The 140,898-nt window shown below is 49.9% G+C and overlaps 3 protein-coding genes across 6 annotated transcripts; 1 reads left to right on the forward strand and 2 right to left on the reverse strand.

The window, feature by feature from the left end:
- The first annotated feature begins 5,999 nt into the window (after nucleotides 1–5,999).
- ADGRA2 (adhesion G protein-coupled receptor A2) lies at nucleotides 6,000–51,538 on the forward strand. 2 transcript variants are annotated; one of them, XM_055295952.2, is made up of 19 exons: nucleotides 6,000–6,672; nucleotides 23,910–23,981; nucleotides 37,726–37,797; nucleotides 38,099–38,170; nucleotides 38,326–38,397; nucleotides 38,689–38,852; nucleotides 39,548–39,761; nucleotides 40,262–40,426; nucleotides 41,846–42,044; nucleotides 42,510–42,659; nucleotides 42,789–42,950; nucleotides 44,025–44,249; nucleotides 44,405–44,621; nucleotides 46,558–46,766; nucleotides 47,789–47,916; nucleotides 48,332–48,455; nucleotides 48,953–49,098; nucleotides 49,592–49,681; nucleotides 49,907–51,538. In XM_055295952.2, the coding sequence occupies exons 1-19, from the start codon at nucleotides 6,407–6,409 to the stop codon at nucleotides 51,174–51,176; spliced, it is 4,017 nt and encodes a 1,338-aa protein (XP_055151927.2). In that variant the 5' UTR covers nucleotides 6,000–6,406; the 3' UTR covers nucleotides 51,177–51,538. The 2 variants fall into 2 exon arrangements, with proteins under 2 accessions (XP_055151927.2, XP_055151928.2); XM_055295953.2 differs by lacking the exon at nucleotides 49,592–49,681 and having other exon boundaries at nucleotides 6,325–6,672.
- A 1,161-nt stretch (nucleotides 51,539–52,699) lies between these two features.
- BRF2 (BRF2 RNA polymerase III transcription initiation factor subunit) lies at nucleotides 52,700–59,341 on the reverse strand. Of its 2 annotated transcripts, XM_055295954.2 has the most exons (4): nucleotides 58,135–59,341; nucleotides 57,111–57,170; nucleotides 55,675–55,996; nucleotides 52,700–54,028 (listed from the first exon to the last, which is right to left on the reverse strand). In XM_055295954.2, exons 1-4 carry the CDS (start codon nucleotides 58,286–58,288, stop codon nucleotides 53,305–53,307), a joined length of 1,260 nt encoding a protein of 419 aa, XP_055151929.2. In that variant the 5' UTR covers nucleotides 58,289–59,341; the 3' UTR covers nucleotides 52,700–53,304. The 2 variants fall into 2 exon arrangements, with proteins under 2 accessions (XP_055151929.2, XP_063466994.1); XM_063610924.1 differs by lacking the exon at nucleotides 57,111–57,170.
- Nucleotides 59,342–67,463: 8,122 nt separating this feature from the next.
- RAB11FIP1 (RAB11 family interacting protein 1) lies at nucleotides 67,464–109,521 on the reverse strand. 2 transcript variants are annotated; one of them, XM_055295969.2, is made up of 6 exons: nucleotides 109,062–109,521; nucleotides 86,284–86,726; nucleotides 83,355–84,162; nucleotides 80,124–82,022; nucleotides 79,269–79,377; nucleotides 67,464–71,654 (listed from the first exon to the last, which is right to left on the reverse strand). In XM_055295969.2, the coding sequence occupies exons 1-6, from the start codon at nucleotides 109,430–109,432 to the stop codon at nucleotides 71,436–71,438; spliced, it is 3,849 nt and encodes a 1,282-aa protein (XP_055151944.2). In that variant the 5' UTR covers nucleotides 109,433–109,521; the 3' UTR covers nucleotides 67,464–71,435. The 2 variants fall into 2 exon arrangements, with proteins under 2 accessions (XP_055151944.2, XP_055151945.2); XM_055295970.2 differs by lacking the exon at nucleotides 80,124–82,022.
- Between the last annotated feature and the right edge of the window lie 31,377 nt (nucleotides 109,522–140,898).

Raw genomic sequence — 140,898 nt, forward strand, 5'->3', positions numbered from 1 at the left:
GAGAAGATTTCACTTAAAGGATAAATTGGACTTTAATAGAGACAGAGATTATGACCCTTTCCTGCAGGAATGCCTGAATTAGGCTGAGGTACCTTGTATGTGGTGGAATCAGATCACCAAAGAGAAGCCTTCACAGGCCTAAATATTTATATGCATAGCATCCAACAGTTCCGATTCATTCCTTCATGAGTTTTTCTCCCTCATGAACACCCAGCAAGGTGTTCATGCTGCTCCAATAGGACCAGCAGCTCAGCTGTCCCCACAGGGCGGTGCAAGACAGGAACAGAGCTCAGAGGAAGCCCCAGAGAGCCATCTTGTGAGGGAGGTGGGGGCAGGGGGTCACCTTGTCATTCTGAGCTAATGGAACCCTGGAGAAATGCCACGTTTGCATTCTCGAGCCAATTATGGGCCATTGTCTCAACCACTGCTGACCTGAGTCTGATTGTTAAAATCTGAAAAACAACAAGGCACAGAAGGAAATTATTAAACCTTAGCATTAAACGGTAAGGCCAGGCATAGTCTAGGCTCACGCCTGCAATCCCAGCACTTTGGGAGGCCGAGGTGGAAGGATTGCTGGAGCCCAGGAGTTCAGGGCTGATGTGACCTATGGTCACAGCACAGCACTCCAGCCTGAGTGACAGAGCAAGATCCTGTCTCAAAAAAAAAAAAAAAAAAAAAAAAGGTGAACAGCCTGGGTGGGGCCCTCTGACACACCACAGAAGAGAAGAGGGCCTGGTGCTGGGAGCTTGTTAGCTGTTGTCACCCCCAGCACCTCTGCATGCTTACAGTCTGTATATTCTTCTTTTTTATTTGTTTGTGTTTTTTTGAGACAGAGTTTCACTCTTGTTGCCCAGGCTGGAGTGTAATGGCACGATCTCAGCTCCACCTCCTGGGCTCAAGCGATTCTCCTGCCTCAGCCTTCCAAGTAGCTGCGATTACAGGCACGCACCACCACACCCATTAATTTTTTTTTTTTTTTTTTTTTTTTTTTGAGATGGAGTCTTGCTCTGTCGCCAGGCTAGAGTGCTGTGGTGCAATCTCGGCTCACTGCAACCTCCAACTCCCTGGTTCAAGGGATTCTCCTGCCTCCACCTCCCAAGTAGCTAGGATTACAGGCACGTGCCACCACGCCCAGGTAATTTTTGTATTTTTAGTAGAGATGGGGGGTTTCACCATGTTGGCCAGGATGGTCTCGATCTCCTGACCTCGTGATCCGCCCACCTTGGCCTCCCAAAGTGCTGGGATTACAGGCATGAGCCACCATGCCCGGCAGTCTGTGTATATTCTTTATCTACCCATTACTTTCTCCTAGCTTAGTAGTGAAGTTCCTTCAGGAAGTTTCTCCATTCCCAGACTCTATTAGGGAAAAAGCCAAGTGTGTCTTGGTTCTACTACCAGCTATGGGTTAAGAGTGGACATCTCTAAAGGTTTCGCTCAGAGAAGGCCAGAGAATCAAAGTTAAAAAAAAAAAACCACAAGGGGTGCCAGGCGTGGTGGCTCACGCCTGTAATCCCAGCACTGTGGGAGGCTGAGGTGGGTGGATCACCTGAGGTCAGGAGTTGGAGACCAGCCTAGCCAACGAGGTGAAACCCCGTCTCTACTAAAGATACAAAAAATTAGCCATGCATGGTGGCGTGCACCTATAATCCCAGCTACTCGGAAGGCTGGGGCAGGAGAATGCTTGAACCCGGGAGGTGGAGGTTGCAGTGAGCCGAGATCATGCCATTGCATTCCAGCCTGGGTAACAGAGCAAGACTCCATCAAAAAAAAAAAAGGGGGGAAGTGAAACTCTTGGGAGATGACAGAGTACAGCAGTTAAAAATCTGGTCTCTAGGCCAGGCACCATGGCTCATGCTTATGATCCCAGTACTTAGGGGGGCCTGAGGCAGGAGGATCACTTGAGGCTGGGAGTTTGAGACCAGCCTGGGCAACATAGCGAGACCCCATCTCTCTACAAAAAATTTAAAAATTAGTCGGGCGTGGTGGCACATGCCTATGGTCCCAGTTACTCAGAAGGCTAAGGTGGGAGGATTACTTGAGCCTGGGAGTTCAAGGCTGCAGTGAGCTATGCTTGTACCATTGCATTCCAGCCTGGGCAACAGAGAGAGACCCTGTCTCAAAAAATTTTTCGACTTTGGTTCCAGGAGTCCATATCTTGGTTCCGTTACTTACTAGCTATATATTCTTGGGTGAGGTATTCTTTGGGTTCCCTATCTGTTAAAAAAAAATTGCCCTAACCGCTAGGCACAGTGGCTCACCCCTGTGATCCCAACACTTTGGGAGGCTGAGGTGGGCGGATCACTTGAGGTCAGGAGTTCGAGACCAGCCTGGCCAACATGGTGAACCCCGTCTTTACTAAAAATACAAAAAAAAATTAGCTGGACATGGTGGTGGGCAGCTAGTTGGGAGGCTGAGGCAGGAAAATTGAACCTTGAACCCAGGAGGTGGAGGTTCCAGTGAGCCAAGACCATGCCATTGCACTCCAGCCCAGGCAACAAGAGCGAAAATCTGACTCAAAAAAAAAAAAAAAAAAAAAGGTCCTCACTCTGTTGTGACAACTAAATGAGCTAATTCTTTTTTTTTGAGATGGAGTCTCACTCTGTCCCCCAGGCTGGAGTGCAGTGGTGCAATCTCGACTCACTGCAGTCTCCGCCTCCCAGGTTCAAGCGATTCTCCTGCCTCAGCTTCCCAAGTAGCTGGGATTACAGGCGCCCGCCACCACGCCCGGCTAATTTTTGTATTTTTAGTAGAGACAAGATTTTGCCCTGTTGGCCAGGCTGGTCTCGAACTCCTGGCCTCAGGTGATCTGCCCGCCTCAGCCTCCCAAAGTGCTGGGATTACAGGCATGAGTCACCGTGCCTGGCTAAATCAGCTAATTCTTATGAAATGTACTCAACAAGCGCTTGGCACATAATAAGCACTCAGTGGATGTCCACGTTCCTTATGTGCCTCCCACGGTAGCGCCAATCTGCTCAGTCTCAGAGAGATCAGCTAGCAGCTAGCTCCCGGCAAACTTCTTTCGAGAGGGAGATGGCAGATATGAGCCCCTAGACTCTTAGGGGAATAAGGTCTCATAGAGTCCGGTAGATTACATTCTTGCCCAAATTAAACGGACTCTTTCGGAAAGTCCCCTCTCCCTTGCTCTGGTCGGAATTAATTCAGCCTTGTCTCTGTGATCACCACTGAAGAACTTATCACCTCCCATCAAGGTGTGTTTAATTGGTCAGGCTCCCTAGCAGATTTTTTGAGGTCTGGAACTAAATTCGAGTCATTCTCCTATCTCAAACAAACCTCAAAACAAAAAGATTTTGATGTGGGCAATTCATTCACTCCTCCCTGCACTTCTGAGGAGAGGTCTGCAGGAAGCTTCCCAGGGGAAAGGCTCCCTCTGGCTCGAGAAGAAAGCACTTAAAAAGGAACCATGGCTGGGCACAGTATACTAGAAATAAGAACAAAAAAGGATTAAAACATGCTCATGGCAGGTCGCGGTGGCTCACTCCTGTAATCCCAGCACTTTGGGAGGCCAAGCCAGGAGGATTGCTGGAGTCCAGGAGTTTGAGACCAGCCTGGGCAACATGGCGAGACCCCCATCTCTACAAAACATTAAAAAAAATTAGCCGCGTGCAATAACATACCTGTAGTTCCAGCTACTTGGGAGGTGGAGGTGGGAGGATTGAACCCAGGAGATCGAGGCTGCAGTGTTCCTGCCACTGCACTCCAGCCTGGGTGATAGAGCCAGACCTTGTCTCACACGTACACAAAAAAAAGCAATCAGAAAGTAAGTTCCTACCCTTGGACTCTAGTCTCAGTGACTCAGTTTCTTCATCCATACTTGCAAAGTAAGAAAGTAACCTTCACTTCATCACCTCCCTGGGTGGGTAAGAAGTCAAATGTGGTGACCCTCAGGACAGGCCAGTGTTTTGTAAATGTCTCCATCAGACATTTCATTCCTAGTGGTGGGGAAGCCTCACCTCATTAAATGGCCTTTGGCCTCTGTTCAGCCTCCAGGAGTGGGTGTTCCAGTAGAATTCCTCTTTAGACTTTGAGTGTCTTCATTTAGCCAAAGGAAATCACAAAAAAGCTATATGACCCAGGCCAGAGATCTCAGAGTCTTCCTTGCCTGTGAACAGGAGGGCTGCACAGCCCTGCCTATGGGCTGTGGCACTGCTGTCAGCTCTTTCCTGAGGAATGCAGCCTGGGCCACCGCCTGCGAGGGTTCCTGCTGGGGGAGTCCATTCCCCTTCTCCCTTCCTCCATTTGCAGTCACTATTTATTTATCTTCGGAAGTTCAAGGAACCAGAGAGCCTGCAACTGGGGGAGATCTGTGGAGCCAGGGAGGGAAAGTGAAGAGGCCAACGTCTAGGCCCCTGCCTGCCACCAATGCCAACGGGCAAGAGAGAAAAACCACTTCCCTGCATAGTCAGGGTAGTCTTGGCTGACAGGCACAGGGGCCCTGGAAAAGGCACCACCGCACACCAGCAGGGCTAAGCTCACTGAAGAAGGTGGCGCTCACCTTGGGGACCGCTTGGGTCATAGACTGAAGGAGGGGGAACGGGAGTCCTGCCCCATCCTGGCAGCTCTATTAAGCAATAAAAAGGTGAGCCTCTGTGGGGAAACAGAGGAAGCAGACCCCTGGGCTGCACTTCTTACTGCCTGTCCCCAGCCCTGGTTCTGGTGTACTGCAGGCCGTTTTTTTTTTTTTAATTAATTAATTTATTTATTGAGACGGAGTCTCACTTTGTCACCAGGCTGCAGTGCAGTGGCACGATCTCAGCTCACTGCAACCTCCACCTCCTGGGTTCAAGCAATTCTCGTGCCTCAGCCTCCCAAGTAGCTGGGATTACAGGCGCCCACCACCACGCCCGGATAATTTTTGTATATTTAGTACAGACAGGGTTTCATCATGTTGGCCAGGTGGATCTCAAACTCCTCACCTCAAGTGATCCGCCTGCCTCGGCCTCGAAAAGTGCTGGGATTACAGGTGTCAGCCACCGTGTCCGGCCTGCAGGCAGCTTTATACCCACCACTAGTTGTCAAGGTCACCCCTGCCACTACCAGTCCTCTGCCTTTGGAAACCAGGTGCCCCTCCGCCCCACCACACTCTCTTATTCTAATGCCACTGTTTACTGGGCATCTAATGCCACTCTATAAACTGGGCAGCAGGCAGAGCCCCATTTCAACCCCAGAGATCTGCTACCCCAGCAAGCTAGGGAGTGTGTCCAAGGTCAGACAGTAATAAGAGGCAGAGCCGAGTCTGGGATAGGGGTCTCCAGACTCACTGTGCAGTGCTCTTTCCACACCCTGCTGCAAAGCCCTGCTCCACCTCATCTACTTTTCCCTTGTCCCACTCACTGTCCCCGAAACACACACACACACACACGCACGTACGCACGCACACACACACAGCGTTGTGGAAAATGTAGGAGGCCCAGTCTAGCCTTGTCTGCCTTGGCCTTTGACCTCTCCTTGGCCGAATGACATGCACCGCCCGCTGAGCGAGGTCACCGCAGCGGCGGAGGGTCTGCTGCCTCCTCATCTCGGCTGCCATCCTCCTGCTGCTGCCTCCACCGGAGCTGGAGGGAAAGTGAGAGCCGACTTCCAGACTGATCATCGTGTCAGGGGCCAAAGGAAACCTCAGAGCCTTCCACCAAGTTCAATCCAAAACAGGGCGCCCCAGACGTCTCTGTCCAAGCCCGCGGGTCCAGGAGGGCCCCAGCAGCCTGGGGGTGCAAGCTGCACCAGCACGTGCGAGGGAAATTTTGTGGAAGGCGGTGGTGGTCGGCTCAGAGGTCTGAGATAGGTTGCGGAAAGGAAGGGTCCTGGCCCGGGGCGCGGGGACAAGCGGGAGAGGAGTGTTGGTGCAGGGCGGGCGCGGGGACCAGGGTCCTCAAGCCAGCTGGCCCGCCCCCACTCGGCAGAGGGCCTCGGCCTGGCCTCGCGTCGGGCGGCGCTAGGGCCCCGCGGAAGGCCCGGGCGGGCGGGGACCGGCGGCGGGAGCGGCGCGGCGCGGAGCAGCCTCCATCCATGGCACGGAGCAGCGGCGGCGGCGGCAGCAGGAGCCCAGTGCGATCCGCTAGGTCCCAGCCCAGCGCCCAGCAAGCAGGCGACGCGGAGGGGCCGGGCCTCCAGTGGCCCGAGGGCCGAGCGCTGAGACTCCGGCCGCGCAGCCGGGGGTTGCCCGCGCTGCGCTGACAGCCGCGCCCGCGTCCTCCCCGCCGGGGCGCTCGCCGGACATGCCCCCGGGGCGCGGCGGCGGGGACCCCGGGGCTCGCCTCCGCCCAGGGCCCCCCTCCACGCCCTCGGGCGCCCCGTGCCCCTGCTGAGCACTCCTCCCGCACGCCTGGGTCCCTCCCGCCGGCGCGCAGCCGGGCCCCAGCGCTGTGGGTCCCCGCGGGGCGATGGGTTGATGGGCGCCGGGGGACGCAGGATGCGGGGGGCGCCCGCGCGCCTGCTGTTGCCGCTGCTGCCGTGGCTCCTGCTGCTCCTGGCGCCCGAGGCTCGGGGCGCGCCCGGCTGCCCGCTACCCATCCGCAGCTGCAAGTGCTCGGGGGAGCGGCCCAAGGGGCTGAGCGGCGGCGTCCCTGGCCCGGCTCGCCGGAGGGTGGTGTGCGGCGGCGGGGACCTCCCGGAGCCTCCCGAGCCCGGCCTGCTGCCTAACGGCACTGTTACCCTGTGAGTACCCTACCAGGCCAGTTCCGCCCGAGCCGGGACTGGGGACGAAGGGAGGCGAGACGGGAGGGGTTGGGAGCAGGGGGAAGGGGGCTATCCCCCCACTTCAGAGAGTCCTGGACAGGCCTGAGTTCAGGCGCCCAGAGGGGAATATTGGAGGAGCAGGGGAGAGACTGGGGCTCCAGGAGTGTGGAGGTGGGAAGGAGCTGCGGGGGACAGGCGCACCCCAGAGAAAGGCACCGCAGGCGCCCACTCACCTGCACAGGTGAAGTGGAGCGCACGCCTGCAGGGAACCCACGCCCCGGATTTCCAGCCTGGACTAGGGTTGCGGACTTTGGGGACCTGAGAAGGGTGAGAGCGGGGAATACTCAGGAAAGATCGACGCCCGTGGCCAGGAGGGGGCTGTGGTCCTAACCACTACGGACGCGTCCCGGACTGGGCTGGAGGAGTCTCCGGATTTACCTGGCTGCCCTTGTCCCTTCAACTGGGGTCATCCCATCCATGCACCCTGGCCTGCCAGCGCCGCTTCCAGCCGGTCTCCTTAAGGCAAGGGGAGGCTGGGCTCGGAAAAGTCGGCCCTTGGAATGCGGGTGCTTCTGGGCTGCAGGAGACCCTGGCGTCCCCATCCCTCTAGAGGCCCCTCTCCCGCGGCGCCGTTCGTGCAGTGAGCTCAGTACTGGGTCCCGCGTCCTTGCCTCTCCTTTGCCTCCCCTGGAAGTAACTCGAGCTTTGGCTGTTTCTTGATTGACTTTGCGCAAAGATTGCGAAGAAAGAAACGCGGCTGGGGAAGCGGGGTTCCCTCACCGCAGCCCACCCGGGCCTCCTTCGGCGACTTCCCTTAGTCAGGGCCTCAGTACGCCTTTGCTTTGCTGGCAGCGAGCGCGGCAGCACCGCAACCCGACCCCAAGCCTCCTGCAAGGGGGTCGCAAGTCCCAGCAGCCGCGCGAGCATTGGCGACCCCTCCCCACCGCAGAGATTTCCTGCGCCGACCACGTGCTCGCAGCTCCACGCATGCCGTGGACTTGAGGGTTGGGCCCCCGCGGCCGCCGCTTCCTTTCCTGTCCCAAATCCAGCCTAAGAGCCTCTTCCCTTTCCCTGTCCTCCTGACCCCAGTGGCAACCGTTTCTCCACTGCCCCTTGCCCGGAGTCCGGGCTGGCCCAGTCTTTTCGATTGTGTCCAGAACAATACAGTAACGCCTCTGGTTGGGTGAGTTCAGAGGCTGCCCGCTTCCTGACAGGACACAACTGGTCGGCCTCTGACGCTGGCCGCCCGGCCTGCATTTTCCCCTGCCCGGGTGTGTGTGTGCATGTGTGTGCCTTAGGGGTGGAGGCGGTGTGTCTGCTCGCTGCCGCCTCTCTGCTGCTCAGGGTAAGGCCGTGGCCAGGGAAGGCACCTGTGGCTGTTCAGGGCAGCGCTCTCTGACTGTCCGCTGGGGTTTGAGGGTCCAGGCAGGCCTGGGCATTCCCCAGCTCACTTAGTTCTGGAGGAGAAAAATGCTTGCTCTGCGGAATAGTCGGTAGCGTCTGCGTAAGTCCCAGCTGCATAAGAATTCAGAGCTGAGGCTGGGTGCGGTCTCACGCCTGTAATCCCAGCACTTTCAGAGGCAGAGGCGGGTGGATCATGAGGTCAGGAGTCCGAGACCAGCCTGACCAACATGGTGAAACCCCATCTCTACTAAAAATACAAAAATTAGCCGGGCGTGGTAGCGCGCGCCTGTAATCCCAGCTACTCAGGAGGCCGGAGACTGAGGCAGGAGAATCGCTTGAACCCGGGAGGCGGAGGTTGCAGTGAGCCGAGATCACGCCATTGCACTCCAGCCTGGGCGACAGAGCAAGATTCCGTAAAAAAAAAAAAAAAAAAAAAAAGCAGAGCTGAGAGTTGTGCGTGCATGTGTGCACGCTCTTGTGTCTGCTCATGCACATATGTGGGATGTGTGTTCTCTGTGTGTCTCTGTGTCAGGGTTAGGGGATCCTAACATATCAAAGGCAGAAGGAAGTGGGGGAGGCCGTGGATAGAAAGGCAGTTTTGCAATACATCTTAGAATGATCAGACCATGGTTAATTCCTATCCACGCCACTCCACGGAGAGAGCTGGGCCAGCTCTTGGTAAGAATACATTAGAACCGGATGGCAGCAAAGGTGACCCCTAGCTCACCCTCCAATCCCAAATCCTCCCAGGCCACTGACCCATCAGGCTTAGAACAGGATACCCTTTAAGGAGCAGGAGCAGCCCCCCGAGCCTGGCTCTGATGTCCCCACAGGGACACAAACAGGGCAGGCCAGGGACGCCCCGGAGAGCCCACCGGTCCTTCAGCCTGGAGGGTAATGGAATCCCCAGCCACAGACTTACTGCTTAGCTCTCCCACCAGACTTCGCATAATCCTCATCCTCATGGCACCCCCCAATCCCCACCAGCTGGCTTCGAAAAGAAAAAGAACCCAGGCTCTCCTTCAGCAGAAGCGGGGCAAAGGTTCCCTCCTCTGAGGCACAGTCCCTCCAGCACCCCCACACCCACCCCAGGATGCATCTTGAGGGAGGGAGCAGGAGAAAGTCTGTGTAGGGGCTGAAAGGGGACGATCTGTCTCCTCCCCATCGGGAAGGGTTACAGCCAACAGCCCTCTAACAACAACAAAAACCCCAGGTTAACAAGAGAAAAGCATAACTCATGTATTACTGTTACGCACACACGTGTGCACGGGAGTCAATAAGACTGAAATGCTCTCTCCACAGAGGAGAGATGTATGGACTGGGAGGTGGGAGGTGGCTGGCAGGTGATGGGACTCCGGAGAAGGTGAGCTGCACAGAAGCAAAAGGTGGTTTCATTATGCGGATTTATGCGGATCACACCTCTCAGGTGATCTCTCAGTGCTCTCCGAGTAGATGAGAAGTCTGGGTGCAGTGACGATTCCCAGACTCTTCTCCCGCTCTGTCTTGGTTATTTGCTGAGATCTCTAGGGAGGAGGTTTTTAGACCATTGCCTTTATTTCGGGGAGAAGTTTTCTCCATCAGATAAGGGAATTCCAGGGAGAGTGCCCCATCCCTGCGCTGGGGGAACAGGGGACAAGATAAGTTAGGAGGATCTTGGTTCTGAGCTCCAAGTTTTGAGGCCCCTAAAGTCTCTCAGTGTGTCAAAGTGTCTGGTCTTTGGGGTGTTGCTCTCTGAGACCCTGCATCTGGGAAGGAGGGGGCTGCCGCTTCTTTTGCCTAGCAGCAAAACCAGAGGACAAGAGCTGAGAGCCGCCCCACGCAAACGGCCAGACTCATTTCCAAATTCCCCCTTCATGCTTTATTTATTTTTTTTCCTGCCACGAACATTTTCCTTTTCACCTTTTAGCTTGTCACCTGGTGCAAATAAAACTGGAGCCATTCATTTTTGTGTTTTGGCTTTATCCTCCCTCCCCATCTCCCCCACATTCCTGTGGAAGACCTTCTTTTTTCCTCCAAGATGGGGCCCCAGGGCACTCAGGATTGATCCTTGGGGAGTCTGAGTGCTGGGGGCTGTTCAGGCATGAAGGTGGGGTCCCTGTCTGCGGAGAGCCTCCTCCTGCACTCTGAGAAAGCCTTCCTGCAGTCAGAGGCGACCCCGTTCACAGTCCCGTTTACCGCATGGAAAGCCCTCCTGCCACCTCCACCCATTATCTCAACTCTGCCTTCTGTTTTTGCATCCCCCCGTCTCCCCCATCCTTTGCATTTTTTTCTCTAGTGGATTTTCATTCGCAGTTTTCCAGGAAAGCTGAGCTCTTGGCTTCCTTCCTGATCCCTCTGTCCCACCCCACCCCCCAGGCTCCCAGCCCAGTCTGCAGGGCAGCTGTGGGCACCCGTGCTTCTGAACAGAGAGAGCAGGAGCCTTTGTGGGCCTCCCCCAGGGAAAAGGTCCCATGGGGGGTGGCTTATGACCGGGAGAACCTGGGTGTGGGAGGAAGGTACAGACCACTGTGAGCCCCACTATTACTCGAGAGCAGCTGAGGGCTGAGGTTCTCAGCTCTGGGAGTGAGTGAGGGGGAAGGGGGCTGAGGATAAGGAATTCCAGGAAAGGACTGTTTGTAGATAACTCCAGAAAGAAATCTATGAAGACCTCCTAGGACATCTGAGCAGGCACTCCGAGGATACCAGCCAGTGTCATAAATTCCCAGACAGCCTGGGCTCCAAAGGATCTTAGCGATAAGGAAGTCCAGTTTCACATCTTACAGCTGAGCAAACTGAGGCCAGGAGAAGAAGGGTGCCTTGCCAACAGTCACACAGCCGGCTGGGGCTGGCGCCGGGATGGGCATTGCATTCCTGCCAGGTGAGGGCCTCGCTGCTCACCTGGCTGAACTTGGGACCCATTAGACACAAAAGACGCTTTAAAAAACCCAGTTCCTTCCCAGCAGGATCTGAGCCCTCTTGACCTGGGAACATTCCAGGCTGGGCAAGGAGAGGTCACTTTGAATTTCCCCAGAACAGGCAAACCCTCAACCTGCTCGGCCTCCCATTCAGGAAAGCGGGGGTGCCCACCACGCAGGCTGCCCACCTAGGGGAGAAGAGGCTGTCTGCCGCAGGTGTGCCCAGTACAGGCTGGGTTCTTCTGCTGGGAGTTCAGTGGTCTTGGTGAGGGAATTTGAGGAAGATGGGCCTCAGGGAAGTTGTTCTTGAGCACAGATCTCCCTCTGGACCTCCAGCTGCTGGCTGGGACTCACTTCAGGGCCCCTCGTTACAGCCACCAGGATCCAGTTAGGGGAATTTGGGCAAAGTGTGCCAAGCATCGTGCACATGGCCCGAGGGCAGGACAAGGATGCTGGTGGAGGGGCAGGCCCAGGCCAGCGCCCCCACCCCCTTCTCTTCCACCAGCTTTCCCCCATATGGTTCTCATAAGGTCTGGGCGCAGAGACAGCAGCCAGAGGAAGTGGCTGTGTACAGAGAGCTTTTGTGAGAGAAGAGGGGGAGGGGGAAAGAGCGAAGAAAAAGAAGGAAAGAAGAGAGGGAAGAGGCCAGAGACAGAGAAGGCCAGGGCAAGCCCGGAGACTCCAGCACCCACTCCCCTCCCCACCCAGGGGTGCAGCTCTCAGCTGCGGCACCCCCACCTGGGCTCCGGGACCTCGCCAGTTCAAAGGGAGGGGCCCAGCAGAAACCTCAGTCTCTCCTGGACTCTTCCCCACCACCCACTGGAGAAGCTGGAGGTCGCTAGCTCGGGATCCAGGGATTCCACCCATCCATCCTCTGGGGCCTGGAAGCCCCTCCCCTGAGGGCTCCCTCTGCTGCAGGATGTTAGAGTCAGGGTCCCATCCTAGGGAGAGCCCTGGGCAGAGCTCAGAGCTCTCTGGGGCTCACTGGTTGAATGAAAAACACTGCAGAGGCCATCATGCTGGCTCCTAAGGGGGCACTTGTGACTCCGCCCCCAGTGGGTCCAAGACCCCGAATGTGTTATTTGGCCGGAGTTACTCCTGCATGTGCATGAACCTAGCCACTCCTGAAGCCACCGAAGTCCCCTCCTGCTGGCTACCACGGCTCTCCCCTCTGTGATTAGGGAGGGGGAGTGGCAACCCCCGTCCTGGGGGGGGAGTGTGAGAATTTCCCCCAAAGGCACAGGCAAACCAATGTAATTTGAACCTAACCATAAATTGACCCTTCAATGCGGGGTCATGTTTTTAAAGAAAGAGTTTCTAAGTTTATCCCACATGGGAGTCATTGGGAGAAGAACCCTTTCCTGATGGAGGATAAGCTCCAGCCACCTCTGAGTTGATCGCTGTCCTTCCACTCCATGGAGGCACTGGCTGCTCCCCTCAGCAAAGTCCAGAGAGGGGAAGAGAGTTCCCAGACGCCACACAGCCTGGACCCAGACACCGATATCCTCCCCATCACCCCAGAGGTAGAGGCTGCCCCAGCCTCCCTGGGAGCAGCCAGAGAGCAGGGGCGGGGAGAGGAGGGAAATGGCCCCAGACTGGGGGACCAGAAGGAAGATCCGGTAACCGCTAGGAAGGGCTGCTCAGAGGGGCTGTTTATTTTCATTCCCCCAGCCCAGCCGCTCTGTTCTATTTACAGCTCAGACACTGACAGGACAAAGCTGCCTCCTCCCCTTCCTCCCTCCTCCGGGGGCCCCCATCCTTCCCAAACTCCAGAACATTCCTTTGCTTTCAGGACTGGGTTATGGGGGGAGGGGGCAGAGAAGCCATTGAGTGTAGGTCACTCCAGCAGCCTCCCAGGACACTCTCAGCTCTCCCAGCCCTTTCCTGGGAGCCAGGGAGGTGTGCAGGATGGATGGGGCCAGGTGAGGCGCGGGAGCCCCATCTGTCACAGAGGAGCAGGCAATGGACAGGGTGGGAGGGCGAGTCCTGGGGAGGGAGTTCCAGCCTCAACCAAGGGGCCAGACATCTCCCAGCTGGGAAGGGAAGAGAAGGTCTCAGGGCCCCCTCTACCGCCTCTGTTCCTCCCTCTCCTCCTCCCTTCCCCTGCCAGGGCTCCTAGCCTTGCTGGGAATTATGTATCGAGGGAGAAACTATGACTTCAGGCTTCAGGAGACTCAGCGTCCAGGATGGGAAAGACCATCAAAGATAAGGTGTGGGGTCTCCAGTCTACCCCCAGGGAGGGGCCAACCTGCCCACGGTGAGACACACACACACACACAGCTCTTAGCCAGGCAGCTCTAACTAGACCCCAGGGCTCCTGCCTCCCATCCCCTCTGCTGTTATCCTGTGCAGGTGGGAACCCAGAGACAAAGCCACCAAGGGCAGCCACATCTCCAGGAGAAAGGGAGAGGAAGTAAGACAGACAGATCTGGAAACTCTGAAACTTCTCAGACCTCTTGAAAGCTTCACCACCCTCACTCTCAAACAGTGACACTGCCCCAGCCAGCAGGGGCCCCGGAGGCCACACCTGCCCACTCTGCTGATGGCAAGGGTGTTTTCTGATGAAAACGCAGGCACGTGGGACTGGGAGTTTAAGGGGCCTGACCCCAAAAACAGTACTTCCTGACTTCACTTGAGGAGGGTTGCGGAGATATAGAATAGGTTAGCAGGCGGGAGATCAAAATACAGGTTTATTGTTGATAAAAGCTGTTGAAAGACCTAGCTTAGAGGTTCAGCAGCAATGAGTTTAGTCAGAGCTGCCCACCCAGGGGACATCCGAGTCCCATTCCCAGCCCCTCTGAAGGAGAGCCCCCACATTAAACAGCTCTGCAGGCAGGAAGGTCTGGGGCCTCTTTGCACACTGACCAATCAGAGGAGCCATCCCTGGAGATGGGACAGGGCAGATGCCCTAATCCGTTTTCCTCCACATGGATACATGAGCCAGGGAAAAAGGGCTCCCCCGACCCCCTAATGGCCTAACAAGTACAAGCGTATTCATGGGGTCCCTGTACAGAAGCACTGCATGGAGTATTTGAAATCAGTCTGACCCAGGAAATGTGCAACCCATGGTCTCTAAAACGCCCTTCCAACTGTTTCCTCTTCCTCTCTGGCACCACCTTGGGTAGCTTCAGACAATGTGACCCCTATGGGTGTGGCATCCCAGAAAGGCTGTACCATGGAGCCAGGCTCACTCACAGAAGGATGGATGCTATCTCCTAGGTGCTGGGGAGAGAGAGGGAATTGGAGGTAGAAAGAAACTGCCATTTGGCTTGGGGAAACCCAGGGCTCAGCAGTGAACTCTCTGTTGACCAAACAGCCCCTCCATCCTGGAGCTCTGCCCCTGTCACTCAGCCAATGCCTACAGTGTATCTTCGCCCCATGGGAGGAGGCAAAAGAGCCAGGCTCTGCCCTTCTGTCCTTACAGTCTCCTGGAGACAGGTACCAGTTTACAACGCCGGACAGGATCAGGGCAGCAAATAGAGCTTCTAGGGAGGAAAGGTCAAAGACGAGTATCTGCGTAGGTAGAAAAGACTGATAACTTCGATCCTTTTGGGTCTATTTGTATTTTAAAAGAGGTCTGTGCCGCGCGTGTTGGCCTTTCGCTGTAATCTCAGCTATTCTGCAGGCTGAGGCAGGGGGATCACTTGAGGCCAGGGGTTCAAAACCAGTCTGGGCACATAGAGATCCGTGTCTAAAATTTTTTTTTTTCTTTTTTGGCCGGTCATGGTGGCTCACGCCTGTAATTCCAACACTTTGGGAGGCCGAGGTGGGTGGATCACGAGGTCAGGAGTTCCAGACCATCCTGGCTAACACGGTGAAACCCCGTCTCTACTAAAAATACAAAAAATTAGCCGGGTGTAGTGGCACGCACCTGTAATCCCAGCTACTCATGAGGCTGAGGTAGGCGAGTCACTTGGACCCGGGAGGTGGAGGTTGCAGTGAGCCGAGATCATACCACTGCACTCCAGCCTGGGTGACAGAGTGAGACTCCGTCTCAAACAAAAAACAAACAAACAAAAAATATTTTTTTTGTTAGCCGGGCATGGTGGCATACTAGCTAGTCCAGAGGCTGAGGCAAGAGGAGTTCAAGACCAACCTGGGCAACATAGAGAGACCTCCATCACCACCTACCCCCAAAGAGGTCTGCTTTCTTCACCCAAAAGCTTGGCTCCCCCCGGGGAGCTTTTAGGTTGTGCATGGAGGAAATGTTTAAGGTCAACTGGGGGTAATATCCCAGCCTCCACAAATCAGGGGAACACAGACACACACATAGATAAACATTCCATCCTGTTGGACACATCTCCCTCCACCTCCTATGAATGGAAGTTTGCAGATATGCGATGTATGATTTATGTTTGTAGGACTAGCCTGTTACACAAGGCTGAGTGCAGAGTGGCTGTTAGGTAGCTCTGAGCAATGAATGAATGAATGGATGAATGAATGAATACCTAACTGTGGATGACTACATCAGACTACGTTCCTTGTCCTCAAGCCAGGATGCTGTGACACCCAAATCCCCATCAAGGTATACTGATTAGCCCCAACAAATACCTGTAGCCCATTTTCTTTTTCTTTTTCTTTTTTTTCTTTTTTCTTTTTTTTTTTCTTTTTTGAAACACAGTCGAGTCTCACTCTGTCACCCAGGCTGGAGTGCAGTGGCACAATCTTGGCTCTCTGCAACCTCTGCCTCCCGGGTTCAAGTGATTCTCCCGCCTCAGCCTCCCTAGTAGCTGGGACTACAGATGCGTGCTACCTTGTCTGGCTAGTTTTTGTATTTTTAATAGAGACGGGGTTTCACCATGTTGGCCGGGCTGGTCTCGAACTCCTGACCTCAAGTGATCACCCACCTTGTCCTCCCAAAGTGCTGAGATTACAGATGTGAGCCACTGCGCCCAGCATGTAGCCCATTTTCTTAGGTTTCTGTCTCCAGGTTCTGTCCCAAAGCCACAGATTCCCTTCCCATCCAAGCCCCAGTTTCTTGGTTCCCCCTGCTCACCACCAAGTTGGGGTGCCCTTGTAGCGAGGGTAGATTAAAGAAAGGAGACCAGACCTATGAGAGAAGGCAGGGTGGAGCAGGACTCACTGCAGGTCTGTTTTCTCTCATGGCCTGGGCCTCCAGCCCTGCCTGGACAGCCCAGCTTCCAGGCTGGGTTCAGGGGCAGTCTCAGGACCCAGTCCCCTAAAGCCCCTCCCTAGGCCTCCTTCTATGGCCAGTCGGTGTTCAGGGCTGACCGGACAGGTGTCCAACCCAGGGAAGGGTGGCAGGGAAGTGCAGGAGCGGGCAGGACACCTTACATGTCCTCCCCAACATTTATGTCTCTTGCAGTCAGGCTAAATGCATGTGAAGGCAGCCACGGAGGGACGGGAAGTCACAGGCCAGCCTTTCACCTGAGGTTGTGTGTTGAAACAGGGCCTGTGCACGGCGAGCATCCTCACTTTTGGAGGTCTTACTGTCATATCAACCATACTAAAATGTACCCACATCCGTCATCGAACATAATAATTATTGCTAATGACATAGTATGACATTGGGTAATTATGTCATTAAGCATTGGTTAATTTCCGTCTTTGCAGCATCTATATTTTAGAGGCAATGCTTCTTTTTTAGGTTTTAGGCGTCTCTTTGGGCCCTGGAAATGCTCAAAAGCACAGCGCCTGCAGGGGAGGCTGAGAGCTCTGATTTCGGTGGGGGTTCGAGCCCCAGGGCTTTTTGGCATCAGCAAGCAGACCGCCTCCTACCCTGATGGTTTCCCTAAGACACGGCCAAGCTGCCAGTGGCAGGTGTTGGAGACGGGGCCTCCCAGACTCTAGGAACCTAGTGATGGCCTGAACCGATGGAGGCTTCAGGATCAGACTCCCTAGGAGTATGGATACCCCAAGTCCAGTGAGGAGCTCATTGGGTCTGAGTGGTTGGCAGGGGGCTGACATGCATGACTCTTCCCGCACATGTGAGAAACATTTAGTTGAGGCATGTGCTGTGTGCCCATGTGACTTCTGCAGGGTCATCTTTGATGTCGGGGTGGTATCTGGTACGTTCCTGCGGCTGCCCAGAGCCCACAGAGCCTCTCTGTAGACGCCAGCCGCTTGCTCCCGTGGCCTCCAGCCTCATTAGTGGGAACTCTGCTTGCTTCTCTCCCCCAAAATAGGACCCCAGCCGGGAGAGAGTTCTGGAATGGACTCGGTGTGCCCCCTCTCTCTGGCCAGATTTCAAACTCTGAAGTAGAGAACAGGAGACTCCAGGGACTGGCCCTCCTTCCTGTGAAAAGCTTGACATTAGGAGTGGGAGAAGGGCGTGGGAGGGAGGGAAGAAAGAAGCTGAAGATGCCTGGCCAGGCCAGCCAGGGCTCTGGGGCAGAGCTAGTGTGTGGTTGAGCAGGAAATCTACCTGGCTGGCCCCCGTGAGGTTTTAGGGCCAGAGGACGGAGCGGGTTGAGGAGGCGTCTGTCTTGTGGGGGTTGAAGAGGGCCTTGGCTGACCCTGTGTCTGTGTTGGATGGACTGTGGGTCCAACGCCCCCTCCTTCCCTGCCCAAGTGACCACTTTGCCTGCTTTCCTCCCAGGGGACAGCCTAGAATGGTGGGAACATTTTTCTGCCCATTGGATGAAGCTGTGTGTTTGTGTGTGTGTACATGCGCGTGCGTGCATGTTCATCCCCATCAGCAGTGTTGTAATGCCCAGCTTCCTACCTGCCCATAAAAATGCCAGACCCAGCCAGGCACAGTGGCTCATCCCTATAATCCCAGCACTTTGGGAGGCTGAGGCAAGTCGATTTCTTGAGTTTAGAAGTTCAAGACCAGCCTGGGTAACATAGTGAGATCCTCGTCTCTAGAAAAACTTTTTTCTTTCTTTCTTTCTTTTTTTTTTTTTTTTTTTTTTGAGACAGAGTCTTGCTCTGCTGCCCGGGCTGGAGTGCAGTGGCATGATCTTGCCTTACTGCAACCTCCACCTCCCGGGTTCAAGTGATTCTCCTGCCTCAGCCTCCAGAGTAGCTGGGATTACAGGTGTGCGCCACCACACCCGGCTAATTTTTGTTTTTAGTAGAGATGAGATTTCACCATGTTGGCTAGGCTGGTCTTGAACTCCTGGCCTCAAGTGATCCACCCACCTTGGCCTCCCAAACTGCTGGGATTATAGGCATGAGCCACCTCATCTAGCCTCTACAAAAACATTTTTTTTTTTTAATTAGCTGGTCATGGTGGCGCATGCCTATAGTCCTAGCTCCTGGGGAGGCCAAGGTGAGAGGATTGCTTGAGCTCAAGAGGTGGAGGCTGCAGTGATTTGTGATCATGCCACTGCACTCCAGCCTGGGCAATAGAGCGAGACTTGTCTCTCTTAAAAAAAAAAAAAAAAAAAAAAAGACCAGATCCCTGCACTATCTGTCTAAAACTGCCTGCCCTCCTCTCCCCAGACAGACCCACCACAAGGCACCCTCTGGAGAATAGAACCAGCAAGCTCAATGTCACTGGAGGCCCCTCTCTGGATAATCCAGGTCTAGAGTAAACTTCCTCAGACCTCTCCAGGTTGTTAAGGCCAAAAGATCCAATGCTGGGTATCTGAGGACTCGAATCACACAGCGATCTGCCTGAGGTCTTTCCAAGAGCTAGAAATTCGGCAAGAAGGGGGCCCCTTGGAGGAGAAGGATGAAAAGGCCTTTGCCTGGTGCCTGCGTCTGCGAGTGGGTCAGAGGGTGGGGAATCAGGACCATGTTCTCTGCAGCAAGAAAATATCTCATTTCAAGACTTTCAGGGCTGGAATTGGTGCTGGGCTAGCCAAACCGGAAGCGTGGGCTGCAGCTGCCCCCCACTCAACTCAGCCCTTGCCTCCCAGCACGCACAGAGGCTGCCTCAGAGAGAGAGGGGTGGGTGGAGGGAAGAGAGAGAGAGAGAGACAGACAGACAGACTGGGCCTGCATAAAGTCTGGACTCAGGGCGGCTTGGGGAGGGATGGGAGCCGGTCTCAGAGATAAGCTATTCTGGGCCAGAGGCTCGTCCTTGCCCTCCTCTGGGGCAGGTCCCCGATCTGTCACTCTGCTCCCACCCTGCACACGGACACGAGTGCACTTGGTCCGCAGCTGGTCTGAATTGAGATGTGTTGGCAGAGAATAGAGTAGTAGGACATTCCAGAGTCCTAAGACTTTGTACCAAAATCAAAACGAAAGTATCTCATTAATAATTTTATATTGATTACATATTGAAATAATATTTTGGATATTGAGTTAGAGTTAGATCATATATATATACATAAATATACATATACACACACACACACACACACATATATATTTTTAGAAACAGGGTCTCGTGAGGTGGCTCACGCCTGTAATCCCAGCACTTTAGGAAGATAAGGCAGGCAGATCACAAGATCAAGAGATCGGGACCATCCTGGCCAACATTGTGAAACCCCGTTTCTAATAAAAATACAAAAATTATCTGGGCGTGGTGGCATGCACCTGTAGTCCCAGCTACTTGGCAGGCGGCGGCAGGAGAATCGATTGAACCCGGGAGGCGGAGGTTGCAGTGAGCTGAGAGCACGCCACTGCACTCCAGCCTGGCGACAGAACAAGACTCTCTCTCTCAAAAAAAGAAGGAAACAGAGTCTCGCTCAGGCTGGAGTGCAGTGGTGCAATCACAGCTCACTGCAGCCTCAAACTCCTGGGCTCAAGTGATTCTCTTGCCTCGTCCTCCCAAGTAGCTAGGACTACAGGCAGGCCGCCATGTCTGGCTACTTTTTAAAAAATTTTTTGTAGAGACAGGGTCTTGCTATGTTGCCCAGACCGGTCTTGAACTCCTGGCTTCAAGCAATTCTCCTGCCTCAGCCTTCCAAAGCACTGGGATTACAGGCATGAGCCACTGCATCGGGCCTAAATAACGTATGTTCTCAAAATGAACATTTAGGCCGGGTGCAGTGGCTCACGCCTGTAATCCCAGCACTTTGGGAGGCTGAGGCGGGTTGATCACGAGGTCAGGAGATCGAGACCATCCTGGCTAACACGGTGAAACCCCGTCTCTACTAAAAAAAATGCAAAAAAATTAGCTGGGCGTGGTAGCAGGTGCCTGTAGTCCCAGCTACTCAAGAGGCTGAGGCAGGAGAATGGCGTGAACCCGGGAGGTGGAGCTTGCAGTGAACCGAGATCGCGCCACTGCACTCCAGACTGGGCGACAGAGCAAGACCCTGTCTCAAAAAAAAAAAAAAAAAGAAAGAAAGAAAAGAAAAAGAACTTTTATACTGTGTGTGTGTGTGTGTTTTTTTTTTTTTTTTTTTGAGACGGAGTTTCACTCTCGTCACCTAGGCTGGAGTGCAATAGTGTGTTCTTGGCTCACTGCAACCTCCGCCTCTTAGGTTCAAGAGATTCTCCTGCCTCAGCCTCCCAAGTAGCTGGGCTTACAGGCGCCTGCCACCACGCCTGGCTAATTTTTTGTATTTTTAGTAGAGATGGGGTTTCACCATGTTGGCCAGGCTGGTCTCAAACTCCTAACCTCAGGTGATCTGCCTGCCTCAGCCTCCCAAAGTGCTGGGATTACAGATGTGAGCCACTGTACCCAGCCAACTTTTTTTTTTTTTTGGCGACAATTTTGCTCTTGTTGCCCAGGCTGGTGTGCAATGGCACAATCTTGCCTCACTGGAAGCTCCGCCTCCCGGGTTCAAGTGATTCTCCTGCCTCATCCTACCGAGTAGCTGGGATTACAGGCATGCACCACCATGCCTGGCTAATTTTGTATTTTTTAGTAGAGACGGGGTTTCGCCATGTTAGCCAGGCTGGTCTCAAACTCCTGACCTCAGGTGATCCGCCTGCCTCAGCCTCCCAGAGTGCTGGGATTATAGGCGTGAGCCACCGCACCTGACCCAACTTTTAAACTTTTTAAATGTGGCTACTAGGAAATTTAAAATGGGCTGGGTGCAGTGGCTCACACCTGTAATCCCAGCACTCTGGGAGGCCGAGGCAGGCGGATCACCTGAGGTCAGGAGTTTGAGACCAGCCTGGCCAACATGGTGAAACCCCGCCTCTACTAAAAATATAAAAATTAGCCATGCATGGTGATGGGCACCTGTAATCCAGCTACTCTGGAGGCTGAGGCAGGAGAATCACTTGAACCCTGGAGGCAGAGGTTGCAGTGAGCTGACATCATGCCATTGCACTCCAGTCTGGGCCACAGAGTGAGACTCTGTTTCAGAAAAAAAAAAAAAAAAAAGCCGGGCGCGGTGGCTCACGCTTGTAATCCCAGCACTTTGGGAGGCCGAGGCGGGCGGATCACGAGGTCAGGAGATCGAGACCACGGTGAAACCCCGTCTCTACTAAAAAATACAAAAAATTAGCCGGGCGCGGTGGCGGGCGCCTGTAGTCCCAGCTACTCGGAGGCTGAGGCAGGAGAATGGCGTGAACCCGGGAGGCGGAGCTTGCAGTGAGCCGAGATTGCGCCACTGCACTCCAGCCCGGGCGACAGAGCGAGACTCTGTCTCAAAAAAAAAAAAAAAAAGAAAAGAAAATTTAAAATGACATGCACTTGCAATGGTTTTGTTGTTGTTGTTTTTGTCATCTCTCTGTTAAAGAATTTGGGGTATTTGAAGTGGGTTAAAGGCTAAAGAGTTGGGAAAATGTGAGGAACCACCCCCACCAACACCACCTCTGCCCCACGCTGGGCAGAGCTCTCAGACTGAGATCTCAGGTTTTAATATTGAGGATTTGGGAGTTGCAGAATTTTTTTGGGTTTTTTTTTTTTTTTTGAGTCTGGGTCTCACTCTGTTGCCCAGGCTGGAGTGCAATGGTGCCATCATAGCTCACTGTAGCCTTGAACTCCTGGGCTCAAGCAATACAATCCTCCTCCCTCAGGCTCCTGAGTAGCTGGGACTATAGGTACCATGCCACCAGGCCCAGCTAATTTTTTATTTTTATTTATTTATTTATTTTGTAGAGACAGAGTTTCACTATGTTGCCCAGCTGGTCTTGAACTCTTGGCCTCAAGTGATTTGCCCGTCCCAGCCTCCCAAAGTGCTAGGTTACAGATGTGAGCCACCGTACCCAGCCCCTTGTCCAACATTTAATGTAAACTCTGGGGTATAGGAAGGGCATGAACTGGGGGTGGAGTGAGGCAGGCTTTGACTTTAAAGTCAGAACCTGTCACCTTCCAGGCATGATGGCTCGTGCCTATAGTGCCAGCTACTCAGGCAGAGGCAGGAGGATCCCATGAGCCCAGGAGTGAGGCTGCAGTGAGCTCTAACTGTGCCACTGCACTGTAGCCTGGGTGACGGAGCAAGACCTCGTCTCTAAAAAAATCTTTTTTAAATTTCTTTTAAAGAGCCTGTCACCACTCAGAGGCCACCCCAGCCCCACCAGGGCCTGATGAGACCTTTAGAGGCCTCTAGAGGCCCTAAGAATGGCCAGGATTATGATTCATCACCAACACCCCATGTATGAAATGAAATAAAACTATCCTAACCCATAAAATGAGAATAATAAATAAAATAATAAAATGAGTTTATAGAAGGTCTAATATCCCATATAACGACTACTGTGATGTACTTTTTGACATATCAACATTGTGCATGTGTGTGTGTGTTTGTGTGTGTGTAAGCATTTTGGAAACTCAGCCAACCTACCCCCCTACCCATCACTTCCCACCAGGAAATGTCACCATTGGAGGGACCATTAGGCAGGGACTGGATGGGTGGGAGGGATCTATGGAGTGGGGAGAAGGAAGGAAGGAGATGAGGTCTCCACCCCTCCCATGGCCCTAGAAAGCCCCTTCAACGCTTTTCCATGCTTCCCTCCATCCTGGCCACTGTCTTCTCCCCGAGCCAATGGAAGACAGAGCAGCTGGAATGTCAGCCGTCGGGGGTCTCCCCATTGCCCCTGGTCTGTTCACCCACCACTTCCAGGAAGCTTCGAGGCTCATCTCTTTGCCAGCTCTTCTTAGGGCTTGTTCCTTCCCACTTCCCCCTCCCTTCCAGTCCAGCCTGGAGGCCGCTCGCTCAAGGAAAGGCCCAGGGCCTGCACCTCTGGCCTTCCCAGGTCAGTTCTCTACCCTTGAGACCAAAGAAGGGAGACCCTTTGCATCAGCCCAGGGCAGGCAAGAGTTTGGGCGGAGAGGCTCATTAAAGCTTTCTAATAAGCAATTAACTGGGGGATGAGCCCTTTGGCTGGCCTGGATCTCCCTCCTCCCAGCAGGGAGCTTGGCAGAGAAAGCCTGAGTGGGTGGGCGGAGATGAGACACTCGGTATCTCTCAGTCACTTGGGGCCCCTTTCCTCCTCCCCTAAATACAAACGAATAAATAAACAGAACCCGAGGCGCAGAGGCTGAGGCTGAGGCCTGGCTTCCCCTACACTTGGGGCTCCATTGGCTTTCTGCCAAGGCTTCAGAAGGCTTAGGAGGCTAGGGTGCGGCCACTGTGCGCTCAGGCCCTCTGAGATGGGGGCCTGTGAGGTCCTCTGCTCACAGGTGAGAGTATGCGAGCCTCCGAGGAAGGGCAGCTCCCGCCTGCCTCCAGACCTGCTGGGCATCCTGGCCCCGTGCAAGCCATTCTCCCCACCACTCTCCTCGGGATATTGGGTGAAGGGCTTGAGCAAGGATGGAACTGTGAAGGGCATGAGGGGGCATCGAGGGTCAGCCCTGTGGTTCCAGAGTGGAAACGGGGCATCACAGCGTCACCCCCACCTGCTCAGCCCACCTCCCACCTGCACACAGAGCCCCACGTCAGAGCCAGGCTTGGAGGAGACTCAGGGCAGGAAGGCCTGACTTGGGGCTGGGTGGACCGTTGGCCGGCTTCTCCCTATAATCTCCGGAAGTAGAGGGTGGGGCTGCTGCCTCGCACAACTCCAGGGGGCGCCGTTCACACAGATGCAAGCTGGCCCCACCAGTGGTGAAAGCAGATGCCCAGCACGTAACAGCACCTTCTCCTGTCTGTGTTCTCTCTGTCTCTTCAGGCTCTTGAGCAACAACAAGATCACGGGGCTCCGCAATGGCTCCTTCTTGGGACTGTCGCTGCTGGAGAAGCTGTAAGTGCTGGGGAAGGTGGGGTGGAGGAGGGGGATGGCCATGATGGCAAGAGGTCACCCCGGGGAGGAGGAGGAACGCTGGTTGCTGAGTGACTCCAGAACCTGCCGGCCAAGCAGGGCCCGGAGTTAGACCCACTAGGACCCTGCCCAGGGCTTGACCAACAAGGGGAAGCCAGAGAGGCGCTGGTATGGAACGAGAAACCAGCTCCTCCGCCAGCCACGGCGAGAGAAGCGGGGAGCGGGCTCTGAGAAGCTCATTAACGCTCTTTAATGAGCAATTAGCTGTGAGGGCTGAGCTGGGGGCCCAGCATAAAAGGGCTGAGGGCGGCTTAAAGCGACTGACTGCGGCCCTTTTCTGCCTTTCCTACAAACAAATCAACAAACAAAGCCCCAAGGTGGCTGAGGGTGGGGAGGGCCGATCGTTTCCAAGCCTCTCCCCCACTCCAGCCCACCCCACCCTGGTTCAGAGCCGCCTGGGCAGTGGCAGCCTTCAGGCTGGCCTTGGCCCTGGGGCTACCAGGGCCCCGCTAGCCGGCTGGAACCTCATTCCCAGAGCTGGGGCCCCTGGGTCTGGTGGGGCCAGTGTGGGGAAGAGGGTTATCGAGGAGGAGCTGGTGGCTGTGAGTTGTTAGGGAAATGGGCGGACGCAGAAGCCCTGCCCTCTCCGCATGGGGAGAGTGTTCACAGGGCTCGTGGAGAGGTAGGGTAAGCTCTGGGTGAGAGACCTCACTCAGCCGCTTGGGCCAGTCACTGAAGCTGCCAGACTCAGGAATGTAATCACCCTCTCTCTAAGTCCCCTGCTCCGTCAGTACAATCCAGGGACCACAGCCTGGACCACAGCTCTGGGTCCTTGCCCCTCCATAGAGGAAGCCTGGGCCTCCCACCTCTCCTACAGCCTGACTCTTGCTTTCTCTCTCACGCCCCATCCCCTCTCCCATCTCTGCTCTCAGGCATTCCTAGTTCCTCCGACAGGGAGGGCCCTTGGCCCTTCTAGCACTATTTTGCCCAAATGGGTCAGCGTAATGGGAGACACAAAAGAATAAAGGTGTGACGCCTGCTCAAAAAGAGCCCAGGCGATTGCAGTCCAGGGGAGACCACAAACAATGCCATGTATATTAGAATTAAATATATTGGGGTCTGGGCGTGGTGGTTCTGTAAATCCCAGCACTCTGGGAGGCCGAGGCTGGAGGACGGCTTGAGCCCAGGAGTTCAAGCCTGCAGTGAGCTGTGATTGTGCCACTGCACTCCAGCCTGTGTAACAGAGTAAGGCCATGTCTCTTAAAAACACACACACACTTAGGCCGGGCGCGGTGGCTCACACCTGTATTCCCAGCACTTTGGGAGGCCGAGGCGGGTGGATCACTTGAGGCCAGGAGTTCGAGACTAGCCTGGCCAACATGGTAAAACCCCGCCTCTACTAAAAATACAAAAATTAGCTGGGCATGGTGCTGCATGCCTGTAATCCCAGCTACTCGGGGGCTGAGGCACCAGAATCTCTTGAACCTGGGAAGCGAAGATTGCAGTAAGCTGAGATTGCGCCACTGCACTCCAGCCTGGATGACAGAGCGAGACTCTATCTCAAACACACACACACACACACACACACACACACACACGGCTGGGTGCGGTGGCTCATGCCCATAATCCCAGTACTTTGGGAGGCCAAAGTGGGTGGATCACGAGGTCAGGAGTTTGAGACCAGCCTGGCCAACATGGTAAAACCCCGTCTCTACTAAAAATACAAAAATTAGCCGGGCATGGTGGCGTGCGCCTGTAGTCCCAGCTGCTCAGGAGGCTGAGGCAGGAGAATTGCTTGAACCCGGGAGGTGGAGCCTGCAGTGAGCTGAGATTGCGCCACTGCACTCCAGCCTGGGGGACAGAGCAAGACTCTGTCTCAAAAAGAAAACAAAATACACACACACACACACACACACACACACACACACACACACACGTAGATTAAGGTTCTTGTCAAGTTCAAAGGAGGTGTCAGCAAAGTCCAAAGAAGTAATGGAGACACAGTATGGATGTGACATGGTGTTGACATCTCTCACCATGACAGCAGCCTCGTGAAGGAGCCTCCGTGACACCTATTCCACAGTGGAAGGGAAAGCCTCTGGCCCCAAGCCCCCGAAGCTGGGAGGAAAGAGTGATGGCCTGGCTGGGTTCCTGGGAGTGGGAAGGCACAAATCCCATATTTGGGCAGAAAGGTAGAGCAGGCTGTCTACCAATCTGGGACAAGCTGGGGATAGCAGGGGGACCTGCGATGGTGACAGCGACATGTGCACACAGCTCCATGACTAGGTCCTTCTGACCATCTGCTCTGTGGCTCACAGACAGAGTGGTCTTGATGCAGAGAAAGGGCTGCCACCAAGCTGCTATCTAAGTCTCCTTGGTGCCAGGCATGGTGGCTCACACCAGTAATTCCAAAGCTTTGGGAGGCAGGCAGATTGCTTGAGCTCAGGAGCTCAAGACCAGTCTGGGCAACATAATGAGACCCTGTCTCTAGAAAAAAAATTTTTTTTAAATTAGCCAGCCATGGTGGTATGCACCCATAGTTCCAGCTACTCGGGAGGCTGAGGTGGGAATCGCTTGAGCTGGGGAAGTTGAGGCTGCAGTGAGCCATAATTGTGCCACTGCACTCCAGCTTGGGCAAAAGAGTGAGACCTTGTCTCTCTAAATAAATAAATAAATAGGCCAGGCATGGTGGCTCATGCCTGTAATCCCAGCACTTTGGGAGTCCAAGGCTGTCGGATCACCTGAGGTTAGGAGTTCAAGACCAGCCTGGACAACATGGTGAAGCCCTGTCTCTACTAAAAATACAAAAATTAGCCGGGTGTGGTGGTGGGTGCCTGTAATCCCAGTTACTCAGGAGGCTGAGGCAGGGAGAATTGCTTGAACCCGGGAGGCATAGGTTTCAGTGAGCTGCGATCGTGCCATTGTACTCCAGCCTGGGTGACAGGGCAAGACTCCAGCTCTAAATAAATAAATAGAAATAAAAGTCCTCTTGGGTGCCAACAAAGAGGGAAAGCAGCTAAGCATTTGAGAGCTCTGTGTCCTCTGCTCAGCCCAGGCTTGGTCTTGGAGGCAGTCTTGGAGTCGCAGGAAACCAGATGTCCTTCCAGGGGTCTTTGGAGGAAGGCAAGCCGCAGTGGCCTCTTCAGCCACTGCCCTGCCGCTCTCAGGCTGGCACCTCCTGCAGTGGCTCTTCCTCCTCCTCCTTAGCACACACAAGTGAGAAGGTGCTGCACAGAGCCCCTGGTGGCCTCACTGACATCTCCCCTTCTTCAGCCTTGCCCCTGTCTCCTTGTCCTTCAGTGTCATGAGAGCACATTTTTCTGATGAAGATGAAAAGATGGCCTGTCCTTCTCCAGCACCAAGGCTATGGAGGCCACATAGCAAGTGCACCCCGAGCATGGCAGGCAGTCAGAAGAACCAGGGCAGCAGCAGCTCACGAGAGGCAACATCTGGCTTGATGCCGAGTCGTGCGATGTAGGAGCAGCGCTAGAGTGGGAATTCTAAACGCTGAGTCCCAGCTCCTGCTCTGTGCTGGTCACCCTATCCATTCATTCTGTAGGTGCTCACTGAGCCCTTCTATGTGCCACGCTCTGTTCTAGGCATTGGGAGTGAGCACAGGAGATCAGGTGCCTTCCCCTCCCGGCCCTTACCTCTACTGATAGGACCCAGAAAATAGCAAATAGGTGTGTGGTGTGTCTGGAGGCCTAAGTGCAGCAGAGAAAAACAAGACAGGATAAGGAGGAGAGAAAGCAAGAGGGCCAGGGGTGCTATTTTATGTAGTGAGGTCAGGAAGGCCTTGCTGATGACATGCCTGGGCATGAGACCTGAAGGGACGAGAAAGGAAGCCCAGAGCTCTCAGGAAGGATGAAGAGAGCAGGCATTGCCAAGGCCCCTGGGTTCAGGGAATGCCTGGGGAGTCTGAGAAACAGAAGGGCAGTGTGGGCTGGCAGAGCGAGCCAGGGGGAGGTGGCAGGAGACAGATAGGATGTGATGCCGGGGTGGGTACTGGGGTGGCCTTCGATTCCTCATTGTCAGAAGAGCTAGGGTAGATGGGGTGATTTGGGAAGTGCATTATGGATCTAAAATTCTATGATCCTTGGATGTGTGTGGGACACCCACAGTGCCCATAGGGAGAAGATGATCACAGAACCCAGTGACAGGGCCAGGCTTTCCAAAGGAGGGGCCATCTGGGCAGAAGGGTGTGCCATGGGCAGCAGGACAGGGATGGTGCTTGTTCAGGGCTGGAGGAGCTCAGGGTCTCCAACGTGGTCACTGATCACTGCTGTATTTATATATACAAATACTTATTATTATTTTTTGAGATGGAGTCTCTCTCTGTCACCAGGCTGGAGTGCGGTGGCACGATCTCGGCTCAGTGCAACCTCTGCCTCCTTGGTTTAAGTGATTCTCCTGCCTCAGCTTCCCAAGTAACTGGGATTACAGGCACACGCCAAGACGCCCAGCTAATTTTTGTATTTTTAGTAGAGACAGTGTTTCACCATGTTGGCCAGGATGAGGATGGTCTCGATCTCTTGACCTTGTGATCCACCCACCTCGGCCTTCCAAAGTGCTGGAATTACAGGCATGAGCTACCGTGCCTGGCCTTTTTTTTTCTTTTTTGAGACAGCGTCTCACTCTGTCACCCAGTCTGGAGTGCAGTGTCACAATCTTGGCTCACTGCAACTTCCACCTCCCAGGTTCAATTGATTCTCCTGCCTCAGACTCCTGAATAGCTGGGATTACAGGTACGTACCACCACACCTGGCTAATTCTTGTATTTTTAGTAGAGACCGGGTTTCACCATGTTGGCCAGGCTGGTCTCAAACTCCTGACCTCAAGTGATCCGCCCGCCTCGGCCTTCCAAAGTGCTGGGATTACAGGCATGAGCCACCGCATCTGGCCATGAAGACATTTTTTAAAAAGGAATTGATTGACATGATTGTGGGGGCTGACAGACCCCATATCTGTAGGGCAGGCCAGCAGTCTGAGATGTCAGGCAGGAGCAGATGCTGCAGTCTTGGGGCAGAATTTCTTCTCTAGGAAGCCTCAATGTCTGCTCTTAAGGCCTTCAGCTGATTGGATGAGGCCCACCCACATCATATAGGAGCATCTCCTTCACATGAGGTCAGCTGATGGAAGATGTCAACCACATCTACAAAATACCTGCACAGCGACATCTAGATTCATGTGTGATTAAACCACTGGGTACTATAGCCTTGGTCAAGCTGACACAAAACTAACCATCACAACTACTATCCCCCCAGAAGGAGAGGGCCCTTGGGTAATACAGATGCTGGGCCTCCCTCCTGGAGATTCTAATTCATCTGTCCCATGGGGCCTGGGAATTTTTTACATGCTATGCAGGCAATTCTCATGCTCATCCAGGTTAGGTGCCAGTGGGCAAGATGACCCCTAGACTGAGGGCCTATTCATCAGGAATAAGACTCCACGGGCTGGCATGTAGTTGGTGCTCAGGAAACACTGATCCCTCTGTCCTGTCAAATTCAGATGTCTAGGCTTGGGCGGCTGAGGCCATGGCAACTTGACATCCCACAGTCTATGAGCAGCACGTCCCGTGGGAGGGTTGGGGCCCAGTCTGCTAACTGAAACGGAAGCTCCAGGCTGTTGCAGAATGTGCTTGCATGGCCTCCTTGGCTGAGAGCCCCTTGGGTCTTTGCAAATGGGCTGTGTGTACGTGAGGGGGTCGCCTTGTTGGACAGGAGCTGGAGTAGATCTGCGTGGTATCTGTTTTGCAATGTAGGGTCCTGAGGCCAGCATGGGCAGGGTGGGCAAGGAAGAGGCCACAGAGCAGATGCCCAGTGGGGATATGTCAGAGATGATCATCCAGAGAGGTTGGGGGTAGGGGTGGAGATGGGGGGCACACGCCTTTATCAGCCAGGTAGGATAGACAGGAAGACCTGAAACAGAGCCCCGCAGAAACACCTCCTGGGCCACCCAGGGAGTGTACAGAAGACCTGCCTTGCACCTCTGGGCCCTCTCTCTCCCCCATCACCCTCCAGCATGGCCAAGACTGTTTCTTGCCCAAAGGAAAGACTTTTGGGGCAGAGAGGAGCTGATGAAAAAGCGCTGGACTCCATTTGGTGTGAAAAGCAGCCTGGAGTGGAATCATCCCTCCTTCTTTCACCTTCCGGTGCCTCTCCCAGCCCTGGGTTACTCACCTGGAAAATGGGGCTATGAGGAGTTGTTACAGGAACAGAGGAAGAGTTCCTTACACAGAATGCATGGCAGCACAGGCTTCCAGTATATGGCAGGCAGTTCCCTTCCCCTCTGAAGGTTTCCCAGTTGCTAGATGTTACCCTGGCCGCCTATCATTTGCATAGATTTGCCTACAGTTCCCAGCCTTGAGCAGGCAATTGTGTAGCTGAAATATACATGCTCCAAGTACAGCTGGTGATTCATTCCCGGGGATCCCCTGCCAAGCACATGCAATGGGGAGCAGGCCGCAGGAAGACTTTTCTGGGGGGCTCTGAGGGTGTCAGTCACAGTAAGATGCCTCTAGACCAGGGACCAAGCCAGCTAGGGCAGACAGCCGGAAGAGAGGCCAAGGGAGCAAGACTACGTGCCTGCCAGCGTATGGGTCTGTGTGGACACCGGCCCCCAGAGGCTCGTGCACGGCTAAAGGAGTCTGGGGAGGGGAGCCCGGTCAGCCCCAGGATGATTTGTCATTACTTAATGAGATTAATGAGCCCCGGGGGCTGGTATGCAGGGGTGCTGAGGCGCTCATTAGAAGCAGATGCTCATGGGAACGAACGAAAGTGGCAGCCTGGGGGTGGAGTGAGGCTCGCCCCACGCCAGGTGGCTTCCATTAATCTGTGGGCGGGGCTGAGGGTGAGGCTGCTGGGCTCTGTCCCTCCTCCCCTCCCCGTCCCCAACAACACCGGGGAGGAATGCCACAGGCAAGCTGCCTGGACTCTGGCACCACTGAGGCCCAGGAGGGAAGGCTGATGTGTTCAGGGACAGCCCTCTTGTTGGCCATGGTAGCCCCCATGCCTGGCATGGGGTACATGCTCAATAAATAACCTGTGGATTGTTATCAGAGACAAGAGGGGCCTGGAGGATGGGACTAGAACCTCTCCCTTCCTCCCCTAGACACTTCTATACCTGCAGGGTGTCCTGGCCCACTTCTCAGCCAGCCCCCACTTTCTAGTGAACCCTAGAAGTCTTGTAGGCCTAGGGAAGGCTGCTTTGTGGCCTCCGAACCTATAATTTGGTTTTCAAAGCCACAAGCAGGGAGGTCTGTGGGGGCCAGAGGGAGTTGACTCTCTGCCACCCCACCCTGCCTGTATGTGGGTACACACACACACACACACACACAGACACACAGTCATAAAAACTCACATGCTCTTTAATGGCTCTAGTGAGATATAATTTACGTGCCATAAAAGTTCACCCGTTTTAAAAAAAGTGTGCAATTCAGTGGTTTCTAGTATATTTTACAGAATTGTGTAATCACCATAATCTAATTTTAGAACATTTTCATCATCTGCAAAAGAAACCTTGAATCATTAACAGTCACTCCTCATTCCTCCACCCCCTCTTCCCCCAGCCCAAGCAACCACTAATCTGCTTTCTGTCTATAGATCTATAAATCTGCCTGTTCTGGACATTTTCTATAAATGAAATCATGCAACAGGCAATCTTTCATACCTCGATTCTTTCAGCATGGTACTTTCACGGTTCACCCATGTTATAGCACTTCGTTCCTTTTAATGGCCAGATAATATTCCATTGTATGACTACACCACATTTTGTTTATCCCTTCATCTCTTAAATATTTGGGCGGATACTACTTTTTTTTTTTTTTTTTTTGAGATGGAGTCTCACTCTATTGCCCAGTCTGGAGTGCAGTGGTGTGATCTTGGCTTGCCGCAACCTACTCCTCCCGAGTTCGAGTGATTCTCCTGCCTCAGCCTCCTGAGTAGCTGGGATTACAGGCACGAGCCACCATGCCTGGCTAATTTTTGTATTTTTTAGTAGAGACGGGATTTCACCATGTTGGTCAGGCTGGTCTCAAACTCCTGACCTCGTGATCTGCCCGCCTCACCCTCCCAAAGTGCTGGGATTACAGGTGTGAGCCACTGTGCCCAGCGTTTTTTTTTTTTTTTTTTTTTGACAGAGTCTCACTGTAGCGCCCAGGCTAGAGTGCTAGAGTGCAGTGGCATGATCACGGCTCACTACAGCCTTGACTTCCTGGGCTCAAGCAATTCTCCTGCCTCAGCCGCCTGAGTAGCTGGGACTACAGGCATGCACCACCATGCCTGGCCAATTTTTATTTTTGGTAGAGATAGGAGTCTCACTGTGTTGCTCAGGCTGGTCTCAAACTCCTGGTCTCAAGTGATCCTCCTACCTCAGTCTCCCAAAGTGTTGGGATTACAGCCTTGAGCTACCACATGTGGCCAGTTTCTACTTTTTGCTACTGCGCACAATGCTGCTGTGAACATTCAGCTATGGGTTCTTGTGTGGATGTATGTGTATTTCTCTTGGATATATACCTAGGAGTGGAATTTCTGGGTCATATGGTAACCCTAACTGTGAAACTGTTTTCCAAAGTGTCTGCACCATTTTACATTTCCACCAGTAATGTGTAAGGGTTCCAGTTCTCCACATCGTCATCAACACTTGCTGGAGTCTCTCTTTTTTATTACAGCTGTCTTAGTAGGTGTCAAGTGGCTTTGATTTGCATTTCCCTTACTGCTGGTGATGTTGAGCATCTTTGCATGGGCTTATTGGCCATTTGTGTGTCTTCTTGGATAAAATGTCTATTCAGATCCTTTGCCCATTTTTTTCAACTGGGTTATTTGTCTTTTTGCTATTGAGTTGTAAGAGTCCTGTATATATTCTAGATAGACATCCCTTATCAGATCTGATTTGCAAATATTTTCTCTCGTTCTGTGGTTCTCTTTCACTTTCTTGATGATATCCTTTAAGGTGCAATTTTTTTTTTTTGAGATGGAGTTTCACTCTCGTTGCCCAAGCTGGAGTGCAATGGCATGATCTCAGCTCACTGCAATCTCCGCCTCCTGGGTTCAAGTGATTCTCCTGCCTCAGCCTCCTGAGTAGCTGGGATTACAGGCGTGCACCACCACGCCCAGCTAGTTTTTGTATTTTTAGTGGAGACAGGTTTCACCATGTTGGTCAGGCTGGTCTTGAACTCCTGACCTCATGATCTGCCCACCTTGGCCACCCAGAGTGCTGGGATTACATGCATGAGCCACCATGCCCAGCCTGCCCATTTTTTTCAACTCGATTATTTGTCTTTTTGCTATTGAGTTGTAAGAGTTCTGTATATATTCTAAATAGACATCCCTTATCAGATCTGATTTGCAAATATTTTCTCTCATTCTGTAGTTCTCTTTCACTTTCTTGATGGTATCCTTTAAGGTGCAATTTTTTTTTTTTTTTTTTTTTTTTTTTTGAGACGGAGTTTTGCTCCTGTTGCCCAGGCTGGAGTGCAATGGTGTGATCTCAGCTCACTGCAACCTCCACCCCCCGGGTTCAAGCGATTCTCCTGCCTCAGCCTCCTGAATAGCTGAGATTACAAGGCTCCTGCCACCACACCCGGCTAATTTTTTGTATTTTTAGTAGAGACAGGGTTTCAACATGTTAGCCAGGCTGGTCTCAAGCTCCTGACCTTAGGTGATCTACCTGCCTCAGCCTCCCAAAGTGCTGGGATTACAGGCATGAGCCACTCACCTGGCCAAAGGTGTAAAATTTTTAAGTTGTTATTAAGTCCAACTTAACAATCTTTACTTTGTTTCCTATTTCACCCCGTTTTGCTTTTTCTGAACTTTTATTAATCCGTTACTCCCTCCTCCTTTCATTGCTTCTGCTCACAAACTCATTCTTACACACTCAGCTCCCAAAGCCTCTGTTTTCCCAACAACAGCATGGGGCATGATTTGCTCCCAGGAATCCTCCCTCCACATCTGGCTTAGGGGAATCTTCCTCCTGCATATTGACAGAGATACACGGAAGGGGTGGCCTGGAGTCAAGGGGCAATGGGTAGCAGGGAGGGGAAGTGCCATCAACACCCTGCGTCTTTACCAGGTTCCAAGGACAGGGCTCTGTGGAAGCATATCTGCACGTGCTTCCACAAGCTACTCTAGCTTCACCTGAGAAATGGAGGGATCAGATCAGACCATCCAGCAAAGGGCTTCTATCATTTTTTTTTAAGAGTCTCACTCTGTCGTCCAGGCTGGAGTGTAGCAGTGTCAAGATCTCAGCTCACTGCAACCTCCACCTCCCAAGTTCAGGCGATTCTCCTGCCTCAGCCTTCCGTGTAGCTGGAATTACAGGCGCCCGCCACCACACTGGCTAATTTTTTTTTTTTTTTTTTTTAGTAGAGACGGGGTTTTCACCATGTTGGCCAGGCTGGTCTCGAACTCCTGACCTCAGGTGATCTGCCCACCTCAGCCTCCCAAAGTGCAGGGATTACAGGTGTGAGCCACCGCGCCCAGCCAGGGCTTCTTAACTTGCGCTCTACGCCCCTCTGGAAATTGTATGCATAGTGATGAGTGTAGTGAGTTTTTCTCGGGCAGAAGTTCATGGCCTTCATAGGTCTTCAAAAGGATGTGCTAAGCAAGAAAGGCTCAAAACAACCAGGCTATAGGAGACTTGCAGGTCCCAAAAATGTCCAAGTCTTATGGCAGCATTTCTCCTGCCCCGAGGGAGGACATAGCTTCTTACCCAGAGGGACCAGGCAGCATCGGCTTCCCATGGGTCCTTCAGGCTCTCAGAGCTTGGCCCAGGGAGCCGAGACAGGCCAGCTCCCAAGAACACTCCTGGGGGCTGCCTTGGTCACCCCGAGGCTCCTCCCCAGGCAGGCTCGAGGCAAGGGAGAAGGCATGCCCACCCTCCGTGGAGGTGGAGGCGCCCTCTCCAAGGCCCCAGCATGGCTGGGCTGCAGGAAATCGAGGGCAGGAAGAGAGGCTAGGGCCTGGGTGCCGCCTCGCTCCCATCTGCAGAGCATCAGTGGGGCAGGCTGGTGGGGGCTTTTGAGGGGGGCCGGGGAGGAAATGAGAATAAACACAAGTGAGTGGGGAGGGAAGGGGGGCTGCGCCTAAGCCCCTTGGCAGCCCATGAAGGGAAGTGACACAATGAGGAATGTGTTTCTCTCTGCCCGTCCCCGACGTGGGGGTGGGAGGCTGAGCCCTGAGAATGGCCAGACCCCAACAGGGGCCAGGGGGCACAGGCTGGGACAGCCCCAGAGGGGCAGGCGGTGAGGATGGGGTCTGGCAGCAAAACGGTGGGGGCTGGGCCGGAGGGGCACCCCTGGCAGCCAGGATACTTATCCTGCATCCCTCTCCCTCAGCCAGGGGCCTAGGATCAGTGTCCTGGCACAGTCCCTGTGTGCTCCCCGCTGGGGGGCACCTCTCAGCACACCCCAGCGTGGAAGCCATCCCTCCTCTAGGGAACTGGCCCCTTCTGGTGGCCCCTTCCCTTCCTTCTCCAGGGACTTGGGGTCATGGAGGCCGGCTGAATCCTTCGAGTCCTTCCTATGGGAAGGAGCTGAGGGTGAGGGCTCCCCTGGCCGTGGGAAGGGCTGTGCACAGTGTTTCTGTCCCCAAGCGGGACTGTGCACAAACAGGCCCCCTGGTGGGACAGTACGTCCCCGTCCTGAACACCCATTTCCTCTCCTCCCAGCGGGCAGCCGGCTTGGTTAACCCCCTCCTGCCCAGTAATCCAGAGACGTTGATGAGGCTGTGGTGGGCAGGGCCAAGAGCCTCCTCAGCCCCCACCCCTGACCCCCTCCTCCATCTGGGCTGAGGGGTGGCAGGGCCTGGGAAAGCAAGTGGGCCCCAGAAATCTCTGTGGATCTCCTGCCTTCCCGCCACAGCCCCTTCAGACAGGGGTCCCCCACCCTTGCCTGCTGCCTCACAATCTCCTGCCAGTGGGTGGGAGCCAAGAGGCCACTCTCTCCATCTCAGACCCAGGACAGGGAGGCCTGCTGGGCTGTGAGCCCCATGAGCTCTATGGAGCCTGAAGCCTGTCCTGGTTTAGCTCAGGAAAGAGCCAGCTGGCCTTTGAGTAGGTGGGCAATTGGCCCCACCCACCCTGCCTTCTAGGCATCTATCCCTGGCTGTGCAGGGCACAGAGGACAGGGTGAGGGAGAAGGCCAGTGAGCAGGCACCCACCTTGGTCTTCTGTGGTCCTGCCTGCCCCAAGAGCCCAGGGGCCTGCCCTGGCAGGTGTGGGGTTGGGGCAGGCAGATACCCAGCAGGTCGCCTGTGGGTGGGCACTGTCTCCTCAGCCCTGTCCCTGCAGCCCCGGGGGCAGGTGAGGAAGGGGGCAGAGAGTTGTGCCCAGGCCACGATTGAATTTGAGCCACAGACTCAGGGCTGGAAGGCTGCAGACTTACCTGCCGCTCACTCCTCTAGGCCAGGTTTGGCCCCTGGGATCCCTGGGGGGTCACAGCCCCCTTCTGTCCTGTCTCCCGACACTACGGGCTCCTGCGGAGACCCATGGAGAAGACAGGACTGAGGACCTTGAACAAGCTGTCACCTCCCTGGCTTCCTCATCTGAAGGAGGAGGCTGGACAGGACTTACACCCCTGCCCTGGAGAGGAGCCAGGCAGAGTCCACCTGGGCCTCGTCCAGCCACCTGACGTATTTCCTCGCCTGTCAGACAGAGAGGGGCACAGGGATAAAACAGCCATAAAAATACCCCCCTTGGCTGAGCGCGGTGGCTCACACTTGTAACCCCAGCACTTTGGGAGGCCCAGGCGGGAGGATCACTTGAGCCCAGGAGTTCAGGACCAGCCTGGGCAACATAGTGGGAACCCGTCTCTACCAAAAAAAAAAAAATTTTTTTTTAATTAGCAGGGTGTGGTGGCGCACACCTGTGGTGCCAGTTGCTTGGGAGGCAGAGGTTGGAGGATGGCTTGGCCCAGGAATTTGAGGTTACAATGAGCCACGATCACACCACTGCACTCCAGCCTGGGTGACAGAGAGACCCTGCCTCAAAAACAAAACAAAACAAAAAAACTACCCCTCCCATGTGCCCCCTCCCCTGCCCACAAAGGCCAGGCTCAAGAAGCTTCTACCTTTGTATAGCAATTTACAAAAAACCATGACACCTATTTTCAAATGCTTCCCAGGGCAACCCCGGAGACCTGCAGGGCAGCCCGGAGGTGGGGCAGGGTGGGAAAGGAGGCCTCCTAACTCTCAATCCAGGGCGCTTTCCGTGTCGTCCGAGGCCCTTTTGATCCCATCTCTTGGCTTCTTCATCCTCTCTCCGTTCTGACCAGTGCCCCCTGATGGTAGCCAGGGAGGCGGAGGAGGCCTGTCCGAGGGGATGGTTCTTTTTTTTTTTTTTTTTGAGATGGAGTCTCGCTCTGTTGCCCAGGCTGGAGTACAGTGGTGCTATCTTGGCTCCCTGCAGCCTCTGCCTTCCGGGTTCAAGCAATTCTCCTGCCTAGCTGGGACTACAGGTGCATGCTGCCACGCCCGGCTAATTTTTTTTTTTTTTTTTTTTTTTTGTATTTTTAGTAGAGACGGGGTTTCACCATGTTGGCCAGGATGGCCTTGATCGGGGTGGTTCTTTAATCCCACCTCCCACCCAGTGCTGAGGAGAGCAGAGGTTTAGCAGGAAGTCAAGTCCCTGAGAAACCCAGCAACAACACCACGGTGACAGTGAGGACCCCTCCCAGGGAGCAGGGCAGCTCCAGTGGGGAGAGGTGTGAGGGCCTCTGCACTTGCCTCTGCAGGGACCTGAGGAACAACATCATCAGCACGGTGCAGCCCGGCGCCTTCCTGGGCCTGGGGGAGCTGAAGCGCTTGTGAGTGGCATGCCCTCCCCTGACCCCCACCCCTCCCCTCCTGAGGGAGAAAGTCACCCCTCCTGCTCCATGCCCACCCCTTTCCTCTCACCCACCCACACCTGCCCCTCCTTTCCGCTCGGGTGCCTTGGCTGGGGTCAAAGGAGCCGGCATTTCCAGTCCAGCTGTGGCCTGGCCCCAACCTCATCTCCTTTTTCATCCCACCCCCCACACAAGCCCCGGCCCCACCCATGTGTTCCTCACAAGTGGACCCGCGTGCTGCCACGTGGCCGACTCGCTGAGGTTGCCTGTGTCTCTCTAGAGATCTCTCCAACAACCGGATTGGCTGTCTCACCTCCGAGACCTTCCAGGGCCTCCCCAGGCTTCTCCGACTGTAAGTGATGGGGTGAGAAGTGGGGAGGGGAGGAGAGGGAAGAAGTGCATAGGAAGCAAAATGTGGCCCCCAACCCTTCCACATCCCACCTGCTCTCCTCCGCCCGCCCATGGACACCCTAAGACCCCATCTCAGTTGTCCCCTGTCCCCTGCAGAAACATATCTGGAAACATCTTCTCCAGTCTGCAACCTGGGGTCTTTGATGAGCTGCCAGCCCTTAAGGTTGTGTGAGTATCTCTTCCTAGTGCGAGGACCCAGACCCCTGTCCCTTTCTCTGCCCAGGAGGGATGTATAAGCATCATGACCACCAGGACCGGCCTCACGAGTGGCCACAGCAGACAGTGCCTGAAATGCCCCCACGATCACCTTCCCGCAATGGCCCGGGGCAGAGATGGTGCACATAGACCCAATTCTGCCCCTCCTACCCTCTCCAGCCTTGTCCCTCCCTGGGGCCCCAGGCCACCCATGAGCCCACACTCCCTCTGCTCTGCTCCGTGACCCCTCTGCCCACCCTGCAGGGACTTGGGCACCGAGTTCCTGACCTGCGACTGCCACCTGCGCTGGCTGCTGCCCTGGGCCCAGAATCGCTCCCTGCAGCTGTCGGAGCACACGCTCTGTGCTTACCCCAGTGCCCTGCATGCGCAGGCCCTGGGCAGCCTCCAGGAGGCCCAGCTCTGCTGTGGTGAGCAAGTCCCCCCAACTACACATCTACCAGGGACCCTGCCTCTCCACCAACCCAGGGCCCAGACACGAGCCTCCCCTCAGACCCACAGATTTTTACCTTTGTATTGCAATTTGCAAAAGACCACGACACTGAGTCCTGCTCTTGCATTTAGGGAGACCTTATCTTTATGTATACATCACCATCTGAGATGTGCTGCCCAGCACAAAAAGGCTTTTCTGTGCTCTCTTTCATTACAGGTTTGCAACAGCTATCCCACAAAAAGAATCACATTTACTATCCCAGTGACCCTCCCTGTGAGGCAGGGCCGGTGTTATTCTCCCCACTTCTCCTATGACTGTGCGCTGGGCGTGTCCTCCAGGGCATCCCCTTTCCCTCGGTGTCCTGGGGTCAGTCCTCCATCAGCTTTTCTAAGCCCCCTTGGGACTCCTTGTTTGTGTTTTCATCTGGCCCCACCTCTTGGGGTAACACGTGTGCTGAGAAAGGAGCACTTTTCTTTGTCCCAAAACCGCCTGTCCCTCCCCTTTACCCTTATCCCTGGAGACTTTCTCTTGACCCCTTTTCCTTCCCAGCTGGAGCAGGCTACAGGCCAAGGGCCCCGTCCCACCCCGCCCCATCCTGCTGGACTCTCCCTCACATGTGCAGCCTCACATGCGTGTGCACTCGGGCCTCACGCCTGGTGTCTCCTCCCACAGAGGGGGCCCTGGAGCTGCATACACACCATCTCATCCCGTCCCTACGCCAAGTGGTATTCCAGGGGGATCGGCTGCCCTTCCAGTGCTCTGCCAGCTACCTGGGCAACGACACCCACATCCGCTGGTACCACAACCGAGCCCCTGTGGAGGGTGATGAGCAGGCGGGCATCCTCCTGGCCGAGAGCCTCATCCACGACTGCACCTTCATCACCAGGTATGAGCCCCGCTGCCCCTCCTCAGGCCTCAGCATGGGGTTGGGGGGCCTACCCTACCCGTCACCACCCTGCAAAAGAGCTGCCCCCAGATGTGTTCCTGGGAGAATGTGCGTGTATATTTATGGAAAGCTTGGAGTAAGTTATCAATGGTCTAGATAGAGGCTAGAAATAAATATCTGATAGAACAAAATGATGATACTTGACATCTCTTTAGTGCTCTTACACTGTATAGAGTGGCTCCTATCTATGGCACCAGATTTAATCTCTACAGTAGACCTGCAAGAGAGATACTATCGGCTCCATGATAAGGATGGGGAAATCGAAGCTCAAAAAAAACGATATCATAAGGCCAATCAGAATAAAAGGAGTGCGTACTTGCATTCTTTGTTTCATTAAAGAAAAAAGGACCTGCAGCTAATGTCGTAGGACGGTGCTGAGGGAGGGCGACGTGGCTGGGCCCAAGGGTGACTCACGAGCCAGCTCTGCCTGCCACCCGCAGTGAGCTGACGCTGTCTCACATCGGCGTGTGGGCCTCAGGCGAGTGGGAGTGCACCGTGTCCATGGCCCAGGGCAACGCCAGCAAGAAGGTGGAGATCGTGGTGCTGGAGACCTCTGCCTCCTACTGCCCCGCCGAGCGTGTCGCCAACAACCGCGGGGACTTCAGGTTTGGCCCGCTCCACACTGTAGAGGGCTGCCCAGCCCCCAACCCCACCCTTGCACCTGACATCACAGGTGGCCAGAGTTTCCCCATCCGATGTCTCTGTTGGGTCCTAAAGATGGAGAAGACAGTTCCTTTTGTCATTCAGCCCGAAGCCTTGCTATCGAATAGATAGACTTTATGTATAAACTTACCATCTGAGGCTGGGTGCAGTGGCTCACGCCTACAATCCCAGCACTTTGGGAGGCCAAGGCAGGCGGATCATCTGAGGTTAGGAGATCAGCCTGGCCAACATGGCAAAACCCCATCTCTACCAAAAAGCACAAAAATCATCCAGGTGTGGTGGTGCGCGCCTGTAATCCCAACTACTCAGGAGGCTGAGGCAGGAGAATCGCTTGAACCCGGGAGGCGGAGGTTGCAGTGAGCCAAGATCGCACCATTGCACTCCAGCCTCAGTCTAGGAGACAAGAGCGAGACTCCATCTCAAAAACAAACAAACAAACAAAATTACCATCTGAGATGTGCTGCACAAAAAGACTTTTTTGTTTTTGAGACAGTCTCATGCTGGAGTGCAATGGCATGATCTTGCTGCCTCAGCCTCCCCGGTAGCTGGCCTGTGCCACCATGCCCAGCTAATTTTTGTATTTTCAGTAGAGGGTTTCACCATGTTGGCTAGGCTGGTCTTGAACTCCTGGCCTCAAGTGACCCACCCGCCTCGGCCTCCCGAAGTGCCGGGATTACAGGCTTAAGCCACTGTGACTTTTTAAAGACAGGATCTTGCTCTTTCATCCAGGCTCCAGTGCAGTGGCACAATCATACCTCACTGCAGTCTCGAATTCCTGGGCTCAAGCAATCCTCCCACCTCTGCCTCCCGAGGAGCTGGGACTACAGGCGCAGCCACTATGCCTAGCTTATTGTGTTATTTTCTGTAGAGACAGGGTCTCACTTTGTTGCCCAGGCTGGTCTCAAACCCCTGGGCTCAAGCACTGTGCCTGGCCACAAAAAGGCTTTTATTTGCTTCCTTATATTCATAGTTTGCAAAAGCTCGCCCACAAAGAGTATCACCTTTTAAGATCCCAGTGATCCTCTCTGTTATGCAGGAAAGCTATTATTCTCCCCACTATACAGCTGAGAGAGAATATTGAGGCCGAGAAAGGATAAATACTTTGCCTTAAGCCCTAGCAAATAAGTGGCAGAACTTGAATTTAAACTCAGAACTCTAAAGTCCAGCCCCCTATCGCCTGTGACAGCCCGGTCAGAACAAAGAGAGTGGAACTTGGGAACCCCTGGAAGGCTGGTCTGAACCCCACTCCTGGATCCCTCCCCAAGGCCCCAAGGAGTCCGGCCTCACAGTTCTAAAGTCGGGAGAAAGGCTGTTGTTCTGAGAAGCCTGGTTCATCGGCAACTTCCTGCCTCTGCCCCCAGGTGGCCCCGAACTCTGGCTGGCATCACAGCCTACCAGTCCTGCCTGCAGTATCCCTTCACCTCAGTGCCCCTGGGCGGGGGCGCCCCGGGCACCCGAGCCTCCCGCCGGTGTGACCGTGCCGGCCGCTGGGAGCCGGGGGACTACTCCCACTGTCTCTACACCAACGACATCACCAGGGTGCTGTACACCTTCGTGCTGGTGAGGAGAGGCTGGGGCACCCCACCAGCTCTGCTTCGGGGGCACAGGGAAGGGAGAAGCCAACCTAACGGGCAAGGGGAGCCCGATCTCTGGGCCGCTGGGCTGTGCAGAGCCAGGAGTCGGCTCCTCTCCTCTAGCCGCCCTCTGCTGGGGGATTCAGACCCACTGAGGCCACAGTGGGGAAGGGCACCAGTCCTCTGTCCCCATCCGGCCACCTCACGCCCCTTTACTCACCAACGCCAAAAGCAGAGTCCCACTGTCCTTACACCAGGGATGCTGGCAGTGGTGGCCTTGGGCTGTGATGGTCTCAGCCTCCTCTGCCCTCCTAGCTTGATGAGACCCAGCAGGTAGGCTGGACTCCTGTCCCCAGGCACTGAGCACTGGCACAGAGCAGAGGGTCCCCAGGGGCAGTTTGGGGGCAGAAGGAACAGGCGAGATGATCCTCTCTCTTCCCCCAATCCCCAGATGCCCATCAATGCCTCCAATGCGCTGACCCTGGCTCACCAGCTGCGTGTGTACACAGCTGAGGCCGCCAGCTTTTCAGACATGATGGATGTAGTCTATGTGGCTCAGATGATCCAGAAATTTTTGGGTTATGTCGACCAGATCAAAGAGGTGAGACTCAGCTGGACCTCAGGAGCTCGGAAAACGCCCCCATCCCTCATTTGCTCAAGCCTCTCTCTCACTCCAGCCCCTGAGTCCCAAGCCCCGCCCCTGCCCTCAGCAACTTCCCTGTCCCCGCAGCTGGTAGAGGTGATGGTGGACATGGCCAGCAACCTGATGCTGGTGGACGAGCACCTGCTGTGGCTGGCCCAGCGCGAGGACAAGGCCTGCAGCCGCATCGTGGGCGCCCTGGAGCGCATCGGGGGGGCCGCCCTCAGCCCCCATGCCCAGCACATCTCGGTGGTAATGGGGGTCAGCATAGGGGGTGGCCCTGGCATGCAGAGGAGGGAGGCGCTCCCTCTCATGCATGCACTTGCTGTGCCCCAGCTAGCAAGAGCAGCAGACGTTACAAAGTTCTGAGCCATGGGGTTCACTTCCAAGTTGTCAGGGGCAGTGCTAAGGAGAGATGGCCAGTGACCCTGGAGAAGTGATGCCAGACTCCATGGTGGGGAACTGAGCCAAAGGGCCAGCCTGACGGGAATAAGCAGGAGGAAGAGTGAAAGGAGTAGAAGGGATGGGAGGAGGGCTTGGTGGCAGGACAGACAGCACTCGGGATTGAGTGAAGAGTAATGGAAGTTCCCTGAGAGAAGGTGAGGGCTCCAATCCGATAACAACCACAATACAGCATCGTGTATGTGCAAGATACTGTGCTAGGTAGGCCCTTGGGGCGATGCAAAGGGGCAAGACATGGAGCCTGCTCTACAGCTGAGTCGGGCAACAGAACTGGCATACTTAAGAGGTGAGCAAGAGGCCGGGCGCGGTGGCTCCACCTGTAATCCCAGCACTTTGGGAGGCCGAGACAGGAGAATCTCCTGAGGCCAGGAGTTGGAGACCAGCCTGGGCAACAAAAAGAGACCTGGTCTCTACAAAAAATACAAAAGTTACCCAGGAGTGTTGGCATGCGCCTGTGGTCCCAGCTACTCGGGAGGCCAAGGTGGGAGAATCACTTGAGGCCTGGAATTTGAGACTAGCCTGGGCAACATGGTGAAACCCCATCTCTAAAAAAAAAAAAAAAATGTTTTTAATTATATGGGCATGGTAGCATGCCTGTAGTCCCAGATACTCAGGAGGCTGAGGTGGGAGGATCACTTGAGCCCAGGATTTGTAGGCTGCAGTGAGCTGATTGTGATACTGCACTCCAGCCTGGGTGACATAGCAAGAACCTGTTCCTCTAAAAAGAAAGAGAGAGGTGGCTTTGAAAAAACTGAGGATTGAAGGGCAGGACTACAGCCTGAGCAGACCCATTGAGAGAGATGTGCAGTCCCAAGCAGAAGGCCACCATCTCAAATGGTGGGATGACAAGGTCCCTGTCCCCAGAATGCGAGGAACGTGGCATTGGAGGCCTACCTCATCAAGCCGCACAGCTACGTGGGCCTGACCTGCACAGCCTTCCAGAGGAGGGAGGGAGGGGTGCCGGGCGCACGGCTAGGAAGCCCTGGCCAGAACCCCCCACCTGAGCCCGAGCCCCCAGCTGACCAGCAGCTCCGCTTCCGCTGCACCACCGGGAAGCCCAATGTTTCTCTGTCGTCCTTCCACATCAAGGTGGGCGCTGGGGGAGGGTGAGGGGCTGGGAGAAGGGAGGCACTCAGATGCAGGTGCCTGGTGGGGGCAGTGAGAGGAGGTGGTAGGAGGGGCCTGCAAGACATCAGTGCTCTAGGGGGTCCTGGTTTCTCTGAGGAGCTCCTATGTCCCCCCAGAACAGCGTGGCCCTGGCCTCCATCCAGCTGCCCCCGAGTCTGTTCTCATCCCTTCCGGCTGCCCTGGCTCCCCCGGTGCCCCCAGACTGCACCCTGCAACTGCTCGTCTTCCGAAATGGCCGCCTCTTCCGCAGCCACAGCAACACCTCCCGCCCTGGAGCTGCTGGGCCTGGCAAGAGGCGTGGCGTGGCCACCCCCGTCATCTTCGCAGGAACCAGTAAGGGGCTGAACTCCCCGCCCTGCCCGGGGTGCCCCTCGTGTGTCCGCCCTGTTCCCCTTTATCCTGCCCTTCCCTAGCCCACAGCCCCCCAGTGCCCTAGTGGAACCGACACAGGATGTTGGGTCTCTCACCTTTTCCCAACAGGGCAGAGGGCAGAGATACCCCATAAAGAAAGGGTTTGGAGGAGAAAAGCCTCAGGAAGACATTGCCTTCTATAGCCCAGATTTGTTCAATTTAAAGAGGGCTATGAGCACAGCCCCTCCAACACACACACACACACACACACACACACCCCACGGGCCCAATGCAGACAAGTAATGCTGAACGGGTGCCTGCTAGAAACAGCACTGTCACTGGTGCTGGAAGGAATAAAAACATCTAGGCCATGGTCCCTGCTCCCAGAGGCTACCTAAGCAGTAGAGGGTGAAGTAACCTCCCAGGGCAGCCATAGGAGAGGTTCCAGGCAGCTGCTGCACAGGCAGCCCAGGTGAGAAGCATTCTGAAAAGGCAACAGGGCTCCAGCTGTCGTGGCGGAGGTGGGACTGACACAGATGGGCCTTGAGGGATGATCAGGAGTTTCAGAGACACCAAGGAAGGGCGGAGACCAGGGCAGAGGAATAACAACATGAGCAGAGGTGTGGGGGGTGGGAGACACCGAGTGTCTGACTCGCCACCCAGCTGGGGGCCTGGCACCCAGAAAGCAGATGGATCACCTGCAGTCCCCCTCTTATCGTTCCATCTCTCCCCCGGGACCAGCAACCCCCACACCTGCCTTCTTTCTGCCGGTGATTCCACTGTTGCTCCCACCATCCACGCTGACACCAGCCCATCTCTGGCCCCCACACCTCCACCTTCAGTCCATCCCTCATGCCGTCACCAGATTCACCCTCTGCAAACTGCACTTTGCACATCAGAGAGCCCCTTCAAAATCTTGGGTTGTTTCCCACCATCAGGACATCTGCCTCCCTCCATGAGCCCTCTAGGGTCCTAGCGATGCGGCTGTACCCCCTTTGCCCAGCCAGAAGGCGCTGCCACCCCACCGTGGGTTCCATCCTGTTCCTAGCACAGACTCTTGCTGTCAGGTCTTGCGTTCTGGCCGGGGACACTCACTGAGTATCTGGTATGTGCCAGACTGTGCCTGAGCTGGGACACACCTGTGCACAGACAGTTACGGCTGCGTCCTTGAGGAACACACCCTTCAGCAGAGAGGACAGGCAGTGGACAAGTCATTGTAAGTGCAGCTCGTTGTAAGTGCAGCTCGTTGTAAGTAAGCAGCAGTGAAGAGCAGCTCGTTGTAAGTGAGCAGCAGTGAAGTGTTTTGGAGGGCACAGGGATGAGGGACCACCCAACCTAGTTGGAGGCTAGGGAGGCCTTTCCCGAAAACCACTAAGACTTAAAGGACAAGTAAGGTGGCCTGAGGAAGGTGAGAGCCCTGTGTCCGCAGCCGCATGGGCTGTGGGAGTGTGTGGGTTGAGGCGGGTGGGTGAGGGGTCTGTGGAGCCCAGGGCCTGCTCCGGGAGCCCCTCTCCCACTGGGAACGCCTCCTCCTAGTCCTCCCTCCATCCCGCCCACCTCCCTCCTCCCTTCACCTGGCTTCTGTTCCCTCCATCTGCACTTCTGTGTTCTTGCCCTTGAGCGCCCCCAGCCTGAGTCCTCACCATGGAGCATGACATCACTGCTCATCCAGCACTCAGGGCGAGCCACCACAGAGGGCTCACATTTTCCACCATCATCCGCACCCACCCCCTCCAGGGTCCCCCGTTAGACTGAGGCTGTCCTTGGCATCTCACCACATGCCCCCAGCCCAGCACTGTGCCCTGCCCGGCAGGTGCCTAGTACACACCCTGTCACTGCTGCTGCTGCTGAGTCCCAGCTGAGCCCACCTCCCTGACACCCTGTGTGTGTCTGTGTGGATGTCCCTCTCCCCCTGTAGGTGGCTGTGGCGTGGGAAACCTAACAGAGCCAGTGGCCGTTTCGCTGCGGCACTGGGCCGAGGGAGCCGAACCTGTGGCCGCTTGGTGGAGCCAGGAGGGGCCCGGGGAGGCCGGGGGCTGGACCTCGGAGGGCTGCCAGCTCCGCTCCAGCCAGCCCAATGTCAGCGCCCTGCACTGCCAGCACTTGGGCAATGTGGCCGTACTCATGGTGGGTGTGTGGTGGGGTGACAAGTGGGGGGGGCGCAGGGACATGGGCTGGGTGGAAAATGGGGGTGGGTGTACTCCGACCACTTGGGACCATGGAGAAATGCAGAAAGGACAGCAGCCCTATTGGGCCCCATGAGTGGTGGGATGTGGGGAAATGGCCCTTTGGCCTCTCCCACCTCTCCATCTATCAGGAGACAGGGAGGTCTGGCCTTCATGCCTATATCCAGATAGTTGGATCTGATGGATCTGGAACTCCTGATGGATCTGGAACTCCCTAGCCTGGCCTTCACATCCCGCACTTTCTGAGACCAGATTTTTTTTTTTTTTTTTTTTTTTTTTGAGACGGAGTCTGGCTTTGTCGCCAGGCTGGAGTGCAGTGGCACGATCTCGGCTCACTGCAACCTCCGCCTCCTGGGTCCAAGCAATTCTCCTGAGTCAGCCTTCCAAGTAGCTGGGATTACAGGCGTGTGCCACCATGCCTGGCTAATTTTTTGTATTTTTAGTAGAGACAGGGTTTTGCCATGTTGGCCAGGCTGGTCTCAAACTCCTGACCTCAAATGATCCACCCGCCTCAGCTTCCCAAAGTGCTGGGATTACAGGCATGAGTCACCGTGCCCAGCCGAGACTAGATTCTTACAAAGAAGAAAAAAATAATCTGGGAACCCTTCTCCTTCCTGGTCACCCCTTCCCTCGTGGCACGTGGTACTGCCACTCTCCAGTCCTGCAGGTCTGCTGCTGGTCACAGGCAGCACCTGCTCCCTTTCTCCTCATCTCTGGACTTTCAGGCTGGGGGCGTGAAGAGTCCCCAGCAAAGCAGGACCAGAGGCAGGGAAGGGGCTGCAGTAGCTGGCTCCGTAGGGCTGGCTTCCTAAGCTGTCCAGCCTGAAGCTTTCCTCCCTGCCCAGATGAACTAAGCACCAAAGTGCAGGACCAAGGCTGACGGGGCCTGGGAAGAGGAAAGCTGGCCTGGGGGCCTGGCAAGGTGTCCACATTCCTCACGTCCTCCTTCCTGCCCTCTCCCAGGAGCTGAGCGCCTTTCCCAGGGAGGTGGGGGGCGCCGGGGCAGGGCTGCACCCCGTGGTATACCCCTGCACAGCCTTGCTGCTGCTCTGCCTCTTCACCACCATCATCACCTACATCCTCAACCACAGGTGGGTGCTCCTGCAGGAGGTAGGGCATGGTGGGCAGGCACGGAAGGGTCCCCCACCCTGTCCGCTCCCCGTCCTATGCTCTGGTACATACTTTCAATTCCAGCTTTGCAATGGGGGAGGGACTCCGAGACAGGTGTAGGAAACCTCCCAGCGTGGGTGCAGGGTGGACTCATTGAGGACTTGGCAGGGATTTTTTCCCCAGGTGGGTCCACATGACTTTCTCAGCCTCTCACCCATTGGGGTTGGAATCACTTTGAGGGGTTAAGGACTCCCTACCCTATGGCCTCTGTCACATTCCCACCCATTCACACATGCAGATATGTGCCTGCCCCCCGTGGCTCTCCCAATGGCCTTGTGACTCCATGGGCCCGACCTTGGGTTGGACGGCCATTAATTCAAGACTGTTTCTGGGCAGCTCCATCCGTGTGTCCCAGAAGGGCTGGCACATGCTGCTGAACTTGTGCTTCCACATGGCCATGACCTCTGCTGTCTTTGCGGGGGGCATCACACTCACCAACTACCAGATGGTCTGCCAGGCGGTAAGCAGGAGAAGGGGCTCTGGGGGTGGTGCTCTGAGATGAGTTCTGGCACCTAGGCCTAGAGTGGGGAGATATACTGGAAGAAAAAGGCTGGTGCTCATAGGCCACGGCTCCATGGCTTCCTCTGTGGCAGCCTTGGAAGGCAGGGATGGTGGGTCGTGGAGAGTGAGAGTAGGGGGTGGTAAGAACCAGATCAGAGAGAATGGGAGATGGGCTTCAAAGGGGAAATGGAGACCTGCAGTGGTGGGGAGGTGGGGGATCAGCTGGATAGCCATATCAGGGTCATGGGAAGCCCTGCAGTGGGAGAGAACCCTGGGGTGGAGGCAGAGGGTGGCAGCAGGGATGGAAGCTTGGCGAGTGTATGGGGAGTGGGCTGGGTAAAGTAAAAAAGCTGGGGGCCAGAGGCTGGAAGCCTGGGAGGACATCAGCAGGGCTGAGGCTCTGGGAGGTCCAGTGGTAGCCCCCACATCCCCAGCCTCCATGCCTTGACCCCGCAGGTGGGCATCACCCTGCACTACTCCTCCCTATCCACGCTGCTCTGGATGGGCGTGAAGGCACGAGTGCTCCACAAGGAGCTCACCTGGAGGGCACCCCCTCCACAAGAAGGGGACCCTGCCCTGCCCGCTCCCAGTCCTATGCTCCGGTACCTACTTTCAATTCCAGCTTTGCAATTGGGGAGGGACTCCGAGGCAGGCGTAGGAAACCTCCCAGGGTGGGTGAAGGGTGAGTTTAAGGTCCCTGGGAGATCACTCTCCAAAGCCAGGAGAGGCTAGGCCCTAGACTCAGCAGATCACACAAGGCCATGCAGTGGGGGACATCCTGTGGGCTTCTGGGGCATGACAAAGCCAGGGAAGGAGATGACTCCAAATGTCATGGCAAGGATCCTGGGAACCTGAGTGGCACCCCTGACTTCTGCACTGTTTAGGGTGAGAGAGCAATTCTGGCCTCTGCCCCTTAGCACAGTCATGGCCAAGTCCAAGTAGTCCCTGCAGGGACCTTGCATCCCTGGCAAAAAATTCTGATAATTTAAAGGGGAAAGAGGATGGGACAGAGACACCAAGCAAAGGGCTCTGAGCACCCAGTTCTTCCCTTCCCTTTCCCCATCTCTGGGACCCCCAATCCCTCATTCCCTCCAGGTTCTATTTGATCGCTGGAGGGATTCCACTCATTATCTGTGGCATCACGGCTGCAGTCAACATCCACAACTACCGGGACCACAGCCCCTAGTGAGCACCCCTCCGTCCCACCCCAAGCCCACCTACCTAACACCAAATGCCTTCCACTCCACTGGCAGGGCCATCTGCCAGGTCCACCCAGCCATAACCCAACCCAAGCCCATGCATGCTGACCAAGCCGTCCTTGTCTCCGCACTCGCCATATCCTGTCTCCCCAACCACCCCGGCCCCCAGCCATGCCCGCTGTCCTCATCATTGCTTCTGTGTCTCCTGCAGCTGCTGGCTGGTGTGGCGTCCAAGCCTTGGCGCCTTCTACATCCCGGTAGCTTTGATTCTGCTCATCACCTGGATCTATTTCCTGTGCGCCGGGCTGCGCTTACGGGGTCCTCTGGCACAGAACCCCAAGGCGGGCAACAGCAGGGCCTCCTTGGAGGCAGGGGAGGAGCTGAGGGGTTCTACCAGGCTCAGGGGCAGCGGCCCCCTCCTGAGTGACTCAGGTTCCCTTCTTGCTACTGGGAGCGCGCGGGTGGGGACGCCCGGGCCCCCGGAGGATGGTGACAGCCTCTATTCTCCGGGAGTCCAGCTAGGGGCGCTGGTGACCACGCACTTCCTGTACTTGGCCATGTGGGCCTGCGGGGCTCTGGCAGTGTCCCAGCGCTGGTTGCCCCGGGTGGTGTGCAGCTGCTTGTACGGGGTGGCAGCCTCCGCCCTGGGCCTCTTCGTCTTCACTCACCACTGTGCCAGGCGGAGGGACGTGAGAGCCTCGTGGCGCGCCTGCTGCCCCCCTGCCTCTCCCTCGGCCCCCAACGCCCCACCCCGGGCCCTGCCCGCCGCCGCAGAGGACGGTTCCCCGGTGTTCGGGGAGGGGCCCCCCTCCCTCAAGTCCTCCCCAAGCGGCAGCAGCGGCCACCCTCTGGCTCTGGGCCCCTGCAAGCTCACCAACCTGCAGCTGGCCCAGAGTCAGGTGTGCGAGGCCGGGGCGGCGGCCCGCGGGGAAGGAGAGCCGGAGCCTGCGGGCACCCGGGGAAACCTCGCCCACCGCCACCCCAACAACGTGCACCACGGGCGTCGGGCGCACAAAAGCCGGGCCAAGGGACACCGCGCGGGGGAGGCCGGCGGCAAGAACCGGCTGAAGGCCCTGCGCGGGGGCGCGGCGGGGGCGCCCGAGCTGCTGTCCAGCGAGAGCGGCAGTCTGCACAACAGCCCCACCGACAGCTACCTGGGCAGCAGCCGCAACAGCCCGGGCGCCGGCCTGCAGCTGGAAGGCGAGCCCATGCTCACGCCGTCGGAGGGCAGCGACACCAGCGCCGCGCCGCTTTCTGACGCGGGCCGGGCAGGCCAGCGCCGCAGCGCCAGCCGCGACAGTCTCAAGGGAGGCGGCGCGCTGGAGAAGGAGAGCCATCGCCGCTCGTACCCGCTCAACGCCGCCAGCCTAAACGGCGCCCCCAAGGGGGGCAAGTACGACGACGTCACCGTGATGGGCGCGGAGGTAGCCAGCGGCGGGTGCATGAAGACCGGACTCTGGAAGAGCGAAACCACCGTCTAGGGTGGGGCGGGCGACGCGGTAGACGGGCTGGCCACGCGGCTCGTTCCCCCGCTCCTCCGGGCCCTCCAAGGTGTCTCCGTAGTCAGCAGGTTGGAGGCGGAGGAGCCGATGGCTGGAGGAAGCCCACAGGCAGATGTTCCCCACTTGCCTAGAGGGCATCCCTCTGGGGTAGCGACAGACAATCCCAGAAACACGCATAATACATTTCCGTCCAGCCCGGGGCAGTCTGACTGTCGGTGCCCTCCCAGGAACGGGGAAGGCCTCCGTCTGTGTGAAAGGGCACAGCACATCCCAGGTGGACCCTCCCCAAGTACTCCCACCCCGCCTACTGTCCATGCGGCCTCACTGGGGGCCATCAGCCTCACCAGCAAAGCAGAGATGAGAGCGTGGGAACTGTGTTCTTTCCTCCCTGCCTTCTACTGATTTCAGCTCAGCCCCTGCCTAGATCCTAGGCCCCTTTTCCTCCCGGGTTTGGCTGGCACGAGAGCCAGCCCAGCACATGAAACAAGTGATGTTAAGTCACAAGGTGCTGCTTTTCAGATCCACTATGCAAGAGGGGAGGGCGGGGCCACGTGACAGGCAGCTCTAGACATCGACCAGTCCTGGGGGAGGGGAGTGGGAACCGGGCACAACTAGGAACAATGCCACCATTCCCACAGGAGTGGTACTTAAACCAGACAGCAGGGTTCAGAGGTGGCACACCGGGACAAAGCCGAGGCCCTGCACCTCAACAGCTGACTGCCAGGTGCCTGTGGGTGAACTGAGAGGAGTAGAGGGAGCCGGCAGGTGGAACTAGGGCAGAATCTAGTCATACCCTAAAGCTAGTCCTGTAAACAATGGCGCTCCAGAAAGCTGCAGGCGGTGTTTGGAGAAGCAGTTACTTTTCAGTTACAAGACCCACCTCCCTAGTCTCAGCCTTACAACACCAAGGGACTGAGGAAGAGCACTTCCTTGCCTCCATGAGGCCAGAGGAAGAACCATCCCAATCATTTGATCTCCAGCTCCACAGTAGAGAGAAACCTACAAAATGTCAAACCAGCTGACTCCCAGGAGCTCAAGCCAAGCCCAGAGGTAGTGGCTGGGGTCCCTGCAGATCATGAGGGGCCTATGCCTTTACTCCTTTTAAACACCAGCACCCATCTTTTCCCCAACCTAAAACCAACCACCAGCATTTCACTACAGGACCAAATGGAAACAGAGGGAACCCTGGGTCTTGGGAAGAGCAACAGGAAACCAAGGTCTGACCTAGGGTTCCCTCCCAATCTTCACATCACCCTGGCCTCATCACCAAGGTGACAGAGGACACAGGGGAGGGGGAAAACCCACACACACTCCTTGGAATGGGTCCTGTTATTTATGCTTGCTGCACAGACATATTAGAAGAAAAAAAAAAAGCTTTGTATTATTCTTCCACATATGCTGGCTGCTGTTTACACACCCTGCCAATGCCTTAGCACTGGAGAGCTTTTTGCAATATGCTGGGGAAAGGGGAGGGAGGGAATGAAAGTGCCAAAGAAAACATGTTTTTAAGAACTCGGGTTTTATACAATAGAATGTTTTCTAGCAGATGCCTCTTGTTTTAATATATTAAAATTTTGCAAAGTCCTTTGAGCTACTGCCTTAGTCTACCCACTGTCCTTTTGTTATGAGGTAGAGGAGCTCATGATACCATACACACAAACCCACCAATGCCTGTGAATGCACGTAGGGCCAGGAATTCCCCAGTTCCCGCTCCTCTGAGGGTTGATACTGCTGGGAATGCCAACCACTCCACAAGCAGAGGGAAGCCCCCTCAGGCCTCCAGGAGGAGCCGCAGCAGTGTGTCCAATTCAAACCAGCAGCAAAGAGCCTGACATTTTCCCATCCATGAGGAAAGCCATCTCACAGAACATGGACATAGGCAACTTGCTCTCCCACACCAAGGGATGGGAATCTCTCCTACCTATAGTCATCCCTGCACTCCTGACTTTACTCCAGGACCCGGGGTCCAACTAATGGCAGAGCCCCTCTTGGTTCCTTCAAACAAGAAAGGCAATGCCTACGGACTCGTGTACACTTCCGTCCTTGGTTATGACAGGACTGTTATCAAGCTGTCAGAACAGGATGAAGTGCTCCCAATGGATATCCATCAGGGAGGGTTAGGGACACTCGTGGCAGCCTGTCTAGCAGCCTGGGCTCTCTGAAAGTCCCTAACTTCCTGAGGGGTACGCAAATACTGTTCTATTTCACTATCAGAAATGTTCTCATCTCCAGTGACAGTGGAGACAGGGGGTGCAGGGCAGATCCGCTTTGGGGACTTCAACATGCAGGGTGGCAGGAGAAGGGCAGGACTGGTCGGCCGCTTCCCCTGGGGCAAACCTAAGGAATTATTTCCCACCTCCCCTTCTCCCTGCCCCTGTCCCCACCCCGGTGGCTCCTTCTCTCGGGTCTCCACTTCTGCTGTCCCATCCCGAAAGGCCGAGCGGACCAGTGACTGGCGGTGCTGGAGAAGGTCACCGATGTGCTTCACCACAGACCGTTTGTCAAGTCTCAGAACTCGTAACCAGGCGAGCTGCTCAGCCATCCGCAGCAGCACAGCCAGCAGCTCCTGCAGGCGGGAGGACGCGGGGTAGGGCAGGTCCACATTTGCCAATTTACAAAATCGGGCAAGGGAACATGAAAGCCGATATGCAGGCTGCAGCGACTGCCAAGCCAGGAAAGTTGCAGCAGTGATGACGGGCAAGGGATGCCGCCCAGTCACCAGCCACGTCTCATTTGCCAGCTCCACCAACTGCAATGTTCGAGACAGCATCTTCTCTTTGTCTTCCACGTATTTGGCTGGCACAGAAGGTGAAGCTTGGAACAGTTTGAAGCTGAAACAACCAAAATGAGGGTTGGATCTTAATGATATGGGGGCTGCTCTCCCACAGTGAGGAAAGGCAGCCCACTCAAGATGGGGAAGCTATTCTGCCCTCAGGAATACTCAAGCTCACTGGGCAGCAAGTTAATAAAAGTAAGTGAGAGAAAACAGGGCATCTTCCGCTTGTTAGGGGAAGGCGGAGGGATGCAGGAGACCACGAACATTTATTGGGCGCCTCCCAGTCGCCATTATTCTGAGTGCTTTACAACGTTCTCATTTAATCTACGTGCATGTGCACCATCTTATGTGCATGTATAGTTAAAAAACTTTCCCACAGTTATCCAGCCAGGCAGTAACCAAGCTTCAAATACAAGGCTATTTGACACCAACAGCCTCTGCTTTCAATATTATTTATCAGAAAAAAGAAAAGAACGTAGCTACTTCAAATGAGAAAAGAGCCAGATGCAGTGCTCACGCCTGTAATACCTGCATTTTGAGAGGATCAGGTGGGCAGATCGCTTGAGCCCAGGAGTTCCAGGCTGCAGTGAGCTATGATGGCGCCACTGCACTCCAGGCTGGGTGACAGAGTGAGACCCTGTCTTTAAAAAAACTAGAAAAGGCTTAGCTTCTAAGCCCAGTTATGTCATTAACTAATATCCTTTCAGCTTCCTCTGCAGATGATCCTGCTGAGACAGAGCTGGGCATTCAGCCACAAAGCCCATGGCACAGCTCACCTCTAGGAACTGCCATGCACAGAGCACATGAGTGGTGCAACTCGGCAGCCCTGTGCCAAGACTCAGACCTATTTTCCCCACATCATTAGGTTGCTGTGAGGGCAAAGGGGTTTGAAAATTACAGCATTCTTTGGCGGGGTGCAGTGGCTCATACTTGTAATCCCAGCACTTTGGGAGGCTGAGGTGGGTGGACCGCTTGAGCCCAGGAGTTAAAGACCAGCCTGGGCAACATGGCGAAACCCCATCTCTACTAAAAACAAAAAATTAGCCAGGCATGGTGGCATGCACCTGTAGTCCCAGCTACTTGGGAGGCTGAGGCACAAAAATCACTTGAACCCGGGAGGGGGAGGTTGCAGTGAGCCAAAATTATGCCACTGCTCTCCAGCCCGGGCAACACAGCAAGACTCGGTCTCAAAAAAACAGAAAATTATAGCATTCTAAAAATGTAAAACAATATTAACCTTATTAGTACAAGTATAAACTAAAGATCTTTCTCCCACATCCTTTTACATGGGCTTTGGTAAAAAAAAAAGATGGCCAAGGCCGGGTGCAGTGGCTCACGCCTGTAATCCCAGCACTTTGGGAGGCCGAGGTGGGCAGATCACCTGAGGTCAGGAGTTCGAGATCAGCCTGGTCAACATGGTGAAACCCTGTCTCTACTAAAAATGCAAAGAAAAACAAAAAAATTAGCCAGACATGGTGGCAGGCACCTGTAATCCCAGCTACTCTGGAGGCTGAGGCAGGAGAATAGCTTGAACCTTGGAGGTGGAGGTTGCAGTGAGCTGAGATCGCGCCACTGCACTCCAGCCTGGATGACAAGAGCGAGAGTCCGTTTCAAGAAAAAAAAAGAGATGGCCAAAGGTCAAAGGATTCAGGTCTAAGGACCCATCCCATCCCATCCTACTGTCTCCCACCAGGGACGTACCTGCTGCAATAGGTCTTCACCAGTTCTGCCAAGCACAGAGATGGCACATCCAGTCCCAGGAGCTTCACTATCTGCATGTAAGTGCTAGAAAACACATCCAAATCTGCATACAACAGTGTGCAGATGGCTCCCATTGTTAGGGGCCAGTTATGCTGTCGGCAGGTGATTAAGACGCAGCACCCAACCAACACCTCCTTCTTTTGCAGCCTGGCCGCTCGGATGCCAGAGTGCCGATATGCCTGTTGGTAGTAGGCAACCGCGGTATCCTCAAATGGTGGTGGCAACTGCAGAACTCGACAAAGGTCTCTCACCCGCCGGAGACCTAGGAAAAACCCACAGCAAGAGTTAGAGGGGTCAAAGGAGCTATCGTGCAACTCCTAGAAAATTCTGCTAAGACTTACTTAGATCTGCTAAACTTGCCTCAGATATCAGATGCACAAATTATGTACCTTTCTGCATAGACAGGAGTGACACTTGGTATACTCATCCTAAAGACACAAAAACATTTGTGTAAAGAAGTCACATTTCAGCCCATCAGTTTTTGCAGGCTGGTTTGATTCAGGGCCAAGCCAAAGTTTTATCCAGGCTCTTAGAGGCTACCTCAAACATACATCTGATCAAACCCAAACCTTATACTGAATTGCTGCCTCTCTCAGAACCATCCCTATTTATTTTATTTTATTTATTTTATTTTATTATTTTCTGAGACAGAGTCTGGCTCAGTTGCCCAGGCTGGAGTGCAGTGGCGCCATCTTGGCTCACTGAAACCTCCTCCTTCTGGGTTTAACCGATTCTCCTGCCTCAGCCTCCCGAGTAGCTGGGATTACAGGTATGCACCACCAGGCCCAGCTAATTTTTGTATTTTTAGTAGAGACAGGGTTTCACCATGTTGGCCAGGCTGGTCTTGAACTCCTGACCTCAAGCGATCTGACCGTCTCGGCCTCCCAAAGTCTAGGATTAGAGGTGTGAGCCACCATCCCGATTTTAAATTCCTAATTACCATTCTCTTCTACTCTACCTCACACCAGCAATGCTGAAAATAGGAAAAGTGAAAAGCTGGGCTAGGCCACCAGGATAGTTTTCTTTTTTTAATTATTATTTTTTTGAGATGGAGTCTCACTCTGTCACCCAGGCTAGAGTGCAGTGGCGCGATCTCAGCTCACTGCAACCTCCACCTCCCAGGTTCAAGCGATTCTCCTGCCTCAGCCTGCCGAGTAGCTGGGACTACAGGTACATGCCACCATGCCCGGCTAATTTTTGTATTTTTAGTAGAGATGGGGTTTCGCTATGTTTGCCAGGCTGGTCTTGAACTCCTGACCTCAGGTGATCCACCTGCCTCGGCCTCCCAAAGTGCTGGGATTACAGGCGTGAGCCACAGCAGCCGGCCGAGGATAGTTTTCTTTAAAGCCACTGTGTTGTAAAAGGTCAATTCTCACCTCGTTGCTGGCTGCGACTAACTTGTTCGTTTTCCCCTGTGCTTCGGGAATATGTTACCTCTGTAAGATAATAACAAATAGTGTGCTTAGCCTTTATTCATCAGACCCCTGTCCTCCCACCACACAAAACCAGAACGCAGAATTCAAATCATTGAGCATCTGCTGCTGAACAGTTAAAGGCCCCATCTGGTTTTCTATGTCTACAAGTGGTTCTGAATACACAGAGACTGGGAAAGGTTAGGACTGCATTAAAGCAGCTCCAAGTGTTCCAAATTTCCAGTCATCCTTCCAGTACATTCCACACAGGCAATTTTCCTAGTAGCAGATTTTGTTGTTTGTTTAAGGAGTTTCCCTCTATAGTCCAGGCCGAAGTGCAGTGGTGCGATCATAGCTCATGGCAGCCTTCAACTCCCAGGCTCAAGCAATCCTCCTACCTCAGGCTCCTGGGTAGCTGGGATTACAGGTGTATGCCACCACACCTGGCTAATTTAAAAAAATTTTTTAGGCACTTGTCTCGTTACGTTACCAAGGTTGGTCTCGGGATCCTGGGCTCAAGCAATCCTCTCGGCTCTGCCTCCCAAAGCGCTGGGATTACAGGCGAAAGCCACCCTACCCAGACAGTGGCTGCAGATTTTGAGGGCTGCATTGGTCAGAAACTTGGAAAGCAAAGAAAAGTGATGTTTTGCCAGTTTGTGCTTAAAACTATTTCAGGGTAATAATACCTGCTATAATCATATCGGCAATCCTTTCACAATGACCAGACATGGCAAGATAAGTGGGACTTTGTTTCTGTTTCACTTATTCAATATTTATTACACGCACCATCTATGCCCGATACTAAGTGCTGGGAAAACACAGATGAATGGCAGCCCCCATCTCCTTCAGCTCCCTCGCTCACTTTAGGTCATTTTCTCTCAAATTAAGTGTGTGCGTTTCAGTTAGGAGTATGGGGGGAGGGGGGAGACAAAAGGAATCTGATGTTAATCCCTCCACCGCCCCAGGCTGTCCCCTGGGCCACAAGTACCTCGGAGATTGCCCTCGTCGCTGAAGGTAGTGGTAAGGACCCCTTCGGTGACCACGCAGCCGCAGTCGGAGCACACCAGCTGGCTCTGCGAATAGTGCGAGTCTTCCACCAGCTCCGTGGAGCCGCAGTCGGGGCAGCGGCCTCTGCCTGACATCTCACAACCGGCCCCAAAGCCGCAGAAGCCTTCGGAGACTCCTGGGTCTGCAACAGCAACCGTGAAGCAGCAAGAAGTAGGAGGGGACACTTCAAAGGGTTGCACCCCCGTCTTCCGGCCAGTGCGGCAGCGGCATAGGCGGTTCCCTCCGCGGGGAAGCTGCGCGCTATTTCCGGTCTGTTCCTCCGCGGGCTCGGGTAGAAACGTGAGCTAGGAGAGGAGGTTCCTGGTCTGAACTGTAGCTCTCTGGTTTCCCTTCTCTCTGTAGTTAGTTTTTGGGACCTAGACTGGGGTTGAATTTGGGAAAGTTTTTGCCTACATGGACACGTATAACAGACAGGAGATTGTTGTCACCCCTGAACAACCCTCCTTTTAAAGTCCTAAGGGAATCGCACGTTGGTAATGAACGTTTAATTTGGCCATAGAAGAAAGTATATTTTTTAAAGGGAGAGTAGTGGAGAGAGAGCTGGAGCAGGAAACTGTGTTCTGCTTTCCAGAGCTGCTTCCTAAAGCAGGTTCCTTCCTCTCTTTGCCTCCTGTTTTTCTCAACTGTAAAATGAGGAAGTTGAAATAAAATCCAGAGAGGCAAACCCAAATGCTTTTGGAGGCCAGGCAGGAATGGCTAAAGGAGTTTGGAGTGAAAGAATATGGAGTGATGGAGCTTTTGGCAACCTGGAGCGGCGCAAGCACGCAGATTCAGATGTTTTTTAAAAAACCTTGAGCCAGCCGGGCGTGGTGGTTCACGCCTGTAATCCCAGCACTTTGGGAGGCCGAGGCAGGTGGATCACCTGAGCTCGGGAGTTTGAGACCAGCCTGGGCAAGATGGTGAAATCCCGTCTCTACTAAAAATACACAAAAATTAGCTGGGCGTGGTGGTGCACGTCTCTAATCCCAGCTACTCGGGAGGCTGAGGCAGGAGAATCGCTTGAACCCAGGAGGCGCGGGTTGCAGTGAGCCAAGATCGCGCCACTGCACTCCAGCCTGGGTGGCAGAGCGAGACTCCATCTCAAACAGAACAAAACATACCTTTAAGAAGTGTCAGTCCCTTCTTTTCCACGCCCAGTTTTAACACGTGATATCCAAACCTAAAGACACCATCCCTTCCCTGAGAGACTGCTTTCTCAGAGTGTGAGAATCACTACTCCTTTTCAGAGACATCCCATCCATTCCCATGGGGCTTGATCACATTGGAGGGCAAAGGGACACAATAATACCCAATGGTCCTTTCTCTTCAATTTGAATTACTTTAGTATCATAACAGAAGGGGGCTTCAGCACATTAATCATGGGTGGGATCCGGCAGTCCAAACCCCCCACCCTTTTCTAGACCTCCCCACTAGCGTGAGATACAGGATGAGAGCTTATTTCTGGCTGACAGTTAAATATTAAGACACATTTGCACATGCGCACCCACACACACACCACTCAGAGACATCCATTAGTTTTAGTGTGGTTGACATTCTTACTTGGACGAAGAAAGTGTCCCTGAAAGCGACATAAGTTGCACTGGGAACAGTTCCTTGCATGATCACACAGCAGAGCATCAGACTCCCCTCATCCCCAGTTGTGTGCAGATCTTGAACCTACCTCCACTTTTTTTTTAAGCGGGACTTTACAGAGCCCATCTACCTACGACAGAAGCCTTGAAATCCTGCCTGACCCAACCTGATTGATTGTAAAGTGGAAAAGTAGTTTTATGACCCTGCAGCCAGCCACGGAAGGAGAAAGCTGGTTGTCTTTCCCAGTCACACATGTGGGATGTACTTACTGGGAGCCTAGGAGAGCCTGGTCCTCGGGCACACACAGGCTGGGAGGGGGCAGGGTCCAGGCCAGAAGGTGGCGCCCTCTACTAAGCTGTGTAAGTTTGGGGTTCACTTTCTCAGGAAGGAGTCCATTTATTTGGGAAGTGTATTTGCCTTGCTCCAGGAAATCTGGACAGACGTGGAAATCATCTCGGTGCCCTCTCCGCTGCTCCCAACCAGGAGTTATCATTCCTGGTAGTGATTATCTTTTTATTTTATTTAATTTATTTATTTATTTATTTATTTATTTATTTATTTATTTATTTTGAGATGGAGTCTCACTCTGTCGCCCAGGCTGAAGTGCAGTGGCACAGTCTCAGCTCACTGCAGCCTCCACTTCCCGGGTTCAAGCAATTCTTCTGCCTCAGCCTCCCAAGTAGCTAGGACCACACGCGCCCACCACCATGCCTGGCTAGTTTTTGTATTTTTAGTAGAGACGGGATTTCACCGTCTTGGCCAGGCTGGTCTCAAACTTCTGACCTCAGGTGATCTGCCCACCTCGGCCTCCCAAAGTGCTGGGATTACAGGCGTGAGCCACCATGCCTGGCAGTGATTATCTTTTTAACAGATGCCCCGAGTGCCCAGGGTGGGCTTGGCCAGAGCAGAAAGCTAGTCGTCGGGAGGCCATTGAACAGCAGCCCAGCTGTGGTCCAGATGTATAATGCTGACGTTGAGGCCAGAGTTCTTTCTAGAGGGGAGAGTAGAGAAAGGCACTGAGGAAGAGGAGGATCTGGCACCTGAATGAAGTCCTCTGCGCATCCTCCCTCGGTTGGCTGTGTACATTCTAGTTCGTTGTTTGACTTTGTCTTTGGATGGAAGTCTCTATGGGAACAATCTGGCTTTCTCATCCTTGTGTCCCCAGGAGTACCTCCTAAAGTGAGGGCTGGCATTCAGTAAAGAGAAGTTCAACTCCTGTGAATTCCTGTCCTAGGTGGGCCTGTCCACAGCACCAAATAGGCCAGGAACGTGGCTCATGACTGTAACCCTAACACTTTGGGAGTCTGATGTGGGAAGACAGCTTGAGGCCAGGACTTTGAGACTGTCCTGGGCAACATAGTGAGATCCCACTCCCTCTCAAAAAAAATAGCAGGGTATAGTGGTGTGCACTTGTAGTCCCAGCTACTTGGGAGGCTAAAGCAGGAGGATCACTTGAGTCCAGGAGTTAAGAGGCTGCCATGAGCTATGATTGCACCACTGCACTCCAGCCTGGGTAACAGAGTGAGACCCTGACTCTTAAAAAAAAAAAAAGATGAAGAAGAAGGAGCACCACATAGACCCAGTTCCTCCAAAGCAGGCCCATTTCCATCTAGAGCAAGTGACTGCTGAGAGCGGGCTGCTCTCCAGGCCTGCCTTCCAGCCTCAGCTCTGGGCTCCTCTCAGCTTAGCTGATGATGCTTTGCGACCCTGACCCAGTTTCACCAAGCCCTGAGTACAGCTCGCACTGTGGCACTGGGCCTGGCAGTTGCCTCAGGCCTTGGAGCCTTTCTGACTGGACTTCCTTCCCACCGCTCCCGATGAGATAGCCTCAGGGCAGAGCATGGCCAGGGCTTCCCAAATCCCCGTGCCAAGCACCTTTCCTCACTCATATGCAGCTTCCCCTCTGCATAGTTTAGTCTGCCCCTCCCAGCCACTTCTCTCTGGGCTAAAGATTCACACGTTCAATTTCTTGAACTCCTAGGAACAAAGGCATCTGGTAACTCCAGGAAGGTGGTCACAGCACAGACTGGGTGCACTGCGTAGGCCAGGGCAACCTGACCTGGAACGCCTCTCTGCTGGGAGGCTGAGGCTCATCTGGCCTTATGGAAAGTCCTGAGAGAGGATTGAGTCATATGGCCTCCATTTTCCTTGCCCGCTCCAATCCTCCACGATTCCAAGTGAATGACAGAATGTTATATTCCTGCCCCTCAAAGCGATCCTAGCCTAGGGGTTGGCAAACTTATTCTTTTCTATTTTTAAAAAATATTTTTAATTAAAAAAAATTTTTTTTGTAGAAACTGGATGTCACTATGTTGCCCAGGCTGGTCTCAGACTCCTGGGCTCAGATGATCCTCCTGCCTTGGCCTCCCAAAATGCTGGGTTTACAGGCATGGGCCACCACACCCAGCCATCAGACTTACCTAGCCATATACTTTTTCTATAAAAGGCCAAATAGTAAATATTTTGGGTTTTTTGAACAATAGATACTCTGTTGCAATTACTCAACTCAGCTGTTGTAATGTGAAAACAGCCATAGACAGTTACATAAACAAACAAACGGTCATGGCTATATTCCAATAAAGCTTCATCTATGGGTGCTGAAATTATTCCGGCGAAATGGTCTGTTTTCAACCTTTCTATCCATATTGAACACAATGATGTTGAGGTAAAAGGGGTCATTTCTTCGTCTTCTTCTTCTTTCTTCTTCTTCTTTCTTCTTCTTCTTTTCTTCTTCGCTTCCTCCTCCTCCTCCTCCTTCTTCTTTCTTCTTCTTCTTTTTTTTTTTTGAGACAGGGTCTTGCTCTATTGACCAGGCTGGAGTGCAGTGGTGCCATCTCGGCTCACTGCAACCTCCATCTCCCGGGTTCAAGCAATTCTCATGCCTCAGCCTCTTGAGTAGCTGGGATTACAGGTGTCTGCCACCACACCCAGCTAATTTTTGTATTTCTAGTGGAGACAGGGTTTCACCATCTTGGCCGGGCTGGTCTCGAACTCCTGACTTCAAGTGATCCACCCACCTCGGCCTCCCAGAGTGCTGGGATTACAGGCGTGAGCCACTGCACCCAGCTGAGAGACCCTTTCTCTAAATGAAAATACAATACTTATCCTATGTACTTCTGGAGGGCCCAGAGATGTGGAAGTCATGTATTCGTAAGAATCATATTAAACAATCTTTATTTGAAAAATAGTACCAATAGTACCATACAATCCTAATGCTATCTAACTTTAATAAGAGCAATTTCGGCATCAACTAGTGAACAGTAGCTAAACTAACAGAGATCAGTCAGAAGTGCTTTAACAGGAGCAGCACTGGCTGACATTCTGCTGGGTCTCTGGGTATTCAGGACCCAGGGAAAACAGAATCAAACCGGCAGGGGTGAGAGCTGAGAGCCGAATGGTCATGTTAGAAAGGCAGCACCCCGGCCTCGAGCAATGAGCAGAGTGACTCAGCCTCCATCTCCCGTCCCGCAGGAGCACAGTGAGCTCCCCAGGACCCACTTCTCAGCTTCCCTTCACCAGACTCCCACCAGATCCCCACCAACGTTGGTGGTGGCCTCTCTGGCCCTGCTGGGGACTGGGAGCAGGGAAGGGAGGGGCGGCTGATGGGCATGAGGTGAGCAGGCAGCCTGTGGTCTCTGGGTGCAGCCTGGTCTGGCCAAGGCGCCTCCTCAGGGCCCACCCCTGCCCTGCTACAGGCCTCTATATTTTCTTCCCCCCGAGAGGGAAGTTTCGTTGTGTCGCCCAGTCTGGAGTACAGTGGCATAATCTCGGCTCACTGCAACCTCCGCCTCCTGGGTTCCACCAATTCTCCTGCCTCTGCCTCCCGAGTACTTGGGATTACAGGTGCCCACCACTATGCCATGCCTGGCTTTTTTTTTTTTTTTTTTTTTTTTTTGAGACAGAGTCTCGCTCTGTCGCCCAGGCTGGAGTGCAGTGGTGTGATCTCGGCTCACTGCAAGCTCCGCCTCCTGGGTTCACACCATTCTCCTGCCTCAGCCTCCCGAGTAGCTGGGACTACAGGTGCCCACCACCACGTCCGGCTATTTTTTTTTTTTTTTTGTATTTTTAGTAGAGACAGGGTTTCACCGTGTTAGCCAGGATGGTCTCGATCTCCTGACCTCGTGATCCACCTGTCTCGGCCTCCCAAAGTGCTGGAATTACAGGCGTGAGCCACCACACCCGGCCTAATTTTTCTATTTTTAGTGAAGATGGCGTTTCACCATGTTGATCCGGCTGGTCTTGAACTCCTGACCTCAGGTGATCTGCCCACCTCGGCCTCCCAAAGTGTTGGGATTGCACACGTGAGCCACTGCGCCCAGCCCTCCGTATAATTTGCATGTGTCATGAAATACTGTTGTTTTGGTTGTTTTCTTTATTTTTTGGAGACAGGGTCTTACTCTGTCACCCAGGCTCCCTGCAGCCTTAAACTCCTGGGCTCATGCAGTCCTCCCTACTTGGCCTCCCAAGAAGCTGGGACTATAGATGTGCACCATGCCCAGCTTATTCATTTTTTATTCTCTATTTTGTAGAGATGGTGGCAGGGGGTGGTCTCACTATGTTGCCCGGGCTGGACTCAAACTCCTGGGCTCTCAGTATTGTGCCTCAGCTTCCGAAGTGCTGGGATTACAGGCGTGAGCCTCTGCACCCAGCTGATTTTTTTTGAAGCATTAAAAAAAAAAATGTAAAAACCATTCTTGACTTGAAGGCTGTACAAAAACAGGAGACAGGCTGTAGTTTGCTGACCCCTGTTCTAGGCCTGCAAGTCAGACAGGTTATAAGATCGAATCCTCTCTTAACAACTCACAGTGTGACTTAGGCAAATGAGAGTGCTGCTGCCTCTCTGAGTCCGTTTGCTCAGCTGCACAATGGAGATATTGACCTGGATGAGAATTATTAAAAATAGTACACCTCAGTGCTTCAAGAAGCAGGCCTTCCTTTTGCAGTCAAGGTTTAGCCTGAAGTGAGCAGTCCGTAAGGACAGAGGCAGCTTTTTCTCAACTCTGTGAGAGCCATATCATGTCCCCAAGGCGATTCTTTCCCAGGCTCAAGACACAGGTTTCTGTGTAAGGTAATAGAAAGTCGAAAGGCCAAGTAAGGACATCTCCCCTCAGGAGGCTTTTTGGCATTGGGAAACCCTCCCCTCAAAGGGCTCAAGGAAGCCAGTTTTGAGTCAGAAGTGACAGTTCATGACATCCCAGTAGGGGAAAACTGCAGGTCCCAAAAGCTGACACCCACAGAGCAGCCCAGGGGCAAGCTGCCTGTGTTGAGAGACTGGGTCCAAGGGCTAATGGGGGCTGTTGTGCTGACCACTGGCCCCAGTAAAGAATGGTAACCACGCCCGGTAAGTGACTGTTTTCCTGATTGGGAGTGGGCAGGATGTCCCCCAGCAAGTCCCCACTCTGATCCACAGGCGGCTACGATTATAGCCTGGGCCGGAAGAGACCTAGATTATCTTTGTGACTGCTGCAGCTTTTTTTTTTTTTTCTTTTGCCAAGGGGAATTGTTAGCCAGGAAAGGTTCTCCTGGGAATCCTATCAGTCCTTGTCGCAGAACACACATAGCTGCCAGCTACCAAGTCATGGAGATACGTTCAAAACAGTACAGAAGGTGTGATCCTATCTTCCTTGTAAAGTGTGGCTATTTATATGAGAGGAAAAATCCTGAGACAAGTCAAAACTACAGTGGTTACCTCTTGGTAGTGGGGAAATTAGGACTTTTTTCTTTTCCAAGAACAAACATGTTATGCTGTTACTTAGAAAAATCTAGAGTGAGGGCCGGGAGCAGTGGCTCATGCTTGTAATCCCAGCACTTTGGGAGGCAGAGGCGGGTGGATTGCCTGAGGTCAGGAGTTCGAGACCAGCCTGGCCAACATGGTGAAACCCCATCTCTACTAAAAATGGAAAAATTAGCCAGGCGTGGTGGCGGGTGCCTGTAATTCCAGCCACTCAGGAGGCTGAAATAGGAGATTCGCTTGAACCTGGGAGGCAGGGGTTGCAGTGAGCTGAGATTACAACATTACATACCAGCCTGGGCGTCAAGAGACTTCATCTCAAAAAAAGAAAAATCTAGAGTGAGTGAGCAGACAGGGGAGTGGAGGAGGGGAACAGCGTCTATTGCTCCTCCAGAATGGAGCACAAGGGAATCCAGGTCACCTAAGAACAACTGGGGCCACCTAGCCAAGTGGCTGGGCGCCTCTAGACCTTTGGGGCTTGACTTCGACTCAGAATTCTGGATTTGGGAAAGTTCACCTTTTATGTTGTTCATATATCCTATAATTATTTCCCTTATGTTCTTGTTTTTTTGTTTTTTTTTTTTGGTTTTTGTTTTTTTCATGCAATGGCGTGATCTTGGCTCACTGCAAGCTCTGCCTCCTGGGTTCAAGCGATTCTCCTGCCTCAGCATCCCAAGTAGCTGGGATTACAGTCATCCACCACCATGCCCGGCTAATTTTTGTATTTTTAGTAGAGACGGGGTTTCACCATGTTGGCCAGGCTGGTCTTTAACTCCTGACCTCCGGTGATCCATCCGCCTCGGCCTCCCAAACTGCTGGGATTACAGGAGTGAGCCACTGTGCCAGGCCTGTTTTTTTGTTTTGTTTTTTAAGCTTTCCATTACTAGCTGCTGGGCTAAGGGGACTCAAAAGAAAAGATGTTTGTGTCTCCCTCCTTGGGCTGGAATTTGAAAAATTCAATAGCCTGGCCCCGAGGGCTGGGTTTGGTGACAATAGCAGGAACCAAACAGAAAGAACTCCAAAGCAAGGGGAATAAATCGGAGAGAGAAAAGTTGGGGTCATTTGTGTAACTAAACTTTCCTTCCTTGAAGACCTTCCATTTAGAGGGTTGTTTTATTAAGAGATTTAAGAAATAAAATAAAATTTATTATTAAGTGTCTTCATGTCACTACATATGGCAATCGATGTCCACTTGGAATCAGCAGGCCTCTCCACCAAAACCAGGGAGGCCTTCAGGGAAGCTCCCGGATCCCAGCCCAGGAGTCTCACAGGCACCGCCTGCCTCTGTCTCTCTACAATGTGACTCATCTCTAAGAGCAAAAGCATCGCCTCCATTCCAAGAGGTCTGGGACCTTGGAGTGTGGACCACGTGCACTGCTTGCAGGGCAGGCACACCTCTCACCTCCTCGGGAAGGCCCGGGGTTTGGAGAGATGAGCTCCAGGAGACTCCTGTGCATCCCTAATACCCTCTATTCACACATGGACCAACTAAGTCAATCGAACAAGGACCTGGTTCCCAGATGGGGCAGTTGAGCCCAGCCTGAATTCAACTCATGCCCCCAAAGTGAAGACATCGCTCTGTGGGAACCTGTGTGTGTGGTAGGGGTGGGAACTGAGGAAAGACCCTGTCCATATGCTCAGCCAAGGGTACCGGCTACAAAGGAAAAGGGGGCAGCACGTTCCAACTCAAGTTTCTCTGGCCAGTACCATAGTTCCTCAGGCCAAGATGAAGGGTGCATCCGAAGGGACCAGACATGTCCGTCCTCTTTGAGAAAAAGGGCCTTGGGACTCCTGGGCACCAGGCAAGATGGCAGCAGCACAAATCCCAGTGAGAGACCCTCGTGGGATGAGAAACACTGGTCATCCCCCCACCCCCACCAAGAGAGGTTTTCTACGAAGACAGAATAAATTTTTATTGCACCCATACCAAACTACAGACACAAATCTTTGAAAGGTAAGTACCATTTTATTTAGTGTTGTAGGAAATGTTGGGTTACTTCTTAAAAACGAAACCAAAGAAATTCAAAAGTCCCAAAGAAAGAAAGCAGGAAATAATAATTCTATAATCCAAAAACGTTGGGCGATCCTTCAGTTGGAGGAAGGGGGCATCAGTTAAATAGCTCACACAGTAGATACGGAGACACCGCGGAGTTAAGTTTGGTGGATACTAGGAATTAAGTTCTCCACCTGAGGCAATTAATTTTTCAACCACGAGAGATAATTAGTAGTTCTAGAAAAAGAAAAAAAGTTGACTGGGAGAAGGGACCCAGGGAGGGAGGATGGTGTGTCATTTAACATTAAATTGCCTCTCTCTACAGTATGTGGATGAGCATCATGGACCTTCCTCCCTCTGTCCCGTTGAGCTCCCACTGTCAGCAAAACTGAGAAGCACACGCCTGTATCTTCTTCATACAGGCATGTGCACACACATCTGTATCTCCTTCATACAGGCATGTGCAGAGCCCTCACCAATCGGGCCCACAGCTGTTCAGTATGGCAAAGGGCAGACTTGCTCCTTCATCCACTCTGCTGCCTTGATGAGGTGAACACACTGTAATAAGATGGTGGGCAGGATACCTGCCAAAGCCTGAGGAATGAGATGATCTGAAACAATTGGGCAAAGGCTGGACATTTCAAAACGCTGACCTCCAACTGCAGTTTACGGGTATAGAATTTGATGCTTCCCTCAAGTCCTGACTGCTCTTTCTGAGGCAGCCAGTCAAGGCCAAGAAATGAGCTGCTCCAGCTTCTCCAGAGCACAGCAGCCTCCCAGGGCCTGTCAGCATCTGCAGCAGCTGGAAGGAGGTCCCAGCTCTTCTGAGACATAGTCCATTTGTAGGATTCTCCAGTGCTCCAATTCACTAATGTCTCCCAATGGCTCAGAACAGGCTAAAGCTTCTCCCAGATAACCCCTCCCCCAAAACTGAGTCCTCAGGGACAGTTGTTAACTGAATGATCTCCAGGTTATCTACTTTGGGAGGTGCAGGAATGCTATGAACTGAATTTTTTCCCAGCAGCAGCAGAAGCCAGGCACCCTTGAGTCAATTCTCCTTCGTTGTCCAGAGCTCCCAAGTGGCATTTCAGAGCACAGGAATTCACTCCTCCACCCAGATGTCCCTTCTCATATGAACTGAGTCACACACCCCAGGTCCTAGCAGCAGACATCTCCAAACCAACATCCTCATGAACACTGCAGATCTCTACACCAGCTCTCCAATGGAAGAAGAACCACGCAGAACACACCTACCCCCCAGTGCACTTGGGCTATCACAGTAAAAATACATTTATATCAAGTAAAAAACATAATGCAGGACAAATATATACATGTACATTTTCTTTCTTTCTTTCTTTTTTTTTTTTTTTTTTTTTTGAGACAGAGTCTCACCCGTTGCCCAGGCTGGAGTGCAATGATGTGATCTCAGCTCACTGCAACGTCCGCCTCCCTGGCTCAAGTGATTCTTGTGCCTCAGCCTCCCAAGCAGCTGAGATTACAGCTGTCTGCCACCACACCCAGCTAATTTCTGTATTTTTTAGTAGAGATGGGGTTTTGCCATGTTGGCCAGGCTGGTCTCGAACTCCCGACCTCAATCAAGTGATTCACCCGCCTCAGCCTCCCAAAGTGCTGGGATTACAGGCGTGAGCCACCGCGTCCAGCCATACATGTACATTTTCAGAGTTCAAGTGAATATACAGTTTTCTTTATAAGTATGTAAATAAATTTCATAGCACTACAAAAATACAAGTCATCTGAGAAGTTGACAGTGGTCCCAGTACTGTAGGAGAGAATTAAATAAAATAAAATAGCTGTAGATAATTAAAAGCTAATAAGACAAATCAAGTTACAGTATCATCCTTCAGATTAAAGTGCTCTGATATAACCAATGCCACAGCAAACAAAATCCTGGAAAGGGATTGCACTGCCAATGATTTTGCCTCTTAACCTCAATGTAACAAGGACATACATAAAAGAGATTCCTGATTTAATAACTGCTATCATCTTCACCCCCCACCCACGCTATTAGCCTGTGATATTCTTCCCCTAGGAGAGATGTCAAGATTAGATGAGATTCTATCATAGCCAGGGAAAAAAATGAGCAATACCAGAAACATTCTAATTCCAGTCTTAAGTGAGTAACAACAAAATTACCTGAAAAATCTCAACTGGTGCTTTTAGCTAAGAAGGAAGCAAGTGTCCTAGTTAAAAAAAAAAAAAAAAAAAAAAAAGTCTATAAATCTAGTTTTAAAAATACAAATTCAAAAATAAGTATCATCTTCTTGCTCTGCACAGTTTTATAACAAGGGGGTAAAATGCTGGTGAGTCTACTCATGAGGGAAAATGGGAAAAAAGGAACCATTTGAAGGCTGAGGCATCTCTGTTTTCTACTGACTTTTAACTTTTATTAACTACATTAAGCCCTTCATTACAATTTCCCCAGTATCCCACAAAAAATTTGGGTTTCCTTTTGGGCAGGGAGAGAAAGTTTTCAACGGACAGACATGCAGACGCAGTTCAATCCCTTTGGGGTCCAATCCATGGCCTCCCGTCCCCTGTACAGTGAAGGGGCTTCTTTTGTTCTTTTTATTTTTTTTTTAAGACATAGTCTTAAAAAAATTGCCCAGGCTTTTTTTTAAAGAGTCTTAAAAAAAACTCTTCCCCAGGCTGGAGTGCAGTGGCACGATCTTGGCTCACTGCAGCCTCCATCTCCCAAGTTCAAGCAATTCTCCTGCCTCAACCTCCCAAGTAGCTGGGATTACAGGCACGCACCACCATGCCAAGCTAATTTTTGTATTTTTAGTAGAGACGGGGTTTCGCCATGTTGGTCAGGCTGGTCTCAAACTCCTGACCTCAAGTGATCCACCCTCCTCGGTCTCGCAAAGTGCTGGGATTACAGGCATGAGCCACCGCGCCTGGCCTGAAGGGGCTTCATCATCTTGGGGAGTTGGTGGACCCTGTCTCTGCCCCTCACAAGGAGTGTTGCTGAGGAAACCAGGGCACCGAGCAAAGGCACAAGGGAAAAAGGCCAAGCAATCCTATTGACATCATTCCACACCTGGAGAACTGTATTAGCGAGTGCTTGGGCCACCCAATCCCCTAGCAAAGCGCTGAATAGGCTGGTCCAGCCAGCAGGAACCTGGCTGTCATAAGAGGAGGGCCTTTCACCAAGTTCCTCAAATTGAATAAAGAGGAATTCTTTTAATTCCTGAATTCTACTTTTCCTGTCTCCAGTAGAAGGGCCCTGGATCTAAGCAGAAGATATTTTAAGGCTAGAGAGTAGTAGAAGCTGATGTTTAGAAAAGGCCGCTTGTTCAAAATCTGAAAGGCACACTCAGAGGCTTTCTCTAAACACCTCTGCCCCCATCAAAAAACAAGACCCAAGTCTGAGAAGCTGGGTAGGTTTACATGGTATCGAAATTTAACATCTGCAGCCAAAAGCCACACCTGAGCTACTCAAAGGCCAAGAAAGTATGTGTATGTAACACAGCACCAATCGCATGGTCCTTTTCTCATTTAAAGCTTTCTCAGGTAAGCTTTAAGAGCTGGAGGATACATACTGAAAAAAATCTCAGTATGAAAGAAAGAAAACCCCGGTGTTAAAATACATGAATACTTCCTGTGCCATCTGAATCTCCAGCTCAGGATCAGATCTTATGACCACATCTCTGGTGGGCATAAAATATTTACAACCTAGTTAAAGGCACAGTGGCATTTAAAACTAAAGCCTTGGGAATGTACAGTAAAAGATTAATTGTAATCATTAACCTGGCTTCCATTGGTAGAATTCACTCTTGCCGGATAACACGTGAGGGAGATGGTGATTCGGAGCCTGCTGGCTGGTTATCAGGCAGGGCAAGTCTTTGACCCCTGGAGCAGGTGAAAGTGAAGTCACAGAAACACCTCGGCGTTTTTCTTTGCTGATTTACATCTTTCCTGCTTTTTTGCCAACCTGAGTCGGGACGCGGAGGATATTGGGGGTTTCTTCCATGACTCTGACAAGCAGGTTGTCAATGTAGTCTTCCAGCTCGCGGACCTGGAACTCCTTCTTGCTTATCGTTTCCTTCTGTTTGAGGACCAGTTGGATCAGCTCATCGTGGGTCAGCTGTGCGTACGCAAATGCAGGGTCCGAGGGGCTGTATTTCTTTGGAGAGGAGGTAAAAGTTGGGAAAAAGGAGTTATAAAATCAGCACAGAAATCTAAAACCTAAAAGAAGTACAAAGGAGGAAAAAGGGACTAGTGATCTGGGTCTCTTGGGAATCCATTTTCTTTCATTCTTTTTTTTTTTTTTTTGAGACTGAGTTTCACTCTGTCACCCAGCCTGGAGTGCAGTGGCGCGATCTCGGCTCACTGCAACCTCCGCCTCCTGGGTTCAAGTGATTCTCCCACCTCAGCCTCCTGAGTAGCCAGGACTATAGGCGTGCGCCACCATGCCTGACTAATTTTTGTATTTTTTTAGTAGGCACGAGGTTTCACCATGTTGGCCAGGCTGGTCTTGAACTCCTGACCCCAGGTGATCCGCCTGCCTCAGCCTCCCAAAGTGCTGGGATTACAGGCATGAGCCACCGTGCCCAGCCAGGGAATCTGTTTTCAATTTACAGTGAAAACAGGTTGTTGATTGATGAAGTCTTATGGAAAGGGCCAGATAGCCCATATTTGAGCCTTTGTGGACCACAGACGGCCTTTGTTAACATGTTGTTCCTTGGTTTTTTAGTTTGTTATGTTTTGTTTTATTTTGTTGTATGAACTTTTAAAAATGTAAAAACCATACTTGCCTCACAGGTCGAGGACCTCTGGACTTGACTCTGGGTTTGGATTTTAAGCAATGCCATCATGGGAGGACTCAGTTCTCCAAATGAGTGCTCACTCCTCTGGGAACACTAGGAGCTCACACAACCAAACACCAGTGCAGAGATGGAGACGACCCCCAAGCCAGAGGGGGCCCAGGAAGACACAGCTGTGACAGCAGGTGCAGGGGGCAAGGGCTCTCCTTCCAGGGCAGCAGGTCAAGGTTCAGCCCAGACTGTCTGCTCCTGCCAAAGCTGCACTCAGAAGGACTCAATGAGCAGGTGGATGCAGAGGACACCCAGGGACCCCATTTCACATCACTTCATACTCAAGAAATATGCGGAGTCAGAGCCAGGTGCCACCATGCCCCGTCCTCACCCGTGGCCATCTAGGCACGCCCTTGGGTACACAGCGGCCTGTCCCAGAGCTGAGTGTTCCACTCCCGAGGAGAGCACACACCCTGCGGAGTCACTGTGCTTTATCAGCATTTACGATCTGGGGCCCCTGCAAGCCCAAGCAGCCTGAACCAGGAGGAGACGCAAGGTAAAGCTTAAATGAAAAGTCACATGCTGTGCCAGTCCCTAGTAAGGAAAAAAAAGTGACTTTTCCTGAAATCTGTAGCCTGAGATTTACATGTTTAAAGAATCAAGATGATTCTGCTGGCAGAGCTCTGAGGCAGGAATAGCTTTATTGCCCTGAGGGTCTAACGGTTTCACTGCCTACCAGGAAGGCCAAGAGACTACCTTCTCCAAGAATCAACACTCGCTCCTCAGTGACATGATAGGAGCCCCAGTTCAGTCAGTGATGCAAACTGCCTGGACACGAGCCAGAAGTCAAAGGAGGGATCCCAGCCCTCCCATCCTGGCCAGGAACAAAAGCACGATGATGGCGGTACTAACTTAGACACAACACCAACGTTTCCATAGACAGAGCGGGTTCAACCCCACACAGGCTGCACATTCAGAGGTGAGACACTGGACTGCTTTTCCAAAACCTGCTTCTCCCCTAATCTTTGTTTTTTAAAACTTTGAAGGCATGCATTCACAGTGCACCTCCTCTGGACCTCAGTCACTGTAGATGTGACTTCCAAAACAATATTTCATTGAAAAGTTGCAAGACTGAAAAAGAGCCCTAGCGATTGGTTGCACAACAATGTGAATGTACTTGATGCCTTTATTTTTTATTTTTATTTTTTTCTCCATAGAGACGAGGTCTCACTATGTTGCCTGGACTGGTCTCATACCCAAGCTCAAGTGATCCTCCCACCTTGGCCTCCCAAAGTGCTGTGATTACAGGCATGAGCCACCACACCCAGCCTTACATTTTACATCAAGAAAAAAGAGGCACCTTTGTAAATAATGGCAAAGAATGCGTCCTCAAGGGATTTCAGATTATACCTCTGTCATATAAGGATCTTATTTTTTTTTTTTTTTAAAGTCTCAATACATAAGATACTCTACATGGAGTTTGAAAGAGAGAGGGATGCAGAGGCTGACACCTGTAGGGTGTCATTTAATTAATTCCAACACCTAACATTTGGGTCTCTTTATTTTTCCTGGGATTCTTTTTTAATTTCTTTTTTTGAGACAGAGTCTCACTGCGATGCCCAGGCTGGAGTGCAGTGACAGGATCTCAGCTCACTGCAACCTCTGCCTCCCAGGTTTCAAGTGCTTCTCCTGCCTCAGTCTCCTGAGCAGCTGGGATTACAGGCATCTGCCACCACATCCAGCTAATTTTTGTATTTTTAGTAGAGACAGGGTTCCACCATGTTGGCCAGGCTGGCCTTGAACTGCTGACCTCAAGTGATCCGCCCGCTTCAGCCTCCCAAAGTGCTGGGATTACAGGCGTGAGCCACCGAGCCCAGTCTTCCTGGGGTTCTTGATGATATGTTTTATAATGTCAGCCTCATATAAAATAATAGTTTTACAGCTTTTTACTATTTAGTAAGCATTTTTTCCATCATAACATTTTAGCAAAACCTGCTTTTCTAATGGATGCTTAAAATCTCATTATATTTTAACTATTCCTCTATTGCTGGATATTTATGTTGTTTTCAATTTGTTCAATTATATATAACATTTTTATCAAAATGCATGAACATAAATCTTTGGCCATATCTCTAAGTACTTCCTTAAGATAAATGCCTAGAATTGAAAATGTGTGCACACTTAAGGTACTTCATACGAACCGTCAAATAGCTATTTAATTTGGATTCTGTAATTCAAAGGGAAAAAGGATATAAAGGACTTTAAAATCATTAGAAGAGCCTAGTTTTGCAATATTTAAAAATTATAAAACAGGGCCAGGCATGGTGGCTCACATCTGTAATCCCAGCACTTTGGGAGGCTGAAGCGGGTGGATCATGAGGTCAGGAGTTCGAGACCAACCTGGCCAACATGGTGAAACCTCGTCTCTACTAAAAATACAAAAAATTATCCAGGCATGGTGGCGGGCACCTGTAGTCCCAGCTACTGGGGAGGCTGAGGCAGGAGAATCACTTGAACCCGGGAGGCAGAGGTTGCAGTGAGCCAAGATCGTGCCACTGCACTCCAGCATGAGCAACAGTGCGAGACCCCGTCTCAAAAAAAAAAAAAAAAATTGTAAAATAAGCCGGCATCATAAAAAGTGAGTAATGGCCTTGGAGAAGAAGAAGCACAGAGAAAATACCCACAAATGCAAGAAAGAACGGTGCCCATTGTCATGTATTTCTCACCAGGATTCTTACCCTGGACTTTTCCTTTTACATAGTTGTGATAATGACATACACTCAAATGTGCATCCAACTTTTTCCATATCACAGATGATTTTTGGATCTAGTTGGCTTTACTATTTTAAAACGGAAATGTTAAAGCCACCTGGGTAAATAATACACTCCCAGTTATAAATCATCTATAAAGGATGGAGGCCCTGTAACAACAACCAAGAAAAGAAAAAAAAATCACTCTAGTAATGATCCAGCTAGCATTTCATAACTTTAGCTATGCAATTTCTTTCCCTTAAACCTCTCTTACTTTGCAACATTCCTAAGAGTAGGTATCTTTATAAATACTGTCTTGTGCCTTAACACAAAGCATCTATCACGTGGCAGGCCAATAGCAGAGCCTCCAGGGTCAGTTGCCCTTGTTTTGAGCTAAGTTATTCTCTTGGGCCAGTAGATAAGCCCTTGCATAAATGAGCTTTGAAGAGGAAATAAAATGGGAGCCAAAGGTCTTGCTAACTTCCCAGAAACAAGGTGTTTGTTTCTCTTTGGAGCCACACTGCATTCCACAGTAAAAGGAAGACAGACGGGAAGCTGCTGAATGACTCTTTTTTTTTTTTTTTTTTTTTTTGAGACGGAGTCTCGCTCTGTCACCCAGGCTGGAGTGCAGTGGCGCAATCTCGGCTCACTGCAAGCTCCGCCTCCCGGGTTCATGCCATTCTCCTGCCTCAGCCTCTCCGAGTAGCTGGGACTACAGGCGCCCGCCACCACGCCTGGCTAATTTTTTGTATTTTTAGTAGGGATGGGGTTGCACTGTGGTCTCGATCTCCTGACCTCGTGGTCCGCCCGCCTCAGCCTCCCAAAGTGCTGGGATTACAAGCGTGAGCCACCGCACCCGGCCGAATGACTCTAATTTTCATTGATGTCCCTTTATGCTGTCCTTTTATCTCATTTCCTGATAAATATCATTAATTCCAGGAAAACAAGTGCTGCCTCATCTATCTGCAACACACAGAAGCCAGGCAAGCTGGTTGACATATTGTACATTTTTAGGCTAGGGCTGAAATGTAGTAGGTACACAATTCTGGCTGTGGCTGATAATCTTGAGACAATTGCTTACCACCTGCCCTGTCAATGTGTCCTACAAAGAAAGAGTGGGGTCCGGGCGCAGTGGCTCACACCTGTAATCCCAACACTTTGGGAGGCCAAGGCGGGTGGATCACCTGAGGTCAGGAGTTCAAGACCAGCCTGACCGACATGGTAGAACCCCATCTCTAATAAAAATACAAAAAAATCAGCTGGGTGTTGTGGTGCATGCCTGTAATCCCAGCTAGTTGGGAGGCTGAGGCATAAGAATTGCTTGAACCTGGGAGGTGGAGGTTGCAGTGAGCTGATACCGCACCATTGCACTCCAGCCTGATCAACCAGAGCGAAAATCCATCAAAAAAAAGGAAGGAAGGAAGGAAGGGAGGGAGGAAGGGAAAGAATGAAGGAAGGACGGAAGGAAGGAAGGAAGGAAGGAAGGAAGGAAGGAAGGAAGGAAGGAAAGAAAAAAGTGGGGCAAGACAGCAAGAAGATGCTATCCTGTTTTCAGCAATCATCAGTTATGATTACTTCGCTTCTTTTACCAAAAACTTGGACCTCCAGCTTCCTGTGAACCTTTATCCCAGCTCTTACTGGTAGACATGCAGAGAAGCCAGAGGGAATAACAAGTACCCAGCACTTGAAAAACACTTTCAGCTAAGCATGGTGGCACATCTGTAGTCCCGGCTACTTGGGAGGCTGAGGTAGGAGAATCACTTGAGCCCAGGAGTTCGAGGCTGCGATGAGCTATGATTGCACCTGTGAATAGCCATTGCCCGCCAGCCTAGGCAACAGAGCAAGACCCCATCACCATTAAAAAACAAAACAAGGCTGGGTGCGGTGGCTCACATCTGTAATCCCAGCACTTTTGGAGGCTGAGGCGGGGGGATCACCTGAGGTCATGAGTTCGAGACCAGCCTGGCTAACATGGCAAAACCCTGTCTCTACTAAAAATACAAAAATTAGCTAGGCATGGTGGCGAGCGCCTGTAATCCCAGCTACTCTGGAGGCCGAGGTGGGAGAATTGCCTGAACCCGGGAGGTGGAGGTTGCAGTGAGCCAAGATGGTGCCACTGCACTCCATCCTAGGCAACAAGAGCAAAACTCCATCTCAAAAAAAAACCCAAAAAAGAAAACTATTCAATATCCAGAGTCCATGGGACTGTAAAATCTATGATGGAATGAAATTTTAGCTGCTCTAAACTAAAATAAAAACAAAGTTTTTTTCTATAGACTGCAGTTCCCAGTGTCAGTTGGGAAGTCCTTCTCTACATATTTGAAATACAATATATCCTTGCCCACTAAAGGTCACCAGTCCCTCAGTAAATCATTCTCTTCTAGTCCAGATAATGAGTTGAAGACCAGGGATTTGCAGCAAGGCAATATTCTAAATCCTTCAGATTCTAGAACCAGAAAGAGCAGGATGAAGACAATCCTAGGCAGAGTTCATCTGGGAGGCTGGTTTTGTTTTGTGGGGAGTTGTTTTTTAATATTAGCCCATACTTTTAGAGACCCTCCAAATGAGCAAGATACTTCCTGGAAATTTACCTTAAGGAAATAATCTAAAGAGAAGAAAAAATTCCATATAGGAAATTGTTGACTATAATATTAATTCATACTGAAAAACAGAAAACAGGCTGTGCATCTTGCCTCACACCTGTATCCCAGCACTTTGGGAGCCCGAAGCAGGTGGATCACTTGAGCCCAGGAGTTCAAGACCAGCCTGAGCAACATGATGAAACCCCATCTCTACAAAAAATACATAAATTAGCTGGGCATGGTGGCACACGCCTGTAGTCCCAGCTACCTGGGAGGCTGAGGTGGGAGGATTGATTGGGCCCAGGAGGTCGAGGCTATGATGAGCCGTGATCATGCCACTCCACTCCAGCTTGGGCAACAGAGTGAGATCCTGTATCAAAAAAAAATTTCCTGATTTTGATGAATGTCCTTACTGTTAGGAGTATTTAGGGGTAAAAGGAGCATGAGGTAGGCCAGGCACAGGGGCTCATCCCTGTAATCCCAGCACTTTGAGGGGCCAAGGCAGGTGGATAGCCTGAGGTCAGGAGTTCAAGATGAGCGTGGCCAACGTAGCAAAACCCTGTCTCTACTAAAAATACAAAAATTAGCCTGGCGTGGTGGTGTGCATCTATAGTCCCAGCTACTTGGGAGGCTGAGGCAGGAGAATCACTTAAACCCAGGAGTGGGAGGTTGCAGTGAGCCGAGATTGCACCACTGCACTCCAGCCTGGGTGACAGAGTGAGACGCCATCTCAAAAAAAAAAAAGTTCCCTGATTTTAATAAATCCTTACTGTTAGGAAATTACATAGTAATTAAAGGATTTTAATAAGTCCTTACTGTTAGGAATTACATAGTTAAGTATTTACGGTTAAAAGGAACGTGAGGTACACAATTTACTTCCAAATGATTAAAAAAAAAATTATGCACACACCTGCGTGTGTATATCCAGAAAGAGAGAAGGTAGGGGAGAGGAAGCAGAGAGGATGAGACTGATGGGCAAATGTGGTCAGATGTTAACCACTAGAGAACTGGGAGGAAGGGTTTGTAGGAGTTCTTTGTACTGTTCTTGCAACTTTTTTTTAACATTTGAAATTATTTTAAAATAAAGTTACCAAAAAAGTATATCTATGCAATGATTGCAATTATCAGAATTTTACATTCTTGCCAAAGGAAAGGAAACATGAGGGAAAAAGAAAATACCTGACCTGAATGGGCCAGACTGTGGGTTACATTTTCTTCTCCTTAAAAAGAGGCACCAGGCTGGGCGTGGCAGCTCACGCCTATAATCCCAGCACTTCAGGAGGCCAAGGTGGGAGGATCACTTGAGCCTAGGATTTCAAGACCAGCCTAGGCAACATAGCAAGATCCCATCTCTATTAAGAAGGAAAATTTTTAAATAATTTTTTTAAAAAAGAAGGGCCAGTGTCAAGCATGTTGCTTGAGACAAAAAAAAAAAAAAAAAGAAATTAACAATAACTAAACAAGTATAAGGGAATAAAGTAATTATCCAATGGAATGTCTGGGGGCTTCCAAAGTTTACTCAAAGACTCAAGATGTATGACTAAGTGCTCCTGGCACCACCGGCTGCCCAGGGAGAGGTATACGATGGTGACCATGGAAATGGGTGTTTTGTCAATTCCTAACGAACGCACCAGCTTCTCAGAGGACATACCTTCATCATGGCCTCGTTGTTCAAGTTCTCACTGATGATGGTGGCAGTTCCCAAGCTGGAGTTAGCAATCTTGGTGGCTGTTGCATTCATTGGCTTCACAGGATGAAGTCTAAAGAGAAGGGGAAAAGGATCTTTAGACCCTCCGGTCATGGCACAACTGAGCAACTGCCCACCGCAAAGATGGCAGCCAGTAAGCCAGACAAGGGGCAGGTGGGTCACATGCTGCCCTCATCTCCAGGACAACTCACTCCAATGTCTCAGTTCCTGTGGAAACAAAAGCAGTCAGGACAGGGCTGCCACATGCAAGCCAGTAAAGCATGTCCTTGTCCAGATGTCCTGATATCTTCACGGGACCCTTGGTCTTGTTACAAACATCAGAACATTAAAGGCAATGTCTTATTTTTTGAAGTCAACTAGAGCCTAGGCATTCACTGTAAAACTCTGCAGAGGCTTCCGTCCCTCCACAGTAAAGACAGCTCAAAACAAACATACAAGCTTCACGTTGGGTAGTGCTTGAAGCAGCTTTTGACACTGCTAGATACTACCACTCAATGCCAGTTAGTTCTGAGACTGTTAAGATACTGGTGGCATTGCGTTTCTGCAATGTGAGAGCTCCAAATCTGGCTGTGCAGAACAATTCCTAGGCTATATTTACAGACTACTATTATGTTCTTGCTATAAACGCAGCAGTGTCTTGAGGTATTACCACCACAAGGGGCAGCCCTACCAGCAGGAGAGTGACAGGAGGGTTGTCACATCAGACGTCTGTGTGGTTAGAAAGCCGTAACCGCTGCAGGTAGGAAGCAAAGGGGGACATTGCTCACATTTACATAGACGATCTCCCCCATCTCTCACCTGTGCTTGGCTGACCCAGTTCCAGCGCCTGGCTGAGCTGAGACTGGATGTGTCTCCGAGGGTGAGACCCAGGCCTGGAGGAGTGGCTTCCTCTTGCCAAAATTTTCAACTCTACCAGCGGAGCCCTCTGCTGTGGCTTTTTTTTGAGATTCTGCTGTGCTGGTGTGGTGAGTGTCAGAATGTGCAGAGCTGGGGAAAGAGTGTGTGGCAGGAAAGATCTCAGAAGGGGAGGGGCTGGGCACAGGATCGTCCAGGGACGTGCCAGGAGGCGGGCTTGGACTCCCATTTCCCATCGGTTTTTCTTCCTTGCCACCACTGGGGCCTGGCAGCTGTTTATCCAAGCTTGAGCTCTTGCCGAGATGTGGTTTGTGAATTCCGAACTCTGTGGTCTGCTCTGAAGGAGCTGTCACAGATGCCTGGGGTGCTTGCAGCCTGAAATCACACAGGTCCTCCCCCAGTGCCAACCTATCGGCCTCGCCACTGGGCCCCTTTCCCCTCTCAGGACAGGAGACTACCAAGCCCAAGGACGAAGCTCCTATGTCCAGAGTTGATGACTCTGCTGTCTCTCCATCATCTTCAACCTGATCTCCGTCATCTTCAACCTGATCTATTCTTTCATCATCTGATGCAACTTCAGGAATGGAAGGAAGGCTTAAGTTCAGATCAGCCACGATTGGAGATTTAAAATCTGAGGCCAACTGAAGGTCACTCAAGGGGTCAGACAATAAACCTTCGTGGTCACTAGCTTTGCTCTGATACTGAGTCACAAGGGCATCCTCTCCCTCCATCCTAAAGAGTGGAGTGTCTTTCACTGAGCTTGCTTCACTCGTGGGGCCTTCGGAGAAACTCTCCTGGGAGGGGAGGAGAAGGTGATCCGCTGGGGAGGCTGGCGCACCGCACGTCGCTGGCCCAGGTGTGGTCACCGATTCCCTTTCTGAGTCCTCTGCATGGGGAGACTCAGGAGGCTCTCCATCAGATGCGTTTCCAGCAACAGCCCATGCAGGGGTTAGCTCCTGCGGACAACTGCTGTGTCCTTCCACCAGCGGGGTGGCCCTCTCCACCGCCTCTTCCGTGAAGAGCTGCTCAGAAAATGACACACGCTTCTTGGTTTTCTTCTGGCCCTCGCGGAGGTTCAGACCCATCTCTTCCAGCTTCTGCATCGTGGAATCAATGGAAGGCACTGATTCTCCCATGGGAAGAGGGGGCGCCATTTCTTCAACTGCATCCCTAGCTTTGCTCTCCACAAGAGACCCAGCCTGACTCTCCAAGTCTCTGTCTCCTCCTGCCACAAGCTCCCCAACGGAGCTCGCAGCTCCATCACTGCTGAGTGAAAGGGCAGATGGTACTTCCTGGGCCTCTCCAAATGATGGGCTATAGTCTTGTTTTTTGCGGGGGAATCTCGGAAGTTCTTCCTCTTGTCGCCCTGTTTCAGGCTGCTCTGGGAGAGACTCCTCCAACTCAAGGCTGCTGGTGTTCTTCTCTGTGCCTGTCTCACGGGTCCTGCCCATCAGAGAATCTTCTGTCCCTTTATTTGCTGGAATGGATGGCTGTTTGAAAAGTGATCCCAGGGCAGAAGAACCAGAATTTGGAACCGGTGTTAAACTCTCAGTTTGCAACTCTGCCTTAGGGAGCAAGGGTGGTTCTTCAGACTTGGCCTGGCCCCTGTCTACGAGAGGCCAGCTTTCAATTGGAGTGGATGTGGAAATGGGAGCTGCTATGGGAGATAAGAGAGAGGAGAAGACAGAAGGACTCTCAGAGGACTGTGTGTCTGCACCAAGTCCCAATTCAGAGGGGACAGGTGCCTGGCCAGAACTAGAAGGGAGAGGAGGAAGAGAGGAAGGGGAGTCAGTGGCGGAAGGAAGCCTGGCTGTGGGTTGCGCCTCCGGAGACACTTCCAGTCTGCAAAAGGGACAAAATGAAATCTGCAGGTCAGTGCAGATGCATCATGAGAGACAAAGAAAATACACAAAAACAAGTCATTCACCAGGGGAGAACGTCTTTACACATGGGGCAGTACCTTAAGAAGTTAAAAAAGGAACACTAGCCAGACACGGTGGCTCACGCCTGTAATCCCAGCACTGTGGGAGGCTGAGGCGGGCGGATCACCTGAAGTCAGGAGTTCCAGACCAGCCCAGCCAACGTGGTGAAACCTCATCTCTACTGAAAAATACAAAAATTAGCCAGGTGTGGTGGTGTGCACCTATAGTCCCAGCTACTAGGGAGGCTGAGGCAGGAGAACTGCTTGAACCTGGGAGGTGGAGGTTGCAGTGAGTTGAGATCGTGCCACTGCACTCCAGCCTGGGCGATAGAGGGAGACTGTCTCAAAAAAAAAAAAAAAGGAACACTAACACTTAGCATACACAACAGACACTTTTATAACCAAGCAAATCTGTCACACAAAAGTCTGTTGCAATAGAAATGAAAAGATCCCAGTAAAGCAATAGCCTCCGGTTTCTTGTGGTGATTAACACAAGGTCCGAGCATTTGATTATTACAGGACAAAATGCACCTAAAAGGTTTAAAGTGGTTAAAGATGTAACACAAAGCAACAGGCACAGATAAGTTTAAGAGGAACAGTTTGTATGTGTGTGTATGTGTGTGTGTGTGTGCATATCAAAGTAAGCAGAATCTCTAAAAAAAAAACTCACTCCCCAGACCACAGAAATATTGTCAGTGTGAACGTGAGTCACACCAAAAAGCGGAAGTCCCCAAGGCCAGTCCCCAAGGCTCACGCCGGCTCTTACAACAAGGGGCAGAGTGGACACAGAGAACCGTTACTGTCACTTGAGAGAGGGCCGAGGGTCTCTCATACCAGAAACCAATGCCAAAAGGCAAGGAGGCAAGAGAACATCTGGCTCAAAGGGAAATGTGAGATAAGAACTTTGAAAACACAGGTTCTGCATACACTACAACCCAAACTCAGTATTCCCAACTTGCAACACCCACAATCTGCTACAAACCACTGCATTCCACTGAGATCTGATAAGCTGACTGAAAGGACAGACCATGCCTGCTGCGCAGTAGCTCTGAGCTAGGAAACATCACTGCAATTTGTACAGGGCAGGCCAAGCTGGCAGTAGGGACTGGTTAAAAAAATAATTTAGACCAGCAAACCTTTGGCATATACGGGTACTATGATATCATGGAACCAGCAAGAGCTGGTCTAACGTAAGCCTGAAAACCACCAATGGCGAGGCAGAAATGCCCTGCACAAGAAGAGCCAAAACTCACCGGGGCTTGACAGCTCTGGTTTGGGGAGCCCTCGGAGAGGAAATTGGAGGTTTCGGTTCAGACTTGGACTCTGGCTCAGCTTCTGGTTCTGTGATCTGCACATCTTCAAAGGGGTTCAGGGAGCTGCCCTGTCTGGAGACAACAGCTGCAGTATCTTTCTCGGATCTTCTCACAAGGTCTTTAGCAGGCCCCAACGCGTCCTCCCCCGGCTTAACCCCCATCAGCATGCCTTCCTTCTCCCTCCCCGGGACTGTGAGAGGGTTTTCACCTTCACTGCCCTTAGCCACATCCTTCTTCCCCGTCATCAGAGACAGCAAAGAGGACCTCCTGCTCTCTGGCTTCTTGCTCTCCTTGGCTTCTTTTGTGGCCTCCGAGTTTGCGGGGGCCGTGTTTTCTCTGAGGTCCCCACTGACCAGTGGGGCAGGTCGGTAGGATGGCAGGGTCATAGACTTCAAGGAGTCTTTGGTAAAAGATTCAGAGAGCTGTCTGTCAGAAGACAGCCCACCTCCTTCAGCAGGCTCCTTCCAAGACCCAGCCGCCAGGTTCTCCGTAGAAGAGAACAAATGCTTCTTTCTGAAGCCCTTGGGGGATGGGGAGGAGGACGGGCTGCTGTCCTTGGTCTCACCCTTGGCTTCTGGCTGCTCCAGGTAAACATGGTTCCCATTGATGCAGACATTAGAGCGGGAAAGGACATCATTCTTAGACCGAAGGCCGCCAAGAAAGGAAAGTCCTTCCTTCTTGGGAAGGGTAAAGTTGACCTGGTTCAGTTGCTTAAGATCCGTACTCGCTGTTCTCTTGTGAGACATGACTTTGGGAAGAAAAACAAAGAACAGAAAGGGGATAAGATGTTAAATGGGTGGTTTGCAGTGTAGGGGCATCTGTCAACGTCTGGATACATTTCTGGTTGTCACAACTTGGAGGGGGCGTGCTGCTATTAGTATCCAGCAGGTAGAGGACAAAGATGATACTGAACATCTTACAATGTATAGCACAGCCCCTCACGACAAAGGCCTGTCTAGTCCAAACTGTCCACAGTGCTGAGGTTGAGAAACTCTGGATTAAACCAGTGAAAAGGGCAGCACTCTTGGTAGAGTAGCAGAATCCGGCCAATGGGAGGGATTTAGACATTGAAATTGAAGTTCAAAATACATAATTAACTCAGTGCTAAAGGAACCAGATTCCTTGCCTTCTGATAAGGCTATATCCCACGAGGCTTAAGCACATCACAGGAACTCAATAACTACCTGATGAATTAATGAAATATCAGAATTACTATCAGGTTCCATGGTTTTACCCTTAAAAAAAAAAAAAACTTGCAAGACACTCATTCTGTTAGCTCTAAAAGCTTGTATTAGTGGGCATCATTTATAGAGCCAGGAACTCTGGAAAAGGAATTTATACATTCTTAGAAACCAGAGGGGCCGGGCGCGGTGGCTCACGCTTGTAATCCCAGCACTTTGGGAGGCCGAGGCGGGTGGATCATGAGGTCAGGAGATCGAGACCATGGTGAAACCCTGTCTCTACTAAAAATACAAAAAATTAGCCGGGCGTGGTGGCGGGCGTCTGTAGTCCCAGCTACTCGGAGAGGCTGAGGCAGGAGAATGGCGTGAACCCGGGAGGCGGAGCTTGCAGTGAGCCGAGATTGCGCCACTGCACTCCAGCCTGGGCGACAGAGCGAGACTCTGTCTCAAACAAAAAAAAAGAAACCAGAGGGTATAATCCCAGCACTTCAGGAGGCCAAGGCAGGTGGATCACTTGAGGTCAGAAGTTCAAAACCAGCCTGGCCAACATGGTGAAACCCCAACTCTACTAAAAATACAAAAATTCACCGGGTGTGGTGGCGGTCACCTGTAATCCAAGCTATTCGGGAGACTGAGGAAGGAGAATCACTGAAACTCAGGAGGCGGAAGTTGCAGAGAGCCGAGATCGCACCACTGCACTCCAGCCTGGATGACAGAGCAAGACAGACAGACAGACAGACAGAAAGAAAGAAAGAAAGAAAGAAAGAAAGAAAGAAAGAAAGAAAGAAAGAAAGAAAGAAAGAAGGAAAGGAAGGAAGGAAGGAAGGAAGGAAGGAAGGAAGGAAGGAAGGAAGGAAGGAAGGAAGGAAAGAAAGAAACCAGAGGGCTTAGAAATAGAGAGGGCATCTCAGCCGTGGGCAGTGGTTCACGCTGGTCATACCAGCCCTTTGAGGGGCTGAGGCAGGAGGATCACTTGAAGCCAGGAGTTTCAGACCAGCCTGGGCAACATAGTGAGACCTCATCTCTTAAAAAAAAATGTTTTTTAATTAGGTGTGATGGTGCACACCTGTAGTCCCAGCTCCTCAGAAGGCCCAGGTGGGAGGATTCCTTGAGCCCAGGAGTTGGAGGCTGCAGTAAGCTATGATCCCGCCACTGCACTCCACAAGACCCTGTCTCTAAAACAAACAAACAAAAAATATTTTAAAAAAAGAAGCAGAGAGGGCATTTTTTTTTTTTTTGAGACAGAGTCTCACTCTGTCACCCAGGCTGGAGTGCAGTGGCACGATCACAGCTTACTGCAGCCTCTACTTCCTGAGCTCAAGCAATCCTCCCAGCCTAGCCTCCTGCGTAGCTGGGGCTACAGGAGTGTGTCATCACATCTGGCTAATTTTTATATTTTTTGTAGAGACAGGGTTTCACCATGTTGCCCAGGCTGGTCTCAAACTCCTGGGCTCAAGCGATCTGCCTGCCTCGGCCTCCCAAAGTGCTGGGATTATAGGCATGAGCCACCACGCCTGGCCTTAGAGAGAGCATCTTAACCACCACTATCATCACCCCCACCACCATGATTTTGTAACTGAGGAGTTGAATTAAACTCTTTCTCTTGAGATTTGTCTGTTTCTTCTCTCTCAGAACGAAGCATGGTAAGTGGAAGAAGAGAGGTCAAGCAGGAAGAGGCAGAAACTCACCATCCGAGGCCGAGGAGGACTCATCCTCATTGTCATCTTCATCCCACTGGGACTGAAAGTCTCCGGGACGAAGCAGCACTTTTTCTGGCTTTGAAGTCGGCAGGACAGACATGGACTGGGAAAGAGGCGTCTTCTGCAAATTCGACTTGGAAAGTAAGGTCTTGATCTTTGATTTCTTTTTCTTGTCTTTGCCCACAGACTCATCATCACTGTCGACCAAAGGTGTCACGCTAGGGATGATGGCGGAGGCGGTGTCTGACCCGCTGTCCTTATTCTTCCCCTTGATCTTGTCCTTCAGTTTTCCAAATGGATTCCGAGACTTGTCTTTCACAGAAAGGTCAAACATGCTGGCAGTCATGTTGTTTCTCATAAACTGGATGTCAACCTCAATTTCTCCTCGCTCCTTGTCCTTCTTTCCTGGTTTGGATTTCAACTTATACCACCTGAAAGGAGAAAGGCTGCAGAGTTACCTTTGAATGGAAGCAACTGCAACAATGTTCACAATCCCCATGAACTGGCCTCTCCTCTCTGCTACTAGCAGCCTCTTCAATGCATGCATTCTCTTCGGGAAGTGGTAGAAAAGAGCAGAATTTTTTTTTTTTTTTTTTTTGACACAGAGTCTTGCTCTGTCACCCAGGCTGGAGTGCAATGCCGCCATCTCGGCTCACTGCAGCCTCTGCCTCCTGGGTTCAAGTGATTCTCCTGCCTCAGCCTCCTGAGTAGCTGAGATTACAGGAGTGCATCACTACATCCACATCCGGAGAATTTTTGTATTTTTAGTAGAGACGGGGATTCACCATGTTAGCCAGGCTGGACTCGAACTCCTGACCTCAGATGATCCGCCCGCCTCAGCCTCCCAAAATGTTGGGATTACAGGCGTAAGCCACTGCGCCTGGCTGAGAGCAGAATTTGCACTTTTATTTCTTTTGTTTTGTTTTTTATTTTGCACTTTTATTTTTGAGAAGATATGCGCTAGACAAAGATAGGATCCAGTGTTGTGCTTAGCATATAATCACCTCAAATCCTGATTCAATGAAGAGCTCATTCTAAAAATAAAGAAAAAAAAATATTCCATGGAATCACTTCCGATGAGTGATGCTTTCCTTCAGTAGGGTAAAAATGCAAAGACCAGGGCCGGCGCGGTGGCTCACACCTGTAATCCCAGCACTTTGGGAGGCTGAGGCGGGTGGATCACAAGGTCAGGAGTTCGAGACCAGCCTGGCCAATATGGTGAAACCCCATCTCTACTAAAAATATAAAAAATTAGCCGGGTGTGATGGCGGGCACCTGTAGTCCCAGCTACTCAGAAGGCTGTGGCAGGAGAATCACTTGAACCCAGAAGGCGGAGGTCGCAGTGAGCCAAGATCACACCACTGCCCTCCAGCCTGGACAACAGAGCGAGACTCCATCTCAAAAACAAACAAACAAACAAAAAAGCAAAGATCATACACAAACAGCTAAGAAGGGTAGCGTGCAAATGATGTATAATTAAATCTCAGAGAAAATCAAGTTTGTAGTAAGGAATGGTCCCTGCCAGGGAGTAAAAAAATAATAATAATACAACACAGAATTTAAAAAAAAAAAAAGGTGGGGAGGGGGTTGGGCATGGTGGCTCACACCTGTAATCCCAGAGCTTTGGGAGCCTGAGGCAGGAGGATCACTTGAGGCCAGGAGTTCAAGACCAGCCTGGGCAATATTGCAAGACTCCATCTCCATAAAAAATTTAAAAATGTGCTGGCATGGTGGTGTGCGCCTATACTCCCAGCAACTCAACATGAGCCTAGGAATTCGAGGCTGCAGTGAGCTATAATTGCACCACTGCACTCTAGTCTGGGTGACAAAGCGAGACTCTGTTTCTAAAAATAAATAAATAAAAATAAAAATTTTTTTAAAATAGTGAAATCAGGCTAGGCACAGTGGCTCACGCCTGTGATACCAGCACTTTGGGAGGCCGAGGCAGGCAGATCACCTGAGGTCAGGAGCTCGAGACCAGCCTGGCCAACATGGCGAAACCCCGTCTCTACTAAAAATACAAAAATTAGCCGGGCATCATGGCGAGCGCCTGTAATCCCAGCTATGCAGGAGGCTGAAGCAGGAGAATTGCTTGAACCCGGGAGGCGGAAGTTGCAGTGAGCCAAGATCATGCCACTGCACTCCAGCACTCCAGCCTAGGCGAGAGAGCCAGACTCCATCTCAAAAAAAAAAAAAAAAGAGTGAAATCAGTCAGTTAGAAAATGACAAACACTATATTAGTCCACTTATGTGAGGTTCCTGGGTTAGTGAAATTCATCCAGTCAGAAAGTAGAATGGTGATTGCCGGAGGAGGGGAAGGAGAGAATGAGGAGTTAATGTTTGATGGGTATAGAGCTTCAGTTGCGGAAAATGAAAAAGTTCTGGAGATGGATGGCGGTGATGGTCACACAACAATGTGAATATTCTTAATGACATTGAACTGCACACTTAAAAATGGTTAAAATGAGGCCAGGCGCAGTGGCTCACGCCCGTAATCCCAGCACTTTGGGAGGCCAAGGCGGGCAGATCACTTGAGGTCAGGAGTTTGTGACCAGCCTGACCAACATGGTGAAACCCCATCTCTACTAAAAATACAAAAAATAGCCAGGTGTTGTGCCACATGCCTGTAATTTCAGCTACTCTAGAGGCTGAGGCAAGAGAATCGCTTGAACCCAGGAGGGGGAGGTTGCAGTGAGCCAAGATCGCAACACTGCACTCCAGCCTGGGTGACAGAGTGAGACTCTGTCTCAAAAAAAAAAAAAAAAAAAAAAAAAGGTTAAAATGGTAAATTTAATGTTATGTATATTTTACCACAATAAAAAAAAATGGTTAGTTGGAAAGGAAGCCTTCTTCCCTAGCTTAATAATCAGAAAAAGGAACATTTCAAACACTATCCAAGAATTACACTTGGTCATTTGCAACCCACTTCAAGATGTGAAAAATGACATTATACCAGTCCAACTCCACTGAGAGACAAGCTTCAGAAAAAGGAGATCTCATGGCATTCATTTTCCATTTAGGAGCCCTATACCTTTGGTGAACTGTAAGAATGTGAGCCAGGTCGGCTACAGTGGCTCACACCTGTAATCCCAGTGCTTTGGGAGTCTGAGACAGGAGGATTGGTTGCATCCAGGAGTTTGAGACCAGTATAGGCAACAAGGCAAGATCTCATTCTCTAAAAAAAATTTTTTTTTTTTTGAATCAGAGTCTCACTCTGTCCCCCAGGCTGGAATGCAATGGCACGATCTCAGCTCACTGCAACCTCCGCCTCCTGGGTTCAAGTGATTCTCCTGCCTCAGCCTCCCGAGTAGCTGGGACTACAGGTGTATGCCACAATGCCCAGCTATTCTTTGTATTTTTAGTAGAGACAGGGTTTCATCATGTTAGACAGGCTGGTCTCAAACTCCTGACCTCAAGTGATCCACCCACCTTGGCCTCCCAAAGTGCTGGGATTACAGGTATAAGCCACCAAGCGTGGCTAAAAATATATTTGTTAATTAGCTGGGTACAGTGGTGCGTACTTAATAGTCCCAGCTACTTGGGAGGTTGAGGCAGGAGGATCACTTGAACCCAGGAGTTCAAGGCTGTAGTAAGATCTATGATTGCACCACTGCACTCCAGTCTGCGCAACAGTGAGATCCTATCTCTTCAAAAAAAAAAAAAAAAAAAAAAAAAAAAAAAAAAAAAAATGAGCCCAGTTTGTAGCAAGACCATACAATGGGACAAATAACTCCAAATACCTGGTCTATAGCGAGCTGTCCACCAGGTCACCCTCACAAACTGAGAACTCACATTCTGAAGTTCTTTTTGGTGACCTATTTAAGAGCTGAGGGTAGTGGACTTAAAGGAAATGATGGTTTTGCCCAAATGAGCACAACTTCCTCTTTCACCTTCAGCCACGGCTGGCGGCTCACTCACAGGGCAGATCCCTGCCCCCACTGCTACGGCTCCTTCTACACTTAGAGGAAAGGCACAGGGGAAAGTCAAAACCTAACACCTAAACAGCACCTGTGGCATACCTGACACTGCATACGCACAGAGATATCCTCATTTCAGCCTCACAAGAATGACACGGAGTAGATATTATACCCATTTTATAGATGAAGAAATTGAAGCTCAGAGGTCTGAAAATTGGCACAAGGTCTTGCAACCACTATGGGGTACAGCCAGGATTCCAAATCAGTTTCCCCTATTCTTTCTCCTATTCTTTCCCCTACACCAAGACTCCTGCTTTAAATTCTCTCCTAATTTATCTTGGATGGGCCATCTTTTGTAACATAGAGAAAAGAGGGTTCAAATTTAAATTCTTTTTGAGAAACATTTAAGCTTCTCATTTAAATGTCCAAAGATGAAAGGAAGGAAACTAACATAGCTTGCCATCAGTCATAAATCGTTGAGATTACTTAAAGGCCAGTATACAAAGTCATCAAGAAGAACTTAAAATGAATTCACAAAATACAGCAAAGAGAGGATAAAATTATATGAGCTATAATTTTGGACCCTTAGGAGACAAATCTTTTATGGTTTTTATAACCTCAATCCAGAGCTGGGCAGGCGGGGAGTGGTGTGTGTTGCAAGATGCAAGGTCTTTTTTTATTTTTTATTTTTTGCAACAGGGTCTCACTCTGTTGCCCAGGCTGGAGTGCAGTGGTGCGATCATAGCTCACTGCAGCCCTGGACTTCTGGGCTCAAGTGGAAAATGCAAGGTCTTTATAGACAATGTCACCCTTGCCAGCAGGGCCTGGCCTGGAATCGTTTGCATATTTGTCACTTTGATTTTGAGAGGATTATTTATATTTTTCTCTTCTGACAGTCATGTGGTAAATGGTAGCCTTGGTGATGAAGGGTGTTTAGCTTTTGTAAATACCAGTTGCAGGCACCTGAAAAGGAGAAGTTGCTGAACGCTGACTGAGGAGGTTTCGATGACCTCGCCAACCGCAGGCGGGCAGCATGCTTCCCCTCCCCGCCCAGGGCAGGAGCATCAGGCAGGGGTTTCTCCACAGCTCTTCCACACAGCCCCTTCTATTAGCCCTCCACAGGGATGCAAAAATGTGACAGGCCTCCAAAGCAGCTGTCAGAGGCATTCAAACCAGAGCAACTCCATCTTGAGTGAGGGCTAGGAAAATGAGGCTGGGACTTGCTGCGCTGCATTCCCAGAAAGTTAGGTATTCCTAGCCTCTAGATGTTTATGGGTAAGGGAACAGATGGATAATGTTTACCAAACAGACCTGGACTTGGGAGTGTTCCAATATCCCAAAATCTGGAGAACAAAGGCAATCCTAATTTTGCTTTGAAGACAATAATATTGATTCTCACAAAATATAGTAATTGAGAAAATTAATCCTTTATCACAAACCCTTGTAGTAGGGCACATCTCTCAATGATCTTTTTATCCTGTGTATAAATAAGCATAGTGCCTAGAGTGGGTGCGTTCCTCCTCTTGCTTTTGGGAATGTCCTACTCTGTCTATGGAGTAGCTGTACCTTCAATACTTTACTTTCTTAATAGCTTGCTTTTACTTTGCACCGCAGACTTGCCCTGAATTCTTTCTTGCAGGAGATCCAAACACCCTCTTTTGGGGTCTGGATCGGGACCCCTTTCCTATAACACAGCCAGTTGACAATTCCAAGGGCCAGCCTTGCCTTTCCAAAAGTATCAGTGAGGTTTTGTTTGCACTTCCTAATGGTTTTTGAGCAAAACTACAACCGATTCCAGAATCCTCCCTCGGGACCAATTAACCTGATCCTCAGGTCCAATCCCTGGGTCCTAAAGTGGGATTTGCTTTGGAAACTTCCAACACCATTAGGAAGTGCAAATAAAAACATCACCAACTGTTCTTGCTGCTTAATTTCACAAGCAAACCTAAAACCAAACACCAGGTAGCCAGGCACCAGCCTGAATCATAGGCCAGCAGGGAAACAGCCCAGGCAAAGGGGCAGAATTTACAAATCTGCGCTCGATGTATTAAAGCTGGAAAGGAAAACAAGAATTGTTTCTTTTTTTTTCTAGTTTTTTTGTTTTTGTTTTTGTTTGTTTTAGAGACTGAGTCTCGTTCTGTCACCCAGGCTGGAGTGCAGTGACGTGATCTCAGCTCACTGCAACCTCCTCCTCTTGGGTTCAACCGATTCTCCTGCCTCAGCTTGCTGAGTAGCTGGGATTACAGGCGTGAGCAGCTATGCCCAACTAATTTTATGTTGGCCAGGCTGGTCTCAAACTCCTGACCTCAGATGATCCGCCTGCCTCAGCCTCCCAAAATGTTGGGATTACAGGCATGAGCCACTGTGCCCGGCCAATAATTGTTTCTTTTACTAGCAATATTATCCTCAAATTCAAAAACAGTTTAAGCAAGGGATGTTTGATAGAAGCATACTTTGATAAGACAGTGAAAACCACAGTGCTTGAATATCTTGCCCTAAGAAATCCCAAACCAGAAGAACACATCTGTGGATTTTTATGTTTAAGATCAACTCAGTTTCTAAGTGTTATTGCCCATGTGTTTTTCAGTTCGCTTAATTCCTGCACCTCACAGAAGTAGCTCATAAATAATAAAGTCCCAGCCTAGCAACACAGCATGTGATGGCGGCGTGGGTGTGTTCCAGTATTATCTTTCACATAGGCCCGGAAAGCTTGAATTATCTCAGAAATCAGGGTTGGGTCCATTTCCCTAGTCCAAAGGGCGGAAAAAGAGAGCCATAATCCCAACGTGACAAGTTTATTTTTAAGCCCATATTCTGAAAAAATCTTGCCACCTATCAAAAGTAAAAATCAAATGATCCCTTGAATAAGCAAATTATTATTGCTTATCATTAAACTCAGTCCTGCAAGAATTAAAAGGATCTCTGGATATGTAGAAAGTGACATGATTTTTTTTTTTTTTTGAGACAGAGTCTCACTCTATTGTCTATTGCCCAGTCTGGAGTGCCGTGGCACGACCTCAGCTCACTGCAACCTCCGCCGCCCAGGTTCAAGCGATTCTCCTGCCTCGGCCTCCTGAGTAGCTGTGAGTACAGGTGCATGCCACTGCATCTGGCTAATTTTTGTATTTTTAGTAGAGACAAGGTTTCACCATCTTGGCCAGGCTGGTCTCGAACTCCTGACCTCATGATCCACTCGCTTCGGCCTCCCAAAGTGCTGGGAATACAGGCGTGAGCTACCGCGCCCGGCCAACATAAAATTTCTATAAACTGCCGGGCTCGGTGGCTCACGCCTGTTAATCCCAGCACTTTGGGAGGCCGAGGCGGGTGGATCACGATGTCAGGAGATCGAGACCATCCTGGCTAACACGGTGAAACCCCATCTCCACTAAAAATACAAAAAATTAGCTGGGCGTGGTGGCGGGCACCTGTAGTCCCAGCTACTCAGACGCTGAGGCAGGAGAATGGCGTGAACCCAGGAGGCGGAGCTTGCAGTGAGCCAAGATCGCACCACTGCACTCCAGCCCGGGTGACAGAGTGAGACTCCATCTCAAAAAAAATAAAATAAAATAAAATTTCTATAAATTATATACACACACATATATATTTTGAGACGAGGTCTTGCTCTGTTGTCCAGGCTGGAGTACAGTGCACATTCATAGCTCACAGCAGCTTTGAAGTTCTAGGCTCAAGCCATCCTCCCACCTCAGCCTCTTGAGGAGCTGGGACTAAAAGCATGTGTCACCACACCCAACTAGTTGTTGTTGTTGTTGAGACAGTCTTGTTCTGTTGCCCAGGCTGGAGTGCAGTGGCATGATCTTGGCTCACTGCAACCTCCACTTTCGGGGTTCAAGCAATTCTCATGCCTCAGCCTCCACCGTAGTTGGTATTACAGGCATGTACCATCATGCCCAGCTAATTTTTGTATTTTTAGTAGAGACAGGGTTTCATCATGTTGGCCAGGCTGGTCTCGAACTCCTGACCTCAAGTGATCTGCCTGCCTTAGCCTCCCAAAGTGCCGGGATTACAGGTGTGAACCACTATGCCAGCTAGTCTTTTGTTTTGTTTTAGAGATAGGGTCTTGCTATGCTGCCCAGGCTGGTCTTAAACTCCTGGCCACACAGAATCCTCTCACCTCAGTCTCTCATGGTGCTGGGGTTACAGGTGTGAGCCATTGCACTCGGCCTATATTTTTTAATTTTTTTTTTTTTTTTTTTTTTTTGAGATGGAGTCTCACTCTGTTGCACAGGCTGGAGTGCAGTGGTGCGATCTCAGCTCACTGCAACCTCTGCCTCCCGGATTCAAGCAATTCTCCTGTCTCAGCCTCCTGACTAGCCAGGATTACAGGCGTGTGCTACCACACCCGGCTAAGTTTTGTATTTTCAGTAGAGACGGGGTTTCACCATGATGGCCAGGCTGGTCTTAAACTCCTGACTTCAGATGATCTGTCTACCTTGGCCTCCCAAAGTGCTGGGATTACAGGCGTGAGCCACCAGGCCCAGCCCCCAGCCTATATTTTTAAGTAATAACAGGCATTGGGTAAAAATTCAAATCATACAAAATGGTATAGGATGAAAAATTCCATCTTCTCACCCCTCCTGATCCCATACCCCTCAGTGTCCGTACCAGAGACAACCACTATTATCAGTTTATACACCCTCCCAAATGGTGGTCTCGCCACAGACAAGCAAAACTGTGTATTATCCAAATAGGCTACCCTGCAGTTTTTGTTTTTGGGGATTTTATTTTTTTTGGTCAAACACAAGACAAGGCACAGATAAAAGTATACAAAAAGTCATTTAAGTTTTCTACACTTTCAAAAAGATGTTTTATGAAGAGAAATAAGGGAACACAGAAAAAGAATGAACTAAATACAGTGCAGAAAAAAACATGAGCCTGTGCCCACACACGAGCGGGGTGCAGGGCACCAGCCCACCTCCTGAGTAGCCCGCTGGGAAGCCCGTGCCTGCATCCATACTGTGAAATCTCTTGGGCTTTTCAGTCCTCTTGGAACAGCTAAGACCATTCAACCATGCCCTATCCTCAGGGCCGGTGTGCCTCAGAACATGGAGTGGCTTCCCAAACATACCCAGAGCTGATCCCAGGGGGCCTTCTGTCGGAATGTGGCAGGGTCAGGGCAGCATGGCTCTTGCTATAGGGAAATGAAAAGCCTTCCTGTGCAGCCCTGCAGATATTCACGATTATGCTGGTAAAGGACTGACTGGGATGTCTCAAAAATAATCTTTCTGCAGCTGAAATAAACATGTTTTTTCCCTTTAGAACATTCCAGAGAGCAGACATATGCAGAGAAATGATGCCTTCGGAGATTCAGTTCCAACGTTTTTACATGCCAGACGCTGGAAATACAGAGAATGAAGAGGACTAAAAAGCTTACCCTGCAATGGGATGGGAAACAGGCTCACCCAAGATCACAAAGCATTTGTTACACTGGGACAGCTGCTTCCAACTTTCTAACTTTCAGGCATGAGAGAAATTAATTACAGGTAAAACTCCTGCTGAAGTACACAATTTCATCACAAATGACTCAGGTACAAATAAGGTTTCAGGTCATTTAAGCCCCAACAGGCTATCAGAACCACCTATCTAGGGACCGTTCAGCAAGTGAATAAATACTGCATCCCCGTATTAAACACAGGAGTCTCCAGGAAAGGCCAGGCAAGGAGGACCACCAGCTCTCTGGGTTACCTCCACACTTTACATGTGTCAGTGTTAATTTCAAGGGATCATTGTTTCTGTATCCAGTTTGGACTCTGGGTTCGGTGAGGACTGCCTACTTCCTTGGCTATACAAAAATCCCAATCCTGACTTACAGCATGAGTCATCTCCATGTTAACCAGGCATCATGACACAGGGGATGATGGTCTCGAGTGAGGAAAGAAGCAGGAAGAACAGAACCACCCCTGACCTAGTGTGGAACAGAGGACACACTTAACCTTTCTTAGATGAAGAAATTTTAAAAGCAGTCCATGAACTGTCTTCCCCAGGAAATAAAAAATCAGGCTGCAAATCATGTGGTTAGCAGTTGAGAACATCTTTTAAAAAGGATCTGAAAAGGAGTGATTGCATATGGATAAAACGTCCAGTCTCTTCTTCTGGTCACCTAGAAGCAATGCACAGCAAACAGACAGAAATGTTTATGACCTATAAAATGTTTGTGCTGTGTACCTTCCAGAAACTATGCAGTTTAACGAGCGCTGGTATTGAAGAAGGTAGCTAGTCATCATAACCTAACTCTGAACACAGAATTATCCATCAGCCAACCTTGCCTCCCTAGACCTTGCCCTCTGCCCATTGTCAGCTACTTGGAAAAACTGGTAAATCATGAGAGTAGCAAATAGGTCATGGCTCGTTTTTTTGACCTTAATTCCCAAAGCAGCCACTCCAGCAGCATGGAAAGGCTGTTTGTAGCCACCAAACTGAATTCTAAGAACTGGTAAATGACAGCCAGACACGGAGGCTCACGCCTAGTAATCCCAGCACATTGGGAGGCCGAGGCGGGCAGATCACTTGAGGTCAGGAGTTCGAGACCAGCCTGGCCAACATGGTGAAACCCCACCTCTACTAAAAATACAAAAATGAGCCTGGTGTGGTGGTGCGCACCTGTAATCCCAGCTACTCGGGAGGCTGAGGCATGAGAATTGCTTGAACCTGGGAAGCGGAGGTTGCAGTGAGCCGAGATCGCGCCACGGCACTCAGCCTGGGTGACGGAGGGAGACGCCATCTCAAAAAAAAAAAAAAAAAGCAAAAATTGACTTAGTCCCATGCTAATCTGACGACTGCCATTTTGTAAATCTTCTTGAAGTCTTTTTCCCATACATTTTAACAACTAGTAGCTGAGCAACCTTAGACAAGATATTTAACCTCTCTGTGGGACAGGATCCTCTTCTGAAACAGGGTTAGGAACACCCACCTCATAAGAATGTTAGGAAGATTAAATGGCTTAATGTATGCAAAGTGCTTAGAACAGTACCTGGCCATAAGTCTTAGCTATAATTCCTACTTAGCTGTACATATGCAATTTTCTTTGTAGTGCATTATACATTATTGGCTTATAATCATCAAACTTATAATTTTGAATGGCTAAATGATATTCCGTGAAGTGGGTATACACCATAGTTTATCTACCCATTCAGATGATTCTCAAAAGGGAACTTAGGATTTTAACAGTTTCGACACACTGTATTACTAACCACCCTAACTTATCGACCAAATATAAATAACAATGGTTTGCATTTGAAGGGAACAGAAATGACTCACTTCCAAAATTGGTTTGTATTACATAATTTCCAAAATTATATATCTGTTTATCTATTTTTTTGAGACAGAGTCTCACTGTGTCGCCCAGGCTGGAGTGCAGTGGCGCAATCTCAGCTCACTGCAGCCTCTGCCTCCTGGGTTCAAGTGATTCTCCTGCCTCAGCCTCCTGAGTAGCTGGGATTACAGGCACCCACCACTACACCTGGCTAATTTTTGTATCTTTAGTAGAGACGGAGTTTCACCATGCTGGCCTGGTTGGTCTCAAACTCCTGACCTCAGGTGATCCGCCCCCCTTGGCCTCCCAAAGTGCTAGGATTACAGGCGTGAGCAACCGCACCTAGCTACATTTCCAAACTTAAAAAATATGTAAAATTTTTAACAAACCATGAACAGTGTGTACTTTCTTTAAAAAAAAAAAAAAAAAAGTATTTGTTTTTATTTTTTTCAGACAAGCTCTGTTGCCCAAGCTGGACTGCAGTGATGCCATCACGGCTCACTGCAGTCTCAACTTCCCAGGCTCAAGCAATCCTCCCACCTCAGCCTACCGAGTAGCTAGGATTACAGACGTGCACCACCACACCCTGCTAAGGTTTTATTTTTTGTAGAGACGGGGTCTCATCATGTTGCTTAAGCTGGTTTTAAACTCCTGGATTCAAGTGATCCTCTCAAAGTACTGCGATTACAGGAATGAGCCACCACTGCACCCAGCCCCTCAGTGTAAACTTTCTGCAACTTTTTTTTTTTTTTTTTTTTTTTTTTTTTTTTTTTGAGACGGAATCTCGCTCTTTCGCCCAGGCCGGACTGCAGTAGCGCTATCTCGGCTCACTGCAAGCTCCACCTCCTGGATTCATACCATTCTTCTGCCTCAGCCTCCTGAGTAGCTGGGATTACAGGCGCCTACCACCGCGCCCGGCTAAATTTTTGTATTTTTAGTAGAGGCGGGGTTTCACCGTGTTAGCCAAGATGGTCTCGATCTCCTGACCTCGTGATCTGCCCGCCTCGGCCTCCCAAAGTGCTGGGATTACAGGCATGAGCCACCGTGCCCAGCTTTACTTTCTGCAATTTATTGAGAGATGTCATGATCCTCATGGACCCCTTCAGGGTTTCTACACAGAAAAGAAAGAGACAAGAAACAGGGCTCTCGAACTCTCAGAAATAGGCCAAGATGACATAATTAAGTCTATGAATCAAGATAGGTTTTCTAAGTGGAGAGCAATACTAAATTTCTTGTAGGTGAAGACTAAAGGAAATACCAAGCATCTTTATTTTAACAATTCTCAAAGAATTAGAAAAATCAACTCATTTTTAAACATTTACGTCTACCACACCCACCATCATGACTTACCAATTCTTTACAAAGCTCGATCCTATCCCAAAAAGCCACACATGTTAATATTCTACCATCAAATCCAGTATCCAACCTCTTGCTCAAATGTAAATGCCACTGATGCATTTATTTATTCTGTCAAAGAATACTGTCTTGTGGCAACCATGGGGTCCTCACACACAGAGACTTTAAGAATGGAAAAATAAAATGCAATAGTTTGGTTCACCACCCCTTAACCAGGACAAAAGAAAACAAACTTCAGCATGACTGACATCGGAGAACATTCAGCCCTTCCTCACCACATCAACTCCCACACTCTTTGCTATGAGAGTTCCTGGCAAGGAAGCAGAGTATCTGTGATTTATTCCATAAGCAAGGTAAGTCCAAAGGAAGGGAAAATAATTACACCAAAAGCATTTCTTTTTTTTTTTCTTTGAGACAAGAGTCACCCAGGCTGGAGTGCAGTGGCAGGATTTCGGCTCACTGCAAGCTCCGCCTCCCAGGTTCAAGTGATTCTTCTGCCTCAGCCTCCTGTGTAGCTAGGATAACAGGTGCCCACCACCATACCTGGCTAATTTTTTGTATTTTTAGTAGAAACAAGGTTTCACCATGTTGGCCAGGCTGGTCTCGAACTCCTGACCTCAAGTGATCCACCCACCTCGGCCTCCCAAAGTGCTGGGATTCTGTACAGGCATGAGCCTGGCCTCACCAAAGCATTTCTAAATCATGTTTTAATAACAAATGATTAGTACAAATGAAAAGTTCTATTTTAGTGAACCACATGTCACAGTTCTCTGCATGGGAAAGGAGCAGACTGAAGAAACATCTGGGGCCCCAGCCGGCTGCTACTGTATTTCACACAGGATGCCCATTCTTTTATAATAACCAGAGACCTCTTTAGACCAGGCTTTCTAGAGGCCTTAATTGTTCTACCTAGACGCTAGCCACGTCCTTTTTAAAAAGTGAAGTGTGTGTGGCAGTCACACCTCTAGAAATATTTTTGGGGGATTTCTTATAAATGCCTTCCCTCTACTCCATTCAAAGGCCAGCATTCAGGAAAAGATACTTAATTACCATTGCCTTTTTTCTCTCCACAGGCACATTCCTAAATGTGTCCCCCAGGAACACCCTGGAGACTAAAGCCCTTGATTTTCCTGTAACAGATTATCAACAAGCGTCTCCCTGCAGGAGAGGAATTCTGTCTCATTAGTGGTGAAAACTGCCGCCTTTGCCAAAGGCATCATTAGCTAGCAAGTCGCAGAAGGTAACCTGCTTCTTCAAGAAGAAAAGGGTATTCAGGAGGCTGAGGAAGGAGAATCATTGCTTGAACCTGGGAGGCGGAGGTTGCAGTGAGCTAAGATTGTGGCATTGCACTCCAGCCTGGGCAACAAGAGCAAAATTCTGACAACAAAAAAAAAAAGAAAGAAAGAAAAGGGCACTGACCACAAAGCCATACCCCAAACTGGGAAACCGAAAGAAGCAGAGCTTTGATTTCATACTTCAGACATCCCCAGTCTGTAATCTACCCGGCTAAAACATAAGATTAAATGCTTCTCCACGTTCACCCAGGCAATCTACTGCCTGCCCTGTGCCTACAGGAACCACAACCACTGCCTCCCTCGCAAATGCATTTATTGAGCCCCTACACTGGGTCACACAGCAAAGGACACGACAGACGTGGTCCCTGCCCCAGAGGAAAACGTCAAAGTCAGGCTTGGTCTCCTCCTGAGCCAGCTGGGGCATGAGATCTGAACCAGCACAACTTATGGAGAGCGGAACCTCTCTCTTTGCCAATACAAGGGTCTGGGAGTTAATTTTGTTGGAATTCAGAGACCCTTAGGTCTAGAGATCTGTGCCAGACCCAGAACCAAAGGCCACCTAGGAAGTGCTCTGAGATGAAGATAAGGCCTAAAATGACCTCCCATCACTCTCTCTATTCAAGGCTAGAGCTTCTTAATCCTTCTGGAGCTAAGCCAGAGCTAGCTGTCCCTCCTTCAAAAGTATAGGGTAAGAAGCACAATTTTCCAGGGCGTATAGCAATGAAAACCATAGTATCTTAATGGATGTCTAAGACTATTGTTAAGGGAGAGGAAGAGTAATGTCAGCAAATACATGTTAGAGTTGACGGCATTTTAATAAGCATGTGGATTGCTTGTAATGTAATTATAACATTTTTTAGTTAATAACTACAATTAAAATGACATATCAGATACTATTTATAAAAACCTTCCTCTGATGGGAGTTACAGAAATACAATAGAAGTCTTTGTAACCAAAGGCAGTTTAAGTAAAATGAAAAAGGCACAAGACTCTTTTCTATGCTTACAGTTCATAATGCAAAAAACATTTAACTGGTTCACTTACTTGAGAATTTTTTTTTTCATTTATGGGTCTAACTTTACTAATGTTATATATTATGTTCTCCTTTTCTTAGTCCTATATCCTTTAAAGCAGTGACTTCATCTGCTGTGTGACAGCACATCAATGAGATCACAGCAGCTCTGCTGTTACAAGACAAAGACTTGGCGGTATTGAGTGGGTAATCACTTGCAGACACATACACACACGCCCTGGTTTCAATGGCATTTCCTAGTAATTCACTCCAACAGAAATCTCCACTCACAGGTGTCACAGCCCAAAGCTGTCTTTGTAATGGTGACCTCACCCTGGTATCACAGTGGCTGTAAGGGAAAGAAAGCAGCTGCCACTTCCTGGTTCACTTTCAACACCAAGCTCTCCTGATTTTATGTGTTCATTCTTATGACTTCCTTTCCCTCTCACCCTACCATATCCAATCCATCACATGTCAGGCCAGTTGAACCTCCAAGATATTTCTTAAATCCACCCACCTCTGTCCACCTCCACAGGTGGCTTGGACATCATTCTAGTCCAAGCCACCACCATCCACCATCTAGATTACTGCAACAGCCTCCCATTTTGTCTGTCCAATTCTAGGTCAGGCCAGCTTCAAATCCATTCTCTACCCAAGAGCCATGGTGATCTCTGACAAATAAATTGGACCGTATCAACCCACTACTTTTATTTATATTTATTTATTTATTTTGAGACAGCATTTTGCTCTTGTTGCCCAGGCTGCAGTGCAATGGCACAGTCTCAGCTCACTGCAACCTCTGCCTCCCAGGTTCAAACAATTCTCCTGCCTCAGCCTCCTGAGTAGCTGGGATTACAGGCGCCCACCACCACAGCCGGCTAATTTTTGTATTTTTAGTAGAGCCCATGTTGGGCCAGGCTGGTCTCGAACTCCTGACCTCAGGTGATCCACCCACCTTGGCCCACCAAAGTACTGGGATTATAGGTGTGAGCCACCGCGCCCGGCCCCCACTGCCTTTAATTTTAACATTCAGTGGCTTCCCATTCCTCCTAAGTAAAGCCCCGCCTTCCTTTTCAGCCTCATCTTACACAAGCACTCCCCCACTTCCCAGGTATTCCTGCCTCAGGGCCTTTGCACAGGCTGCTACTCCTCCACCAGGCCCCCTTCCTCCACTCCTCACTAGAAAAATTCCTCTTCTTTCTTCAGCTCTCTGCCTCAGAGAGGCTACCTGTAATCTCCTTCTTTAAATCATGTCCTTCCTGCCCTTTTCTTCTATAATACCATCCTCTTTCTCCACAGTACTCACCACAATATATGATTATTTCTTTTTTTTTTTTTTTTTGAGACAGAGTCTCGCTCTGTCGCCCAGGCTGGAGTGCAGTGGCGCAATCTCGGCTCACTGCAAGCTCCGCCTCCCGGGTTCACGCCATTCTCCTGCTTCAGCCTCTCCGAGTAGCTGGGACTACAGGCGCCCGCCACCACACCCGGCTAATTTTTTTTGTATTTTTAGTAGAGACGGGGTTTCACCATGGTCTCGATTTCCTGACCTCGTGATCCGCCCACCTCGGCCTCCCAAAGTGCTGGGATTACAAGCGTGAGCCACTGCGCCCAGCCAATATATGATTATTTATTTGTGAGTTCTTTTTTTTTTTTTTTTGAGACAGAATCTCACTCTATAGCCCAGGCTGGAGTGCAGTGGAGCAATCTTGGCTCACTGCAACCTCGCCTCCCGGGTTCAAGTGATTATCCTGCTTCAGTCTCCCAAGTAGCCAGGATTACAGGCACGCACCACCACACTCAGCTAATTTTTGTATTTTTAGGAGAGACAGGATTTCACCATGTTGGCCAGGCTGGTCTCGAACTCCTGACCTTAGGTGATCCGCCTGCCTCGGCCTCCCAAAGTGCTGAGATTACATGTTCATTCGTTTAATGCCTACTCCCCTACAAGGCTCTGGGCTTCCTGAAAGCAGGGATCATCCCTGTTTTCTTCACCATTGTTTACACTGTATATCCAGCACCTGGCACATAGTAGGCATTAAAAAATATTGACTACAAGAATGGATGAGGCTGCACAAGGTGGCGCACACCTGTGATCCCAGCACTTCAGGAGGCTACAGCAGGAGGATTGCTTGAGCCCCGGAGTTCAAGCACAGCCTGTAACATAGTGAGAGCCCATCTCTACAAAAACAAAAACAAAAAATAAATTAGCTTGGTGTGGTGGCACACCCCTGTAGTCCCAGCTACTCGGGAAGCTGATCGGGGAGGATTGCTTGAACCCAGGAAGTTGAGACTGCAGTGAGCTGTGATCATGTTACTACACTCCAGCCTGGGAAAGAATGAGACCCTGTCTCTAAAAAAAAAAAAAAAAGGATAAACTTTAGAAACAAGAAGATGGAAAAAAAAGCAGGTAGAACTTTCTCCATACTAACTGAATGTCTTACAGATGAAATCATAAAAAATACCATCAAAAAAACCCATGAGGGAATATCTTCCATGTCACCAGAACAACTCTGAAGGACTCTCATCCTTTTTAGTCATTTCATTCCTTTGTTATAAGCAGTTTAGGGTTGTTTATTCTAGAACCTACAGAGAATTCAGGCTTGAGCACTGAGCTATCTCAGTTTCCTACACTAGAGTGGGAGGGGACTGTGGCTTCGTAAGACCTGGGGAGATTTCCAGTAAGGCTCAATATTATCTTTAAGGGAAATCCCAAGAAAAGAAAAATGTAATCAGTAATAATATTACTCGAATTTTCCAACCTATTAAGCAAAATCTAAATGTTCTTAGGAAACCTAAAGGTATAAAAACAAACACCCATTGCTTATAATTTGTGAATTATGGACCTCTATGGTCATCTATGTCGTTTTTCTGCATCCAACTCTCCCAGAAAAACAACTATCTAGCTCTTGCTTTTTTTTTTTTTTTTAATAACCCACATTTCTGTTGGCAACTTATTTCAGCATCTTATTAAACTTGCAGTTCTTCCAAGTATCTAACCCTTTATAATACCTAAGTCCTTTCATACGCAACCAAATTCCCTCTTGAGTTTTAATAGATATAAGAACATGGCCCTTCATCACTCACACTCTCTCTTCATGTGGGGAGGACTATCGCAATATTAAGTTTCATGGTGTTTAGTTACACAACAGCCCTCTAGTCACCAGGCTGCATAAATATTTGTTTTAATCTATACTTCAGAAATTATTTCCCTAAATTTTGTTGCTCTTAGTATTCTAAAAAGGTTTTTCATTTTGATTTATATATATATATATATATATATATATATATATATATATATATACACACACACATATTTTGAGATGGAGTTTCATTCTTGTCGCCCAGGCTAGAGTGCAGTGGCTCGATCTCAGCTCACTGCAACCTCCATCTCCTGGGTTCAAGCATTTCTCCTACCTCAGCCTCCCGCGTAGCTGGGATTACAGGCACCCAGGCACCCAGGCACCCGCCACCACGTCCAGCTAATTTTTGGTGTTTTTAGTAGAGACAGGGTTTTACCATATTGACCAGACTGGTCTTGAACTCCTAACCTCAGGTGATCCACCCGCCTTGGCCTCCTAAAGTGCTGGGATTACAGGCGTGAGCCACTACGCCTAGCCATATATATATATATATGTATGTGTGTGTGTGTATATATATGTATGTATATTTAGAGACAGGCTTTCACTCTGTTGCCCAGGCTGAAGTGCAGTAGCCTGATCACAGTTCACCCTAACCTTTAACTCTTGAGCTCAAATGATCTTCTCACCTCAGCCTCCAGAATAGCTGGGACTACAGGTGCCTGCCAACACGCCCGGATATATATATATATATATAATAATTTCTTAAGTATAGATTAAAGCAAATATTTATGCAGCCTGGTGACTAGAGGGCTGTTGTGTAATTAAACACCATGAAACTTAATATTGCGATAGTCCTCCCCACATGAAGAGAGAGTGTGAGTGATGAAGGGCCATGTTCTTATATCTATTAAAACTCAAGAGGGAATTTGGTTGCATATGAAAGGACTTAGGTATTATAAAGGGTTAGATACTTGGAAGAACTGCAAGTATATATATATTTTTTTTTTGGATAGAGTTTGGGTCTCACGTTACCCAGGCTGGTCTCGAACTCCTGAGCTCAAGTGATCCTCCTGCCTCGGCCTCCCAAAGTGCTAGGATTATGGGTAGGAACCACCACATCTAGCCTCCTAAAAAGGTTTCTATCAGTCTAGGATCCCAAACTACATGAGACTAGAGAGTTGTGCAGAGAATCCCTCATAATGGTCACCCGATTCTACCTCTTAGATTCATGTCTGTTTTGCAGTAACAGTACTTAACTGATTCCCATGTATCTGAGACCCACTAAGACCCCAGATCCTTAACAGATGTGTAAGTGCAAAGTCAATTCATTTCGATTTTTCCTAATGGGCCACACATTCTTCCCTACTAGATATATCCTATTTATATGTTAGCCTCTGGTGTTTTAAGAGTATATGTCATCACATCTTGACTCTAAATAAATGACACCGGGGCCTTATCAAGAAAACAAATGGGAAATATTTGCACAGTTAGCTCTTAACTCCTTGAGTTTCAGCTTCTGGACCCAAGACAAAAGTCATACTCTGTTGCAGCAACTCTTCTTTGCTAGAGATTAAGACAAAGACAGACAGACAGACAGACACACACACGCACACACACACACGCGCACACACACACACACACACACACACACTATCTATAGACCAAGATTTTAGCTTTTGTTTCTTGTTTTTATGTCTGAAGTGGAGCCAAACCATTAATAACCAGTTCGAATGACTTTTCTAGCACAGCTCATTTCCTTCTGTTAAAATTCCACCTTTCGCCAGGCATGGTGGCTCACACCTATAATCCTAGCACTTTGGGAGGCTGAGGCAGGTGGATCACCTGAGGCCAGGAGTTCGAGACCAGCCTGACCAACATGGTGAAACCCCATCTCTACTAAAAATACAAAAATTAGCCGGGCGTGGTGGCAGGCGCCTGTAATCCCAGCTACTCGGGAAGCTGAGGCAGGAGAATTGCCAGAGGCAGGAGAATTGCTAGAACCCAGGAGGCAGAGGTTTCCGTGAGCCGAGATCGCGCCATTGCACTCCAGCCTGGGGGACAGAGTGAGACTCCCTCTCAAAAAAAGAAAAAAAAAAATTCCACCATTCAATGCATATCTTATTCTTTAAATCTCAGCTATCTTGGGCACCAGGGCATCAGACAGCACCCTTGGCACCTTGGAAAGTCCCAGAAAGTTATAGATGGAAAGTGGAAAGTTTGCAATTTCATCTACCCACAGAGATTCAAAGAAGCCTTCCTTTGCAGTTATTTTAAGAAAGAAAAAAAAAATCAACTAAGCACCATTTGCCTGGAAGTCAATACTGTGACTAGGTGGTAATCGGTTCCCATAATAGGTGGGAGTTATCGTGTAGGTTTAGGGTTACATTGGATAAAATGAGAAAAATGAAGATGCAGAGACTGAACTCTTCCTGAAAAAAAGAGAGCTCAAGGAGGTTTCAATCTCTCACAAAGCAGTTACAGAACCTTTTCAATCACTTCTTGGATACATTGGCCCCATTAATCCAGGAACCCAGAAACATCTTACAAACATCAATTAAGTCTGGCAACATGCTCTATTTACAAATAGGGAAACTTGGGTGTTTAGGGACAGAGAAGCCCAACAATGAGTCAGGGCTGCTGTGGGCACTGAACCCAGGACTCTGGAATCTCCCGTCTCTGGCAGGGAGATGTCATCTACCTCTCAAGGGGATAAAATGTCCACATAAGAAACAGGTGGCAGAGAAGGAAGTGAATACACACATGTTGGGATGGCGCAAGACAACGGATGGCCAACAGCACCCATTTGAAGCTGGAAGGGAAGCCAACCCACCACCCCCAGTGTCATTTAATCAGATGGAAGATCAGCATTGCTGCAGCCCCTCCATAGCAAAAACACTGCTCACCTTATGGCTTGTAAATTGATGCTGTGAGATACCCCATCCATCCTCACATCAAGGCTAGTTTTATCTGATGTGAGTTCAAAAATGCCTATTCATCTTTAGCCAGGTAAGTGCATCATCAGATATTCCATTTGCAAGCCTACATGCTGAAATGGAACCCACCCCACAGTAAAGGGAGCCTCCAGAGGACAAACCCTCTGGCTTTTCCTGTCTCCCTCACAAGGGAAAGTTAAAAGGCTAGGTATCTCTAAAACACACAAAGCAAATCAGTGTGCTTCCTAAACTGTAGGCTTTCGGTGCTAACTGACTGGCCTGCATATTTAAGATCTAACAAAGTAACCAGCTAAGCTAATCGAGGCTAGCTTTCGTACACTAGCTGAACATAATCAAAAGTTCCTTTGGGTGAATCACTGCCCTTTCCGAACACCTGTGAAACAAATAATTCGGTAATATCATGGAGTGAATGGTTTTTGCCCAGTTTTTACTGCGGAAGTGAAATACCTTGACACAATCTTTGGGAGCTATAGGTGAGCAGACATCCACCAGGATCAGGACCAGAGAGAACTCTACCAACTCCAAAAGGAAACAATGCCCAGTTCTGCTGGGCCAAGGGCCCACCCAGGCTCCTTCCAACCCGGAGAAATCTTTACTAACATTGGGCCCAGGGCACACACCACACTGTTGTAACATTCTTTCTGTAGGGGAAAATTCTCTTACCAACCCCCAAGGCAAGTACGAGGTAGGGGAAGGGGTTAGCAGTCATGTGACAGCCGGCAAACGCCATTCCCCTCCCCCAACCTCCACCCGCCCTGCATTGTAAAGGCGTTGCGCCCGGGGTTAGCCTTTAGGGTGGGGGTGTCAGCTGGTTTCATGCCTCCAGTTCCTCTGCCCTGCGCCCTGGCCTAGTCATTCTCGGCTCGAAGTGTTCTTCTATTCAGTGAAATACCCAGGAGGCCTTCCACCCAAGCGAAGGCGAGTATCAAACACGGGCTACCACCCTAGTAAGAAGAAGGCACCTGCCCACGTATAGTTGGAATTCATCTAAAATTCACTTAGCGTTTACTGTGTGCCAGATGCTGAGGGGCGTCCTGCAGATTCAAAAGCGCCCCAGGCCGGGCGCGGTGGCTCACGCCTGTAATCCCACCACTTTGGAAGGCCGAGGTGGGCGGATCACCTGAAGTCAGAAATTCGAGACCAGCCTGGCCAATGCGGTGAAACCCCGTCTCTACTAAAAATACAAAAATTAGCCGGGAGGGGCGGGCGCGGTGGCTCACGCGTGTAATCCCAGCACTTCGGGAGGCCGAGGTGGGTGGATCACGAGGTCAGGAGTTCAAGACCATCTTGGCCAATCTGATGAAACCCCCTCTCTACTAAAAATACAAAAATTAACCGAGCGTGGTGGCGCACGCCTGTAGTCCCAGCTACTCGGGAGGCTGAGGCAGGAGAATAGCTTGAACCCAGGAGGCGGAGGTTGCAGTGAGCCGAGATCGTGCCACTGCACTCCAGCCTAGCGACAGAGTGAGACTCCGTCTCAAAAAAAAAAAAAAAAGCCGAGCGTTGTGGTGCGCGCCTGTAATCCCAGCTACTCGGGAGGCTGAGGCAGGAGAATCACGTGAACCTGTGAGGCGAAGGTTGCAGTGAGCCGAGATCGTGCCATTGCCATTGCACTCCAGCCCGGGCGACAGAAACTCTGTCTTAAAAAAAAGCGCCCCAGATACGGCCCCTTTTTCCAAAAAGACCCAAAGCTGGGAGAGCTGGGCGGGACAGCTGCAGAAGGGGAAGCCAGGTGAGAACACCAGCACCGGCCGAGGGCTCCGTCCCGAAAGGCCTTCCCCGCTGCTGCCCGGCTTACTCTCGAAGGGTCCAGCGCCCAGACCGCGCTGCTGGAGGGGTCCGCGCCCCCAGGCCGGGCCCTCCCCTCCCCGCCCGCACTCACTGCGTCTTCCTGCGGCCCTGGTCGCGGTGCAGATCCCGCAGGTCCACCTCGGCGCGGCCCAAGAACTTGTCGAGGCCGAGCAGCGCGCGGTGCAGCACGGTGAGCTGCAGGGTGGCGGCGGCCGCGGGCCCGGAGGACAGCAGCGACGGCAGCTCGAAGGTGGCCTCCTCGCGCCACACGGGCGCGCCCAGGCTGCGCTCCGACACCGAGGTGGCGTACTTCTCCTTGCCCACCTGGATCACTGCATACGCGTCGCTCGTGCCCCCGGGGCCCTTGGCCCGCAGGCCCCGCGCCTGCAGCACCGTCACCTGCACGTGGGTTGGGGACCACACGGCCCCCAGGCCCCGGCCAGCCGAGACCATTAGGGACATGGTGACGATAACACTCCAGACGCTAGGAGAAGATCGCCGCGACTGGCGGCCTCTACGGACCGCCCCGGCGACCAGGCCACTTTAAGGCTTCCGGCCACACCCCCGCAAGGCCACGCCCCTCACGGCCAAGGCCACGCCCCTGCCCGAGCCGCCTGCTCCACCTGCTGCGCCGCGCCGCGCCCCGCCCCGCCCCGCCCCGCCGGCCTCAGCAGCGCGGGCAGCTCCGGGCACCCGGGCGCCGGAGGCGGGGCTGGCGCGGCCAGGCAGGCAGGGGATCACGTGCGCAGGGGCGGGCGCATCGAGAATCTGATCTGAGAGGTGTTAGCGTTAGGTGACGGATGAAGTCCCCAGCTGCCAAAGGTCGCACGGCGGGAAGGAGCTGGCCGAAGCACTGACTTGGAAGTCAGACCTCATTTCCAAAGTCACATCGCCATTCGTGGCCTTGCGCGGATTACCTAACGTCAAGTCTCAATTTCTTCACCTGACAGTCACCTCCTAGGATTGCTGTAAAAAATAATAATAACGCATTACAGTTCTTGGCCCAGTGCCTGGCTCATGGTGAGTTGTCAGTAAATAACCATGACCAGCACGTTGGGAGGCTAAGACAGGAGGATCTCCTGAGCCCAGGAGTTCGAGACCAGCCTGGGCAACATAGGCAGATTCCCGTCTCTACAAAAAAAATTAAAAATAATTAGATGGGAGTGGTGGCAAGCGCCTGTGGTCCCACCTACTTGGGAGGCTGAGTCTGGAGGATCTCTGGAGCCCAGGAGGTCGAGGTGCAGTGAGCCGAGATCGTGCCACTGCACTCCCAGCCTGGGCAACAGAGCAAGACCCTGTCTCAAAAAAATAAAGTTAGTAACTATGAGGGTGCTAAGGAAGATGCCCACCCAATTCACTGCGCTTTCTACTTCTCCCGCTGGAAAGCCTTGCTCTGGAGGAAGGCAGCTGCAGAGGAAGGTGAGGACCTTGTGAGGGCCGGAAAAGGGGAAGGTATCCTGGGGCGCATGAGTTCAATGTGAGAGTATCCTATTTTGCCCTCCCCCCACCAGATAAGGTGAGGCTGAGTTAGAAAAAGGGAAGAAAGGAGGAACTGAAAATGGGATTGCCAAATCAAACATCGGGACAGTGACAGGCCCCCAGCCCGCAGTTCCCCATTTCTCCCTTGCCAGGCCCTTTTTAGTCTCTCCCTGCCTCTATCCCTGGGCTCCCAGGCAGTCCCTTTCTTGTTCCAAATGCCTAATAGATCGGCTGCTTCCCTTCATTTCACAGGTCCTAGTTCAAAGGCTCAACTGTTCAACTGAGTCATCAGATTGGAAAGGTCACTTGGAAGGTTTTAAAGTTTTACCCTTAAGGAAAGAGTCAGAAGAGAGGAGTGACATGTCCAAGGTCCCTCTGCAGAGCTGGGACTGGGATCCCAGTGTCCTGACTCCCAATCAGCTGTTCAATGCATCTCTTGATTCTTCCAGATCCACAGAACCCCAATCGTGGATGGCCACTCGTGTCCCTCCGATCTCCAGGCTCTCCTCCCTCTGGTCCACACCGCACATTGCTTCACTAACCTGCTGGCTGCCTCACCAGCAACCGCATTACCTTCGGACTCAACAGAGATTTCAAGGCACTCCATTTTGGCCCCACCCTACCTCATTCTCCTCTATTTCCCGAACAAACAAACCTGTAGCCCAGACACTTTTTACCTCCAGGCCTTTATGTTGTACCCTTGACTGTCTTTGCCAACCTCCCACTGCAAGGGTTCACTCATATTTCTCTGAGGTTTGACTTCCTATGCCCTGCTGAGGGCAGGGACCAGGTAGTGACTTATTCAACTTGTCTCCTTCACAGCCTCCAGCACAAACCTGGGTGCACAGTAGGTGCCCGGGAAGTGCTATTGAACTCAAGAGTTTGCAGGTTAAGTCGGCCAACCATGAGGACCAAATGTTTCCTTTTACCATGTAGGAAATTAGAAGACAGAGGTATGCCTCAGGTTTGCAACTGAGGGCAGCTGCAGTGTGGGAAAGGCCTGTTTACTATGTTGGAAATATTTTTTTTTCTTTTTTTTTTTTTTTTCTTTTTGGAGACAGAGTCTTGCTCTGCCTCCCAGGCTGGAGTGCAATGGCACAATCTCGGCTCACGGCAACCTCTGCCTCCCAGGTTCAAACGATTCTTGTACCTCAGCCTCCCAAGTAGCTAGGATTACAGGTGTACGACACCATGCCCACTACTTTTTGTATTTTTAGTAGAAATGGGGTTTCACCATGTTGGCCGGGCTGGTCTCGAACTCCTGACCTCTAGTGATCTGCCCACCTCGACCTCCCAAGATGCTGGGATTACAGGTGTGAGCCACTGCACCCGGCCATGTTGGAAATATGTAAAGATGATGGGAGGAGTGGGGGAAAGCAGCCAGCAGGCATAGAAGGGGCAAGAAAGCCTAACAGAACTGTGTTGTTTTGGTGCCATTTTCCCTTCTGGATGATCCATTATACTCATTCAACATTATGACTCAGTTAATTTCCATAAAGGCTTCTTGAGGCCAGATGCAGTGGCTCACACCTGTAATTCCAGTGCTTTGGGAGGCCGAGGTGGGAGGATCACTTGAAGCCAGGACTTCAAGACCAGCCTGGGCAACACAGCAAGATCTCATTACTACAAAAAGATAAAAAATAAAACCAATAATTAGCCAGGCATGGTAGTGCACACCTATAGTCCCAGCTACTCAGGAGGCTAAGGTGAGTGGATTACTGGAGCCCAGGAGTTTGAAGCTACAGTGAGCTATGATTATGTCACTGCACTCCAGCCTGGGCAATAGAGCGAGACCCTGTTACGATTTGTTGAGCACTTACTTTGTGCCAGGCATGTGCCAGGTGCTACCAAGGGCACAAAGCTGAATGAGACTCAGTTCCAAGGCACTCCATCATCATCTAAAGGAAGTCCTGATTACTATGATGCTTTGGGTGTTTTGAGGAGAGAGCGATTTCTGTAAGTTGGTGGATTTTTGTGAAGGAGGGGCTCAGCTGGGCCCTGAAGGATATATCAGATTTGACAGAAAGAGGAGGAGACATATGAGAAGAGCATTTCAGGAGAGAACAGGAGAATAGCCTACACAAAGATGTGGGGACCAGAGAGTCGTGGCGTTTCCAGGTTTCACATACTCAATTGTGGCTGGAGTGTAGGATGCTTTAGGAGGCCACTGAGAATGAGTGGTAGAAATAAGACAGAAATAAGACAGGCTGGGCTCAGACCATGAACACCAGGCTAAGGAGTTTATGCCACAGTGTGAGACCAGGGGAGCCGGACTTCAGAGGACTTTGAGCAGTGACCTGGTTAGGCTGTTCTCAAATTGCAAGGTAGGTATGAGCAGAAGGAGTCCAGCAGCCAACAGCTTGGCAGGCAGGTCACAGCCAGATGCCTTCATTCATTTTCGCCTGGGGATTGTCTGCCTTCTGCCCCAATCTGCCTACACCTTCCCCATCTTGGAGTCTCTTCTAAGTTGGTACCGAATTAAATAAGAGGGTATACACTTTCCTCTTGATTATCCTACCTGTCCAATGTTCTACTACACGCCAGCTGAACAAAGTAATAGATTTCAGTTCAAAACTGACCTGGGGAGGTGGGGCACAGCGTCTCACACTTGTAATCCCAACACTTTGAGAGGCCAAGGCTAGAGGATCACTTGAGCCCAGGAGTTCAAGACCAGCCTGGGCAACATACTGAGATTCTGTCTCTATAAAACAAACTTCAAAAATTAGCTGAGTGTGGGGGCGTCCACCTGTAGTCCCAGCTACTAGGGAGGCTGAGGTGGGAGGATTGCTGGAGCCCAGGAGTTCGAGGCTGCAGTGAGCTATGATTGCCCCACTGCACTCCAGCCTCGGCAACAGAGTGGGACCCTGTCTTTAAAAACAAACAAACAAACAACTCAGCCTGGAAGGAAGTTTTTCAGCTCTAGTTCCCTCTCCTCTCCAACACTCACATTTTTAGTGCTGCTCTCCCAATAAAGAGAACAAGGCATAAAGCCTAGCTGGACAGCCTCCCCAGCTGAGTATGAAACAAAGCATGTCTTCCACTCATGGAAAGGATTAGAGGACAAAGAGGGTGGGGAAGCACCTGTGACCTCATGTGTTTGAGTTTCTGTGAGACACAAATAGACTTTGGTGAAAGCAGATGTGGTAGTTTGGAGGCAGGCGCAGCTGCCTCACCACCCAGAAGAAATCCAGACCACTCTCATCAGACAATGACCACTGGCAGGGGTTAGCTCAAAGGAGTGGGGGCTTCCCAAGGCAGGAACTGGAAATTTTTCAGAGAAGGGAGAGGCGGGAGCCCCAGCACCAGGTGTGCCGTAGAGCTGCCTTGCTGCCTCCAACTGCTTTGGTGGCTGTTTTTTCCCCTCCACCAGCCCAGAGCACATTGTCCCCATGACTCTCTGCCCAGGAGTCACCCTCTGTCTTCTCCCAATTTTCCAGACCCAGAATCCAGGCTGGGGGATGCACAGGGACAACAGCAAGGGCAGTGACAGGGCGGGCACCCCGCAGGCCCCTGGCTCCCCACCAGCCCTGGGAAGACTCCACTGCGGCCGCCCCTCCCCGCTCCCAAAGGCCAGGCTATGCCGGCCGGCTGAACCCGCGCAGGGTCACTGAGTTCCAGGAGTGTTTGTAAATACCTCCCGCAGCCAGGGTGCGGCAGAACAGGAAGGCTGCTCCTTCCTCCCACCCTGCCCTGCCTCCAGCTTGGACTGAAAGAGGAAGAGTTTCAATCAGCCCTGAGCATGTGGACAAGCCTGGCAGGTTAGACTGGACAGGTGAGACACCTGTCCTCCTTCAAAAGCAGCAGAGCAGAGAGTGCCAGGACTCCCAGCCACGTGGATGGCCCTGGGCAGCCGAGCTGTGCAGTTAGAGCTGATGAGAAGGCAGGGCTGTGTCTAAGCCAGCGGGAAGCACCTCTTTCATAAGAGAGTCCCTGGGGCCACGTTGGGGGAGAGGAGAAAAGGGGTTCCAGGGAGAGAACCCTCCTGACAGTCACTGCCCCAGAGCCCTTCAGTGTCCCTGATCCCCCTGCTGCAGGGACACTAGCTCGGAGACCATCTCTGGGGACTCCAGGTGGGCTCTTGTGCTATCCCATGGAGGAGCAGAAAGGGGCTGGAAATGGCTCCTTGACCTTCTGCTTTGCTTCAGACTCTGGGGTGTGGTGAAAAACGTCCACACAGGGTGATTCACTCACCCGGCTCTAAACAGCCGTTGGGCTTCCCCGTGTCCAGCTGCCTCAGCCTCCTGCCCGCTTGGTTGGCCGTGGGCACCTTTCAGGTGTAGGTTTGAGGAGCGAGGGCTTCCTGCCTTGTGGGGTCAGTGAGAAGAAGGGAGGTCAAAGTGCCTGACTTCAGGTTCTCTTTCCCTTGCCCCAGTAGCTGTGGCAATGTGGAGGTCGAAACCATGGCCCAGGCGCCTTGGTGGCTGTTTTCTCCCCTTCACCAAAGCAGAACACATTGTCCTGAGACTCACTGCACTCCCCGCAGTGCTGCAATCACAGCTCACTGCAGCCTCAAACTCCTGGGTTCAAGCAATCCTCCTGCCTCAGCCTCCCAAGTAGCTGGGACTACAGGCACACAACACCATGCCTGACTAATTTTTTTAATTTTATTGTAGAGACAGGAGTCTTGTTATATTGCCCAGGCTGGTCTTGAATTCCTGAGCTCAAGCAATCCTCTTGCCTCCGCCTCCCAAAGCAGTGGCTTGTAGGCACGAGCCACAGTGCCGGCCAGTACTGCACCTCTGTGTTACCATTTCTAGCTTTCCTGATTGCTTGCAAATAGAAGGCAGTTCAAGGTAAGTAGAGGATCCATAAATGACATGCAAACCTTCGGCATGGACAGAAAACTGGACAGAAATGATCTCAACAGGCAAATGGCTAACTATTTCCCCTGCAACCGTGTTAAGAGCATGGCTTTGTTGAACAAAGCTTATGTTATAGATAATGCAAAGGTATTGTCTTTCCAATTTGTCAGGTCCCCTCAAAGAAGACCCCTGGATCCCACAAATACAATGTAGTAGAAGATGTGCACCCCTTTCCTTCCCTTCCCACTGCACAAATCCTTCGTTTAGGCCTCTCCTAGCCAGATTGCTTCTGTTTCCTAGCTTATTTCTTATGCTTTACTCAGGACTTGCTTTATTCACTCGGAATCATCTCAAAAGCAGGAAATGGGCACCTCACCTTTGTTTCTTGTTTTGTTTTTTTGTTTGTTAGCTTGTTTTTAGAGACAAGGTCTCAATCTGTTGCCCAAACTGGAGTGCAATGATGCAATCATCACTCACTGTGTTATCGGATGGGAAGTCTTGACTGTGAGTTGTCCAGGTTCTTGACTCATTGAATAAAGAATTGAACAAAACACACAAAGCAACAAAAGGAAAAAGCAATGAAAGTGCAGATTTATTGAAGTGAAAGTGCATGCCACAGAGTGGGAGCAGGCTCTAGCAAGCGGCTCAAGAGCCCCGATTGCCATGTTCTTTAGGGTTTTTATTAAGAGAATTTGGTAACACCCCAGGTGCCCTTTAGAGGCCTCCATTGGTTACACCCTATGAAGGATTGGCACCCAACCAATTGGAGTCTGAAGTGTTATCACAGGAGCGAGGATGTGGCCTGGATGCTGCCCAATCTTGCCTAGAACTGGCTGCACCTGTTGTTCTTTTGCTTATGCCTTAACCCTTAGTTACCCTAATTCCCTATTCTCCTACCTTAACTGCAACCTTGAACTCTTAGGTTCAAGCGATCCTCCTGCCTCAACCTCCCAAGTAGCTGGGATTACAGCTGTGTGCCACTATGCCTGGCTAACTTTTTATTTTTTGTAGAGATGGGGTCTCACTGTGTTGCCCAGGCTGGTCTCAAACTCCTGTCCTCAAGCCGACTTCCCACCTGGGCCTCCCAAATCAGTGTCTTACAGGCATGAGCCACAGTACCAGGCCAGTACTTGACCTTTGTATCACCATTTCTAGTTCTCCTGATTCTTTGTAAATAGAAGGCAGTTCAAGTTAAGTAGAACAGACACAAATAACGTGCAAAGCTTCAGCATCTGTCCATTCAATCCTTGCCACCTTTAGCACTACACCCTGTATAATTAGCTTTCTAAAATACAAGGTTTAGGCCAGGCATAGTGGCTCATGCATGTGATCCTAGCACTTTGGGAGGCTGAGGTGGGAGGATCCCTTAAGCTCAGGGGTTCAAGACCAGCCTGGGTAACATAGTGAGACCCCCCATCTCTATTTTTAAATTTAAAAATTATTTTTTGGCTGGGCACGCCTATAATCTCAGCACTTTGGGAGGCTGAGGAGGGTGGATGACTTAATGTCAGGAGTTTGAGACCAGCCTGGCCAACATGGCAATACCCTGTCTCTACTAAAAAAGATATAAAAATTAGCCCGGCGTGATGGTGGGTGCCTGTAATCCCAGCTACTCAGGAGGCTGAGGCAAAAGGATCGCCTGAACCCAGGAGGTGGAGGTTAAAGTGAGCTGAGATTGTGCCACTCCACTACAGCCTGGGCAACAGAGTGAGACTCCATCTCAATATGTATATATACATATATATTTTTTTTCTGATGCTAAAAATATATCTGTTCATCGTAGGTCAGGCATAGTGGCTCACACCTGTATAGTAAAATTTTTTTTCTTTTTTTGAGATGGAGTCTTATTCATTCTATTGCCCAGGCTGGAGTGCAATGATGCGATCTTGGCTCACTGCCACCTTCACCTCCCATGTTCAAGCAATTCTCCTGCCTCAGCCTCCTGAGTAGCTGGGATTACAGGTGCACACCACTACACCCGGCTAATTTTTGTATTTTTAGTAGAGACAGGGTTTCACCATGTTAGCCAGGCTGGTCTCTCGAACTCCTGACTTCAGGTGGTCCGCCCACCTCAGCCTCCCAAAGTGCTGGGATTACAGGCATGAGCCACTGCACCCAGCCAGTAACAAGATTTTTAAAAACAAACTTCATTAAAATGTATTGTAGCTATAATAAAGGAAAGAGGATGAAAAGAAAAATGTATTATAGCCATCCTAGGCAGAAAAAGTGTACCAAAACGTTTGGTTTGGGAATTTTTGCCACCCAGTTAAAGAAACAGTATCAGCACCTACAGAAATCTGCCTGTGAGTCCTTCCCAGTCCCCCTCCCCTCCAAAAGTTACCCTTGTCCTAATTTCTTTCTTTCTTTTTTTTTTTTTTTTTTTTTTGAGATGGAGTCTCACTCTGTCACCCAGGCTGGAGTGCAGTGGCGTGCAATCTCGGCTCACTGCAAGCTCCGCCTCCCGGGTTCACACCATTCTCCTGCCTCAGCCTCCCAAGTAGCTGGGACTACAGGCGCCCGCCACCACGCCTGGCTAATTTTTTGTATTTTTAGTAGAGACGAGGTTTCACCGTGTTAGCCAGGATGGGCTCGATCTCCTGACCTCGTGATCCGCCCGCCTCGGCCTCCCAAAGTGCTGGGATTACAGGCGTAAGCCACCGCGCCCAGCCCCCTGTCCTAATTTCTATCTTCATACATTAGTTTTTTGTTTTTTTTTTAAGAGACAGGGTCCCATTTGTCACCCAGGCTGGAGTGCAGAGGCACTATCATAGCTCACTGCAGCCTCAAATTCCTGGGCTCAAGTGATCCTCCCACCTCAGCCTCCCAAGTACTTGGGATTACAGGTGTGAGCCACCTCACCCCGCTTAGTTTTGCTGTTTTTGAACATAAGTGAATCAGACATTTATCAGACATTTGGGTCTGGCTTTTTTTTTTTTTTTTTTTTTTTGAGACAGAGTCTTGCTCTGTCGTCCAGGCTGGAGTTCAAGGGCACAATCTCGGCTCACTGCAACCTCCACCTCCTGGGTTCAAGCGATTCTCCTGCCTCAGCCTCCTGAGTAGCTGGGATTACAGGCACACACTACCATGACTGGCTAATTTTTGTATTTTTAGTAGAGACAGGGTTTCACCATGTTGGCCAGGCTGGTCTCGAACTCCTGACCTCAGGTGATCCTCCCACCTCAGCCTCCCAAACTGCTGGGATTACAGGTGTGAGCCACCACACCTGGCCAGTCTGGCTTCTTTCAATCAGCATTATGTTTATGAGATTCACTAATGCTGTTCCTGTAGCAGTAATTTTTTCATTCATATTGGTTTATAGTATTCCACAGCCACAATTTATTTTCCATTCTAAAGCTGATAGACATTCAAGTTATTTGCAGTCTGGGGCCTGCAGTGGACTGAACGATGGCTCTCCAGAAGATACGTCCGTGTCTTATTCCTCAGACCTGTGAATGCTACCTTGTTTAGAAATAAGAGTCTCATGGGGCATGGTGGTATGCACCTGTAGTCCCAGCCACTCAGGAGTCTAAGGCTGAAAGATTGCGTGAGCCCAGGAGTTCTAGGCTGTAGTGCACTAGGCTGATTTGGTGTCTGCACTAAATTCAGCATCAACATGGTGAGCTCCTGGAAGCATGGGACCACCAGGTTGCCTAAGGAGGGGTGAACCATCCCAGGTTGGAAAAGGAGCAGGTCAAAACTCCTGTGCTGATCAGTAGTGGGATTACACCTGTGAACAGCCACTGCTCTCCAGCCTGGGCAACATAGCGAGACCCTATTTCTAAAATAAATTATATATATATATATATATATATATAAAAACAAGAGTCTTCACCAATGTAATTAAATTAAGGCCCTTGATATGACACAATCATCTCGGATTATCCAGAAGGACCCTCACTCCAGTGACAAGTGTCCTAACAGAACAAGGCAGAGCAACACTACACAAACAAGAGGAGAAAGGCCTGAGAAGGAGGAGGCAGAGATGAGACTGATGCATCCACAAACTAAGGAATGCCCAAGGCCTCCAGAAGCCAGAGGACACGAGTGACAACACCTCCCTAGAGCCTCTGGACAGAGTTCAACCCTGCTGACACCTTCATTCTGGACTTTCGACCTCCAGAACTGACAGTGAGAGAATAAATATCTGTTGCCTTTTTTTTTTTTTTTTTTTTGAGATGGAGCCTCGCTTTGTCACCCAGGCTGCAGTGCAGTGGCACAATCTCAGTTCACTGCAATCTCTGTCTCCCAGGTTCAAGCAATTCTCCTGCCTCAGCCTCCCAAGTAGCTGGGATTACAAGCACCCGCCACCACGCCTAGCTGATTTTTGTATTTTTAGTAGAGACGGGGGTTTCACCATGTTGGCCAGGTTGGTCTCAAACTCCTGACTTCAGGCGATCTTCCCGCCTTGGCCTCCCAAAGTGCTGGGATTACAGGTGTGAGCCACTGCACCCGGCCATCTGTTGTCTTAAGCCACCAAGTTAGTGGTAATTTGTGACAGCAGCCACAGGAAGCGAATACAGGGGTATGGGGAATAAAATCGCTCTAAATTCTCTTCTGTCTTTCAGTGCATAGACATTAAGTGTGCACCCACACCCAAGAATGGAATTGCTGGATCACAGGGTGGGTGTATGTTCAGCACTAAGGGATATTGCTAAACAATTTTCTAAAGAGGTTATAGCAATTTATACTCCCACCAATGTTTGAGATCCAGGTTCTCCACATCGTTGTCAGTGCTATGGTTTGAATATTTGACCCCTCCAAACCTCATGTTGAAATGTGATCCCCAGTGTGGGAGGTGGGACCTAATGGGAGGTGTTTGGGTCATGGGGGCGGATCCCTCAAGACCTCAAGACAGCTTGGTGCAGTCTTGGAAGTAGTGAGTAAGTTCTGGCTCTGTAAGTTCCTGTGAGGGCTGATTGGCTTTTTTTTTTCCGTTTCGTTTGTTTGTTTGTTTGTCTTTCTTTGAGACAGAGTCTCGCTGTCAACCAGGCTGGAGGGCAGTGGCGCGACCTCAGCTCACTGCAACCTCTCCCTCCCAGGTTCAAGCAATTCTCCTGCCTCAGCCTCCCCAGTAGCTGGGATTACAGGCTCCTGCCACTGTGCCCAGCTAATTTTTGTATTTTTAATAGAGACGGGGTTTCGCCATGTTGGCCAGGCTGGTTTTGAGCTGCTGGCCTCAAGTGACCCACCCACCTCCGCCTCCCAAAGTGCTGGGATTACAGGCATGAGCCACCATGTCCAGCCTGGGCTGGTTATTAACAAAAAAGACTGCTACCTCCCCTCTCTCTCTTGCTTTCTCTCTCACCCTATGGTCTCTGCACACGCAGGCTTCCGTTTGCCTTCCGCCATGAGTGGAAGCAGGTTGAGGCCCTCATCAGAAGTAGATGTTGGTGCCGTGCTTCTTGTATGGCCAGCAGAACCAGCAGCCAAATGAACCTCTTTTCTTTATAAATTACCCAGCCTTGGGTATTCCTTACAGTAACACAAGCAGACGAAGACATTTAGTATTGTCTTTTGTATTTCACCCTTCTGGCGGCTGTGCAATAGTTTTAATTTTTATTTCCCTGGTGACTAATGAGGCTGTATGCTTTTTCTTCAGGTTTTTCACCATTTGGATATGGTTTTCTCATAATGGGCCTATTCATATCTTTGGCCCATTTTTCTTCTGTCTTTGTATTGATTTGTAGATGTCATTACAAAGAGAGATAGCAAGTCTGTAATGTAATGCGAGTATCCTCTCCCACTCTGCGGCATGCCTTTTCACTCTCTTAGTGGTGTTTCTTGATGAAAAGCAGTCTTAATTTTAATGACACCCAAATGATCAATCTTTTCTTTTATGGTTAGTGCTTTAAGTCCTTTCTAAGAAATCATTGCTGTCCCAAAGTCATGAATATATTCTCCTTTATTGTCTTCTAAAAGCATTTTGATTTGCCTTCCACCTTTATATTAGCAATCCACCTACTTTTTTGTATTATTCAAAGTTAATTTTTTTTGAGGCAGGGTCTTGCTCTGTCACCCAGGCTGCATGATCATGGCTCACAGCAGCCTCAACCTCCCAGGCTCAAGTGAGCCTCCTACCTCAGCCTCTGAAGTGTTAATAGCTGGGACTATAGGCATGAGCCACAATGCTTGGCTAATTTTTGTAGTTTTTGTAGGTGTGGGGTTTCTCCATGTTGCCCAGGTTAGTCTCAAACTCTTGAGCTCCAGTGAGCCACCTGCCTCGGCCTCCCAAAGTTCTGGGATTACAGCGTGAGCCACTGTGCCTGGCCAAAAGTTAACTTTTTTTTTTTTTTTTTGAGAGGGAGTCTTGCTCTGTCACCCAGGTTGGAGCGCAGTGGCTCCATCTCGCCTCATTGCAACCTCTGCCTCCTGGGTTCAAGCAATTCTCCTGTCTCAGCCTCCCGAGTAGCTGGGATTACAGGCATGAGCCACCACGCCTGGCTAATTTTTGCATTTTTAGTAAAGACGGGGTTTCGCCATGTTGGCCAGGCTGGTCTCAAACTCCTGACCTCAGGTGATCCACCCCCCTCGGCTTCCCAAAGTGCTGGGATTACAGGCATGAGCTACTGCGCCCAACCCAAAAATTAATTTTTTAAAAAACATAAAATTATGAACTTTCATACAGACATAAAAATAAACATGTTAAAATTTTATTTCACTTATTATTAAGAAAAACTAGTAAGGTGTTACAACCAGTTCAAAGGTGAATCCAAAGAATAGACGCATTTAGAGACCAGAAATATTGAAATGAATCTGCAAATGGGGCAAAGCTGGTTTTTCTGGAGCGGGGGCAGGGAGTGTCCCCCCACTAGACAATTTGCTTTTATGAATTTTGCATTGCTTTCAATTGTCTACCAGACACAGAGCTGTAAAATAGCTACCATAGAATCAAAATCAGATAATCCAGAGAATGTACTATAGATAATGCAGTTTTCCATTGAAGCACAAAATTTTCCCTACCATATAGTATCTGTTGGGATCAAGATTCATTTTGCCCCATATGAATACTGAAGGAACCCAAAAGATTTCACTCCAAAATATACTTTGACATTTAAAAAAATTTTTTGAGACAGGGTTTCACTCTGTCACCCAGGCTGGAGTGCAGTGGCACCATCACTCACTGCAACCCCTGCCTTCCAGGTTCAAGTGATTTTCCCGCTTCAACCTCCTGAGTAGCTGGGAGTACAGGTGCGCACCACCACACCCGGCTAATTATTATTATTATTTTTTTTTTTTGAGATGGAGTCTCACTTTTTTTGTCATTGCCCATGCTGGAGTGCAGTGGCATAATCTTGGCTCACTGCAACCTCTGCCTCCTGGGATCAAGCGATTCTCCTGCCTCAGCCTCCCAAGTAGCTGGAATTACAGGCATGAGCCACCACACCTGGCTAATTTTTGTATTTTTAGTAGAGATGGGGTTTCACCATATTGGCCAGGCTGGTCTTGAATACCTGACCTCAGGTGATCCGCCAACCTCGGCCACCCAAAGTGCTGGGATTACAGGCATGAGCCACTGCGCCAGGCCTAATTTTTGTATTTTTAGTAGAGACAGGGTGTCACCATGGTGGCCAGGCTAGTCTCGAACTCCTGGCCTCAAGTGATCCACCTGCCTTGGTCTCCCCAACTGTTGGGATTACAGGCATAAGCTACCGGGCCCAGCTTTAAGTTTTTTCTGAGACAGCATCTCTCTCTGTCCTCCAGGCTGGAGTGCAGAGATGAGATCACAGCTCACTATGGGCTCCAGCAGTCTTCCCACCTCAGCCTCCCAAAGTATTGGAGTTACAAGCATGAGCCACCACATCCGGCCTAGTTTGACATATTTTGAGATGGACCTGTGGACAGAAGGAGTCCTACCAAGCTGTCTTTTTTTTTTTTTTTTGAGATGGAATTTCACTCTGTTGCCCGGGCTGGAGTGCAGGGACACCATCTCGGCTCACTGCAACCCCCACCTCCTAGATTCAAGCAATTTTCCCTGCCTCAGCATCCTTACTGGCTGAGATTATGGCGCCCTCCGCCACACCTGACTAATTTTTGTATTTTTAGTAGAGATGAGGTTTCACCATGTTGGTCAGGTTGGTCTCGAACTCTTCTTTTTTTTTTTTTTTTTGAGACAGAGTTTCACTCTTGTTGCCTAGGCTGGAGTGCAATGGTGCAATCTCGGCTCACCGCAACCTCCACCTCCTGGGTTTTCAAGCAATTCTCCTGCCTCAGCCTCCCGAGTAGCTGGGATTACAGGCATGTGCTACCACACCCAGCTAATTTTGTATTTTTAGTACAGACAGGGTTTCTCCATGTTGGTCAGGCTGGTCTCGAACTCCCGACCTCAGGTGATCTGCCTGCCTCGGCCTCCCAAAGTGCTGGGATTACAGGTGTGAGCCACCGCGCCCGGCCCTGGTCTCGAACTCTTAACCTCAGGTGATCTGCCTGCCTAGACCTCCCAAACTGCTGGGATTACAGGGATGAGCCACCGCGCCCAGCCCCAAGCTGTCTTTCATCGGGGAGATTTGCATCTGTTGAGAATCTGCGTGATGCAGCCAGGCTTTCTCTGAGATCCTCCCTTGCCTGGATCCAGGAAAGATGAACTGAGAGTCTGACACCATTAAAGGTCTGAAAGAAACATTTACCACCTATTCTCTCTGAAGGCTCCGACCTGTGAGATCACCTCCATATAACAAGACACCTTTGCTAGCCAGTCCTCTCTTCTCTCCCTCCCATAACCTATTTTGCCATGAATCCAAGCCCCTATTCTTTCTGTAACTTCAAGATAGTATAAAAGCATCAATGATATTTTTCTTAGAGATCTTATATTTTGGTAAGATTTCTGTTCACGTTAAAAAATTTGTAGGCCATTTCTCTTCCTAATATGCCTTTTGTGAGTTTATTTTTCAGTGAACTTTCAGAGGGTAGAGGGAAAGTTTTTCCTCAGCTCCTACAATATCCATAGACCCAGTGCCATTTATTGAATGACCCAGCTTTCCCCTACTGGCTCATCAGTATCATGTTTCTGAACTCTATTCTGTTCCCTGGTCTATTTCATTATTACTGAACCAATACCATACTGTCTTAATTACCACAGTTTCATGACACATCTTAATATCTAGTAGTGTAAAGTCTTCAGCTTTGTACTTCCTCTGTTAAGATTTACCAGCTATTCTTAGACCTTTGCATTTCTTTTTTTCATTTTTTTCTTTTTTCTTTCTTTCTTTCTTTTTTTTTTTTTTTTTTTTCGAGACAGGGTCTCATTCTGTCACCCAGTCCAGGGTAGAATGGCACAATCTCGGCTCACTGCAACCTCATCCTCCGGGACTCAAGCAATCCCCGTCTCAGCCTCCCAAGTAGCTGGTACTACAGGTGAGTGCCACCACGCCCAGCTAATCTTTTATATTTTTGGTAGAGACAGAGTTTCACCACGTTACCCAGGCTGGTCTCAAACTTCTGCGTTCAAGCAATCCAACCGCCTCAGACTCCCAAAGTTCTGGGATTACAGGCATGGGCCACTGCGCCCCACCTGGACTTTTGCATTTTCATATTCATTTTAGAATCAACTAGCCAGCCACAGTGGCTCATGCTGGTAATCTTAGCATTTTGGGAGGCCGAGGCAAGAGGATCAGTTGAGCTCAGGAGTTTGAGATCAGCCTGGACAACACGAGACCCCACCTCTACAAAAAAAATTTAAAAATTAGCCAGGCATGGTGGCACATGCCTGTGGTCCCAGGTACTCGGGAGGCTGAGACAGGAGGATCGCTTGAACTGAAGATTTGGAGGCTGCAGTGAGCTATGATTATGCTACTGCATTCCAGCCTGGGGGACAGAGCAAGCCCTATCTCTAAATAAATAATAATAATAAATAAAGTTTCAGTCTTACAAGTTTAGAGCTTTAGCAGCTCTGCTTCTAAAGCATCAAGGGAAAGTTCATGAGTCCATAATGACAAGACGGTTAAAGCATCCCACTCCACCCCACCTGAAAACTTGGTGGTAACAGCAGCAACCCTAGAAAAAAGCCCAGGGGAGACATCGGGAATCCCAGGGGCCCAAAGTCATGGCTATCTGATTCTGCTGCCTTTTCCCATAAGGAGTTCATCTCTCTCCCACCAGTCTTGGAGGCTTCTAGATATTATAGTCCCTGAGGGATGTAGTAATTTTCTTATATCAGCACAAGGTTCAGCAAATACCAAAACATCTAACCTTTTAGAGCTGTGTTTTTCTATTTATTTGTACCCTGCCCTGTTTCAAAAAAGATTTAAGGTTGTTTACAACACTACATAAATGAAGTTAAACAACATAAATTGGAACCCATGAGAAAGGTGAGGCCAAGGGAAAACAAGGGTAGGGACACAGAGGTATGCTAAGAGTGACACCAGCGTGCAGTGAGGTTCCACGGGCTTTGGAGTGCAGGGCTTTTTAAAACTTGCTGAAGCTGCCAAACCAGTGTTGTGTTTTCACATCCCAGAATCCTAGCATTGTTGGGGGCAAAGCCCAGTGAAACAATCAAATACTGATCCCCAGGGTAGAAGGAGACCTCCTCCCTAATCCCACGTTCTAACCCACACAGAAAGCACCACAGTTCTGGAACCTGTGTAGTTCACTGGATTAAAATATGAAATTTAAAAATGCATGTAAGGAGAGGTTTTTCAAGTGTTTTGTCTGTTTTACTGTGGAGCCCCAGAAACCTGAGAGCAATTCCACCTTCCTAAGGAGGCAATCCTAGGGTAAGGAGGAGCTCATAAAGCTGTTGAAGCTACCCTGAGCTGAGGAGAGGGTGAGTCAGCCCAGTCGATGGAGGGTTGTGTGAAGATGCCTTTGAATTTCCTCACCCCTCCCAGAAAGGCTGCACCTGAGCCGCATTCCAGAGACGTTTGGGATACCAACACACGTGGGAAACACACATGAAAACAGATCTCAGCCCTCTCTCCTCCCTGGGGCCAGCAGAGGAGCTCTAAGGAGCTTAAAGAGGAAGAAGACTCCCACCTCCCATACCTTCCTCTGCCCTGGCAAATGGAAGGGAGAGTTACTTGGGTGCAGGGGCTGACGTCTCAAGTTAAAAGTCCAGGTTTCCTCTTCTTGGCGCCCAAGTTTGCTAAACAGCACCACCTGCTGCCTCAGAAGTCATGCAACTGGAAAGTAGCAATGCACATGTGAACCTTCCAGGTTCCCAATTAGGGTGCGCCCGTTAGACTCTCCTGAAAGGCAGAGGGCAGAATACACCTGCAGGCCAGCTTTGTGCTCCCTCCTCCCGCCCTTCCAATTAAACTCACTTTTTTTTTCTTTTTCTTTTTTTCTTTCTTTTCTTTTCTTTTTTTCTTTTTCTATTTTTTTTTTTTTTTTTTTTGAGACAAGTCTCACTCTGTTGCCCAGGCTGGAGTGCAGTGGCATGATCTCAGCTCACTGCAACCTCCGCCTCCTGGGTTCAAAGCAATTCACCTGCCTCAGCCTCCAGAGTAGCTGGGATTACAGGCACATCCCACCACGCCCAGCTAATTTTTGTATATTTAGTAGAGACAGTGTTTCACTATGTTGGCCAGGCTGGTCTCGAACTCCTGACCTCAGCCTCCCAAAGTTCTAAGATTACAGGCGTGAGCCACTGTGCCCGGCCCTTCAATTAAACTTACCCATTTTCTATAGCTTTACACTAATTCCACCACTGGCACCATCAATGATCCCACCATCATTAACTTGCCATTGACAAAACATGCCCTAGACCAAAGTCTGTCATTGAGCTTCTGCACTTTCTAGAAGGTAGGGATGGGTAACTGCCCAGGGTCTGGCAGGGTGGACCCTAAACATTCTCATAGAGGACATGATGGCCAGTAACTAAAAATTATAGTAAAGGCCAGGCACAGTGGCTCACGCCTGTAATCCCAGCACTTTGAGAGACCAAGGCAAGAGGATCACTTGAGGCCAGGAGTTCGAGACCAGCCTAGGCAACATAACAAGACCCCATCTCTAAAATAAATTTAAAAATTAGCCTGGCCTGGGCTCACCCCAGGAGGTCGAGGATGCAGTAAGCTGTGAACGTGCCACTGCACTCCAGCCTCGGTGGCAGAGTGAGATTTTGTCTTAGCATTTAAGTGTCTTACATTTAAGTTCAGTATTGTTATGTACACTGATGTTGTATAACCAATCTCCAGAGCTCTTTTCCTCTTAGCCCCAGTAACATTTCTAGGCCATTCTCCCGCTCCTCCCATTCCAACCTCTATTTCTCATGCAATCCACAGAGTTCTTCTTGGTCACCATATATCTTTCACTGATACCATGAATCTTGGTGAAGCTCACAAAGCACGTTCCTGTCCACTTAGTCATTTCTCACTGCTCACAGACTGACTTTAAGTACTGGCTGATTTTTTTTTTTTTTTTTTTTTGAGACGGAGTCTTGCTCTGTCGCCCAAGCTGGAGAGCAGTGGGGTTCAAACAATTCTCATGTCTCAGCCTCCCGAGTATCTGGGTTTACAGGGGCACGCTGCCACGCCTGGCTAATTTTTGTATTTTTAGTAGAGACGGGGTTTCACCATGTTGGCCAGGCTGGTCTCAAGCTCCTGGACTCAAGTAATCCACCCCTTTCAGCCTCCCAAAGTGCTAGGATTACAGGCGTGAACCACCTTGCCCAGCCTGATTTTGTTTCTTTCTCTCCCTGACCCCCTTAGAGCAGTTATTATTTCCTTCTCTTGGCACCTCCTGACAAAGGGAAGGCAGGAAAAAGGGAAAGAGTTGAGGTCTGTTTTTCTGTTGCTGAAGCTCTGTGAGAGACTGCCCGGGAAGGTACTGAAGGTGTCATCTGGGCTACCTGGGCCTTGGGAACACTTAGGTGGCATTGGAAGGGCGTCCCTGCATCCAAGAGCCCCTGAGATTGTAGGCAAGTGTCGTGTGCATGTGAGAATATGTATCTTTCTAGAGAGACAGTCCCTACCTTTCATCAGATTCTGAAAGGGTCTCTGAGCCAGAAAACGTTAAGAGCCACTGACATCCACCATTGGAGACTGGCATCAGGACTTCCATGTATCTAGCTCCTTCCTTGAACAATTGAGGGCTGTGAACCACATGATGCCCAGTGGTACCCCCTGCTTCATATGTGCCCATGGTTGTGAAGGGAGAGAGTGAGGACATTAGAAAGTACAGGGGCATCACAAAAGGGAAATTTAAGCAAAGAGCTAGGAAGAAAGATTGAGTGGGATCATGAGACAAGGATTCTCATCTGCAGACATTCTTGGGGAGCCAGATAAATGAAGAGGCTACACAGCAACCTTTCATGACCCACAGTGGCTGTGGTGGCTTCTTGAGTTCCCTCCTGGGGACTTTAGTGATGAATGAACCTTTTGGAAATTCTGGAAGATTTCTGCTAATAATAACTCTTACTGAGCACTTATCATGTACCAAGCTCTTTTTGTTGTTGTTGTTGTTTTTGAGATGGAGTCTTGCTGTCACCCAGCCTGGAGTGCAATGGTGCAATCTCAGCTCACTGCAACCTCCACCTCCTGGGTTCAAGCGATTCTCCTGCCTCAGCCTCCCAAGTAGCTGGGATTACAGGCATGCACCACCATGCCCGACTAATTTTTGTATTTTTAGTAGAGACAGGGTTTCACCATGTTGGCCAGGCTGTTCTCAAACCCCTAACCTCAAGTGATCCACCAGCCCCGGCCTCCCAAAGTGCTGCGATTACAGGCGTGAGCCACCGTGCCCAGCTGTGCCAAGCTCTTTACATAAATGATCTTATTCATCGTCACCACAACCCATAAAAGCAGGGATTTTTTTTTATTTTTTTTATTTTTTGAAATGGAATCTCACTGTGTCACCCAGGCTGGAGTGCAGTGGCGCCATCTCTGCTCACTGCAGCCTCTGCCTCCCAGGTTCAAGCGATTCTCCTGGCTCAGCCTGCCAAGTAGCTGGGATTACAGGCGCCCACCACCACACCCAGCTAATTTTTGTATTTTTAGTACAGATGGGGTTTCACCATGTTGGTCAGGCTGATCTCAACTCCTGACCTCAGGTGATCTGCCCACCTCAGCCTCCCAAAGTGCTGAGATTACAGGCGTGAGCCACCATGCCCGGCCTTAAAGTAGGGATTTTTATCCCCATCTTACAGAGGAGAAAACCGAGCCTTAGTGAGAATAGAGAACTTGCCCAAGGCTCCACAGATCAATGCAGAACACAGATGTGAACTCAGGTCTGTTTCAGGCCAAAGCACAGTCTCCTAACCACTAGGCTATCCTTTTTAATTGTAGTAAAATGGAGAAATGCTAATTTTTCTTAAGCACAGAATATACTCCCACTGACCAAGGAAATCCACTTTCATTGGAGGAATACTAACTAAGCCACTCAGCTGTGTATCAGGGAAGTGACACCCCCAGAGGGCGTGCTCTCCAAACTGCCTTCTAAAGGCAGGATTATACTGAAGGGACGGTATAAGCTTGGGGTCTGAGCTGATCTGTTTAAGGCCATTAAGAGATGTGAGAGATTCTAACAGAAACGAGCAAGAGGAAGAGGAGGAAAACAAGGCTGCTGGTAGATCAGGGGAGTCTAGTGGGGATTTACTAAATTTCCCATATGGGGTAATCCACTTCTCCATGTTCCCATGACAGCTTCAGTGCTGTGGTGTGGGACCAGTTTTGCAGGAACTCTGGGATGTGCTGAGTGTGTCTCAAAGAGGGGATAGCCCAGGCAGCCGTGGGAGGCCCGCCCCCACTCAGAACTCAGTATTTATTGTTCTGAGTGCCAGGCCCTGTGTGAGGGCCCAGGCATTCTGCCCCTTGAAGGCAGCTGACTTAAGTGTCTAAGGGAGAGTTCAGGATGTGAAGACCTCACCAGCCCAAGAAACGCTGGGGAAGGCCAGTGCCACACCCACAAACTGCTGGGCTCAAGTGCCCAACTGGGGACACAAGTCCCCAGCATCTTCTGGAACCCTCTGGAATCCCAGTGTGCCCCACTGAGAGAACCTTGGAACTGCCAGGAACTTTTTTTTTTTTATAAGTGGAGACAGGGTTTCGCCATGTTGGCCAGGCTGTTCTCAAACTCCTGACCTCAGATGATCCACCCATCTAGGCCTTCCAAAGTACTGCGATTACAGGCGTGAGCCCCCGTGCCCGGCCACCAGACACTTTCAAGGGCGGATTCACCTGAAGACCAACCTCCCTGACGACAGGTCTGGGGTGTTGCCTACTGCACTTTGGTGCCTCACTCCCCAACACCCCACCCCACTATATTGCCCAGGTGGATCTTGAACTCCTGAGTTCAAGCAATCCTCTCACTTCAGCCTCCCAAAGTGTTGGGATTACAGGCTTGAGCCACTTGCCCAGCCTTGTCTGGCTTCTTTTATCCAGCATAATTATTTTGTGATTCGTTCATGTTGCTATGTGTATCAACACTTTATTCCTCTTTGTTGCTGAGTAGTGTTCCATTTATAGATATACCACAATGTGTTAACCTAGTCAAATCCATTCCTCTGTTGGATGTTTTAGTTGTTTCCAGTTATTGGCTATTACAAATAAAACTACTATAAACATTCATATACAAGACTCTGTATGGGCATGTATTTCCTTTTCTCTTGGGTAAATACCTAGTAGTGAAATAGCTGGATCATATGGTAGGTATATGTTTAGCTCTTTAGGAAACTGCCAAACTGTTTTCCAAAGTGGTTGCATCATTATACATTCTCAGCAGCAGTGTATAAGAGTTCCTGTTCTTCCACTTCCTCACCAACACTTGGTATGATTGGTCTTTTAATTTTAATTCCCTGCCAGGCATGGTGGCTCATACCTGTAATCTCAGCACTTTGGGAGGCCAAGGTGGGCAGATCACTTGAGTCCAGGAGTTTGAGACCAGCCTGGGCAACAGCAAGACCCTGTCTCCACCAAAAATGAAGAAAAAATTAGTCAGGCGTGATGGTGGGAGGATCCCTTGAGCCCAGGAGATGGAAGTTGCAGTAAGCCTGAGCCAAGAGAACACCACTGTACTCCAGCCTGGGTGACAGAGTGAGACCCTGTCTCAAAAAAAAAAAAAAAATTGTTTCCCTATTGACTACTGATGTTGAGCAGCTTTTCATATGCTTTATTTGCCAGTCATTTATCTTTTCTTTTTTCAGTGAAGTGTCTATTCAGATCTTTTGCCCACTTGAAAATTGTGTTGTTTTCTTTTTACTGAGTTTGTAGAGTTATTTATATAATCTGCATATAAGCCCTTTATTAGACATATCATTTACAAATATTTTCTTCCACTCTGTGGCTTATCTTTTTATTCGCTTAACAATGACTTCAATGAGCAGAAATTTTAAATTTTGATTAAATAGATAAAATAGATCAAATGTATCTATTTTTTTCTTTCATGGATCATACTTTGATGCTGTAGCTAACAAATATTTGCCTAACACAGGGTCACGAAAGTTTTCTCCTATCATTTCTTCTAGAAGTGTTATAATTTTATGTTTTACATTTAGGTCTATGATCAGTTTTTAATTAAATTTTATATATGGTGCAAGGTATGAATTAAAGCTCTTTTCTTTCTCTCTTCCTTTCTGAATTTCTTTCTTTTTTGCGTGTGTTTATCCAATTTTTACAGCACTATTCATTGCAGTCCCTTTGTATCTTTGTCAAAAATCAGTTGTCCATATATAGATGTGTTTATTTCTGGACACTCTATTCTGTTCCACTGATCTGTTTGTCTATGTTTATACCACACTATCTTGATTACTGTTGCTTTATAGGACTTGAAATTAGGTAATGTTAGTATTCTGACTTTGTTTTTTTTCAAGATAGTTTTGGCTATTCTAGGTCTTTTGCTTTTCCATATGAATTCTAGAATCAGCTGTCAATATCTACAAAAAATCCTGGTGGTATAGTCAGTTCTGCTATAATGCTTGATTTGAAAACCTGAATTTGTCCAACACTATTGATATGTTAGGAAACAGTTTGAGCATAACTTACATGTGATTTCTTCTGCAAGAAAGTGAATACAGACAACTGGCACCTAGTTTAACAGAGCCATGTAGGAATATACAACCCAAAAACACCCCCCTCCATATCTACCATCTACTTCAGTTCATGTCATCTGATATAAGCCACACTGCTATGGACTGAATTGTATCTCAGAAGTGGAATTGCTAGATCACATTTATTTTTTTCAAAATAGATATTTACAGCTATAAATTTCCTTCTAAGCACTGCTTTTACTTTATCTCATAAGTTTTGGTATGTTATATTTTCATATTTGTTCATCTCAAAGTATTTTCCAATTTCTCTTGTGATTTCTTCCTTGACCCATTGGTTATTTAGGAGTATGCTGTTTAATTTCCATGTATTTATTAATCTCCCAACTTTCCTTCTGTTATTGATTTCTAATTTCATTCCATTGTGGTTGGAGAACATATGATTTCAATCTTTTTAAATTTATTGAGGCTTGTTTTATGGCCTATACTGGAGAATGTTCACATGAACTTCTGTTGTTGGGTGGAGTGGTTTATAGATGTGTTTTAGGTCTAGGTTGTTTATAATGTTGTTCAAGTCTTCTATTTTCTTGTTAACCTTCTGTTTTGTTCTACCCATTGTTGAAACTGGACTATCAAAAGTCTCCAACTATTATTGCTGAACTATTTATTCTTCTTTTCAACACCAACAGTTTTGCTTCATGTAATTTAGGGCTTTGTTGTTAGGTGCATATATGTTTATAATTGTTAAATATTTTGGATGTATTCCCTCTTATCTTTTTTAAATGACCATTATTTACATCTAGTATTGATTTTTTGTCATGAACTCTATTATGTCTGGTATTATGTCCATTTTGGTTTAAGTATTTGCATGTATACTTTTTTCCATTCTTTAATTTCAGCCTATTTGTGTCTTTGAAACTAAACTGTGCCTCTTGTAGACAGGATATACATGGATCATAGTTTTAAATCTACTCTGCAAATCTCTGCCTTTTAAATGGAGTTTTTAAGCCATTTACATTTAATGTAATTATGAATAATTTTTTTTTTTTTGAGATGGAGTTTCACTCTTTCACCCAGGCTGGAATGCATGGCATGATCTCAGCTCACTGCAACCTCCACCCACCCCTTCCCCACCAGGTTCAAGTGATTCTCTTGCCTCAGCATCCTGAGTAGCTGGGATTATAGGTGTCCACCACCATGCCCAGCTAATTTTTGTATTTTCAGTAGAGACAAGGTTTTGCCATGTTGGCCAGGCTGGTCTCGAACTCCTGACCACAGTGATCCACCCACCTCAGCCTCTCAAAGTGTTAGGATTACAGATGTGAGTCACTGCACCCAGCCAATAAGTTAAGATTTACATGTGCTATTTTGTTATTTGTTTTCTATATATCTTCTTTGTTCCTCTATTCCTCTATTACTGCTTCCTTTGTGGTTTCTTTTTTTGTATTTTTGGGTTTTTTTGAGGTGGAGTTTTACTGTTGTTGCCTAGGCTGGAGTACAATGGTGCTATCTTAACTCACTGCAACCTCTGCCTTCTGAGTTCAAGCAATTCTCCTGCCTCAGCCTCCCAAGTAGCTGGGACTACAGGCACCCACCACCATGCCTGGCTAATTTTTTTTTTGTATTTTTAGTAGAGATGGGGTTCACCATGTTGGCCAGGCTGGTCTTGAACTCCTGACCTCAGGTGATCTGCCTGCCTCAGCCTCCCAAAGTGCTGGGATTATAGGCATGAGCCACCATGCCCGGCCCCTTTGTGTTAAGTAGACATTTTCTAGTGTGCCATTTTCATTCTCTTGTCATTTTTATTTATTTTATTTTATTTTATTTATATTTATATTTTGAGACAGGGTCTCACTTTCTCTCCCAGGCTGGAGTGCAGTGGCATGATCATAGCTCACTGCAACCTTGACTTTCGGGGCTCAAGCAATCCTGCTGCCTCAGCCTCCTGAGTAGCTGGGATTACGGGCATGCACCACTAAACTCAGCTAATTTTTTTCATATTTATTTTGTAAGGTCAAGGTCTCACCATGTTTTCCAGGATGGTATCGAATTCCTGGGCTCAAGTGATTCTCTCATCTTAGCCTCCCAAAGTGCTGGGATTACAGAAGTGAGTGAATGAGCCACTGTGTCCAGCCCCTTGTCATTTATTTTACTATATTTTAAAAATTACTTTCTTATCGGTTGCCCTGGGGATTACAATTACATCTTGATTTATAAAAATCTAGTTCAAGTTAATACCATCTACTATGGACTTAATTGGGTCCTCACCCCACTTCCAAATTCATATGTTGAAGCCCTAATCCCCAGATTAAGAGGTGATTAAGGTTAAATGAGGTCATAAGAATGGCCTTATCTCTCCCTCTCTCTTTCTTTCTTTCTCTCTCTCTCTCCCATACGAGAACACAGTGAGAGGGCAACCATCTGCAAGCCAGAGGAGAGCTCTTACCAGAATCCAATCATGCTGCCCCTCTCTCTGATTTCAGACATTCACCATCCAGAATTGTGAGAAAATAAAATTCTGTTGTTTAAGCCATCTCTTCTATGGCATTTTGTTCTGGCAGGCCAAGATGACTAATACATCATTTTAATTTTAGTTGTATGGAAAAACATTAGTCCTATAGTAAACCTATAGTAAAGCTGCCTATGGCTCCATTCCTTTCCCCAACTTTTGTGCTGTTATCATAAAAATTGCATTTTTATATACTGTGTATAAATCAATGCTGATTTATAAGTATTGTTCTATGAAGTTGCTTTTTAAATAAAAACAAGCAATTTCATTTCCCAGCTTTCCTCTAAGTTTTTTGGTAAGCTTATCATTTGCCCAACTGTTATCCACTGCCTCAGACAGCTGCAAAGTTGAAATGTTATCTCTAGAAGGTAGAAAGAAAAGAGAATTTTGAACAAAAATATATTTATAATGTCTTTTTTATTTACCTGTGTTGTTGCCTTTACCAGTGATCTTTATGTGGATTCCAGTTACTGCCTAGAGTCCTTTTGTTTCAGCCCAAAGGACTTCCTTTATTATGTAGGACAAACACACTTGCTAGGGACAAATACTCTGTTTTTGTTTATCTGGGAATGTCTTAATTTCTTCTTAATTTTTGAAAGATAGTTTTGCTTGGCTTACTGCAACCTCTGCCTCCCGGGTTCAAGCAATCCTCCTGCCTCAGCCTCCCGAGTAGCTGGGACCACAGATGTGCACCACCACGCCTTGCTAATTTTTGTATTTTTAGCAGAGATGAGGTTTCACATGTTGGCCAGGCTGGTCTCAAACTCCTGGCCTCAAGTGATCCATCTACCTTGGCCTCCCAAAGTGCTGGGATTACAGGTGTGAGCCACCATGCCCAGCCTCTTTCAATGTATTTTAAATAGCTGATTTGTGTAGTAAGTGCAATATCTGAGTATCCTTAGGGACAGTTTCTATTAGTTGAGTTTCTTTCTGTTTATGGACCATTCTTTTTTGTTTCTTTGTACTTCTCATAATTTTTATTATAAGAGGACATTTGAAGTAATACAATGTGGCCACTCTAGAAATCAGATTCTCTCATGCTTGTTGTCATTACTGCCGCTTGCTATTGTTTAGTGACTTTTCTCAACTAATTTATAAAGTCTGTATTCTTTGTCATATATGGCCACTAATGTCTCTACTTGGTTAGTTTAGTGGTCAGCTAATGACTGACTAGAGATTTTCTAAAATGCTTGGAACCAAAATGTGTCCCAGTCTTTGCCAAGGGGCTCTGTGTGCATGTGGGGGCCTGCCTTCATCATTCAGGTGAGCAGCTGACAACTCTGCCTTATCCTTTACTTCATCTTGCACAGGGCCTCAAGGTCAGCCAGAGGGGAGAGATTAGCGCCGTTTTAGGTCTTTCCTGGGTATGTGCATAACCCCGTACATGCATGTGGCCCTGTAGGTTCTCAGGAATATTTTTGAGCTTTTTGAAACCCCTGTCAGTATTTCATTCCCCATCTTCTTGCTAAGTTTTTTGGTGAGCTTATCATTTGCCCAACTGTTATCCACTGCCTTAGACAGCTGCAAAGTTAAACCATTATCTCTCAGTGTTGCTGATGAATGTCCCAGGGAAAAGGCCTTAGCACCAAGTTAGCTCTTGTCAAACAGCCTTATGAGTGGGATCTTCCAGGGAACCACCACACAGATCAAATAATGACAATTCTCTGGGAATGAGACTTGAAGGAGTTTCGCCCCGTTCAGCCCTATTTTGCCCCCTCTAGTGGCTGCCAGGCTACTGGTTTTCGCCACGTTTGTACGTTGTTGGTTTTTTGGGGGACAGGGGGTGGGTTTTTTGTGTTTTTTGAGACAATGTCTCACTCTTTTGCCCAGGTTGGAGTGCAGTGGGGCAATCTTGGCTCACTGTAACCTCCTCCTCCCAGGTTCAAGTGATTCTGTCGTCTCACCCTCACTAGTAGCTGAGATTATAGGTGCCCGGCTAATTTTAGTATTTTTACTAGAAATGGGGTTTCACCATGTTGGCCAGGCTGGTCTCAAACTCCTGACCTCAAGCGATCCACCTGCCTGGGCCTCCCAAAATGCTGGGATTACAGACGTGAGCCACCGCGCCTGGCTGGCATGCTGTTGGTTTTAAGGCTACTGCATAACTGGAGAGAAGGGGATGGGACTAGAGCAAGTTAAAACACCACAAAAAATACCATTCAGCTGTTTGTCTTGAATAAACACTCCCCAGGTTGCTGAAAGCCATTGGTTAATTTCTGGAGTTCTGAAAATGTTGTTTCTGACAACTTACCAGTCTCTCATTGATTTTGCAGAGGAGAAATTTTTCAGTGGTCCTTACTCCACCTTTGTGGATGATATCACTTCCTCTCCCCATATCTTTACTTTCCTTCATACCCAGGCCAAATCCCATGGTCAGAACAGCAGTTGCTACCTGCAGATTCTCATCTCTCTCTGGCCTGTCTCCTCTGTCATACTTTCCTGTAGAATCTCAGTCCTAATTACACCTCACTTCTCTCTTACTGTGAGTCTGCATATAAGTAGCTGAACTTTGCTGGAGAAAACCATGAACCTGACTCAAATAGACACTCAGCACAGGTGAGCAATCTTGTTAATCCTCTTCCCCATCCTTCAGGAGAAGCAGAGCAATGAGTCTTGGTTCCTGATTTTTCCATTTCTAGCCAGCATCACAGACTGCCTCTTCACTTCCTGCCCCTTGGATGCTAATGAGATTGACTCATCTTTATTGTTTGTTGTGTCTTTCTCCACATGCTTGTGAATTCTTTTCGTTTGCATTCTTTGATTAATGAGTAATTTCAGGTGTTCGTGTTTCTTTTTTAGGAAATTGCTTACCTATGTCCTAAGCCCACTTTTCCAACATGATCTTCTTCTTCTTTATGTTATATATATATATTGCAAATCTACTAGTTTTTGGTGCGTTTGTGTTTTGTTTTGTTTACTTAGGAGCCAAATAGGAAATAATTATCTAAAAGCAACAGTGAAATGAAGCAAATGAATCTGTGAATTAAATTGGTGACATGACCACACACAGGAACTATTCCAAATATCTTTAAAATGAGTAATTTAGCTATACATCCTTAGAGGGATATATTCTTTTATTTTTCTTTTTGAGATAAGGTCTTTCTCTGCCACCCAGGCTGGAGTGCAGTGGTGCAATCACGGCTGACTGCAGCCTTTGCCTCCCAAGTTCAAGTCATCCTCCCACCTCAGCCTCCCTCCTGCCTCCCCACATCCGGTCTTGTCTCGTCTCATCTCGTCTCGTCTCATCTCGCCTTATCTCATCTTGTCTTGTCTTTTCTTTCTTTCTTTCCCTACCTTCCTTCCTTTCCCTCCTTCCCTCCCTCCCTCCCTCCCTCCCTTCCTCCCTTCCTTCCTTCCTTCCTTCCTTCCTTCCTTCCTTCCTTCCTTCCTTCCTTCCCTCTTTCTCTCCCTCCCTCTTTCTTTCTTTCTTTTGAAATGGGGACGGGGTTTTGCCCTGTTGCCTAGGCTCGTCTCAAGTTTCTGGGCTCAGGTGATCCACCTGCCTCAGCCTCCCAGAGTGCTGGGATTACAGGCATCAGCCACCGTGCCCTGCTCCCCAGGGGGATATATTCTAAGGACTCCAAGGCTGAAAAAAGTTTTTAGGCCAGACACTGTGGCACACACCTGTAATCCTACCACTTTGGGAGACTGAGGTGAGAGGATCCCTTGAGTTTAGGACTTCGAGACTAGCCTGCACAAAATAGTGAGATCTCAGCTCTAGAAAAATTTTTTTTAAAAAATTAGTGGGACGTAGTGGCACATACCTGTAGTCCCAGCTACTTGGGACGCTGAAGCGGGAGGACCGCTTAAGCCCAGGAGGTTGAGGCTACAGTAAGCCATGATTGTGCCACTGCACCCCAGCCTGGGCAGCAGAGCCAGACCTTGTCTTAAAAAAAAATTTTTTTTTTAAATCATTTCCAGTAATCGTATCAGTATTGGTATTATTTTTCAGAGGCTATTGTATGGGTAATGTCAGTTAAAGCAAATAAGTGACTGCATTTGTGTGGTCAAAGTAGGATTTTGGCTATGAAAGAAAGGAGACTGGCCAGTCACCGTGGCTCATACCTATAGTCCCAGCAACTTGCAAGGCTGAAGCAGGAGGATCACCTGAGCCCAGGAGTTTGAGGCTGCCGTGAGCTATGATCTCGCCACTGCACTCCAGCCTAGATGACGCTGGGAAATCTCATCTCTAAACAATATTTTAAATTATAAAATTTTTTAAATATTAAACTTGAATCTGATCAAGTCTCCAGATTTAAATTGCTATTTTCATGAAATATGACGAGACAGAGGAACATGTTAAATGATATCACGAAGATGAAATCAGCAAAATTCACTCTGTGGGAAACCTGACAAGACAAAAGATCCAGTTCTTCAATTTTAAAAAATTGCAAGTCAAAAAAAGATGGAGGGGGAAAGTATAGATGAAAAGAAACACAAAAGACAAAATAATTGGCCAGGCGCGGTGGCTCACGCTTGTAATCCCAGCACTTTGGGAGGCCGAGGCGGGCGGATCACGAGGTCAGGAGATCGAGACCACGGTGAAACCCCGTCTCTACTAAAAATACAAAAAATTAGCCGGGCGTGGTGGCGGGCGCCTGTAGTCCCAGCTACTCGGAGAGGCTGAGGCAGGAGAATGGCATGAACCCGGGAGGCGGAGCTTGCAGTGAGCCGAGATTGCGCCACTGCACTCCAGCCTGGGCGACAGAGCGAGACTCCGTCTCAAAAAAAAAAAAAAAAAAAAAAAGACAAAATAATTGCTCTAGCTATTGGGGCAAGGAGAATTAAGCTTTACCTTTATATGGGAGGAGTGTCAAAGAATTTTCAGAAAATGTTTAAAGCCATCACAATAACTAATATCATATGTGATTTAGTATTTAAAAACTATTTTTTTTAGAGAGATGAGGTCTTGCTCTGTTGCCCAGACTGGCCTCGAATTCCTAGGTTCAAGCAATCTTCCCACCTGGCCCTCCTGAGTACCTCCAGAGAAGCTGTGATTATAGGCACATACCACTGCACCTGGCTTAAAAAAATTTTTTTTAAAGAATAATAATACAAATATTCGGGAGATGTACATTTATGATATTATATACATGAATATATGATATTGGATATATTATATCAAGCAATTGTTGATTCGGAGGTGTATGATGATGGTGTTGTGGTTATTTTAAGAGAGGAAGCCCTTGTCTTTTAGACATACATACTAAAATATTTACAGATGAAAATATGTGATGATTTGCTTCAAAATAATTTGGAAATATGTGTGGAAATGTAAAGGAAACAAGATTACCTACAATGCAATCATGGACACTGGATGATGGGTATAAGGAGACTCATATAATTCTTCCTACTGTGTTTGTAAATGTTTACAATAAAATGTTTTAAATCATTAATACTTTAAACAAAGAGGGCCAGGCATGGTGGCTCACATCTGTAATCCCAGCACTTTGGGAGGCTGAGGCAGGCAGATTACCTGAGGTCAGGAGTTCGAGACCAGCCTGCCCAACATGGTGACACCCTGTCTCTACTAAAAATACAAAAATTAGTCAGGCATGGTGGCGCGCCCCTGTAGTCCCAGCTACTCAGGAGGCTAAGGCACAAGAATAAATAAATAAATAATAAACAGTAACCAGGTATCTGAAACTAACTTTAAGAGGTGATTTAGGCTGGGCATGGTGGCTCATGCCTGTAATCCCAGCACTTTGGGAGGCCAAAGTGGGTGGATCACCTGAGGTCAGGAGTTCAAGACCAGCCTGACCAACAAGGTGAAACCCCGTCTGTACTCAAAATACAAAAATTAGCTGGGCTTTATGGCAGGCACCTGTAATCCCAGCTACTCAGGAGGCTGAGACAGGAGAATTGCTTGAACCCGGTAGGCGGAGGTTGCAGTGAGCCGAGATTGCGCCACTGCACTCCAACCTGGGTGATGGAGTGAGACTCCATCTAAAAAAAAAAAAAAAAAAAAAAGAAGTGATTTAGGCAGAAAATACTTTCAGGAAAGGCTTAAGTGAATTTTGAGTGTGAAGTCAATAGTGGGGAATGGAAGCCAATTAGGAACAAAGGTTGAGAGGATAACCAGTCTGTCCGCCAAATCCTGCCAGCATCCTGGGCTGGGTACACTAGAAATCCTTGTGGCTCATGTAATCCACTAGTAAGAAAGGTCAAAGACTATTGTCTTGCTTCAGTAGTTCAAAGCTTTCTGACCTCCACAACATGAGAGTCC

This window comes from Symphalangus syndactylus, chromosome 10 (assembly GCF_028878055.3).
Source record: "Symphalangus syndactylus isolate Jambi chromosome 10, NHGRI_mSymSyn1-v2.1_pri, whole genome shotgun sequence".
NCBI classification, from domain to species: domain Eukaryota; kingdom Metazoa; phylum Chordata; class Mammalia; order Primates; family Hylobatidae; genus Symphalangus; species Symphalangus syndactylus.

What these genes read in the sequence shown, in the direction of transcription:
- BRF2 (XM_055295954.2), bottom strand. Translation starts at nt 58,288, where the DNA reads ATGTCAGGCAGAGGCCGCTGCCCCGACTGCGGCTCCACGGAGCTGGTG. An exon ending in CGACGAGGGCAATCTCCGAG is followed by an intron (nt 57,171 to 58,134) that starts GTACTTGTGGCC and finishes ATTATCTTACAG; the next exon opens with AGGTAACATATTCCCGAAGC. An exon ending in GTGAAGACCTATTGCAGCAG is followed by an intron (nt 54,029 to 55,674) that starts GTACGTCCCTGG and finishes TGGTTGTTTCAG; the next exon opens with CTTCAAACTGTTCCAAGCTT.
- RAB11FIP1 (XM_055295969.2), bottom strand. Translation starts at nt 109,432, where the DNA reads ATGTCCCTAATGGTCTCGGCTGGCCGGGGCCTGGGGGCCGTGTGGTCC. An exon ending in CAGGGCCGCAGGAAGACGCA is followed by an intron (nt 86,727 to 109,061) that starts GTGAGTGCGGGC and finishes TTCTCCTTTCAG; the next exon opens with GTGGTATAAGTTGAAATCCA. An exon ending in ACAACGAGGCCATGATGAAG is followed by an intron (nt 71,655 to 79,268) that starts GTATGTCCTCTG and finishes TCCTCTCCAAAG; the next exon opens with AAATACAGCCCCTCGGACCC.
- ADGRA2 (XM_055295952.2), top strand. Translation starts at nt 6,407, where the DNA reads ATGGGCGCCGGGGGACGCAGGATGCGGGGGGCGCCCGCGCGCCTGCTG. An exon ending in ACCTACATCCTCAACCACAG is followed by an intron (nt 47,917 to 48,331) that starts GTGGGTGCTCCT and finishes GTTTCTGGGCAG; the next exon opens with CTCCATCCGTGTGTCCCAGA. An exon ending in ACCAGATGGTCTGCCAGGCG is followed by an intron (nt 48,456 to 48,952) that starts GTAAGCAGGAGA and finishes TTGACCCCGCAG; the next exon opens with GTGGGCATCACCCTGCACTA.